The sequence below is a fragment of the Muntiacus reevesi genome, chromosome 6 (genome assembly GCF_963930625.1).
Source record: "Muntiacus reevesi chromosome 6, mMunRee1.1, whole genome shotgun sequence".
Taxonomy (NCBI): domain Eukaryota; kingdom Metazoa; phylum Chordata; class Mammalia; order Artiodactyla; family Cervidae; genus Muntiacus; species Muntiacus reevesi.
In genome coordinates, this window is record NC_089254.1 from 101,701,657 (window position 1) to 101,845,177 (window position 143,521).

Below are 143,521 nucleotides of genomic sequence, written 5' to 3' on the forward strand. Positions count from 1 at the left end.
ATCGAACAAATATCATTTCAATAAGGGGATCAGTGTTCTTGTTTAGTGGGGTTAATCTTTAGTCCTTAATGAACTTTATACTTAATTAAATCAGGAAATAGTGTTCTAACCCTGTTAATTAACCCTATCTGTGGGAATTTTTGATGATTAGACTGTGAGATCATAATTAGAACTAGACTGTGAAATCATAATTAGAACATTAGTGTTTATCCAGTGTGGGGCTTTTTCACTGGGAGGTTATGGTCACTGAAGAATTTACTGACCCTCACATAACTCATGAGATAATCATGTTTAACATGGATGTCAATTTGAACCTTTATAACAACAGATGTTTCTTCTCAGGAAAAGAATTACCTATACCCATTATCCAAAATCTTTCAGTTTTCCTTAAAAAAATCTAAGTGAGGAATAAAAAAACAAAAAACAAAAACATGCTTCAAAGCCTGGAGTCAGAGCTAATGCAATTAAATAACATTGAAGGGTATTTTCTAAAATTAGAGTGTTGTTCAGTTGCTCAGTCGTGTCTGACTCTTTGCAATGTAGTGGACTGCAACACACCAAGCTTCTCTGTCCTTCACCATCTCCCGAGTCAGTGATGCCATCCATACATCTTGTCCACTGTCGTCAGTTCTTCTGCCTTCAATCTTTCCCAGCATCAGGGTCTTTTCAACAAGTCAGCTCTTGGAATCAGGTGTCCAAAGTATTGGAGCTTCAGTTTCGGTGTCAGTCCTTCCAATGAATATTCAGGACTGATTTCATTTCGGATTGACTCCTTTGATCACCTTTCAGTCCCAGGGACTCTCAAGAGTCTCCAACACTACAGTTCGAAAGCATCAATTCTTTGGTGCTCAGCTTTCTTTATAGACCAACTCTCACATACATACATGACTACTAGAAAAACCACAGCTTTGACTACACAGAACTTTGTTAGCAAAGTAATGTCTCTGATTTTTAATACACTGTCTAGGTTGGTCATAACTTTTTTTCCAAGGAGAAAGGCTCTTTTAATTTCAGAGCTGCCTTCACCATCTGCAGTGATTTTAGAGTCCAAGAAAAAAAAAGTGTCTCACTGTTTCCATTGTTTCCCCATCTATTTGCCGTGAAGTGATGGGACCAGATACCATGATCTTAGTTTTTTTAAGGTTGAATTTTAAGTAAGCTTTCTCACTCTCTTCTTTCACTTTCATCAAGAGGCTCTTTAGTTTCTCTTTGGTTCTGCCATTAGGGTGGTGCCTTCTGCATATCTGAGGTTACTGATATTTCTCCCAGCAATCTTGATTCTGACTTGTGCTTCATGCAGCCCGGCATTTCTCATGATGTACTCTGCATGTAAGTTTAATAAGCAGGGTGACAATATACAGCCTTAATGTACCTCTTTCCCAATTTGGAACCTGTCCATTTTTCCATAATCGGTTCTACCTGTTGATTCTTGACCTGCCTATAGGTTCTCAGGAGGCAGGTCAAGTAGTCTGGTACTCACATCTCTTGAAGAATTTCCCACAGTTTATTGTAATCCACACAGTCAAAGGCTTTGGCGTAGTCAATAAAGCAGAAGTAGATGTTTTTCTGGAATTCCCTTCCTTTTTCTGTGATCCAACTGATGTTGGCAATTTGATCTCTGCTTCCTCTGCCATTTCTAAATCCAGTTTGTACATCTGGAAGTTCTCGGTTCACGTACTGTTGAAGCCCAGCTTGAAGTATTTTGAGCATTACCTTGCTAGCATGTGAAATGAGCACAATAGTATCATAGTTTGAACATGTCTACTTTGCATTTGAGAACTTGTCACACCTGGTAATGTATTTTTGGCATGATTATCATATATGATGTAATTCTCCACGCAAGAATACTAGAGTAGGTATCAGTTCCCTTCTCCAGGAGATCTTCCCGACCCAGGGATTGAACCTTCATCTCCTGCATTGCAGGCAAATTCTTTATTTACCATCTGAGCTACCAGGGAAGCCCAAAATTAGAATAAATTTTGCAAAATAGGTCACAATTCTCATAATCAGAAACCAGTACTACTAGCTAAAGTTTCTCTTTCTTGAGCTGTGCTCAGTAAGCAAATTCTGCCTCTTTAATTTCCCATTTTTCAGTATTCCAAAAGAAACATTGAACTTTTGATTTTTCAATAGATAATTACTCCAGAAATACTGTTAATAAAAATATTTTACAATTGTAATTTTCCATAAGTTACAATCCCAAGACTTTCATGACTTCCTGAAGATAGGTTCATCCTTGACTTGGATATTTATTTTATCAATTAAGTGACTAGTTGTTTTTTAAAAGCCACTAATTTGCAAGCCAGTTATTAAGATAATTTGGGAGGTATTTATATTATCAATGTATTGATTTTTATTTATTCTACTTTCAAATGGAAATTATGTTCAAATCCTAGCGAACCTTGCTATAGCCATAATGGTTAATGTCATTGTTCAGTTGCTAAGTCGTGTGTGACTCTTTGCAATCCCATGAGCTGCATTTGTCCCGGGCTTCCCTGTCCTTCACCATCTCCCAGAGTTTGCTCACACTCATGTCCATTGAGTTGATTATGCCATCCAACCATCTCATCCTCTGTCGACCCCTTCTTCGCCTACCCTCAGTCTTTCCCAGCATCAGGATCCTAAGATCAGTGATTATATGAAGTGCTCAATGCTGACATAATAAAATATTTGAAACCATATTTATTGTAATTAAAAGGGGACTATATTATGTATGTTATTTTCCTTTGTATACATCTATGTTTTGTATATGGTTACTCTGATCACCTTTAGAAGGTGTCCACAAGTTAAAAGCTATGTCACCTTGATATGTAGAAAAAAAAAAATTGTAATTTTGGGATGATGCATTTCCCTACAGATTGTTTGGTAACATAAACATTTATATTTATTATTGTCTTAGTTAAATTTTTTACTTTTTTAATGGTCAAAAGAACATAGAAAACTATGTCCTAATCTATTGTTTTCACAGTACTTTAGTTTTTCTTTTATGTATTAGTTTCCTGATTTCCACATTTCTCCAGGGTAAATGAACATAGAAACCAAGTCCTAATCTATTGTTTTCACAATATTTTGGTTTTTCTTTTATATGTTGGTTTCCTGATTTCCACATTTTTGCAGGTCACCAAGAACATTGAAAGAAAGAAAGAAAAGTCCCAATGTTTATGGATTGCCTAATATGCACCTGGAATTTCACACCATTAGGAGCCAGCTTTGGTATCCCCAAATGTGTGTTTCTTCTCACAGTGGGTCCATAGAGCAGGAACACAGGTGGACACATTCTCAGAACTTGGTAACTGTGCCCAGTTTCCCCCAAGTTTATGTCATGATCCCAGCAAGTCAGGAATCACACTATAATGCACTTATTAGTTCTTAACTAGCCTGATTGATTGATGTGAAATTTCCAAAATAGCAATTTAACTCCTTTATGTTCAGTAAAAGAATGCAGCAAAATTCAAATAAATATGACAACATCCGAGATACAAAATATTCTCTCATCCCCAGAAGAGGCAGGAGATTGCTAAGGAAAGCTGTCTTGGGGAGGGTCCTTTCCTCCACTCCTCTTAGGGACTGGACTCGGAATGGAGGTTAGAGATTCTCAGACAATCCTCCCTTAGGTGGCGTCTAATAAGTCCCTTGGGATACCTCGTCCCTTTGACTCCCCAGTCCACCCCTGCCTCCATAACCAGCTCTCTGCAGCATCTGCGCACCGTGAGTTGTTACTTGGAATCAGCTGTTTCTTCAGGATGCTTTCCTCCCACCTCTGCTCAACACAAGGGACCCAGATCACACAGGGGAGAAGCTGAACGACAGAGCTTAATGCCGGGAGCTTATTCCTTGTCACACTGGTTCAGCTTTCTTACAGTTCAGCCGAACCATCTGGAGACTTAAGAACCACAGCAGTGCTGGGATTCATGAAATCCAAATAATGCCCAGTATTCAGGGACTGTAAGTGATGTTTTCTCAGGGGGGTGCCCTGGGGCTGTCTGTGGGGATGAGAAGGGAAACAGAAAAGAAGAGTTGCTTTGTCTCCCCTCTCCAGGGGAGCTGGGCATGCGCTACATGTCACAGCCACCCCTTCCAGTGAACCCTCAAGAGCTACAGCGAGGTTGAGCCCATCAGAGAATAAACCTCCTTTTCTAAGGATCTGGTCCCATTTCCAATCTGGAGCAGAGGTGAGGGCTCTACAGCTCCCATAGAAGCTCCCCAGAGCAGGACCCCATCCAGCCTGCAGATGCTTTCCTCTTCTGAGATCTTGAGTCCAAATGGGGGCGCTAACCAATTGCCATATTTTATTTTACCATTTATTTCTCTTAGATCTGATGTGGCATGTAGTTTATTATTATTATTAGCTATTATTGTTACCACTAGAAGTCTCAGAAAGAGAAATAAATATTCTCTGTTAATGTTAAAAATACATGCTCATCATTCATATTCTATATGAGTAATTAGATGCACATTTTATAAACAAAGTATTCAAGGGTGTTTAGGATTTCATTAATTTTGTGTTATTGGTGGAGAAATATCCATGCAATAAAGATTTACTTGAAAAAGATAACACTAAAAAAGAAAGAAGTTTCTGTATTGTGGATTTAAATGGAACATTTGGAAATTTTCCAAGCCAAAGGAAACCATTATATGTATATTATGGAAAGGTGTTGCATTTCAGGATTATCAGCATATTGGTTATTGTATAAATTATGCATTTATATTATGGTAGGCATAGTCACAATATATACTAAATCCATGAGAACATATTTATTACAGTGTGTTATGAAGCCAAATGGACATTAAATCCATGTCTTATATTTATCTTTCATTAAATGTAGCATTAAAGATTATCAGGCAGCTAGAATGTACTCAGTAAGTATGAGTAACATATTTTCTGTAGGTTGGAGGATAAGTTTTTGTGATGAGGATGGAAAGTGTAAAGAAAAGGACCAAGAGGTTAAGAAGTGGAATAGCAAGGAAGGAGAAGGATGAGATGGTCAATAATTCTTTACATTTTCTTTTTATAGGATGTTTCCATTTTATGTGCACATTTTTACTGTATATCCCCACTCTTTCTCCTGAAGCACATTTTCACAGTCATGTCTTCACAGAGCCCAGAACCATCAACCTGCTTCACTATGTACTTCCACAGTACCTGGTATATAGGAAGCACTCAATAGTATGATCAATTATCATTAACCTTTAACAGATTCTCAAATTGCCTTTCACTATGTGAAACTGACAGTTCTTCTCTATGCTCAGCAGTAGTTCTTGTATCTGGGAAAAGTCACTTGTCAGTCCTTACCTCATACAACAACTTTGCAAAGTCTTGGCTTAGCCCTACGTAAGCACTAAGATGAATTAGTTTTCAGTTCTTCCTTATTACTTGCTAGTAAACACCCTTACAGTTCAGCTGAGCTATGGATAAACATGGGTGATCATCTTAGGAGTTCTTCTTCACACATGCCTACTTAGAAAAGAAACTTCCAACTCCCTATTGCTTCAAGATTTACTTTTTAAGTTAAGGTTTCATCAGGTTCTGATGTTTTATTTATATATAAAATTATTTCCTTCTTAAATATTTACCTTAGGACTGTAGAGTTGCCTGATTATTTATTAACCAGATAATAATTTGCCATTTTTTAACTCTGGAACTGTACATATATGAATTAATAGACATCACTATGCTTATAAGGTATGCTTGGAACTATGATACTTCCCCTTTAACCCCATCAGCAGTTTAAGTTGAATCTGTTTGCATCCCATTTGACTGTTTTTAACTAATATTAGATATGTAGATAGCTAATAAAAATAAGGAAAACTAAAGAAGTGTATCCAAAATTTAATTATTTAAAACAATTTATAAATTCTTTAGTTATTCTTATTAAAATTTTAAAATCCTATTTTAGTCCAAATCATTGGGGTGAAATTCTTCTGAATTTCTATACTTTCTTTGGGACAAATGAGCTGAACTTGAAATAGTGATAGTAGAATATATTTTAAAAGACACAAGACCTGAGATAAGAACATCACAATTTAGATGTTTACTCATTTGTTTATGTTTATTACTTTGTCATTCAACAAATATTTATTAACTGCCAGGGGTATAAAAATGAACAAGCGTATTCCTGTGCTTTAAAATAAATCTAATTTGAAATAAATATGGCTACTGTTCTTAAAAGAATATACATGCATTCTGACCTTTTTCATCTGTCTTTCACTTTCAATATAAAAAAATCATGATTTGTACTGTATTTCTTTTTCCATTTGTATTTTCCTATAAAGGAAAATTGGAAAAGGAAATTGCTGTTTTAGGAGGGGATGGATTCAAATATATTGTAGATCTTCCACAGTCAAATATTCTTACATGTTGTATGTGCTTTAAAAATATAGAAAGTTTGTTAAGCACAGAAATGTTTAATATTAACGTAAAGTCAAATAATCCCTGGTAATAAATAAGGACTTTTTATTGTATTAGTTAGGTTACTTTTGTGTCCAGGCAATTTGACAACTTATGAATAATGCTGAGGAGGAAAGAGACATCTCATCTGTAGTTGTTAGGAAGGGATCCATTTCTTTCCCTGAGTTTTGCTTTAGTGAGGTTACCTTGGTCCGGACTCTGGTCCTCACTTTTTAGATCCAGCTTTTGAAAGTGTTCAGGAACTACATCACACTATGTAAACCACAGTCGGATAATGCATAAGCCAGAACATCTAAATGTTTTCATTTAGAATTTGCACTGCAATTGCATAATAAGCAAACAACTTTGCTGATTGATGCATTCCTCTTCTTCGTTGGTGGCTCAGCTGGTAAAGAATCTGCCTGCAATGTGGGAGACCTGGATTCAATTCCTGGCTTCGGAAGATTCCCTGGAGAAGGGAAAGGCTACCCACTCCAGTATTCTGACCTGGAGAATTCCATGAAATGAATAGTCCATGGGGTTGCAAAGAGTTGGACACAACTGAGCGTTCTCTTAAATGTTAAGTCTTTAGTTAAATGGTGAATTGGTGAACACAAAATCAGAGCAGGAGGGACTAGTCAGGGATCTTACTGACGAGGATTACTGAGGCTGGTCATCCAAGCCATCCATCTAGACTGTGGACATAGAATTGCCTGATGCATAGAGTCCTTGTGTCAACTGGTCAGGCTTCCCTTCCCCTGAAGGTCTGTAAGACGCACAGACAGCGCGGCCTCTCTGACCTTCTGTCTGTGCTCTGTACAGAGCAGCTCCTTCCTTTCACCCACAGTCTTTCTCTAACAGGAACTCACTCAAGTGACTACATTTGCAGTCAATCTCAACTTTCTGTCCCGCCTCCCTAGTACCATTTCAAAGCACCTTAGGTGGACTTCTGGAGAGTCCCCAAACTCTTCAGTCACGTGTTTCTTGATATTATCTTGTTTTTACCTATAGGTTGTTATTCTCATCACTTCGGTATATGTTTCCAAATTTCTCTCTCAAAATTCAATTCTATCTCTTACATCCATGTTGATATCGCCACTGGTATTGAGGATAGCTAAATTAGGCGTGGCCAAAAACAGCACCTTTTTTCACATTAATCCTAAAAATAGCTAAACCTCAAGTTACTTTTTTTTGCAATGGCACTGACAAATGTTTGCACTAAAAATAATGTTGAATTTTGACATAGTTGATTGAGAAAACTATCACCCAAGATATAAGGTAAGAAAACAAAGTTTAATTTACCAAATCACAAACTCATAGACTAGATATCTTACCACTGAGATACTGATGCTGCCATTTGTCAAGAGGCAAGCTTTATCATTGTTTCTGTTAGACACTTATAAAATATGTATTAATCCTTATTGCTGATTTCAGTCACTATGCTTTTTTGTTTACATGGTAATATGTCTTGGATTTCAGATATAAAACATTTCCCACATATGGAGGATTGAATTAATAGCAAGATGGGTCTAGTTCCTGATTCTAGGCTATGATCAATCTTATTCTCTTTTAAAAATGTTTTCCAGTTTTATTGAGATATCATTAACATACAGTATTATCTAAATTTAAGGTATACACTGTAATGATTTGAGTTACAAATGCTGTAAAATGATCACCACAATAAATCTAGTAAACATCTATCATAGCATAGTTAATTGGTACTCTAGTATAAAATAACTTTTTAAAATTTTAAAACTAAAAAATAAATTTAAAAATCCATCTCACATGTTGATAACCGAAAAAAGAGAAACTGTGTTTTTTTCTTGTGGTTAGAAGTCATAGGGTTTTGACTCTCTTACACCTTTTAAATACACCGTAGAGTAATGCTAATTATATTCATTATGTTAGCTATAGTCACTAGTACTTATTTATCTTATAGCTAGAAGTTTGTCCCTATTGAGTATGTTCATCTAGTTTCCCCTCCATACCTACCCTTCAATCCTGGTAACCACAAATGTAATCCCTTGTCTATCAGTTTGGTGGTTGGTTTTTAGCTCCCACATATAAATGAGATCATACAGTATTTGTCTTTCTCTGTCTCGTTTATTTCCCTAAGCAGAATGCCCTCAAGGTCCATTCATGTCACAAATGGCAGGATTCCCTTCTTTCTATGGCTGAATATGTACAGACACACTCTCTCTACTTCTTTATCCTCTCATCTGTTGGTGAAAACTTAGGCTGTTTCCATGTCTTGACTATTGTGAGTAATGCTGATGTGAACATGGGGGTACAGATAACTTCTTGAGTTAGTGGTCTGTTTTTTTTTTTTTCCTTCAGATAAATGCCCAGGAGAAATTGCTAGATTGTATGGTAATTCCATTTTTATTTTCAGGGAAAACTTCCTATTGTTTTTCACAGTAACTGTAACAATTTTCACTTCCACCAACAGTGTAAAAGGGTTCCCTTTTCTTCACATCTTTGTCAACATTTGTCATCTCATCTTTTTGATCATAACCATTCTAACAGGCATGATGTGATATGTCACTGTAATATTGATTTCATTTGTCTGATATTGAGTGATACTGAATAACTTTTCAGGTACCTGTTGGTTATCTGTATGTATTCTTTGGGAAAAAGTCCATTCAGATTCTTTATCCACATTTAGATTGGACTATTTGCTTTTTTGCTGCTGAGTTGTGTGGAGTTATTTAATATATATTTTGAATATCAACCCCTTGCTCAATATATATGGTTTGAAAGTAGCTTTTCCCATGCCTTATGTTGTCTTTTCATTCTGTTCATCTTTTCATTTTTCGCTGTGCAGAACCTTTTAGTTTGAGGTAGTTCCATTTGCTTATTTTTTATTTTGCTTTAGATGTCATGTCAAAAATTCATTGCCAAGAGCCATGTCAAGGATCTTTTATTTTACGGTTTATTTATTTCTTTGTAGTTTCAGTTTTTATGTTTAAGACTTTAATCCACTGTGTGCTAATTGTTGTGAGTAGTGTAAAATAGGAGTCTAATTTCATTCTTTTATATATGACTTTCCAATTTGCACATTTACTGAAGAGATTGTCTTTTCTACACTAGTATTTTTGGCTCCCTTGTTAAATATTAGTTGAATATATTTGCAGGGATTTATTTCTGTGCCCTCAATCCTGTTTAATCGGTCTGTGTCTCTGTCTTTATGCCAGTAAAGTATTGTTTTAACTACTGTAACTTTGCAATATAGCTTGAGATCTAGAAGTAGAAAGCCTTAAGCTTTGTTCTTCTTTCTCAGGATTGCCTTGGCTATTCTGGGATTCTGGCGATTCCTTAAATATCTAGGATTATTTTTCTAGTTCTGTTAGAAATACCATTGGAATTTTGAAAAGGGCTACACTGAATTCATCTATGGCTTTTGGTAACATGTACTAATTCTTCCAATCAATGAACATGGGATTTAAATGCCAATTATTTCTGATTCTTTCTACTACCCGGTAGTTCTCCTACTGATTTGGACATAAGTAGCTCTGAGACAATCCATATTTCATGATTATTTTCTTGTAATCTGGTTTGATATTTCTTAATTTCAGGACAGTGTCAGTGGCTCTAGGTAAGTCTGTATTGATACATATTTCTCTTCTGTAAAATTGAATTTTAGATTGAGAATTTAATCTATTGAACATTTAACTTTAGATAGAAAGCCTGTCTTTCTTTCCTTTTTTGCTTCCTTCTTCCTTCCTTTCACCCTTCCCTAACCTTTCTTTTCATTCTTTCCTTATTTATAATTCAATGAGTTCTTAAAGATGTTTATTAATAGTTTTCCATATACCAAAAATACGTGAGGTATTAAATAAGATAGATGTCACATAGCTGCCTGGTTCTCTCTTAATAGTGAAATGGAGAAAAATCAGACGATGGTTACAGAGTTCATCCTTTTGGGATTTTCTCTTGGTCCAAGGATGCACTTATTCCTCTTTGGGCTCTTCTCCCTGCTCTATGTCCTCACCCTGCTGGGGAACGGGGTCATCCTGGGGCTCATCTCCCTGGACTCCAGACTGCACACCCCCATGTACTCCTTCCTCTCACACCTGGCCATCGTTGACATGGCCTACGCCTGCAGCACGGTGCCCCAGATGCTGCTCAACCTCCTGAGTCCAGCCAAGCCCATCTCCTTTGCTGGCTGCATCACACAGACCTTTCTCTTCTTGAGTTTCGCCCACACCGAGTGTCTTCTCCTGGTGGTGATGTCCTATGATCGGTATGTGGCCATCTGCCACCCCCTCCGATATTCTGTCCTTGTGAGCTGGAGAGTCAGCATCAGCCTGGTGGTGACTTCCTGGACATGTGGCTCCCTCCTGGCCCTGGTTCATGTGGGTCTCATCCTGAGGCTGCCCTTCTGTGGGCCTCATGAAATCAACCACTTCTTCTGTGAAATCTTGTCTGTCCTCAAACTGGCCTGTGCTGACACCAGGCTGAACCAAGCTGTTATCTTCTCGGCCTGTGTGTTTATCTTACTGGGGCCCGTCTGCCTGGTGCTGCTCTCCTACGCGCGCATCCTGGCCTCCATCCTGAGGATCCAGTCAGGCGAGGGCCGCGGAAAGGCCTTCTCCACCTGCTCCTCCCACCTCTGCATGGTCGGGCTCTTCTTTGGCAGTGCCATCATCATGTACATGGCCCCCAAGTCCCGCTACCCTGAGGAGCAGCAGAAGATCCTTTTTCTGTTTTATAGTCTTTTCAACCCCATGCTGAACCCGCTGATCTACAGCCTGAGGAATGCAGAGGTCAAGGGTGCCCTGAGGAGAACACTGTTCAAGGAGAGTCACTTCTAACTGGTGACATTTGAATCCCAAAAAGCTCTCTTATGTGTGCCTTGATGACACAAGAATAAGACTTCCCTCTTCCTTTGAAGGAAAAGTTTTAGCTATATGGCATTCATTGATTTTTCTATCAGATGTGACTTTATTGTTACTGTTCAGTCACTAAGCAGGTCCCATGAATTCCATGAACTGCACTCCAGGCTTCCCTGTCTTTCACTATCTCCCAGAGTTTGCTCAAACTCATGTCCATTGAGTCAGTGATGCTATCCCAGCATCTCATCTTCTGTCACCCACTTCTCCTGTCCTCAGTCTTTCCCAGCATCAGAGTCTTCCAATGAGTCAGCTCTTCACATCAGGTGGCCAAAATATGGAGCTTCAAATTTAGCATCAGTCCATCCAGTGAATATTCAGGGTTGATTTCCTTTGGGATTTACTGGTTTGATCTCCTTGCAGTCCAAGGGACTCTCAAGAGTTTTTTCCATTAGAACTGATTCAAATGAATTCTTTTTAATGACTGAGTAATATTCCATGGTGTATATGTACCACAGCTTCCTTATCCATTCGTCTGCTGATGGGCATCTAGGTTGCTTCCATGTCCTGGCTATAATAAACACTGCTGTGATGAACATTGGGGTGCAGGTGTCTCTTGCAGATCTGATTTCTCAGTGTGTATTTGAATCAGTTCTAATGAGATGGATGAAACTGGAGCCCGTTATACAGAGTGAAGTAAGCCAGAAAGATAAAGACCAATACAGCATACTAACACATATATATGGAATTTAGAAAGATGGTAATGATAACCCTATATGCAAAACAGAAAAAGAGACACAGATGTACAGAACAGAATTTTGGAATTTGTGGGAGAAGGCGAGGGTGGGATGTTTCAAGAGAACAGCATCGAAATATGTATATTATCTATAGTGAAACAGATCACCAGCCCAGGCTAGATACATGAGACAAGTGCTCGGGCCTGGTGCACTGGGAAGACCCAGAGGAATCGGGTGGAGAGGGAGGTGGGAGGGGGGATCGGGATGGGGAAAACATGTAAGTCCATGGCTGATTCATGTCAATGTATGACAAAAAACACTACAATACTGTGAATTAATTAGCCTCCAACTAATAAAAATAAGTGAAAAAAAAAGAGTTTTCTCTAGCAACACACTTCAAAAGCATCAGTTCTTTGGCACTCAATCTTCTTTATGGTCCAACTCTCACATCAGTACATGACTACTACAGAAACCATAGCTTGGATTATACTATGATCGTTTTCTTTGATCACTCTGAATTTAATATCTCTGAAGTTAACATTTATTTAAATTGATTTCCTGAGTCTACAAAGTTGAATACAGTCTTTCCACTTTCCTGCCCTAACTATATTAGCTCTCCAATTGTATAGGTCACAAAATTTGGAAGAAAAAAGAAAGTTATAAAGGGAAGTGATCTTCAAAGCCTGAAAGCACACTTGTCCACTCTCAAAAATTGCACTCCTCCTGTTCAAGAGTAAGTCAGAGATGTCTAGCTAGTTGTGCTCCATAATGTTGAAAAATCTCATATGAAAATTGTTGAGTCATATTAGGGAGTTAACAAGCAGGTTGATTGAAGGAACATAATTAATACAAGGTATTTCGGAGATCCAAACCAGTCAATCCAAAAGTAATTGTACTGCAATGAGATCCAACTGGTCAATCCTAAAGGAAATCAGTCCTGAATATTCATTGGAAGGACTGATGCTGAAGCTGAAACTCCAATACTTTGGCTACCTGATGCGAAGATTTGACTCCTTGGAAAAGACCTTGATGCTGGGAAAGATTGAAGGCAGGAGAAAGGGACAACAGAGGATGAGATGGTTGGATCACATCACCTACACAATGGACATGAGTTTGAGCAAGCTCTGTGAGTTAGTAATGGACAGGGAAGCCTGATGTGTGGCAGTCCATGGGGTTGCAAAGAGCCAAACACGACTGAGTGACTAAACTGAGCTGAACTGAATTTAGAGAAAGCAGGAAAGATAAAGGAAAAGCTTGCTGATGGAGTGGAAATAGTATGTTGTTTACAGCTTTGGGGGTAAACTGATTAGCTCGTGGCTACTAAAAGATTAAAACTAGGTGGATAATGGGTACAAACAAATAATTTCTGTTGTTTTTTAGATTCCCAGAAAATGCTGTGTGTTGAATGTAAGTTATGTAGATGTACAGACTGTCTCTGTATATTATTTTCTAGTGTGTTTTCAACAGTAATTTCATAGAAAATTTTACCTGATACTATAAGTGGCTAGTGTGGTATGACTGGCTCTTCTGCCTTGTGGTAATTAATTCTGTTTTACAAACCAAATGGTCAGAATTGAGTCCCATATGTTTGATATAATTTTTTCAGGGTGTAACTTTTAAATCCACTTTATAACTTGCCCTGAGGCAAGGATGGCCACTTTCCTCCCGACTCTTCCTCAATTTCACAGTAACAGTGAACAGAAGGGTTGTTCAGTAGAATAAGGGTGTGGCCTTCATTTGGGCTTTAATAACTTCTCAACCCTGCTCTTAATTACTGTGTGTGGGCAACAGCGCTTACTGACTGTGGAAAGAAAGTGGGTTTTTATAATAAGAGTTAAGGTTTGAATTAATCACTCAGTTCTGTAGACTCCATACTTATATCGATCATTTACATGGATCATCTTGTTCAGTCATCACAACATATCCCGGAAGAGGGCCCTATTGTCAGTCTGTTGTATGTATGCATGGACGAGAAAAGTAGTGCCAGACTTTTACTCAGACAGTCTGACTCCCAAGCCTTGTGTACTTAACCATAACAATGTCATAGGTCAATATCACTGTAATTCAATAAAGAAGTCTAAGATATCCCAAGGATATGTTAACTAAAGTAGTATCTCTGCACTGTCTCATGTATGCAAAGTGAGCTGCTCTTTGCTCTCAGAGGCCTGGAAGATCAGAGACTGTTTATGAGAGTTCAGTTGTCCTGGAGAGTAAAACCTATGGACAGAGTTGCAAAAGTCATTGGACTTCTAGAGGAATGCAGACCACGAAGAAGGTGAGAATTAAGTCTACTCTCACTGAGATTGGTCACTTAGTTCAGCTAAGATCAAACGTCATTATAAAGACATCAACACCCTCTGTCTTTCTCTCTCTCTCTATCTCCATCTCTGATTTTGTCTCTCTGTTTCTCTCACTGCAGGCCAGGCACTGCACTTTACAAGAATTGTTTCAATTTCATCCTCAAAATAGCCCTTTGAGGCAAGAGACAATCCCCACTTTACACATAAGGAAATGGAGGCAGAGGGATTGAGTAACTCACCCAGTTCACAGCGAATGACAGTCCAGTGCAGGATTGTAGTAAGGCAGTCTGATTCTTGACCCTATAATCATTACCATTGGGTAGTGGCCTCTCTAGAGCAGACCTATGGGTAAAATCAGGGAAATCGAGAGGCTGGATCAAAGCAAGTGACTGAGACCAGTGAGGGCATTGGGCTTTCAAAAGAAAGGACTTGCATTTGCTAAAGAAGGCAGCTTGACTCCAAAGAGATATATGAACAGTGGGTGTAGTAACAAGGAAGAACTGTGGCTCCAAGGGTAAGAGATGGAGGCAGTTCTCTGGAAATGAGCTGAGAAGTGAAAGAGAACCAAGGCAAGAGAAGACTGATGCCATAGTTTCTCACTGGCTCCTCACCAGCAGAGAACAGGGAGAATGGATGCTTGATAGTATTTTGTCTAAAATGAGCCCTTTTCCAAGACAAAGGAGTTCAGATTTCATTTTGCAGCATTCTCAGTGGTTAAAAGGGTGGTATTTATAAAATGTTGCTCAGGTAAGTATCACGTTTCACCTGTAAGATGAAGAGCTCCCCAAGGGCAGGAACTGGACCCTGCTTATCACTTTTCACCAACACTAGCACACTCCCTAGCACACAGCGAGTACTCAACAAGCGCCAGTCATGTGAATTTATGAGCCTTTATCAATTAACTACTTACACATAATTTTCAATGTTAAACTATCTTCTGATCTTTTTTTCCATTTTAAAATTGTTCTCATTTGCAGAACATAGTATGTAGAATATGATTATAGCTAAAATGTATTTAGTACTGCCTGTGTACCAAACACTATATTAAAATCTTTAGATTGTAATCATCACAACAAATTGTGAAGTAAGTACTAAGAGTATTCTCATTTATAAAAATTGAAGTTTAGAGAATTAACACACTCATTGTCACTAAAAATAAGAAAGTGAAATCAGAATTCAAATTGAGTCAATCTAATCTTGAGTAACTGGCAAAGTGGTAAAGAATCTGCCTGGCAAGGCAGGAGATGAAAGTTTAATACCTGGGTTGGGAAGACCCCCTGGAGAAGGAAATGGCAACCCACTCCAGTCTTCTTGCCTGGAGAATCCCATGGGCAGATGAGACTGGTGGCAGGGCTGGGGGTCGCAAAGAGTTGGACACAACTGGGTAAGCACACACAATCTAGATTAATTGCAAATCGTTCTTCTGAAAAGGACCTTCTGATATTTACATCTTCAATGGCTAGACCAGTCCTGTTTTATAGTAGACACTCAGTAAATGACTAAATAAAATATCATCATTTAGCAAAACTCCTATCCAAAAAAAGGTATATACCTCCATAAAGCATGTGACTTAAATATGGCAACCATTAATCTTTCAAAGTTAGACATCTTACTAACCATTAAACAATTTTAGTCCCATATTCACTCTGTTCTTGCAAAAGTTTCTTATGGGAAGAATATTAATAATTATATTCCATTTGCCAGTGATTCTGAGCTATTGCCCATATATTAAGATTGCTTAATTTAAAAAGAGCTATGTATATTCATTTCTATCATGTAGAACAGAGGTTATGTGCCTTTCAAAAAGAGCATGCCAAATAGCTAAACCAGGATGGTGCTTGTACTAGCAGAGTAGATACATAGAATGTGTTAACCCTTCTGTGTCTTGTGTGATATGGTGAAGAATTAGGGGCTATAACTACTGCAAGTGATAGGGATGGGAGGCTGGGGTGGAAACAAGTTCAGAAGCCGCTAGAAATTGGATCCCACAGTGTCCTTGGCATATCACATGGGCACTGCCAACTACTGACCTATAGGACAACTGTTCACAGCTAGGTGGTATAGACTTGTGCTTCTCTGGTGTCAATGTTGATACAAGTCATCTGTTGTTGTTCAGTGGCTCAGTCATGTCCAACTCTTTGTGACCCCATGGAGTACATCACACCCACACCAGGCTTCCTTGTCCTTCGCCATCTCCCAGAGTTTGCTCAAACTCATGTCCATTGAGTCAGTGATGCCATCCAACCATCTTATCCTCTGTCATCCGCTTCTCCTGCCTTCAGTCTTTCCCAGCATCAGCGTCTTTTCAAATGAGTCAGTTCTTCACATCAGATGGCCAAAGTATTGGAGCTTCAGCTTCAACATCAGTCCTTCCAATGAATATCCATGGTTGTTGATTTCATTTGGAATTGACTGGTTGGAACTCCTTGCAGTCCAAGGGACTCTCAAGAGTCTTCTCCAACACCACAGTTCAAAAGCATCAGTTCTTCGGTGCTCAGCCTTCTTTACGGTTGAACTCTTACATCATCTGTACATGACTACTGGAAAAACCATAACTTTGACTAGACAGACCTCTTCCAGCAAAGTAATGTCTCTGTTTTTTAATATGGTGTATAGGTTTGTCATAGCTTTTCTTCCAAGGAGAAAACCTCTTTTAATTTCATGGCTGTAGTCATCATACACCATGATTTTGGAACCCAAGAATATAAAGTCTGTCACTGTTTCCATTGTTCCCCCATGTATTTGCATGAAGTGATGGGACTGAATGCCATGGACTTAGTTATTTGAAAACTCAGTTTTAAGCCAGCTTTTTCACTCCCTTCTTTCACCTTCATCAAGAAGCTCTTTAGTTCCTCTTTGCTTTCTGCCATAAGGTTGGTGCCATCTGCATATCTGAGGTTACTCATATTTCTCCCAGCAATTTTGATTCCAGCTTGTACTTCATCCAGCCCAGCATTTTGAATGATGTACCCTACATATAAGTTAAATATACAGCCTTGATGTATATTCCTTGACAAGAATTCTGAGGATGTTGAATAAATACTGGTTCTGATTCAGCAGGTGTTAATGTGATGGGCAGAGATTGCATTTCTGACAACTTCTCTTATCTTGCTGATGGTGGTGATCTACAAAACACTTTGAATATTTATGATATATAGAAGCTTTGTTAAATCTATGGTTCTTAGGAGGAAGAGGGAGGAAAGTGAAAGAAGAGTTAGAATATGGTCTCACAGGATGTTATGGTTGTGATGCTTTATCCCAGATTACAGTGCCTTGCTTTCTTGATGAACTTTGACAAGAGCTCTGGCTCACTTTGGTTTAGTTCGTTTGTTTTATTTTTTGCTTGTTCTCTGTTGTTTGTTTTTAATTTGAGTAACCCTTTTAGGCCAGGGAACAAGGTGCATCATCGAGCATAGTCTGGTTTAGTCCTCAGAGGCCTGACTCAGAGCCAGGACATCCCAATTCTACTGGGTCACGGTGTGCCTTTTGGAAAATGACTTAATTGCTGCGGACATCGGTTTTCCACTGTAAGATGAAATGTTGGACCAGATGATCTATAAATTCCTCCCAGATCTCTAACTTTATGACTTTCTGCTAGCTTTCTAGAATGTAGGGTGTGTTTTATTTTCTTTTACATGAAAAAAAAATAAAGGCAATCATCTTGAGAATTGAATAAATTTAATTCCTGAGGCTTGCACATAATAGAAGTTCAAAAGTAACCACCAAATTAAGAATACTAATACATATCTAAGAACTATGAATGGCATAATGTGTGGAGAATTAAGACATAAGATATTCCGAATGAACTGTCCTCCCTAAGAAAAAAAGTGTTTTGATAGTCTGTTTCTAAAGGATTAACGTATCATTTATTTGCAAAGCATCCCAGATCTCTCAGTCTGTGCTATGTTGCATCACAAGTATCAATAGCTTGCATTTATTGAGTGCTTATTCCATATCAAGTACTGTTCTATGAGGACACAGCCATTAATATCAGTCTAATCTTCACAACAATTGCCAGAGAAAGGTTTTACTACTACATTCAATTTATACGTGAAAAGAATCAAGGCACAGAGAAGTTAAGCAGCACTCAGGGATCCCATGGTTAGTGAGTGGCAGAGTGGGACTCACCCAGATCTTCCAAAGGCAGGGTCTGTGTCTGTAAAGAGGCTGGGGGATGCAGCCGTGTGCTAGCGGGTACACCCCAGAGACAATTGTGCACAAGGAAGAGGCTCACACGCCTTCTACGGAGCTGTCTTACTCAAGGGGGTGCTCTGCTGGGCTGTACTTAGGCACCCGGTCGTGTCCGACTCTCTGCGACCCCACGGGCTGCGGCCCACCAGGCTCTACCCGTGGGGATTCTCCAGGCAAGAATACTGGAGTGGGTTGCCATGCCCTCCTCCAGGGGGTCTTCCCAACCCAGGCCTCCCATATTTCAGGTGGATTATTTACCATCTGAGCCATTGGGGAAGGCCTAAGGTAACACAGCTGACATTAAAATACAGAACAGACTTTTGAACTCTGGGGGAGAACGTGAGGGTGGGATGTTTTGAAAGAACAGCATGTATATTATCTATGGTGAAACGGACCACCAGCCCAGGTGGGATACATGAGTCAGGTGCTCGGGCCTGGTGCACTGGGAGGACCCTGAGGAGTCGGGTGGGGAGGGAGGTGGGAGGGGGGATCGGGATGGGGAATACAGGTAACTATATGGCTGATTCATATCAATGTATGACAAAACCCACTGAAATGTTGTAAAGTGATTGGCCTCCAACTAATAAAATAATATTAAAAAAAAAAAAAAAAAAAGAATGAAACACACCAAGCTAAAAAAAAAAAAATAAAAAAATAAAAAACAAAACCAGAAACCTATAGTCTTAGTAAATTCTGCCTCTTCCTTCTCTGTTGTTAAGGATCCCAAACAAATTCTGTCCTTTTAATTCATAATTACCTAAGAAATACATTTCGGAGCACTGTCATTTTCATTCTTTGCCATCCGTTTCTGTTGCAGTCCCGAAGATACATTCACTGGTGTCTTGGGTAGTTTTCACAATTTATTTCCTGCTCTTTTACAGATTTACTTTGAAAGGTGATGGAATCCACCCATTTTATGCTGATCTTTATCTGTATTGTGTTCAAGTGAACTCTAAAATCAAATGCTAGCAGTATATGTATTGTAGGCATCAAATTATAAATTTATAAACTTTATAAATCAAGTTATAAAATTATAAATGTCTAATGAAATCAATGCCCAATGCTAACAAATAACGTAAATGTTTTCATTTCACCTAATACTGACTGTGTTGTCTGTCTACTGAGTTCTATCGTACACTTATATCATTTTTACTCTCTTTAAACAGTAAACACTATAGTTACTACACTTTAATTTTAACAGAATATAGACAATTTTGAGCTGTAGATATTTATCTTTATGTTCCCAAAAGACTTTTAGAAGTTTTAATTTTTGTGAAAATCCCAAATCTTACATTTAATTACTGATTGTCTTACTTTTAAGTTTTCGTTTTTATGAAAATATCCATTTATAACCAATATTTCTAAGTTAAGATATATTTCTCTAAACTGTTCTTTACACACGTTTCTAGTTTGCTACTTGTTCATGAATGGTGGTTTCCTGATTTCTACATGCTGGCATATAGTGTGAACATTTGAGAGCATATCCATGTCAAATAAGATATGACCAATCTCACTGTATTATTAATAAGTTCTTTGGTATACATTTATGTGGGCTTCCCTGGTAGTTCAGTCGGTAAAGAATCCACCTGCAATGCAGGAGACCTGGGTTTGATTCCTGGGTTGCAAAGATCCCTTGGAGGAGGGCATGGCAACCCACAACTTGCCCGGAGAATCCCCATGAACAGAGGAGCCTGGTGGGCTACATACAGTCTGTGGGGTCGCAAAGAGTCTGACATGACTGAGCAACTAAGCACATATTCATTTATGTCTTGTATTTGTTCACATTTCACTCTGACCACTTTTAGAAGCTGTCCACAGGTTAAAAGTTGTATCAACTTAACATGTAAAAGAAAATACTGTATTTTGAAGTGATGTATTTCCAAAATTTTTTACTTCTAATTATTATTTAAAACTTTTTGTTTTTATATCCTAAGTTGGCTTTTTACAACTGGTGTTTATGTGACATTAAATATTGAAAGACATGTCCTGAAATATTTTCATGGAATTCAGCAGGGTTTTTTGTAGTTAACATTACTTTTCTATTTTTCAGATGTTCTGCAGTTCAGCTGGGCATGAAAGGAGAAATCAAGAAGAAAGTGGTCTTAATATTTATGGGTTGCCTGCTATGTACCAACTTTATTATATAATCAGGAGCACTTATCATGTCCCTAAATAAATACATGGTTCTTCTCATAATGGACACACACCTGTGGAGTACAGGTAAGCATGTTCTCAAAATGTGATAATCTGTGAAAGATGTACCTCAAGTTTATGCCTCACTCCCAGCATGTCAGGGGTCACACTACAAAAACTCATTCATTTGTAAATTGCACAATTGCTTGATATGAAATTCATAACCTTGAATGTCCAGTATAAGACAAAAGGACAAATAAACATGAGGATACTTTAGGCAACAGTTGTCTCCATGCTCCTGGAAGAGGTGAGGGTTTCTAGAGAAAGCCCAAGTCCTCTCCCTTCTCCTGAGGGAGTAGACTCTTCAGCACCTCTTCAGAGCCAGAGACTAGAGAGTAATTCCAGTGGTCGACCTACTTTGATGGTTTGTGTCTTAGAAAATCTTCCCCTGGGCAGTGACTAATAAGCCCTCCTGGGACACCTTGCCTCCTTCGACTCCCCAGTCCATCCCCTGCCTCCATAACCAGCTCTCTGCAGCATCTGTGCACCTTGACCTGTTACTTGGAATCAGCTGCTTTTTCAGGGTGTGTTCTGCTCATCTCTGCTAACACAAGGGACCCAGATCACAATGGGGAGAAGCTGAACTACAGAGCTTAATGCCAGGGGTTTAGTCTATGTCACATTTGTTCAGTTTCCTTACCGGTTCAGCTGAATCATCTGGAGTTTTGAGAACTGCAGCAGTGCTGGGATTCATGAAATCCAAATAATGCCAAGTATTCAGGGACTGTAAGGAGTGATGTTTTCTCAGGGGGGTGCCCTGGGGCTGTCTGTGGGGATGAGAAGGGAAACAGAAAAGAAGAGTTGCTTTGTCTCCCCTCCCCAGGGGAGCTGGGCGTGCGCTACATGTCACAGCCACCCCTTCCAGTGAACCCTCAAGAGCTACAGCGAGGTTGAGCCCATCAGAGAATAAACCTCCTTTTCTGAGGATCTGGTCCCATTTCCAATCTGGAGCAGAGGTGAGGGCTCTACAGCTCCCATAGAAGCTCCCCAGGGCAGGACCCCATCCAGCCTGCAGATGCTTTCCTCTTCTGAGATCTTGAGTCCAAATGGGGGCGCTAACCTGGTTGCCTTATTTTATTTTACCATCAGTTCCTCTTGCACGTGTTGTAACAGGTGGTCTTTTGGCTTTGTTTTTTAATTTAGTTTTTATTTTATGTTAGTGTATAGTTGATTTACAGTTTGTGTTTGTTTCAGATCTACAGCAAAGAGATTCAGTTATACATGTACCCATTCTTTCCATATATATTATTACAAAATATTGAGCAGGATTCCCTGTGCTATGCAGCAGGTCCTTGTTGGTTATCTGTTTTCTATGTAGTAATGTGTATATGTTAATCCCAAACTCCTAACTCTCACTTTTATACTGCTATTCTTTTTAAGCACACATAAGGAAATTCAGTCTTCTATAAATGTGGGCTGATAACTATTCTGCTGTGGGGATAGTTTGAGGAAAAATTAATGCTAACTTTTTAATATATTGTTCACAAATAGTGTTATTATGTATTTTAATTTGGTTAATTTCATTCTATACAGTGTATAAATAGCTGTATGAAAGCTCTAACTTTGTGGACCCAGATGCTAGATAAAAGAATAAGAAAATCCTGGGTGTTGGATTTAGGTTAAATATATGGAATAATTTTCATAAACTGAGAAAGATTTTTCTGGGATATATTAGGGTGTGATCTTTCATTTCAGGGAAACTGATATTACTTCAGTCTTTATGTTTATGTCTCATCAATAGAACTACAATATATAATCTATGAAGGCCATACACATCTCATCCATTACCCGTAACTTGGAGAACAGTGTCAGGCACACAGAAAACACTTTAAATATTAGACTTTCCCAAATCTAGAGTGTACATGAATGAAAGTGAATGTATGTGTGTGTGGGTGTATATGTGTGTGTGTGGTTGTGTGGTTGAGGAAAGTGCAGAAAAGCAAAAGAGTTGCTACTTAAAGGATAATCTCTTTAGTTTTTAATAGAATTGTCAGCTTTAAGCCCTTTTTAATCCCCAATATCTCTTAAACTAATCATGCACTTTCCAAATAAAGACATTGAAGGTCAGAAGCCAAAACCTCCTTATTGATCCTTCAACTGTATATTATCCACAAAAGTACATTATTGACTTATATTGTAAAACAATCACTGTGTAGTAGAAATATGCTCAATTTTTGTCTCAGTTAATTCATTTAACTATTTAACTTGTATTACCTCAATTTTCATAACAACCTCATGTAATAGATACTGTCACTTTTCTCCTTTCAAAAATTTTAATACTAGGGCTTGAGAGGTTAAGAACTCAGAATCATACAAGTAGTAAATGCATGTCTGATCCTTAAATTTATGCTCTTTAATTACTACTCCATCTTGCCTTTCTATCATAAATGATCAATCTAGAGGACAGAAAATCTATAAGGATATAGCTGAACACCATCCAGCAACTGGACACCTATAGACTACTTCATCCACAGCAAAGTACACATTCTTCTCAAGCTCCATGTAACATTCACCAAGATAGAGCATATTAAGGGCCAAAACATGCACCTGAACAAATCCCACAATGTCTGTTCTTAGATCAAAATGGAATTAAAATGGAAATCATTAACAGATTTAGCTGGAAAATCCCCCAAATATTTGGGAATTACACAATCACTTTCTAAATAACACATGGGTCAAAGAAGAAATATCAACAGGAATGCTAAAATATTTTGATCTAGAAAGGGATCAAAGAAGGGTTCTATTGAGTACATTAACCGTAACAGATATTTCTTTTAAGTTGGAAGTAAGCATGCAGCACTTCAGTTGAACTGAGGGTTTAAAAATAGCTTTCGTTTTTAGGAATGGTCTGTGACTCACACCCACAACATTAGAAAAGAGTTTGTCAGCCCATCAGATCTTAAATTTTACTTTTTGAAACAGAGGCCCCATCTAGTGCTGACAGGTTTGTTCATGTATAAAAAAATGATTCCAATCTTAGATATTTACTTTGAAACCACAGAGATCCTGGATAATGTATTAGTCATCAAACAATTTGCCAATTTTTAAATTGCTAACTTGTACATACATATCAGATGCATCATTTATAGCATAAAATGATGCTTGAATGTTGGTATTTGAAATTGGGATGTATTTCATTTCTTTCTTAGTCTCTTCTTTCAGTTCTTATAGTCTTTAGTAAATTAATCCATTTGAGTTCAGGTAAGAGACTTCTAATACCATGTAAATGAAAATAGGGCTTTCCTGGTAGCTCAATTGGTAAAGAGTCTGCCTGCAATGCAGGAGACCCAGGTTCAATCTTGAAGATCCCCTAGAGAAAGAAATGGCAACCCACCTCAGTATTCTTGCCTGGATAGCCGATGAACAGAGAAGACTGGCAGGCTGAAGTCCACGGTGTCATAAAGAGTCGGGCGCAACTTAGCGACTAAACCACCACTAGCATAAAAATATGAGGGAAAAAAGAAAGAAAGTAGAAGTGTTTTTCAGGTGTTCAATGCTTAAACATTTTGGAGATTCTACAGTTGTTATTACCAAACTTCAGACAGCATTCTTTTTGGCCTTGGGAAGAATGTCCTTAATTTGGTATGTTTATTCTCAATGACAGAGGATGAGATGGTTGGATGGCATCACCAACTCTATGGACATGAGTTGACAGGAGTTGGTGATGGACAGGGAAGGTTGGCATGCTACAGTCCATAGGATCGCAGAGTTGGACACAACTGAGCGACTAAACTGAACTGATGCTCAGAAAAATTTAAGCAAGTCTGAAGTACCAGACCCAGTTCAAGGATTGTCCAAGCATTCAATATTTAGGCATTCATTCACTCAAGTGTCTCATTCATTCATTTGTTCACTCAGTAAACATTTGCTAAGTGCCAGAATTACAAAAATGGATACACCTGTTCTTTGTTCACATGGGATGTGTTACAATCCAGTTGACAAATGTTCATAAAGAATTTTAACATATTCAATAGGCCCTCCTTCCTCCTGTCTCTCCCTTCAGGTTTCAAAGATATTCCTACTTTGTAAGCAGTGTTTCTTTTTTCTTTATGTAATTAACTAGGAAATTACAAAAGGAAATAAAAGAGGACTTAATAAAGAGATTAAGTATTTTATAAGAGGTAGATTCAGATGCATTTTCACAGCTAAATGTTTTAATATGTTTTATGTATTTTCCAAATAAATTTAAAAGGTTGTTCTAGAACAATGATTTTTAATGTAATCCTGAAAAAATTAAGCCTTCATCATATGTTAGAAATTCATAGTACAGTTGATTTAATTGTGTCTTGCTAATAATTTATTGATGTGTTAGTTGGTCAGTTGTATCAGACTCTCTGCGACCCCATGGACTGTAGCCCACCAGGCTCTTCTGTTCATGGAATTTTCCAGGCAAGAATACTGGAATGGGTAGCCATTCCCTTCTTCAGAGGATCTTCCTGACCCAGGGATCAAATCCAGGTCTCCTGCATTCCAGGTGGATTCTTTACTGTCTGAGCCACTAGGGAAGGACCCTAATTTATTGATAATACTTATTAAAAAATTAAAAAAACAGTCATTTGTTGTTTCTAGAGAAGGATCTAGTGAGGATGTCCTTCAGGAGTTCAATTAACTTCTCAGAAAAGCTTTCCCTGGGTTGTATTTCAATGTGATTGTCTCTGCCTATGACCTGGCCCATAAATAACCATGCTGCTGCTTCTGTTGCTGCTAAGTCGCTTCAGTCGTGTCCGACTCTGTGTGACCCCATGGACAGCAGCCCACCAGGCTCCTTTGTCCCTGGGATTCTCCAGGCAAGAACACTGGAGTGGGTTGCCACTTCCTTCTCCAATGCATGAAAGTGAAAAGTGAAAGTGAAGTCGCTCAGTCGTGTCCCACTCTTTGCGACCCCATGGACTATAGCCTACCAGGCTCCTCCGTCCATGGGATTTTTCAGGCATAAATAACCATAAATAACCCTGAATGGAATTATTTATTATAAAAAATTGGCAAGAACTTTGATTATCAGCACATCCTCTTTGTCAAAATGTCTGCATAAGAAGGCAAATGAATATCTCCTGGTTGGTTGGTGAGCATGGAAATCAGGGTGGGAGGTAGCGAGGTGTTTAACTGGAGGTCTTACCAGTGAGGGTATTGATCCCTGATCACTGAAGCCATCTGACCTGTAGACACAGACCTGCAGCAGGACAGCATGCTCATCCCATCAGGCCAGACGCTCCTGGACACTGCTGAAGATGTGCTGATAACCACTGGTCCATGGATCACCTCATGCTTTATTCCTCAGTCTTTCCATAGACAAGGACCTCACACAATTGTTACATTTGGATTCCTGAGTCACAGCTAGATCCTCTCTTCCTTCTTCCATGAAAAACAGTGAAGTGAAAGTGTTAGTCGCTCAGTCATGTCCTACTCTTTGCCACCCCATGGACTGTAGCTTACCAGCTTCCTCTGAAAATGGGATTTCTGAGGCAAGAATACTGGAGTGGGTTACCATTTCTGTTTCCAGGGGATCTTCCCGACCCAGGGACTGAACCCAGGTCTCTTGCATTGCATGCAGATTCTTTACCACACACAGCCACCAGAGAAACCCTTCCTCCATGAGACTGCATCAAAGCTTCTTGAGTGGAGCTTTTTGGATGCACTTAGAATTCTCCAGTTATATGTCTACAAAGTTCTCTTGTTTTCCTTCTCCAGTTCTTCCCATTCACGATGAGTAGACTTTACAAGTTTTATTTCTCTTTTTTCCGAGTTCCTCAGGGAATATCTCATTATTGTCTCCATTGGTATTAATGACTGGTATTAATTTATATTAATGACAACTAGACCAGGATATTATCAACAAAAGCACCTTTCTGTACATTAATCCTGGAGAAGCTGCTTCTTCCAAAATAAGCAGGCCCAAGTTCAATAGATCAGCCTCAGGTTGTGTTTGCCTATCAGTAAGGTGCTAAGTAAATGTTTGCACCAGCAAAGATGTTACATTTGTACATGGTATTTTGCAGAAGCTGTTATCCAGACTTAGGACAAACAAACATCACCAGTTCACAGAAGCATCAAACACTGAACCACCAAAGGAATGCTATATACATCTCTAAAATGACAAATTCACTAAATTACTTTTCAAAAAAAATTGGCTATCTGTAAAGCAGATATCAATTCTTGTGTTGCTGAAGTAGGACCAAGTTGATTTTTAATGAATTGTCATGTCTTGTCTTTTTGAATTTCACATATGGTACACGATGCAAATGCTGAACCATCACACAAATACTGAAGCCTACCACACACTTGTTCCAGGTATGGCCTTTCCCACTTATTTTATGACCTAGATTTTCTCTTTTAATAGACGTAGAGTGGTAGGGTTACAGGTGGCTCATGGGAAACTACATCTTCAAGTGTTTCACTGGCATCCACACACACCCACCACAGCCTTCAAAGAAACGTGTGAGTGCCTGACTTTATGTCATTTACACACTTGCACAAAAGGTCTAGATTCACAATACACAAATGCCGTGCAACACTCCCAAACCCAACCCCTACAGATTGTAGAGGTTGTTATTCAAAACAGTTGTTTGGTAAATTAGTAACTATGATGGCACCAGTACATTCACGGCCAATGGTTGGTTTGATTTCATCACTCATCGTAACATAAAGGTATTCACTAGAGTTCATGTGGAGCATATCCACTGATTCCTTCTTAGCAACTTAAACAATCACATTGTCATAAAAGTTGCTCTTTATCTTTTTGTTCCTCCTGTTATCATGTAAACTGCTCTACATCTAGAGAGCAAAGGTTGATTTGCTGAAGGCAGCACAGTGGATATTTCTGTTGAGAAACTGGAATTACATCTCCTCTCTAGGACCATTCTAATTCTCATCTTTGGTGTTCTTCCTTTACTGATTACTTCTACATTCCAGAAATTTTCTTGGTAACAGATGTGCAGCTTAGCAACTTGTTGTAATTTAGTAATGTGCCTTAGTAACTTGACACGTGGATCTCCAGAATGATTCCTATGTCACGGTTACTTTATCTCCTCTTTTGATTGGACATTCCTTCTTCCCATCATGCGTCAGTGGCTCTAGGTAGCCTATCATGGTGACACAATCCCTTTCTGTAAAACTGTATGTCAGGTTATATGATTAATTTAATGTATAACTAGTCATCACCTTAAAATCAGGTCCTTTAAAAATGCTATTTTTTGAAATAATGTCTAGAGGTTTTCAACAATTCTGTCCTAAGTGATCCCATTTTATCATTTTCATAGTGAAATGGGAGAAAATCAGACAATAGTTACAGAGTTCATTCTACTGGGACTTTGTCTTGGCCCAAGGACTCAGATGCTCCTCTTTGGGCTCTTCTCCCTGTTCTATCTCCTCACCCTGCTGGGGAACGGGGTCATCCTGGGGCTCATCTCACTGGACTCCAGACTGCACACCCCCATGTACTTCTTCCTCTCACACCTGGCCATCGTTGACATGGCCTACGCCTGCAGCACGGTACCCCAGATGCTGCTCAACCTCCTGAGTCCAGCCAAGCCCATCTCCTTTGCTGGCTGCATCACACAGACCTTTCTCTTCTTGAGTTTCGCCCACACCGAGTGTCTTCTCCTGGTGGTGATGTCCTATGATCGGTATGTGGCCATCTGCCACCCCCTCCGATATTCTGTCCTTGTGAACTGGAGAGTCAGCATCAGCCTGGTGGTGACTTCCTGGACATGTGGCTCCCTCCTGGCCCTGGTCCATGTGGGTCTCCTCCTAAGGCTGCCCTTCTGTGGGCCTCATGAAATCAACCACTTCTTCTGTGAAATCCTGTCTGTCCTCAAACTGGCCTGTGCTGACACCAGGCTCAACCAAGCTGTCATCTTTGCTGCTTCCGTGTTGGTCTTGGTCGGGCCCGTCTGCCTGGTGCTGCTCTCCTACGTGCGCATCCTGGCCTCCATCCTGAGGATCCAGTCAGGTGAGGGCCGCGGAAAGGCCTTCTCCACCTGCTCCTCCCACCTCTGCGTGGTCGGACTCTTCTTTGGCAGTGCCATCGTCACGTACATGGCCCCCAAGTCCCGCCACCCTGAGGAGCAGCAGAAGATCCTTTTTCTGTTTTACAGTTTCTTCAACCCCATGCTGAACCCACTGATCTACAGCCTGAGGAATGCAGAGGTCAAGGGTACCCTGAGAAGAACACTGTTCAAGGAGAGTCATTTCCTGTTGGAGTGACATTTGAATCACTCCCCCTGCCTCAAGAGTTTACTTGGAACTTTGGTACTGAGTATCTACCAAAGCTCATCACTCTGTGTCTCCAAGACTAAGTCATCCAAGACACCCTGTAAAGCACTGTCTTTTCCTCCCCATAAATTATTTAGGTTTTGCTGCATTCATTATATTTAATTCTATCAACCATATTTACTTTCTCATTTAACTACTTGGTGAATTAAGACGATCCAGAGGGGGGAAAAATTATTTTGTCCACTGCTAAGGAGCCCAAAAGGTTAAAATTGACACTCGACCTCTGACTTCACTGGGTGTGTGCAATAATAGCAGAACAACAGGCGTTAGTGATATAACCACATTCATAACAATTTTAAAAAATGCTGTCGCTACAGGAAGAGACCCAGAATCCATGAATAACTTTGTCCATTTTCATCCCACATGTGGATGTTTCCTCTCATTTGTAAATTCTCTTACAAATAGTGAAGTGTAGTTTGTCAGTCATGTCCAGCTCTTTGCGACCCCATGGACTGTAGCCTACCAGGCTCCTCCGTCTCAGGCGTACTGGAGTGGGTTGCCATTTCCTTCTCCAGGAGAGCTTCCCAACTCAGGGATCAAACCCAGTTCTCCCGCATTACAGGCAGACATTTTACCCTGTGAGCCACCAGGGAAGCTGTACTTAAATGCCTACTTAGACTTAGAGGAAATTGATTTTGTTGATTGAATCCTGTAATCAGCCTTACAATTTCTGTGATCAGAATGTGAGTCTCACATACCGCTGGCATCCCAGGGAACTGCCCAACAAAGCCCATTGTCCAGTCTGCTCTGGTCTTTTGATGGCCACTTGTTTCCAAACTCTCCTCATCTTCTCAAGAAAATATCTAAGATTCTCTCTGAATAGACATACACTCTTCACCAAGGAGGAGTTAGCAAGTGCTGCAGCCCAACTTTCAATTGCTGGATGTGAATGGAGAGCCCTACACAGAGGCAACTGAATGGAAAAAGCAGTGCAATAAAAATATTTAACAGTAGTATTAAGTACTCTGTGCCACCTGCTTCACATCGATAGACACTTGATAGAGGTCATCTCCTTCCATCATCATAACAAGTGCATTTTTCACTATCATCCCATTTTATAGATGCAAACAATAAAGCAATGGCAAATGTGAGATTCATATCCCAACAATATGACTCCCAAGCCTTTTCTACTAATAGGACAATGTAGTACCTCACTGTCAGAGTTATTAAAAAAAATTTAAGAATAAGGTGAATCTATCCCAACATAGGATATGTTGGGAGGCTTTGTGTTTCTTCTCAGTCTGATGTGTTCCACGGTGAATTTCGGAGAGCTAGGTATTATTTATTGAAGGCTTCTGGCCCTGGTCAGAGAGTTCTGTGGGCATGGCTGCTAAAGATGTTCAGAATTTCGTAGCAACACAAAGAGGGTGGGAATGGAGGCTGTCGAGATTAGAGGTTTGGTTTGGACCTGCATGGTGTTAAGACCCAGAACTAGGACATTTCTAGTGTCACATACACCACTCACGTGTTCATACACATGTGTGTGCATGAATGCACACATATTTACTGAGTGTTCACTATGGTGAGGCTCTATTCTGAGCATCTTATGAGTATTATCTTTTTAAATCTTCATAGTAGCCCTATGAGATAGAGACTATTCACCACTTTTTAGACGAGGAAACAGAGGGACAAAGAGATTAAGTAACTTAACTAAAGCCTCACAGCTAATAAGTACCTAGTCTAGAATCAGACCTAGGCAATCTGATTACCAAACCCATAGACATACCTATATATAAAAATCAAAAAGCTTGTGATGTTCTGGGAGAAAAAGGAAGTGGAGGAGAAGAAAAACTTTCAACATCCAGTCAAAGATAGGCCTTGAGCTTCACGAAGAAAAAGTACTTAAATTTGCTAAAGAAAGCACTTTCACTTTACACTGGTGTGAAAATGAGGGAGCAAGAAAGGATTGTGACTCCAAGGGTCCAGGGTAGAGGAAGAGCCTGTCAACTAGGAGGATAGTAAAACAGAGAACAGGGCAGAAAGAGGTAATGATGAAGCTTTCAATTGATGGTTTGCCAAACTCAAGAGCATTAGAAAGAGTGCTTGTCATTTGTCCAACATGGATGTAATTTTTAACTCCAATAATTCCTAACACAGTCTTAAAATGATTGTTGCACGTTGCCATGTGCAGAAGCATATCTCCTCTAGCAGCACAGAAGACCACTCAGCCTTGGAGGGAACAACCTGATAAGGGGTCCCAGCCGGAGCTCAGACTCAGCGGCCTCTTTATGAGTCAGTTGGCAAAGGCTCCAGGGGACCGACATCTCTCCCACTGAACCTGTTCCTGCACAACCAAATACTAAGAAAACACGTGAGACCTTCCCTTGGGCAGAGACATTCACATTTTGTTTTTTTATTTCCAACATTTTCTGATCTTTCACCTGGGATCTACAGAACATTTCTCAATTATGTATAATCTCTTCATGTGGGGAAGGACAAGTATCAGTTTCTCTCTTTATCCTTCATGTCTTAACACTCCTAACACAGAATAAGCACTCAGCAAACACTCCTTAAATAAAGGATGCTTTAACTATCAGCCACATTTCCAAATTTTCAGTGGAGCTATCTTCTGATTGCTAATCTTCAAGTCCCTCTAATTGTGAGTTATATTTACAAAGTTTAATCATAGCTGGTAATTATGAAGTGCTTACTCTATGGTAAGAACTATATAAAATACTTTCAAATAATCTTTGTATCAAATCGGTGGAGTGGGTACAATTGTTATCCTTATATAATGATGAGGAAAATGAACTTTAGGAAAGTGAATTGATTTAACCAAGGACACAATAAATAAAATAAAATAAAATAAATTCAAAGTCAGACAGTTTGGCTTTAAAGTGACTCTACACCACTCTTTTGTAGAGGATCTGCTGATATTCATAAACTTAATGGCTGGCATCAGTACTGTTCATAGTAGACCCTCAGTAAACTGAATGAACAAATCACAGTCCCTGTGTCCAAATTTCTACCCATAACTTACAGGCCTGGGAATGTGTTACCTTGTATCCGTTTAAGTCAAAGATCTTACTATCCCTTAGATTTATCCAGTTCTTGTTTTTAGTGTATTCTTATTTGATGAATATTAATAATCAAGAATATAGTATTGGTTTAGGATCACAGAGAGGAAATGAATCACATTTGGGTAGAAATTTAGCATTTACTGTAAAACACTGCTAGGACTGTTGATTCATTTCTGTCACAGGGAACAGTGGTCGTTCGCTTTGCAGAGGAGCATGTCCACCTGCTGAACCTGTGATTCTGGAAGGCCAGGGTGGGACTGGTGCTAGATGGAAAGTCATGGGAGGTGCTGTCCTTAAAAAACCCAGGCAAGAGGGTGGAGACTGTTATCAGTAATAGTTGCAATAATGATAGGAGCAGGAACTCATGTGTGGCGGCAGGCTCACTTGCAGCCTGAAATTGGCACCTGCAGCATATTTGGCGTGTGGACTGGGGATTGCCAACCACAGACCCGTAGGATTTCTGTTTACCACTTACTGTAAGTGTAGATTATCGTTGTTAATAGGGGCTGTTGAGAGGGGGCAAAAACAAATGAACGGAGAGCTGGAATGCTGTCGGCTATGTTTTCCCAATCAGCAAGGGGAGTGTCTTATACTTCTTACTTTCTTGACAAACTTTGAATAGCATTGGCTCATTTTGATCTTTAACCTGTGCTTCTCTTTGTTTCTAATTTTTGAAGTTGTGTTGGACCAATAGTAGAGCTGGATCCTTGAACACAGTGTGATTCAGTCAACAGAGTGTTGGCTTAGATTCAGGACACCCCAGTTCCCCACTGACTCACTGTGTGACCTTAGAGAACCTTTTTACTCCTCTGGCCTGTAGTTTCCTCATCTATAAAATGAGAAGTTGAGCTAGACAATCTTTGTGGGTTTTTCTTATTTCCTACTTTCTGTCTCTCTGTTAATTTCCTCATGTTTCATTGGAATCTGGATGTTGAATTTTTCCAAAGGAATATAGAATGAATTCCATGCAGAGAAAATGAAATGGATTCTTAAGATAATTGAATATCCTGGGCTCTAAACATAGTAGGAACACAATAGTAATGGCTGAATTAATAAATGAGTTGAACATTTTAGTGTTCCAGGAAATAGGAATTGTATAAGGCTGGCTGAAACATAAGGTGAAATGCCCACTCTAAGAAAAGTTAAATTTTAGTGGCCTTCTCAGATGTTGTTAAGAGTAATTTCACTGGATAGGTTCTGGGACCTGGAATAAACTTAAATAATGTCTAACTTTGTATCTCTAAAATAATAATTTAATATATAGTATTTATTGAGCATTATTAAGTTTCAGGTATTGTGGTAAGATACATGCATTATGCTTTTTTATGGCTGAGCGCCTTTGCTGTCCACCTGAAACATCACAGCATTGTTTGTTTATTTATTTTTTAACTGAAGGATAATTTCTTTACAGAATTGTGTTGCTTTCTGCCAAGCATCAACAGAAATATGTGCATCTTGTCTAACCTTCGTAACAGTTCCGAGTTTAGTACTTTTATTACGCTCATTTTTAAAAAGAAGAAATGGAGGCACAGGGATGGTAAGAGTTACAGGAAAGTATATGACACAACCTGAGTTCTAATCTAGGTCAGCCTGACACCACAACCGCACCCATAATCACTAAGCCTACTGCCTCCCGTAGCCTGGACTTCTGGAATCTTTTTCTGCCTACAGTAAAGTAAGACTCAAGAAAATCACCCTGAATATTCTGAAGTTCCATTTTAAGAAAAAAATTAAAATATAGCTAACAGAGTTTCAAAATAAATATAATGAACAAAGTAGTAATATACAAACAAATTGTTTAACTGAGCAAAAATTCCTGGATACAGTAGAGACAAATGAACCACACACAGTTTGAACAAGTGAAAACCACTAATGAACATGATGAGAGATGTACAGACTCTCTAGTGACTAGAGAAATTACTTTAAAGCATGGGATACCATTTGTTTGCCCATCAGCTGGACAAAAAGAAAAAGATTGATACTTTTTAGTGTGGCTGAGCATATGGGCAATTAGGAATTTCCCCATAGTCTGGTGGAAGTATAAATTGATTTCATGGTTATTTGGGAATATGTCTTCCAAAATTAAAATTTGCACACCTGGGATACAGCAATTCCAATTCGAGGAACATATCCTATAGAAATATTCACATATACATGTTAAAAAATATGTATGTGTAAATTTATTTTAAATTTAATATCCAAATGCCACAAATAACCTTATATCTTCAACAGTGGGGTTGTTAAATAAAACATTATATAAGCCTATATTTTGGAATCTTTTATAACTATTATAATAAACAAGTTTTAGTAATTTAGTATGGGTAAATAAAATAGTATTTGGAAGATTCTCATAAGTAAGAAAAAAAGTCATGTTGATATAGTACTTGGCCATAAAAAAACACAAAGAAGTCTGGGATATGTGGCCAGCATACGTTATTTCCCAGGAATAATAGGAAACGGTTTTGTTAATCATCTAGCAGTCTCTGCCACAAGTAATCGGAGGCTCTGAGTTCCTAGCTCTGGCCCTTGAGGACATCAGGGAAACTTGAGAAACCTGGTGGTACTAAAGGCCGGAGAAGAAAGACTTGAGCCTCCTCCAGATCCTCAGCAGCAGCACTCCCAGTGATACAGATCGATTTGTGTTTGATGTTCTGTGACACACAATCTAAATAAAGCTTCAAGGCAAAGCCCCCAGGCCCCAGGACAGCAGACATTCTGAATTGCTAATACTCCCCAGATCACTTCCTGAGGGACCCAGCTGGTGTCAGCCCTGATCATCAAGTCTTTAGATAGTAGGAAATCCCATGGACCTGAGTTCAGGTGTGCCATGATCAGTTTTGGGGTTTTTTTTGCCCCATCTTTGAAGTATTAATAAGATGCCACTCACCCTGTCTGTTCCAAAGAGGAGCTGGGAATTTCAAAATGGTAATATTACACATCAACAATTTTTAAGCTGAAAAGTACTAAACATTTTTAGACCTATAAAATAGAGATTCATCGGTTCTCTCCTCTCACTTTATTTCTTTTCTCCTTCCCTACTTTCTCTATGTACTTTTTCAGTTCATTTCAGTCGCTCAGTCATGTCTGACTCTTTGCGACCCCATGGACTGCAGCACATCAGGCCTCCCTGTCCATCACCAACTCCTGGAGCTTGCTCAAACTCATGTCCATCGAGTCAGTGATGCCCTCCAACCTTCTCATCCTCTGTCATCCCTTTCTCCTCCTGCCTTCAGTCTTTCCCAGCATCAGGGTCTTTTCCAAGGGGTCAGTTCTTTGCATCAGGTGGCCAAAGTATTGGAGCTTCAGCTTCAGCATCAGTCCTTCCAATGAATATTCAGGACTGATTTCCTCTAGGATTTACTGGTTTGATATCCTTGCAGTCCAAGGGACTCTTAAGAGTCTTGTCCAACACCACAGTTCAAAAGCATCAGTTCTTTGACACTTAGTTTTCTTTATAGTCCAACTCTCACATCCATACATGACTACTGGAAAAACCATAGCTTTGACCAGATGGACCTTTGTTGGCAAAGTAATGTCTCTGCTTTAGGCATCAGTACTTTTTACATGGCCCCTGATAAAACAGACAGGATTTAAGATGTGCTCTTTTTAACTAGAACCCTCTACAATTCAATTCTTTAGAAGATAATACTTCGGGGAAGATTGGAAGAAGATTGTCTGAACAAAAGTTACATCTGGGCAAAGGGTTAGATTTGAGATAACCCATTAGACAGATAAATAATCCTTTCTTCCAAGAAGGCAGGATATAATAGGAGATTGGACACTCATGCTTGAAGATGGTGGAGAGAATGGAAAAGTCTGCATTTCCAGTTATCCAAAATGTTTTTCCCATGTTGTTTGTATTGAGCTGGAAGAGCAGAAAGGAAGTAGTGGGTGAAGTTGGTAAAAAGTCAGGATGCTAAAATGATTGAATCTTCTAGTATGCAGTAAGTCATCCAGTACTCCATGCCTGGATCCTTCTCCATGGAATTCAGCAGAACAAATTGTTGGGGTGTGTGCAGTGGGAATCTTTCTGTGGGCTGCAGCAATGCTACTGATAGAGTAATATGGACTTCCTGAGCTATTTTTCCTTTTATGAAGCCAAGGCCTACCCAGTAGGATTTTAGAGGCACCCTAGGCTTACAGTGATATCTTCCTCTTGCCTTCAGATACCCAGGATTTCTTTACCAAGACAGTCCTCTGTTTCACAATGACAAATAAGCATGCAGATGCACATATTTATGCTAGGTTGTAAATCGTAGGTACTAGGGAACCTGTTTTGATAAGAGTTACAGTCCTAGATACCTACAGACTGACACTCCTCTTGCCAATTTCACCTATTTTAATCCTCACCTCTTCTGAAACCAGTGGCCACAGGAGATTTTTAGCTACCATCTAAGTCCAACCTAGACAGTATATTAAAAAGCAGAGATGTTACTTTGCCAACAAAGGTCTATCTAGTCAAAACTATGGTTTTTCCAGTAGTCCCTAATGGATGTTAGAGTTGGACTATAAAGAACGTTGAGTGCTGAAAAATTGATGCTTTCGAACTGTGGTGTTGGACAAGACTCTTGAGAGTCCTTTGGACTGCAAGGAGATCCAACCATTTCCTAAAGGAAATCAGTCCTGAGTAATCATTGGAAGGACTAATGCTGAAGCCGAAACTCCAATACTTTGGCCACCTGATGCGAAGAACTGACTCATTGGAAAAGAGCCTGATGCTGGGAAACAGGGTCAACAGACGATGAGATGGTCGGATGGCATCACTGACTCGATGGACATGAGTTTGAGCAAGCTCTGGGAGTTGGTAATGGACAGGGCAGCCTGGTGTGCTTCAGTCCATGGGGTCACAAAGAGTCGGACACGACTGAGAGACTGAACTGAACTGAAGTCTCTAAAGTCTCTGAAACCTGCCAGAAGACAAGAAAATGGCAAAAATAAAACCAAGCAAAACAAATATCCACTAAGTTTCACAAGTGGGGGCCGATTGCGTAAAAAGCAGTAACCACTCCCCCCGCCCCCCCCCCCATACAATGGAAGGCCATGCAGTTAGCAGGAAACAAAAAACAATGTGGAGGAACTTGCTTGGTGGTCCAGTGGCTAAGACTCTGCACTCCCAATGCAGGGGCCCCAGGTTCAATCCCTGGTCAGGGAACTGGATTCCACATGCCACAGCTAAGACCTGGCATGGCCAAGAATAAAACAATGTAGATGCTCTTCTGTATCTTATATAAAATCTCCAAGCTACAGTAAGAAAAACAAGTATGATAGGAGGTGTGGATAATCTATAGCCATATATGCTTATATGTACATAAAATAACTCTGGAGGGATACATAAGAAACCAAAGAGAGAGGCTGGAAACTGGAATGATGGTGACAAGCAGCAGCATAACTAGGCTGAAGTTTATAAAACTTCAACTTCTTTAAGAAAAAGAACATACATTTATGACTATAAAATTACTTCTGGCCTTGAAAGGGGCCCTTGGTAGGGATGCTGAATCTTAAGTTTCACCAGCATCACAATAAATCTACCTCTTAGAACAAGTAAAGGAAACAGAATGTCAAGAAAAACTTTTTGAAAGCTGTTTGCCATTTGAGCCACTTTTACCTACTGAAAAGCTAAATTAACAAAACATCTATAAATTGTAGCAATATTTCCTCAGATCAGTCTCCCGAGGCAAAAGAATTAAAAGTAAAATAAACAAATGGGACCAAATCAACTTATAAGCTTTTGCACAGCACAGGAAACCATCAACGAAATTAAAAGACAACCTACAGAATGGGAGAAAATATTTGCAAAAAATTAAACCAAGTGGTTAACACCCACAATATATAAATAGCTCCAGCAGCTCAATATCAAGAAAAAACAAACAACCCATCAAAAAGCGAGTAGAAGACCTAAACAGGCATTTCTCCAAAGAAGATATACAGATGGCCAAAGAGCACATGAAAAGATGTTTTCTTTTCATTAAATCAAAATTACAATGATGTATCACCTCACCAATCAGACTTGCTATCATCTAAAAGTCTACAAATAATAGATGCTGGAGAGGGCATGGAGAAAAGGGAACTCTCCTCCACTGTTGGTGAAAATGTAAACTGGTGTAACCACTGTGGATTATAGGAATATAGAGTTTCCTTAAAAAACTAAAAATAGAGCTACCATATAATCTAGCAATCCCACTCCTGGGCATTTAACCAGGACTTATATAAAAGGAGGGGCTTCCAGGTGGTACTAGTGGTGAAGAACCTGCCTGCCAATGACATAAAGACATGAAAGACGCAGGTTCGATCCCTGGGCTGGGAAGATCCCCTGGAGAAGGGCGTGGCAACCCACTCCAGTGTTCTTGCCTGGAGAGTCCCATGGACAGAGGAGCCTGGCGGGCTGCAGTCCACGGGGTCGCACAAAGTCAGACTTGACTGAAGCGACTAAGCACACAAAGCATATCAAAGGAAAAGCTTTATATCTTCACATTTCAAACCATGTCAATGTGTAAAACATGATTTTTTTAAAAATCATATTTTGAGAAAGTTCAGACAGATTTTTACACAAAACTCACACTAACTAACCTAAAACTCTAAAGCAGCCTGAAACTGTTTAGAGGGCAGCCTGTTGAAGTCCCAAACCTTCACAGGGAGAATCAATTCCATATTTGATGTAGACCAAACCAGAGTAAAGAGAAATTGAGAAGCAGACTGCTCACTTTCAAAAGTCTCAGTAGTTATTCAATGATGCAATGCATTCATTATTTTAATTAAAACATAGTCCGAGCCATTCAGTCGGTGTTTCTTCCTTTTATTTTCTTTGGGGATTTAGAGTTGCTTTGCTAAATTCAGAGAGGACAGGATCCCTGTTGTTCGTTGTTCGGTGGCTGAGTTATCTCTGATTCTGCGACTCCACGAACTGCAGCATTCCAGGCTTCCATGTCCTTCACCATCTCCTGAGTTTACTCAAACTTACGTCTATTGAGTTGGTGATGCCATCCGACCATCTCATCCTCTGTCACTTCCTTCTCCTCTTGCCCTCAATCTTTCCCATGAACACAATGAAAAGGATCCCTTGGGACATGTTTAAAACCCACATCTGAGGATGCAGAGCCTAAAGGAAACAATTCTGAGATAAGAGAATAGTGGACCCTAAGTATATGGAATTATTCTGAAAATGAGAAAGCTGCCACTGATCGAAAGCTGCTAATTTAACCATTAGAATATATGAGACCAAAATCTAAAATATACAAAAAACCTTCTGTTACTTGAAAATGGTGTGTTCCCAGCATGATTTAGAGCCAAGATAGCATTTCAAGATTGATATGTGCAAAGACAGCTTCTGTGACCAGAGAGGTTTGTGATCTAAAGCATTTATTTCCACCAGATGGTGCTATAGCTTCTGCCAAGCAGAAGATTCAGATTTCCTTCAGGAAGGAGGAATCCTAAGTATGCTAGGATTGGGGACCAAATTGTTTGATGAGTCTTTCAAAGAAGCACTTGGTACAAAGACATTCTGGCGGAGCTTGACGTGGGCTATGAGGGTGAAGGTTGTTTCAGATGATAATGGTTCCACCACCCCCACACATACCTGGGTCAGTGTCTCAACGCTTCGCGCTCACCTGCTGCCCACACCTTTCCAAAATGCTGCTCTAACCCCCATCAAGCCCGTATCGGGAATGGAACCTGCATATTAAGGAGTGGTGTAGAGTGTCAGCGATCATGGGAACGTATCTCCCACACCCATCCACACTTTCTATCCAGGGGCAGCTCAAGACTCAGCCTTTCCTTACCACTTTACTCATACTTTCCTTTAAGTTTCCCTGGGTTGGAATTTTTAATCTCTCTTTGGGCTTATCAGAGGCTGCTTTAGAATATTATCATTTGCATCTAAATTCTCCAAGTTCTTCTGGGACAGAGTCCATGTCATAATTGCCCTTTGCCTATCCCACAACGAGCACCTTACCTTGAATTCATGCACAGTCATGATATCACGAATGCAGACCATCCAAATAAAGTGCCCAGTTGCCTTGGTAGCCTGAGTGATCAGGCGGATGCTAACCAACTGGCCACTACCTAGGAGCTAGGGGTGTGATGTCTTAAGCCACAGCCTCTCTGGACCTCTTTGATCATCACCAAAAGGATAGGATTGAACTCTCCACCTAACTCTCAAATGTTTTACTTTTGTATCTTTAATGACTTCAGTATCTCTGTCTTAAGGGAGCCACGGGAGCAGGACTATCTGTATCATAAGGGAATTAGGACTTTTCTGCTAAAGTGAATGGCATCTCTCTCTCTCCATCTTTATTCTCATCTCCATTTTTCTGTCTCCCATTCCGTGCCTTGGCAATCAAAACTGGGACACAGCAATACACGGCTGGTCACTCCCTCTCCCTCTTGTTGCCACAACCTCTCTGCCCCCCCAGGGAGTTACAGGCAGGTAACAGGATGCTCTGGGTCTGCTCTTAGGAGTAAGACAGAAGACCTGCTGTGTGGCTGAGGGAGTCTTGGCTGCCTTCTGAAGAAGAATGGAACAATATGAATAAAGGTAGAAGAGTTACACTTACACCTAAGAACAATCCCTGGGGACTTTGAGAGCTGGAGCAAGATACTTCAAGAATTAGACAGTAAGGATTTGAGATTAAGAATGAGGCCGAAAACATGGTTATCAGTTTTTGCCATCAGAAGGAGAGGTGATACATAAAAACTCAACTCTTTCTTTCAATAATATGATGAGATTTTCATCTAAAAAAGATAAAATATCAAAAAAAGACATAATGCACATTTCCCAGATTCTCCTAAATAAGAAAAAAAATCAAATATATATCTACAAAATGATAGAAGAAATATTTGACTTTAAGCCCACATCACAGGAATTCTTGGGACCCTGAGTCCCTCATCCTGCCCCTGTAAGAGCTGTATATATAAGCATGTATTTGTGTGTGCATGTACAAAAAGAATATAATATGGCTCATAAACATATACATCCACATACACATTCACACATAAGGTAAAATTAAAGGTGGGTAAAAGAAAATAGGGCAAAAGAAAAATAAAAGTAGAAGGGATAAAGGTTCACAAAGAAAAATGACTAGACCTTCAAAATGTATTCTGATTTGGAAAAGTGAAAATCATAAGAGTTGATAGCACAATAGCATTTATGTAAACTAAAAATATGTCTATAAGGAAAGCTGAGCACCGCAGAATTGATGCTTTTGAACTGTGGTGGTGAAGAAGACTCTTGAGAGTCCCTTGGACTGCAAGGAGATCCAACCAGTCCATCCTAAAGGAAATCAGTCCTGGGTGTTCATTGGAAGGACTGATGTTGAAGTTGAAGCTCCAATACTTTGGCCACCTGATGCGAAGAGCTGACTCATTTGAAAAGACCCTGATGCTGGGAAAGATTGAAGGCAGGAGGAGAAGAGGACAACAGAGGATGAGATGGTTGGATGCCATCACCGACTCAATGGACATGAGTTTGGGTAAACTCCAGGAGTTTGTTGATGGACAGGGAGGCCTGGCATGCTGTGGTTCATGGGGTCACAAAGAGTCGGACATGACTGAGCGACTAAACTGAACTGAAAAATATGTCCAACAACACAGAGTTCTTTTTTATAACACAAACAGAGTAAAGAAGCAAAACAATGGAGGAAACTTGAAACCAAAGGAGCCAGAGGAGACAGTGTGCCGTGAAGATTGTAATCAATCCACTTTCTGCACCTACCCACCCCAAATCAAAGTTAAACGGGTAACTGATAGTAAAAAACCTTGGAAGTGCCATTATGGAGATTAGCTCCAAAGGGTGTGGATGTTTGGAATAGAGAAGAGGGAAACTTCACCAAATAAAGTGACCTTGAGGTTGAATCTTAAGGATGCGTAAGAGCTTGCTGAAAGTAGGAGAAGGGAAAGTATAAGTTGAGGGTAATGGAAAAGCAGGTTTCTAAGTACAATCAAAAGATAAGAAAGGGAAGATTAGAGATCATTTGTTATACTCTCTTTTTTAAAATATTTACCTGTGCCAGGTCTGGCTCAAGTTGTGTCACGTGAGATCTCTGATCTTGTTGGTAGGGTGTGGGATCTCTAGTCATGGCATATGGGATCTAGTTCCCTGACCAGGGATCAAACCCAGGCCCCCTGCATTAGGAGTGCAGAGTCTTAGCCACTGGACCACCAGGGAAGTTGCAATTTGTTATACTCTTGAGTGACCCTGTTGAGATGCAAATCTGGCCCTTAATCCCTGCTTTAGATCCTTCAATGGCTTCCCCTGCCCTCAGGATAAAGACTCATATCCTAACTGTGGTCCAGCCAGGCTCCCCAGGATCTCTGGTCTCCACTCACATCATAGTCTCATTATGTGCCAGTGTCCTTCCCCCCATCCTCTAGATCTGAAACACTCTAGCTTTTGTTCAGTTCCTAAAATAAGCCAGTGACCTTCCAGCCTTGGGTTTTCAAATCCTTCACCTCCTCCTGAAACCCTCTGCCCCATCCTCTTTGCCTAGTTCATTTCTATCCATCCTTCAGAGTCAGCTGAAATCTTACTCCCAAACGATTGATTTCTCCAACTTCACAGACTTATTCCCTTAAGTTAAACATATAAACTTTCTGCACCAACTAAAATTATAATACCTATTAAGTAATCACTTGTTTACTGTTTATGCGCTGTCGTAACATAATCTGATCAAATTTGCCTGTTACTCCAGGTATGTCTTGACGTCCTACTTTTGCATTCCAATTCCTGATTATGAAAAGGACACTTTTTTTTTGGTGTTAGTTCCATAAGGTGTTGTAGGTCTTCATAGAACCCTTCAGCTTCAGCTTCTTCAGCATTAGTGGTTGGGGCAGAGACTTGGATTACGGCAATGTTGAATGGTTTGCCTTGGTAGCAAACCGAGATCATTCTGTTGTTTTTGAGATTGCATCCAAGTACTGCATTTCAGACTCCTTCATTAACTACAAGAGTTACTCCATTTCTTCTAAGGGATTCTTGCCCACAGTTGTAGATATAATAGTCACCTGAATTAAATTCACCCCTTCCAGTCCATTTTAGTTCACTGACTCCTAAGATGTCGACCTTCATTCTTGCCGTCTCCTGCTTGAACACGTCCAATTTACCTTAATTCATGGAGTTTATAGTGTTGGACGTTACTTTCACCAGCAGACACATCCACAACTGAGCGTTGTTTCCACTTTGGCCCAGCCTCTTCATTCTTTATGGAGCTATTTCTCAACTCTTTTCCAGTAGCATATTGGACACCTACCAACCTCGGAGACTCATCTTCCAGTGTCATATCTTTTTGCCTTTCCATACTGTTCAGACACGACTTAGCGACTGAACAACAACAATATAAACTGACATGGTAAGGACTATGTGGACCATAATATCCCCAGCCTCTTATTCAATGCCTTGCACAAAATGGAAACACAACAAATATTATGTTGAATAATTGAGGAAATTAAATAATTGAATGAGAGTGCCTACTTGGGTTGAAAAGGGTGACTCTGCTTGTAGACTAACTATTGGAGATGGTAAAAATCTAAGAATTGAGGTCCAACCAAGGAAATATTGATCCCATACTTTCTATAAGGAATGAAAGGATATCCACAGCAGGATGCTCAGTGGATCTACTGGGAGAATGGGATGAAAATATTAGAACTTTTCATTACATTTATTTTTGTCTCATTATTTTAAATGTTCATTTTCTATATTATAAAGCACACGTATATTATTTGACTTCCCAGGTGGTTCAGATGGTAAACAGTCTGCCTACTATGAGGGTGATCTGGCTTTAATCCCTGGGTCGGGAAGATCCCCTGGAGAAGGAAATGGCAGCCCACTCCAGTATTCTTGCCTGGAAAATGCCATGGACAGAGGAGCCTGGTGGGCAAAGGGTCGCAAAGGGTTGGACACAATGGAGCGACTTCACTTTCACTTTGTATATTATTTACAAATGAATAAAACACACTGTAACCATTCTAGGGAATGATGTGGTCATTCTCAGGTATTATTTCCCAGGTATTTTATCCATGGGATTTCCCAGGCAAGAATACAGGAGTGGGTTGCCATTGCCTCCTCCAGGTGTTGTTCAGTCGCTCAGTCGTGTCCGACTCTTTGCGACCCAATGAACCACAGCACACCAGGCCTCCCTGTCCATCACCAACTCCCGGAGTTCACCCAAACCCATGTCTATTGAGTCGGTGATGTCATCCAACCATCTCATCCTCTGTCATCTCCTTCTCTTCCTGCCCTCAATTTTTCTCAGTGTCAGGGTCTTTTCAAATGGGTCAGCTCTTCGCATCAGGTGGCCAAAGTATTGGAGTTTCAGCTTCAACATCAGTCCTTCCAATGAACACCCAGGACTGATGTCCTTTAGGATGGACTAGTTGGATCTCCTTGCAGTCCAAGGGGCTCTCAAGAGTCTTCTCCACCACCACAGTTTAAAAGCATCAATTCTTCGGCGCTCAGTTTTCTTTATAGTCCAACTCTCACATCCATACATGACCACTGGAAAAACCATAGCCTTGACTAGACGGACCTTTGTTGACAAAGTAATGTCTCTGCTATCCCCCTCCTTCAGGGGATCTTCCCAACTCAGAGATCAAACCTGTATCTCCTGTGTCTCCTGCATTGCAGGTGGATTCTTTACTGCTGAGCCATTGAGGGAGCCCAAATAAGATGCAGAGGCCTATATATTAATATTATCCTGAGATATATGTGCCCAAGCTAAAAATACCTATAGGTAAAATTTCAAGAACTGTGAACCTCTACAGACCTGGGGAGAGTGTGAGGTCAAGCCATGAAGGATCTTGAAGGTCATACAGGCTATTGAATTTGGACTTTATGCTTCCAGAGATGGGGCTCCTCTAAAGGGTTTTGTTCAGTTTTATTGAGGATAATGGACCAATTAAAGTTGTATATGTTTGAGGTACACAACTTGATGTTTCAATATACATACACATTATGAAATGATCACCACAATGCAGCTTATTAACGTTCATCACCTTACATAGTTACCACTTCTTTTTTCTTTTTCTTCTCTGCTACTTCTTTACCACACTTCATGGTGAGAGGGACTTCCCTGGGGCTAATGCTTCTATTTTGGCATATTCCATTCCCGCTATTGGTATGCCTTTCCTCCTCTCCACCATGAAACAGAATACTTTTTAAAGACAAGTCAACTCAAACATCATCTTATCCATGAAGCTTTTTCCTGCTCTCCAAGCAGTACTCTCTCCTTTATGCCTGCATCACACTTTGTGGAGATCCCAACATAATACTCCTTACACTCTGTCATCCTTATTTGCTACTTGTTTCTCCTCAATTAGATTGAGAGTTCTTCTGGGGGCAGAGTTGGTTTTTGTATATTGAGTTCTTAAAAAAAAATGCATATTAAGTAAATGAAGGGGAAAAAAAGTATAGGCAATCACTATTTATACCTTGAATAGCATTACATTAAGGCTACAGCCAATGTGCAAAGTTTCAGAAAAGAAATAAAGGGAAACCAAGGGAGAGAAAGAAAAACATGTTCATCAGAATAGAACAGGATAGTTAAGAACCACGCTGGTCAAGTCAGGGTGGATTTAAAGGAGAAAGATGGAGAGACCACCGTTGCTCAAATTAAGAAAAGAACTGAGTTCAAAATCATTCTAAGGTGGGTCGGGGATCCTGTAAAAAGCAGAATCAAAAAGGCCAGAGAGGTATAGGAAGAACGGATCCTGGATGAGTGGAGGGTCATTTAAGTGGGGGGCCACAGAGCGTGGGGCCACAGAACGTGGGACCCAGAGGACATCTGGTCAGGTCAGAGACAGCCCGGGGGAGAAATCCGACGAGTTCCTGCTTCAAAAGGTCACTATAATAATCCCTTTGCTCTCAAAACCTAGAACCACACAGGACAATTCTCTGTCCTTCCCACACAGTGCTGGATCTCAAAGGCACTGACTCCAGTTAAAATGCACCACCTTCCCCAAATCCAGAACCTTTTTTTCCCCCATTGAATACATCTCTCCTTTTTAAATAACTTTACTTTTGAATTAGTTTACCTTTCCGAGATCTTTCGCTTTCTCATTGTAAATGTATTCATTCAACGTGCATAACTGTCAGGCACTGTTAGGAAAGGAAACCAGCCCATGTCAATCACCTTCTACCCTTGTACTAAGGTGATTCTATATATTAGCTTAGTGAATCACCACAACAACCTAGGGAGGCAGGTATTATTAAATATTACTTTCCCCACATAAGACAGTAGTAAAACGGAGCCTAGAAAGACAAAGTGGAAGCACAGGAAGGTTAATAATGCCAAATTTTTGCATTAAGTAAGTGGTGAGCTCTGCTGTGTGTTCTCGGTCATGTCTGAGTCTTTACGACCCACTGGACTGTAGCCCACCAGGCTCTTCTGTCCATGGAACTTTTCAGGCAAGAATACTGGCCATTTCCTTCTCCAGGGGATCTTCCTTGGCCCAGAGACTGAACCGGTGTCTCTTGTGTCTCCTGCTTTGCTGGTGGATTCTTTACCTGCTGAACCACTGGAAAGTGGTGAGGGTGGGATTCAAATCCACCCGTATCTGAATCTAAATTCCATCCTCTTTCTACTGTATCATTCTCTCTCCTCTCTGGTCCTTTGTAGAGGAAACGGCCCAAGCAAAATATCAAGATCTTGGAATAGGATGACAGGCCTTATTAAGAAGCCCACTCACCAAGAACATGGAAAAGAAAAAAAAAAAAAAGAAGAAGAATGCTATGCAAAGTGAAGGGAAGAGAAAACTGGAGTGCTGGATGATTCCCACATTGCAAACACCCTGCAGACAGGGTTGCTCCATGGGGAGAATCAACTCCCTAAGTGGTAATTTTCAGCTTTCCTATATCTTAACTACTAGTTGAAAAGTCAGGCCAAGCCTTGTATGCCTAACTCTCAATGACCTCAAGATCACTGACTCAAGGGTAGTGACTTAAGAAAAAAAACCAAAAACGCCAATAGGTCAAAGTTGGCAGATTAAGAGAAGGTCAAGTCTCTGAGGCTTGAGAAGATGAAGGGGTAAGAAGACTAAGAGAAGATGAAGGGCTAGAAGGGGAACCAAGGGAAGCCAGAGGGGAGCAGGAAGGATAATCAGGCTGGTTTAGAAGGCAGTGACAGGAACTTCCATGATGGTCCAGTGATAAGACTCTGTGCTTCCAGTGCAGGGAGCGTGAGTTTGATCTCTAGCTGGGGAAATAAGATCCTACATCCCACGTGCCACATGGCGCAGCCAAAAGATTAAAAAAGAAGAAAAGAAGAAGGCAGTCCCAGCACCTCTGACCATACTACTCACTCCTAGGAGATAGGACGAAACAGCAGAGATCAGTCACTTCTGCCCAGGATCCAACTGGCTCGGCTCAGCCATTAGAAATCAAGGGCTAGCTCACACTTTGGACTCAATTCTCTCTCCTAATTGAGAAATAGACAGTTCCAGCTTAAACTTTTTGACTAACTGCACTCCCCAATCTTATCCTCTTGCTGAGCTTATGGCAAGTGAGAGGCCTGTGCTTACCTTAACTCTAGGTCCTGGTTTTCCCCATGTCCACCCACACCTTACACAGCAGCTCAGAGTAGGTTAAAGACTTCTTTCTGGACTACTGAGGGCTTAACTTCTCAGAGTAATACAGCCAAAGCAGCACATTCTTTAAATACAGAGAGGTATCAGGACCCTACTGGAGAAGAGACCAAGTGACATTCTGTCCTAAAGCCTGTTCCAATGCTGGTCGGCCTGGTCAGCTGGGATCAGGGCAGTAGTCAGTGGGCACAGTAATCTGGAAATGGTCTAACCAACTAGCTGTTGGGCTTATAGACCATGGCAGTCCTAAGAACAAAACAGTCTGAAAGCCCATTAAGATTCTACTTATCTTCTCGAGTGATGCTAGTGGTAAAGAATCCACCTGCCAGTGCAGGAGCCATGGGAGACGCAGGTTCGATCCCTGGGTGGGGAAGATCCCCTGGAGGAGGGCATGGCAACCCACTCCAGTGTTCTTGCCTGGAGAATTCCATGGACAGAGGGGCCCGGTGGGCTACAGTCCATGGGGTCACACAGAGTCAGACACGACTGAATTAACATGCATGACTTATTTCATCGTGGAAACCCCTGGAGTAATGAGTGAGGTTAGGGATGATCTAATTGAAATGAACATACCAAAAATCTCCGTCCCCTACATGAGGGATTCTTACCAGGTGCATAGGGGACTACACCATAGAATGTTATGGGTTCCCTGAAGCCTGCAAAGTGAAAGTCATTCAGTTGAGTCTGATTCTTTGTGACCCCATGAACTATAGAGTCGATGGAATTCTCCAGGCCAGAATATTGGAGTGGGTAGTAGTTCCCTTCTCCAGGGGATCTTCCCAACCCAAGGACTGAACCTAGGTCTCCTGTATTTCAGACAGACCAGCTGAGCTAGCTACCAAGGAAGCCCTCCCTGAAGTCTGTGAAGATGCATAAAGATAGACCCACTCAACCTTGGTCTCAGAGACCAAGAAAACACAAAGTGTCCATGAAAATATCAGAGGAAAAAAATATAGGCAGGAGAAAATGCACAGGCCTGAGATATAGGCTTAGATACTTACATACCAACACACATACTTGGCCTGGGAAGAAGCCAGAAGGAGCCCACGTCCTGGGAGATGTGAACTCAGATCATACAAAGAGGAAAGACCTGGACAAGCTATTTTGGAGAGGCCTGGCATTGGGAGAGGTGGCCTCCTAGGGAGTCAAGAGCCAGGAGGAAAGGGAAAGACGGGGCACTGGGGGATTGAGGGCTGGGGGGGCGGGAGTGCAGGCAGAAAAGTGAAAAAGGAGCCTGATACACCCTTCCTCATGTAGCAAGAGTGGTAGCCATCAAGGAAGAGAAATTAACATTGAGGCCTGATGATGAAGACTCAAATACAGACGAACACAGAAAAACAAGAGACAGACGGGCCAAGAGGTGAGCATCAGCAGAAAGAAGATCACCGAAGTAGGGGGCGGGGGTGGTCTGGGGCCAGCTCAGGTAAAGACCTGGAGAAACACCGGGAGGAGAAACACCAGGCAGATCTGAGAGACCTAGCCGGCCCAGGGGAGGCCCCGCGGTCCGCTCTCCGCTCCCACGCCCTCGGGCGGCCCGCGGGCCCCGGGCTCCCGTCCCGGCCCGGCCGGCACTTCCCAGCTCTGACGCGGGCGCTGCCTGCACACCAATGAGGCCGCGGCGCGGACCGGCCCCGGCCCTCCCCCAGGAAGGTGTGTCCCTGGTTTCCTCACCTGAAACTTCCGAGGAGAACCAGATCCCTCCCTCCCGGCCGGGCGGGGCGGCCGGGGCCTGCGCTGGGGACGGCCGGCCGGCGGGGGACCCGAGGGGACGCGGGGGGCGCCCGGACAGCATGTGACACTGACCCAGGTGGGTGCCCGGTGCGCGGCTGCGGGCGGGCGGCTGTGGCGCCCCGGCGGAGGGGGAGGGAGGGGGCGGGAAGCCCCGGAATCGAGGCCTTCACCTTGGGAGCAGCCCCCGCGGGCTCCCGGGGCGCGGGCTCCAGAAAGCGGGGGGGGGGGGGGGGGGGAGCGCGCCGGGCAGGTGGCGGGGATGGGGCGCGGGGCCCGAGCACCTGGACCTGCGAGAGGGGAGAGAAGCGGGAGGAAGGGCTCCTGCCTGGAAAACTTTGCTTCCGGCCTGGTCCCCGCCTCGGAAATGGGCACCCTGCCCCTAAGATGTTGCGCGGGCCGGTAATCAGGGCTCTTTCTTCCAAGTCCAGGCCCTGGGGAAAGCCCGCTCCTGTAATAAGGTGTAGCCGAGATTCCCTTTGTGGACGGACGCCGTCCCTGGAGGTGTTTTGCTGGCTCCTTTTCCCCACTCGGGCCGGGCCTTCCTTCGCTTATCTGCATGTGGACTCGCCTATGGTGTGTGTGTCTAAGCTCTTCGCTGGGAGCCGAGGAGGTGCCTCAACCTATAAACAAGGGCTCGCGCCCTGCCCCCCTCTCCTGCTTCCCCACACCCGGGGAGGGCTCCCAGAGCTTCTTGCGGATCCCAGCACTGCCTTCAGAGCCGGGCGAGGTAGGAAGGGAGCTGTTCAGAGCTGGGGTGGGGGCGGGGGTGCTAGAACACCCTTCTGAGCCCCGATTCTGAGCATCGCTCCCAACTCCGTACCTCGATTCTCAGGTCTAAGCCCCTGCTCGCCTTCCTGAATCTGGGGTTCCCAAGCCAGATTTGCCCTCCTGTCTGCCTGGACGTGAACTCTGGCCAGGACTCTTGTCAGATTGAGGGAAAGGGTGTGTCCGACAGACAAGGGAGGGAGGGTGACTTTTCTATCGTTAGTCCCCTTCTGTTCCCCTACTGCTGCCCAGGGTCTTGCATCCTTGGCGGCTCCAGAATTCCCAGCCCCTGACTAAAGAGCTCCTGATGTGGCTTCTTGTTCAGACTTCCTGGTTTAGCTCCCCACCGCCCCTACCCCCCAACCCCGGGCCCTGGCAAAATGGGGATCATTTGTTCGCCAGTCTGTGGGCCTGAAACTGGAACCAGGTCCAGGGAGACGGTTCTTGGGGGGCTGGGGAGGGTAAGGGATGTGGGGCATCAATCAAATGAGAGTGTCCCGAAGGAGGAATGTAGGTCATTGTCCTGGTGGGGCAGAAAGAGAAGGCAGGAGGTGGGAGGAGGAATCTCTTATCAGAAGGATACAGTGGTTCTTAGTCAAGAGTCTTTATCATTTCGGGGTTCCTGGAGTGTATGGCTGCCCACAGTGTGGTCTGTCTGGGGTTGTCTGCGGCCTCATTAAGCATAGTGTTTGTGGGATAGACAAGGAATATGTCATTCGTGGTGTCTGGAGCGGTCAGTCGCAATGTGGTGTGGACAAGGACGGGATCGGGGTTACTCAAGTGGTGTAGACCCAAGCAGATGATTTACAGCATCTGGTGCAGACAGCGGTGAGTCACTCACCACGTCTGTGGAGTGAACTGGAACTGGTCACGTACAGTGTCAGCAACGTGATCGTCAGGGTCTATGTTAAGGACACAAACAGGTCACTCACACTTCTGTGTGGATGGCACCAGGGCCACTGGTGGGTTTGTGGGCTTCGTGTTAGCATTACCACTAGTGATGGTCTGTGTAAGCCCCCTGGGGCTACAAAGCAGTGAATGATGTGGTATTTTCAGACATTAGGGAATAGATGGAGGTGTTTATTACAGCTTTCACTTGGTTGGTGGGGCTTTCCTCAAATACGTAGAACACAGGTCTTAGCAGTTAGTGGTCCAGAAAGCTACTCTTATTTTGATGTAGCATCGAGAGCAGTAATGTCAAACAGTGAATAAAGGCATCCATCTATGGATCTTATTTTGGAAAGCAAAATGAGAACATACCTTTTGATTTGGTGGGTATTTTCCTAAAATAGAATATAGATGACACAGTGTAAATGCTACAAAGCAGTGGATGATGTGATATTTTTAAACATTAGGAAATAGAGGTGTTTATTACAGTTTTTCATTTCGATGATGGGGTTCTACCTTCTTCAAATAGATAGGACACAGGTCTTAGCAGTTAGTGGTCCAGAAAGCTATTCTTATTTTGATGTAGCATCGAGGGCAGTAATGTCAAACAGTGAATAAAGGCATCCATGTATGGGTCTTATTTTTGAAAGCCAAATGAGAACATATCTTTTGATTTGGTGGGTATTTTCCTAAAATAGAATATAGATGACACAGTGTAAATGCAGAAGTACTGTAATTGCGAGAGTACTTGAGTGATTTGTGGTGTAAGTCAGGATATTTGAAACTGCTGGAAAATCCAGAAAGCATGGTCTTCAAAAGTACACTTGGCACTTGGCGTTGGACTGAAGAAGCAGTCGTGTGATGAGGGGTGCAGGTGAGGAGGAGGGATGTCTTTGAAATACAAATTCACATCTGGTGAGTTGAAATAGACCAGAGCTAAGGTGTTGGGGGCTCTACAGAGGAGCCTGAGTTCCGTTGCACACTGTCATTGGGGTGACTAGGAGTTTTGTCCTGAAAGAAGTCACATGTGAACAGGGGCAGCAGATGCAACAATGACCCTGGCCTGGAGGAAGACCAGGTCACTGTGGTGCTATGCTCTTGTCTTTGCCTGGCTGGGATAAAAATGATCATTCACCCCCTGTGCAGAAAGCCATGAGGCAGTGGCTCTAAGATAATGGGAAGTGCAAAAAAAATCTCTCTCTTGATGCCTTTATGTGAATGAAACCACGTTTTACAGATTTCCTTTAGCTCTGTCACATTCTTGGTTTGTAAAGCCTGATTCCCATAGGATTATAGCACAGAACCAAGAATAGGCATATGCGGGCTGAGCCGCTGACCACCAGTAATGCCAATGGGATATTAGCAATAGTGTTAGCAATAGTGTCAGTGGGAGACCGACATGCACTACGTGACCGGAGTGGAACTGAAGATGTTCGTCCAGCACATACTGTCCGTAGATACAACCTGAATGTAGCAGAAACACGTTTATGTATTTAGAGGCTGCTTGTTTTGAGGACATGACAGTGTTTGGGTCTGCTGTTGTTTAGTCGCTAAGACTCTTACGCAGCACCATGGACTGTAGCTCAGCAGGCTCCTCTCTCCATGGGATTTCCCAGGCAAGAATACTGGAATGGGTTGTCCAGGCGATCTTCCCCACCCAGGGATCGAACCCATGTCTCCTGTACTGGCAGACTGATTCTTGACCATGGAGCCATCAGGGAAGCCTGTGTATGGATATAGGACCGGGACAATACCCATGTCAGAGAGGCGAGACTACAGATTTAATCACAGGGTCTCCTTAGGCAGGTAGGAGCCAAGTTTTAGAACATGTTTATGGTGAGCAAGTGTATTATTTAATGTGCGGTTGGAAGAAGAGGGTCACGTCACAGCAGGATCATCCGTAGTGATTATAGTATTTTGTACTTAGGCTGAGTGTCGGGGGCAAATCACGCACTGTGTCAATTAACTGGAAAAGGACATAAAAGCCCTTTTACACAGTATGCTTGTGTTAGACATGGCCCTTTAGCCCATAGAGATGGTATCTGTGTGAAGTGACCAGGAGCTTGTCACATGCCACAGCTGCAGGGTGGCTAGGGACATGTTTGGTTATGTCAGGCTGTCCCCCATAGAATCTACAAGGGTGGTTTAGTGTTTTGTGTGTGTGTGTGTGTGTGCGTGCATGTGTGTGCTTATGTGAGTGTCTGTGCACGTGCAATATCTCAGCAAGACAGCCAGCACTGGGGGTAGTGGGTTTCCTCTCTAAGCTTAGGCCAGCCAGGGAAGGGTGAGTCCAGGTGGAGCTGTGAGTTCTATATGGCCCCAGGGTCTCCTCTAGACTAGTGACCGGCCAGCTTTCTTACAGCTGGACTTCTGGTTGCTCATGGTAGACTGAAGTCAGGAGACCATGTTTTGAGTTCACCTGTACTCAGGAAGCTTGAAGGTTAGCTGACTTTCAGTTTCCTCATCTGTAGATTAGGCAAAATTTTCTGTGTGTCTCCAAAAGTCCATCGGTCTCATAAATCCTATATTTGTCTCTTACACTTTCTTTCTCCCAAAATACATACAATTCCTGACATTTCTGCTACCATCAGTGTTACCAATCCTTTTTTTTCCTTCATTTTTTATGTTGCTTTCTTTAATCTTTATTCGAACTTTTTGCAAACGGTATATATTATCCCCTTTCTGAAAATAAGGAAAAAAAAGTTCAACTACATGATTTCTACAATTATGTTAAAATTAGCAAGATACGAAAAAGGCAAAACTAAAAGTTGGATAACATTCTTGTAAGGCTGTGTTCTTCCTTCCTTTATCCGTGCAATCAATCTTTGTTGAGGGCCAGCTAAGCTGCGGGAAGAAGGAATTGAACAGTTAGCATAGCGACATCTGTGTTTTCATGAAGCTCATGGTCTGGCCCAGAAAATGGACACTACATGCATAACTCCAAGTGTCAAAGAAGTAGTCAAGTGTCCTCTGGGCAGGAAAAGAGGACTCCAGGTAGCAGAGCCATACCTGTGAAGGCCTACAGGTGACAGGAAGCAGAGCTGAAGGCTTGGGAAGCCAGTGGGATGGGGGAGGTGGTGACCGACGAGGATGCTGCTGGAGGGAAGACAGAGGCCAGGCTGTGGAGGGCATGTTACCCACGATGTATATTTGGGTTTCACCCCAATAGTTAGAGACTGCTGAAGAAATTTAACCAGAAGTGGGGCTTTTGATCACTCAGGCACTAAGGAGAAAATGCCTCAGAAAGAGGGCGGGAGAAGCTGTGTGGAGGCCAGCGGCCAGCTGCAGTGCCCTGGGTATGAGAGGGCAGCTGCATGGATCAGACTCTAGCAGTGGAGATGGAGTAAAGTGCACAGACTTGAGTGAGATTTAGGAGAAAGAATCCAGAGGAGTTAGTGCTAGATTAAATATGGGAAATGTCGGCTAGGAGCGAAACAAGAATTTTATTCTATCATGGAAAAATATTTACTGAGCGCTTTGTATGGGCCAGGTATTATGTCCTGTTATTCAGTTGCTAAGTCGTGTCTGACTCCTTGCAACCTCATCGTGGACTGCAGCTCGCCAGGCCTCCCTGCCGCTCGCTATCTCCTGGAGTTTGCTCAAGTTCATTTCCATTGAGTTGGTGATGCCATCCAACCATCTCATCCTCTGATGGCCTACTCTCCTTTTGCCTTCAATCTTTCCCAGCATCAGGGTCTTTTCCAGTGAGTCGGCTGTCTGAGGTATAGACAATTGAGCAAAACAGATGTTGTTCTTGATCTTGTGAAGCTCATTGTTTGAGATCGATGATAAACTAAAATACACACATAACTACATAATTGCATAAATGCTACAAAGGAGAAGTAAAGTGAACTCTAGTTGATAGGTGCTACAAAGAGGAGCACAGTGACCCAGTTAGAGGGTTCGGTCAGTCAGTCAGTCAGTTCAGTCACTCAGTCGTGTCTGACTCTTTGTGACCCCGTGGACTGCAGCATGCCAGGCTTCCCTGTCCATCACCAGCTCCCAGAACTTACTCAAACTCATGTTCATCGAGTCGTTGATGCCATCCAAGTATGTCATCCTCTGTCGTTCCCTTCTCCTCCCGCCTTCAGCCTTTCCAAGTATCAGGGTCCTTTCCAATGAGTCAGTTCCAATGAGTCAGTTAGAGGGTTGGGGAAAACTTAAGAGGAAAAAATGTAGTCTCACAAATAACAAGAAAGGGTATGTGTAATGTCCAATTAGTGTCCACTGAAGTGTCAAATGTCAAATGCTGGCAAGAACCACCAAAAACAAGCATCCACAGAGTCTTGTTTAGAGTTAACAAGTTGAAGGTTGTAGGGGAGGTGAGCAAAGTGGTGCTGTTAAAGCTTGGTTGGAGGCAGGTGAGATGCAAGGATATGAGGAGAGCAGGTGTGAAGAGTTCCACGTGTATGCTGTAAAGAGAAGAAAGGCACGAACATGCTTAAAGTCTGGGGGGATGGCTCTGACAAAGAAGGTGAAGGTGCTAGAGAACGAGCTAACCCACTGCATCAGGGCCTGAGAAGACAGGCTACAGAAGATGGCACTTAGGGATGAGGATACTCTGGCATAGTCAGAGGGCGAAGATGGACAGAGTGAAGTGTGGGTTGCTTTGAACTGCAAAAAAATGAAGCAATTCCTAAGAACAAAACCAATTGGTTTGTAAATTCTTTGCAAAGAAAGATGGGAAGGTCAAAAGTGACCAGGGACGAGATGAGCTCATGTTAGAGAGAAGGGGAGAGTAAGATGGTGAGGGGTCCCCAGTTTGATGGACCTCACTGAAGTGGGAACCCTTTGTATCTACTCTCGTCTAATCTCATCTGGTTCTCATCTAAGTCTGGTTATCATTCCACTTTACTACAGCCGTTCTGTAATTGAAACACAATTTTTGTTGTTGTTGTAAATTAGTCACAGGCTTTACTAGACACTCTGGAAAATAAGATGAGTGAAATTCAGACCCTCTATGAAGGAGATTATCCAGTCCTGTGGTATCTCAGACACGGGCCATAATGACCAGACCTGTTTTAATCCTGTCAGGAGTTTAGAAGGAGGATTCCCCTCCAGACACTGCTCCTCTGGGCTGTAAGATCTAGGGTGTGTCACTCACAGTGTCTGGGAGTTACAGGGGCCTGAGTCACTCTAGGTGTCCAGAGAGTGGACGGGGAGACACCGTGACGTCATACCAGCTAGAGCTTAATGGCCACTGGGGAATGCTGGGAGCTCTCTGACAGCGGTCTGGTGCCCTAACGTAATTGTTTTTCATCTGTCTCCTTCACAAGACTGCAGGCTCCATGAGGACACGTTTTTTGTTTGCCTGGTTTGCTACCGAATACCCCACCCTTCATAGAGTGACTTGGCAAATGTTTATTAAATGAACACATCAATGATAAATTTTGTAGAAGCCATTGCTTACTTTGTGAAAGGCTTTTTGTCTCAAAGTGAGTGAAATCACTTAGTCGTGTTCGACTCTTAGCGACCCCATGGACTGCAGCCTACCATGCTCGTCCATCCATGGGATTTTCCAGGCAAGAGTACTGGAGGGGGGTGCCATTGCCTTCTCCTTTGTCTCAAAGAATGAGTGCAAATGGAACCAAAGAAATGCCCCATGCTTGTTCTTTATGGTCTGTCCCTCTGGATAAATAACAAATAAAGCAGAAGAGGGGGTGGAAACTTGGTCTCTTATTCACCTTTAGGATTCAGCGCTGATGGAAGCGGAGGAGCCCCAGCATGGAGCCTCAACTCCCATCCTTGCCGGAGCAGAATTCCCAGTTATCCAGGCAGCTCCCATGAGGAGCAGCCAGACCCCTGCCTTGGAGCCTTCAGTCGAAGAGGGCGAGGACCAGTGGTGTCAGTGGGCCAAGGGCCACACACTCTTGGATACCCAGCAGAGACACGTGAGGGATGTGAATGACCGTGCAGCTGAGAGCATGAGCTCTCTCCTCAATGAAGCCTCTGCAGAGGTGGAGACCGACCAGGAAACCCTGACGGCTGAGGCCTGTGACGACACCCCCTCATGCCGGGAGGCCAGGCCCCAGAGCCTGGCAGATGGACAGGCAAGGACGCCAGCTTCCCTGGAGCTCCGGGCCTGCCCTGACCAGGGTGACAGTCCAGACACAGCCTGGGTATCCAGGGGCCTGGGCGGCAGCATGGAGGTGGACTTGAGACCAGGACTCACGTCTTTGATATTGGAAACGGGACAAGCAGAAGGGAAGGAGGAAACGTCCCCCGACGCCTGTGCCCGGACCAGACGCGGGCCTTCCTGTGACGACGAGCACCCGGCCGAGCCCTGTCGGCCCCTGGCGGACTCGGAGTGTGGACCTGCCAGGCAGCAAAGTCCAGGCCCCTGGTGTCTCCAGGGAACTGAGGGGCTGGAAGAAGGGGGACTTCAGGGAGAGGCTGCTGGCTCTGCTGGGCTTTCTGGGGCTCCAGAGCAGATGGGAGAGCAGGTTAAAGGTGCAGAGGAAGAAGGGAGACAGAAACAGCAGCAGATGCAAAATGATGTCGTGCTCGCAGGTCAAGGAGAAAGAGAGGGGCGGTGCCGTGGGGAGGAGTTGGGGAGTCTGAGTTATAGGGAGGGGGACTGGAGGACTCAGAGCCACAGGGATCTAGAACAAGGGGAGCAGAAGGGGAGGGAGTCAACAGGGCCAGAGGAGAATGAGGTGGATGCTCAGGATGGGGAGAATCAAAGCTCAGCAAGTAAGTCAGAGAAAAGAAGTGGAAAGCCGGACGATCCGGGTGTACAGCGGGAAGCCAAGGCCCCAGAAGGGCAGGAGGAGGAGGTGGGGTCATCAGAGGAGGAACCAGGGGGCGGGGAGGGGGAGGACACACCCGGGGGAGGAGGAGAAGAGAGCTGCATAGAACCAGGAGAGCGTGAGGGTCCCACTGCGCTGGCTCTGGTCGCCCCCGAGGTCTCTCCTCCCTGTGACCTGCCTCTAGAGGCCTCTTCTCCCCCAACCAGGATCCCGGGGACTCAGACAGAGCCTGGAACTGAGGTTCTGTCCCCCGTAGCTCCGAGTCCTGCGCCAGAACCCACAGGATGCTCCCACCAGCCCTTTTCTTTACCTGGTTCCTGTCCTGCCGAGGAGTCCCTGGACCCAGAAACTGCTCATCACCACCAGAAAGAGGGCTCTGAGCTGAGGCAGGAGACCGCATGCAGCGGGGGTGCTGAGGTGGTCTCTGCCTACAGTCCCTCTGCAACCCCTTCAAGGAGCCCAGAGGCAGCTGCGCCCAGTCCTCCTGAAGGGCCCCCTGGCACGACTGCCACAGCACCAGCTCATCCCCTGGCTGCCTGTCCCAGGAGGGAGCCTTCTGTCCTTGCCTGTTCTCCAGAAACCTCCAGAGCCTCTCACCCGCCCGATAGTCCATCTCCCCATGGGGCTCCTGAGACCCCCCCAGCGGCCCACTATGGCTTCCCCTTGGCGGGCCGGGCCAGCCCCCCGGGGTCCCTGGGCAGCCCCACCGGAACGGTCCAGCCCATGAGGAGCAACTCCTTCCCTGGGTCTCACGGGACAGAGGCAGCCCCACACCTGGTGGGAATATCCCTGTCCTCCTCCCACTCAGAGTTGCCACAGAGGCCCCCCAAACCTGTCATCTATGGCTCTGTGCTCCCAAGAAGAGGCAGGAGAAGCATAAGGGACTGCACCATTATTCCGGAAGCCTCGAGTTCACCACCCGCTCCGGGGCAGGACTTTGGAGAACCGGCCTCAAATCCAGCCACGGCCGGCAGCGCCCCCAGCAGTCAGCCGTGGGGCCCCGAGAAGCACTGGGCCTTTGCCCCCGGGTTTCCTGCCTGTGGCTCCTCCCCAACCCCTGTCACCCCCGTAGACCTGAGGATCCATGAACCTCCACCCCTGCCTCCCCCGGAGAGGAGGCCCATCCAGCCCTCCACGGTGGAGCGAGACGGCCATCTCCCTGCGGGGGTCCCCACGCTGAAGCGGTACAGCCATCCTCCACCACTCACCCTGGGTCCGGGGCTCCACGGCCCCCCAGCCCACGTTCCCAACCCCTTGGTGGCAAGGGAGCACCGGCCGCTGCCCTCCACGCCGGACGCGCCAGCCCACTCTCAGCACTCTGTCTCCCCCAGGCAGAGATACAACAAGCCGTTACCCCCCACCCCCCACGCCCCCCAGCCCCACCACCCTCTTGTCTCCTGTAGCATCTCAAGGATCTACAAGCCTCTCCCTCCTGTCCCTATCCTGGATCCTCCCACTGAACCGCCCCCTCTGCCCCCAAAGTCCAAGGGGAGGAGCAGGAGCTCGCAGGGAGGACGCGTGAACTCAGGGGATCAAGGCAGGCCGAGGCCTGTTGGTGAAGAGCGGACCGTGTCCACCCCGCCTTCTGCAGGCCGGGTCTCCTGGCCTCCAGCCACAGGCCGGGCAACCGACCCTTTGGCTGCCGTCGGCAGGTGTAAGAGTGACGTGCCCCCAGGCCTGGCTTTCAGTAACATGACGGCCCTTCTACACCCCTCTTCCCCGACCACCCCATGGACTCCAGAGGTCCAGCGACCCACCTTTGAACCCGGGCTCTCAGAAGAGTCCGAAGCCCCTGCCAGAGGGTCGTGGAGAAGAACAACCCCGCAGGAAGGAAGCAATGGCCTGAGGAGGTCAGAGGTAGGCCCGGCGAGGCAGCCGGAGAGACCGGGCCACGTCCTCCTGGAGAAGGCGTCGAGCTGGCCCCATCGACGGGACCCAAGAAGGCCGGCGGAGGACGGCAGTGAGGCGGCGGTGGTCCCTGGTGAGGGGTCGAATAAGCACAAGGACTGGCATCGGCAGGGCCTGCGAAGACCCTCCATCCTCCCCGAGAGCCCTGAAGGTGAGTGCGGAGCCGGGACCCCAGGGACCTCGCCTCAGGGCAGACTCTGTCCGGCTCTCCCCTCCTCATCTGTCTTCTGTCCTCCAGGCTCCTGCTGATCCCCCTGCTAGCTTCCCCCACCCACGTGCCCAGCCCCAAGCAGGGGAAAGTCCTCTAGGACGTCTCTGAGCTCATGGCAAGACTTTCTTCTCCCCTTCCATCTCTCTCACTTTACTGTGGTGTGCACTTTGATGGTGCATCTCTTTTTACCAACGTTGTTCTGCAGGCCCCCCTGCCTTGCGCCTGCCACCGCCACCCCTGAGTACTTTCCAGTTACAAACACTTGCTCGATGCCCTTCCACTAGCAGAGAAGGCATCTCCTCCTTGTCCGGTTCACGTTCTGATGCAGTGGACGGGGACGGACCTGGCACCAGTGTCCTTAAATGCTTTCGACTCGGGCTCTTCCCTTTCTCATAGACTCCCAGTTGAACCTTTAGCCTGCGCCCCCATGCCTACATCTCCCACTCTAGGTCTTAGGTTCCTTGACTTTGTCTGAACGCCCCCTCGAAATCTGTTACTTTACCCATTTTCCAGTTTCAGACACAAGAGGTCCCACCATAGAAGGATCTCCTGGCCTGTCGGATGCCATTGTTTTCCGGTGAGTCACCCTCTCTCCCAGTGGGTACAGTTTTCTCTCTTTCCTAGGATACTGAGATTTTCATTAGCTGACACAGGTGCTGGGACCATGTCTTTTCCAGGGGTGGGGAGGGGAAGGGACATACACCAGGATTCCAGGGTAGGGAGATCTTTCGTCTACATGGTTCTTGCACCTGAATCCCAATCTCCCATCCCTCTAGACCCTTTGGCCATGAACTAAACCCTGCCGTAAAAGTTCAGCGTGACATCCATAAGAGCTTCGAACTATGCCAAAGTGCGTCAGGCTACAGCTTGCCTCTTCAGAGGCTTTGGCCGTGATATTCTAGCACGTGCCCCAGTCATCAGAGGTTGTCTTATTTCTCGTCGCCTGGGGCTTCTCCATGTCTGATGGCCAGCAAGCACCATGGAGCCCTTCTTTATCCCACAGGGAGAAAAAGCCAAAGGAGGTGATGGGAAGCTTTTCAAGACGGTGCTCCAAGCTCATCAACTCCTGTAAGTACCTATGGACTGTGGACTGCGTGAGTGTTTGGCCTGAGCCAGAGAGGGTTTCGTGGCCATCAGCGGTGGGACTTGGCCGTCTGTAGGGAGAGATGCTGGGAGAGCCACGGGGCTTGGTGAGCTTGTGTTTCAGAGCCTCAACTCCCCGTCTCCTTAACTCTCTCCCTCTCCCGCACCTCTTCACCCCTGTAGCTCAGCTGCTTTATCAGGAATACAGTGATGTGTTTCTGAACAAGGAGATTCAGAGCCAGCAGCGGCTGGACAGCCTGACGGAGGCACCGGGGCCCATGTCGCCCCGGCAGCCCCGAAAGGCCCTGGTCTCCTCCGAGTCCTACCTGCGTCGCCTCTCCATGGCCTCCAGCGGCTCGCTGTGGCAGGAGATCCCCGTGGTGCGTAACAGCACCGTGCTGCTCTCCATGACCCACGAAGACCAGAAGCTTCAGGAGGTACCACCGGGGCGGGCTGGGGCGGGGGCTGCAGAAGGGCAAGCAGGGTCTCCTCTGTTCACGTCCGCGTCTCCTGCTCACCGCCATCACCGCCGCCGCCACCCCCACGAGCGGGCTGTCCCTACCACCCTCACCACCAGACGCCGGGTCATCCCCAGCTTGCTGGTTCGAATTGCTTTGTGAACATCACCACTCTCCCCCCATCTACCTGCTTCTCACTCCATTGACCATTTACTGCTCTGTATTACTGGTTTGAGCTCATATAAATTGACCGTGCCCCTGAATTCAATGGGAGGAGTATATGCTCAATCTAGTTAGTCTAGCTTCAGGCTAGACTTACATTTCCCTCTTCAAACAAAGGTTCAGCCTACACTGATGTTTTCCTCTTCAACCAAGACGCATGCAGGGGCTTTTTGCTATTCCCTTGCTGAGTGGCCCTTGTAGCTGTCCTGTGGTTCATGGGTCTCATAGTGGCTTTTGAATGACCATCAGGCTCTGCTTGGTCCTTCCTTCCAATAGCAAGACTACAGTAAAGGCTGTTGGTCTCATGTTAAGTTACTATCATTAATATGTTTTACATGGAGAGCTTATCTTAATAATCAATCTAAAATATGGGTTAAACCTTCCTTCCTGGGAAGATGATATGGCACAATGGAAAGGCATTACGGAACAATGTTTAAGCATTTAGGTTCTGGCGTAAATGACCTAGACCCACTTTAATATTTGCTAGCTATTTAACTTGGGCCAAATTATTGAGTTGGCCAAAAAGTTCATTCAGGATTTTCCATAAGATGTTATGGAAAAATCTAAATAAACTTTTTGGCTAGCCCAATACTTGATCTTTCCAAGCTTCTGTTTCCTCATTTGTAAAACTTGGTTGCAAAGAATTCCTGGGAGAACCAAAAAAAGATAAATGCTATTTACAGTATTTATAGTAGTGCTATTTACAATGGCTAAGACATGGAAGCAACCTGTATGTCCATTAATAACTGAAGAGTTAAAGAAGATGTGGTGTGTATACAAACAGACTCACAGACGTAGAAAACAAATTTATGGTTACCAAGAATGAGTATAAATTAGGAACTTGGGTTTCGTAGATGCACACTACTATATATAAAATTAGGAACTTGGGTTTCGTAGATGCACACTACTATATATAAAATTGATAAACAACAAGGACTAACTGTGTATCAGGGACTATATTCAATATTTTGTAATAACCTATAATGGAAAAGAATCTGTAAAAGAATATATATATGTGTATGAATATGTTTGTATCAGTCAGTTCAGTTCAGTCACTCAGTCGTGTCCGACTCTTTGCTACCCCATGGACTGCAGCACGCCAGGCCTCCCTGTCCATCACCAACTGCTGGAGTTTATCCAGACTCATGTCCATTGAGTCGGTGATGCCATCCAATCATCTCATCCTCTGTCACCCCCTTCTCCTTCTGCCCTAAATCTTTCCCAGCATCAGGGTCTTTTCAAATGAGTCAGCTCTTCGCATCAGGTGGTCAAAGTATTGGAGTTTCAGCTTCAACATCAGTCCTTCCAATGAACACCCAGGACTGATGTCCTTTAGGATGGACTGGTTGGATCTCCTTGCAGTCCAAGGGACTCTCAAGAGTCCTCCAACACCACAGTTCAAAAGCCTCAATTCTTCAGTGCTCAGCTTTCTTTATAGTTCAACTCTCACATCCATACATGACTACTGGAAAAACCTTGACTAGACAGACCTTTGTTGGCAAAGTAATGTCTCTGCTTTTCAATATGCTGTCTAGGTTGGTCATAACTTTCCTTCCAAGGAGTACGCGTCTTTTAATTTCATGGCTGCAATCACCATCTGCAGTGATTTTGGAGCCCAGAAAAGTAAAGTCAGCCATTGTTTCCACTGTTTCCCCATCTATTTGCCTTGAAGTGATGGGACCGGATGCCATGATCTTAGTTTTCTGAATGTTGAGCTTTAAGCCACCTTTTTCACTCTCCTCTTTCACTTTCATCAAGAAGCTTTTTAGTTCTTCTTCACTTTCTGCCATAAGGGTGGTGTCATCTGCATATCTGAGGTTATTGATATTTTTCCCAGCAACCTTGACTCCAGCTTGTGCTTCTTCCAGCCCAGCATTTCTCATGATGTACTCTGCATAGAAGTTAAATAAGCAGGGTGACAATATACAGCCTTGACATACTCCTCTTCCTATTTGGAACCAGTCTGTTGTTCCATGTCCAGTTCTAACTGTTGCTTCCTGACCTGCATACAGGTTTATCAAGAGGCAGGTCAGGTGGTCTGGTATTCCCATATCTTTCAGAATTTTCCACAGTTTATTGTGATCCACACAGTCAAAGGTTTTGGCATAGTCAATAAAGCAGAAATATGTATGTATATATGTATGTATTTTGCATGTGTATATGTGTGTGTGTAACTGAATTCTGTACTCTGCTGTACACTTGAAACATTGTAAATCAACTATACTTCAATTGAAAAATAATTTTTTAAAAGTTCCTAGTGCATAGTAATCAGTCAAAAAATGTTTATCACTTATTTTTTTATTGAAGTATAGTTGATTTACAGTATTATATTAGTGGTTCAGCATTTTTATCGGTTATTTTTTGTTTAAAGTTATTAGAAAATAATGGCTATATTTCCTTGTGTTGTGAAATATATCCTGTTGCTTATTTATTTTATACATAATAGTGTTTACCTCTTCATCTGAAACCCTTATCTTGCCCTTCTCTTCTTCCTTATCCCCACTGGTAACCCTAGGTGTTCTCATATATGCGAGTGTGTTTCTGTTTTTATTATATACATTTGCTTGTTTTATTTTTAAGTTCCACATACAGTAGTCTACAGAACATGGACTATTTGTTTTTCTCTTTCTAACTTATTTCACTCAGCATAATACTCTCTAGTTCCATCCATGTTGTTGGAAATGGCATGATTTCATTATTTTTATGGCCAAGTAGTATTCCATTGTGTGTGTGTGTGTGTGTGTGTGTGTATTTGTATGTATGTATGTATACCATGTCTTCTTTATCCATTCATCTGTTGATAGACACTTAGGTTGCTTCAGTATCTTGGCTCTTGTAAATAGAGCTGGGATGAACATTGGGGTACATTAATCTTTTTGAATTAGTGTTTTCATTTTCTTTGATATATACCCAACAGTGGAATTCCTGAATCATATGTTAGTTCTATTTTTAGTTTTTTGAGATACTACCATACTGTTTTCCATAGTGACGGCACCTAATTACAATCTCACCAATAGTGTACTAGGATTCTCTTTTCTTCAAGTCTTTGCCGATAATTGTTATTTGTAGACCTTTAGATGATGGCCATTTGACAGGTGTGAGGTGATTTCTTCTAAGTTTGATTTCCACTTCTCTGATGATTAGTAGTGTTGAGCATTTCTTCATGTGCCTGTTGGCTATCTGTATATCTTCTTTGGAGAAATGTCTATTCAGGTCATCTGTCTATTTTTTAGTCAGGTTGTTTGCTCTTTTGGTATTGAGTCTTATGAGCTATTTATGTACTTTGGGTGTTAAGCCATTATCAATCACATAATTTGCAATAGGTTGTCTTTTTGTTTGTTAGTGGTTTCCTTTGCTATGCAAAAGCTTTTAGGTTTAATTAGGCCTCGTTTGTTTATCTTTGCTTTTATTTATTTTGCCTTAGGTGATAGATCCAAAAACATATTGCTACAATTTTTGTCAAAGAGTGTTCTGCCTATGTTTTTTAGGCATTTTATGGTTTCTGGTCTTACACTTAGGTCTTTAATTCATTTTGAGCTGGTATATAATGTAATCCCTATCAAGAGACCCATGACATTTTTCACCAAACTAAAATAAATAACCCTAAAATTTATGTGGAACCATAAAAGACCCCAAACTGCAAAGGAATTTTGAGGAAAAAAGAATAAGCTAGAGGTGTCATGCTCCTTGATTTCAGACTATAGTACAAAGTTTCAATAATCAGTATTATACTGGCATTGAAACAGATACATAGATCAGTGTAGCAGAGCAGAGAGCCCAGAAATGAATGCATCCACTTGTGGTCTATTTGTTGTTGCTGTTCAGTTGCTCAGTTGTGTTGGACTCTTTGTGACCCCATGGACTGCAGCCTGCCAGGCTTCCCTGTCCTTCGCTATCCCCCGGAGTTTACTCAAACTCATGGCCATTGAGTCAGTGATGCCATCCAACCATCTCATCCTGTTTTCCCCTTCTCCTCCTGCCCTCAATCTTTCCTAGCATCAGGGTCTTTTCCAAAGAGTCGGCTCTGATGCAAAGAGTCGGCTTTTTGCATCAGGTAGTCAAAGTATTGGATCTTCAGCTTCAGCATCGGTCCTTCCAATGAATATTCAGGACTGTTTCCCTTTAGGATTGACTGGTTTGACCTTCTTGCTGTCTAAGGGACTCTCAAGAGTCTTCTCCAACACCACAGTTCAAAAGCATCAATTCCTCAGTGCTCAACCTTCTTTATGATCCCAGCATCAGGGTCGCAGCATCAGGGTCTTTTCCAAAGAGTCGGCTCGGATGCTAAGAGTCGGCTCTTTGCATCAGGTAGTCAAAGTATTGGATCTTCAGCTTCAGCATCAGTCCTTTCAATGAATATTCAGGACTGTTTCCCTTTAGGATTGACTGGTTTGACCTTCTTGCTGTCTAAGGGACTCTCAAGAGTCTTCTCTAATACCACAGTTCAAAAGCATCAATTCCTTAGTGCTTAACTTTCTTTATGGTCCAACTCTCACATCCATACATGACTGTTGGAGAAACCATACCTTTGACTAGACGGACCTTTGTCAGCAAAGTGACGTCTCTGCTTTTTAATTTGCTGTCTACCTTTGTCATAGCTTTTCTTCCATGGAACAAGCACCTTTTAATTTTATGACTGCATTCATCATCTGCAGTGATTTTGGAGCCCAAGAAAATAAAGTCTGTCACTGTTTTCCTTTATTTTATGGTCTATTAATCTATGACAAAGGAGGCAAGTCTAGGTAATGGAGTAAAGACATAAGTGGTGTCTTCATAAGTGGTGCTAGGAAAACTGGACAGTTCCATGTAAAATAATGAGGTTAGGCCATTTCCTGACACTATATACAAAATATTTACTCTTTAGTTTCAAGTCAGACCTGAGTTTGAATCCTGTATTTATCATTTATTAGCAGCGTAACCTTAAGTTATATAACTTGACTAAATCTCTTTCCTCATCTAAAAATCAAGGATGGTAATGACTACTTTTCAGAGTTGCTGTGTGGTTTAAATGAAACAACTCTCATATAACTTTGAGCATGGTGTCTGGTACATTGTTATTGTTTAGTCACTAAGTTGTATCCAACTCTTTGCAAGTCCGTGGACTGTAGCCTGCCAGGCTCCTCTGTCCATGGGATTTCCCAGGCAAGAATACTGGAGTGTTCCTTCTCCAGGGGATCTTCCCAACCCAGGGATTGAAACCCACATCTCCTGCATTGGCAGGCGGGTTCTTAACCCCTGATGCACCAAAGAAGCCCATCTGGTACATAGGTTGATACATGTTAGTACCATACTCTTCCCTCCTTTCAGAAGTGGGAAGGAGTAAAATTTTGGCTGTAAGGATGTATAAATAAACAGTGCTTTACCGAGTTAAAGAGTTATAAATTTTTAGGTTTTTTGAAGCTCACACCTGAGGGCCTGGTGCTGACCTCAACTTTTAAAGCATGTGGGTGATATTTAGAAAATCACTGGTCTGCCCATATTTATGGACCAATGAGTGGGCAGGTGATATGAACCCTATAGCTGTTTCACCAACACCAGAATTCAAGGAAGTCTGCCAGCATTCCTGGGCCAGCGCTGGTCTCACGTTTCTGAGAAGAAAAGCCTCTGTGCTTATACAGATATATTCCTTTCCTGAATTAGCACTTCTGGGAAAAGGTGCTTTCACCAACTCCATTTCTTTTGCCTATCACGTTTTTTTTTTTCTTTTTTTTTGTGAGGAGGGGGGTCACTGTATCAACCCAGACAAGAAACCTGAGGTTCAGAGAGGTTAAATGAGCCACCCAAAGTCACATAAGGAGTGAATATTTGAGCCAGGATGCATGTGAAGCCTCAGTGTCCTGGTTCAGGGTTGCGTGTGAGTGGCCTCCAGCCGTGTCGTTAGTTATCCACGTCATCTCCCAGGTGTGTGCTCTTTCTCTTTTCTGTCCGTGCATCTGTCTTGAAGCTGCATGCCTGGGTGATGAACTTGACCAGCCCAGCTAGAGAACAGGGCTGTGAGTCACTGTGCCTCCTGCTGGAACTTCCCAACAATTGGGCTATTTCCATTAAACCACAATTGCACCATCTAAACCTCAAATATCCTGCTTCCTTCCATTGCTCCTCAAACCCCAACTTACCTTCCTCTTCCAGAGATCTCTAGTTCATTTAGGAGCTCTATCACTCACCCAGTTAAAGGGTGTTAGTCTCCCAGTCGTGTCCTACTCTTGGCAACCCCATGGACTACAGCCCACCAGGCTCCTCCGTCCATGGGACTTCCCAGACAAGAATACTGGAGTGGGTAGCCCTTTCCTTCTCCAGGGGATCTTCCCGACCCAGGGCTCAAACCCAGGTCTCCTGCAGTGAAGGCAGATCTTTACCCTCTGAGCCACCAGGGAAGCCCCAGTTACCAAACTGAAAAACAGGCATTAGCTGTGACTCTTCTTGTTCTTTAAGCTTCTATTTCTAGCAGATAACCAAGTGCTTCCAAATCTCCCTCCTATATCACTATGAAATTGACTTGTATCTCTCCATCCTCATGGCTATTTAGGCCTTTATCTCTCCTCTGGAATTATTATCATGGTTTCCTCATGTGTCTTTCTTGCCCCTTTTAATATTTTCTCCATGGTGTGCTCAGATATATCTTTATATAAAACAAATTAGACCAAGTTATCCCCCTACATAAAGGCTCTTCTCATTTCCCCATTGTCATGTTTTACCTTGTTAAGACAATCCTCAGACCTCCTCACTGTTTGCCTCTCCAGCTTCCTCTCCTTTGATACCCTTGCTTTCAATGATACTCAGTGTATCTGAGTTTCCTGAAAGCCTCATTTTCTCTTCCACCTCTGAGAGTTTGCACATGTCTTTCACTCAGCCTCAAATGTTCTGTCTCCTGAGATCAGGTTGGACTCTGATATTGACTATGAGCTCTAATAGGATGTGTCAGGCATACCACTGTATCCCTAAAATATTACACAGTGGCTAACATGCGCTAGGGATTCAATAAATGTTTCTAATTAGTCTTCCTCCTCCCTAATCTCTTAGGCCAAATTTGAGCTGATTGTGTCAGAGGCTTCCTACCTGCGCAGCTTGCATATAGCTGTGGATCACTTCCAACATTCAGAGCAGCTCCGGGCCACCCTTTCCAACCAGGATCACCAATGGCTCTTCTCTCGTTTGCAGGATGTGCGTGACGTCAGCACCATGTGAGCATTCCCTTCTCCCATAGACCACTCACTCAGCCTCATGCTCTTGGCCTGTAAACCTCTCGTTGGGTTTTTCCATTTTCAGAGCCCTCTCATTGCTCCCTGCATGATTCCCAGAGGCCGTAGGGATAGGGAGAGCAAGGAGAGGAGAAGAAGTGCAGGTGGATGGGAACAGTAATGGATAAATAAGTAAGAAATGCTTCCTGGATGGAGGTTTTGGCTGTCCTGGGGGCATGCACAGCGTTGGAGATGAGGCGCATGTGTGTTCAGTCATGTCCAACTCTGCGACCCCTTGGATCATAGCCTGCCAGGCTCCTCTGTCCATGGGATTTCCCAGGCAAGAATACTGGAGTGGGTAACCATTCCCTTCTCCAAGAGATGAGGTGGGAAACAGCTGACGATCAGAAAACCAGAACAAGATGAAAAGAAGGACAAGACATGGAATATTAGAACTAGAGACTTAGATCAGGGGCAAAGTAGCGGCAGAGGGAGCCCTGGTGCGTGACAAGGACTCTACAGCGAAGAACAGTCTGTAGATGTTACTGACTAATGGAGAGAAGAATTCCAAGCTCAAGCTACAGCAGGGGTCAGCCGACTCCTCACTTGAGACCCACAAGTCTCACGAGACTTGTTTCAACTCTGTGCAGGTTCCTTTCTGACCTGGAAGAGAACTTCGAGAACAACATCTTCACCTTCCAAGTGTGTGATGTGGTCCTGAACCACGCCCCCAACTTCCGCCGGGTCTACCTACCTTATGTCACCAACCAGACCTACCAGGAACGCACCTTCCAAAGCCTGCTGTGAGACCTCATCCCCCATTTGGTCCTCACTTGGGCCCTGCAGTGACCCCCAATAGCCAGCCCAGTGTGCCGCCCCCCGCCCCCGAGAGCACATGCTCTCGTGCCTGGCCTGCGATTGCCACCCCCACCCCACTTCCAGGACACCCTCAGCCATGCTCCCTGGGGCTCCTCTGCATCGGGTCCCCACCGTTCTTTCTCAACCTATAGATGTTCCATTGAGCCCCCACACCCCGCGCCTTCACTGTGTCCCCCATACGCCCTGCACCCCTCCTCACCCGAGGTTCCCTGCCCTGTAGGAATAGCAACAGCAGTTTCCGAGAGGTCCTGGAGAAGCTGGAGAGTGCCCCCATCTGCCAGCGCCTTTCCCTCAAGTCCTTCCTGATTCTGCCTTTCCAGCGCATCACCCGTCTCAAGCTCCTGCTCCAGGTACTACAAATCCCCCCTCAGCCTGCTCCCCTGAACCCAAAGGCTGGTCCATCCTTGTACGATGCTCCCACGCCCGGTGGACAGTGAGCTGTCTCCCCACGGCCCCCACCCTCCTTTCTCAGAATGGTTGGCTGCTACAGTTTGGTTCCTGACCCTCTCCATTGACCTCTGCCTCCTCTTTGCCCATCCCTTCTTTCCACCTGGCTCCTGCCTATGCCTTGTTCTATAGAACATTCTGAAGAGAACACAGCCTGGCTCTGCAGAGGAAGCAGAGGCCACGAAAGCACACCACGCCCTGGAGGAGGTAAGCGGCCACCATCCCTGCTCGGACCCCCTGATTGTCCTTCACAGAGAAGTCTGCCCCTGCCCCAGCCCAGGACTCCAGGAGGCACAAGTCCTGGCCAGTGCAATGGCTCAGCTGCCTCACTGCACCCACCAAACCTCCAAGCATTCACGCCGCTCAGCCACAAGGACACTCCACACCAAGGGACAGTCCCAGGTTACGTCTTCCTTTGATGCAGCCAGGAATGTTCTAGCAGGTCTCCACAAAGTAGACCCTCATCCTTGCGCTGTCCTTGCTCAGTTCCAGGCCGACAGAACGAGGAGAGCTATCACAGCCAGTTTCCAGATTTCTTGCAGGGGACTCAAAGCCTAGACCTCTTAACCAGGTTCTCTTCCTCTCTCCTCTCCCTGCTGAACACATAGCTGATCCGAGACTGCAATAACAATGTCCAGAGGATGCGACGGACGGAGGAGCTGATCTACCTGAGCCAGAAGATTGAGTTTGAGTGCAAAGTAAGTTCGTCCCTCGGGTCCCCATGGGTCACCTTCCAACATAGAACAGTCTCGCTCACAGTATCCCAGCCTCTAAGCTCCTTGCTGCACACCTTCTCTTCTGCCCTATTTCTGGAATACCCACATGCCTACTACCTCTTGTTGTTTAATGTAATTAAATGTACTTATTTTTAATTGAAGGATAATTGCTTTATAACATTGTGTTAGTTTCTTCCAAACATCAGCATGAATCAGCCATAGGTAAACATATGTCCCCTCTCCCTTCGTCCTCCGTCCCCATCCCCGCTTCTAGGTTTTTATAGAGCCCTGGTTTGAGTTTCCTCAGTCACACAGCAAACTCAATCTCTGTGATAGTGTTAAGGGGAAAATGGAAGATGCAGCTGTATATGTATTGCAGTATCTTATTTTTAGCGAAAAAATAGAATAAAAATCTATATGTATTTGCTTGTGTATTCATAAAGTAACTCTGGAAAGATACCTAAGAAATAAAGGACAGTGGTTACTTGATGGGGAGAGAGTGCTTTGAGACCTGGGCAGTGAGAGAGAACTTATCAATGTACACCTTTATAAAGATACACTTTTGGTAGTTGAATTATTCAATATTTTAGTCTCTATCTAGTCACCAAGGCAATATAAAATTGAATCCAGATAGAGGGCCAAAATCTGGCATCCAAATCCAGATTTAAAATCGACATTCCACGTTCAAATTTTGATTCAGAGCAGATACTATCCTTACCTCCCCTGAGGAGAGGGAAAATCCCTCCTCTACATGTTAATCAGTGTCCAGCACCCTTAGCATCATGCAAACTCCAGGCAGACCCCACTGAGCTCTCTGTATTCTCATCCACATCTGTTTCTGACTGCCCCTCTCACGTCTCAGGTTATAATCAAAGAAAGAAGAGACGTCAGAAGCACCCTAAACCTTGAACTTCTATGAGACACATCATATACTGGTCTCAGCTCTGGGGCATCGTCCACCCGCCCCAGTCAGATTATCCCATCTCTTTCTTCAGTTCTAGTGTCTAAAGCTGAGCGTTCTCATGGAGTCACTGTCCTGGGTTGAACCTTAGGGCATCTTCCATTTGTGTGAGCTGGGGACATGGGAGCCAGCCAGCAGTAGTCAGGAGACAGCAGTAGTCAGATGCTTCAGAGAGAAGCAGAGTTTAAGTGGATGGGCTGTGAGCAAGAAGGAAGATGTGAAGGGATCATCGTTGGTGGAGGGATGTCAGAGGAAAAGGCCTGGTGAGGAGGGGCCCGCCTGGGAGAAAGCCTCACGCGTGTCCCGTGTGTGACGCCACCTTCTTTCTCTTCCCTGCTCCGTACAGATATTCCCGCTCATTTCACAGTCACGCTGGCTGGTGAAGAGTGGAGAGCTCACGGCCCTGGAGTTCAGCGTCTCCCAGGCGCTGCGGAGGAAGCTGAACACTCGCCCCGTGCACCTGCACCTCTTCAACGACTGTCTGCTGCTGTCTCGGCCCCGAGAGTCAGTGACTGGAACGGGAGGCCGGAACGCGAGGGGGACGTGGGATGAGGCAAGAGGGAAGGACTAGAGGGGACAGAGAAGGGTCCTGTCCTGTAGAGGAACCTTCTCAACGGCTTGCCCCATGGAGCCCAGGTCATGACCTGGAGAAGAGGAGAAAAGATCCAAAGCCAAAGAGGGGATCCCACTGAATTACATCCTGAGATCACCCGGCAGGACCTCGACCATGTTACAGACAGGGCAAAATGCAGCATATTAGCCTATATCACGTTTTCGAATAAGTGTGTTGTCTCTGGACTTCCCTGGTGGCTTGGATGGTAAAAAATCTTCCTGCAATGCAGGAGACCTGGGTTTGATCCCTGGGTTCGGAAGATCCCCTGGAGGAGGAAATGGCAACCCACTTCAGTATTCTTGCCTGGAAAATCCTCATGGACAGAGGAGTCTGGTGGGCTACAGTCCACAGGGTCGCAAAGAGTCAGACACAACTGAGCAACTAACACACATTCTGGGCTGGGCTCAGCCTTCTAGCCTAGTGATACTTAGCCAGTTCCAGATCCTAACTCTTTGGTCATTAGAAACTTTATACTGGTTCTGTTTCTTCAACTCGTTAAAGTGGTGAGCATCCATTGCCCTGGATATGTGGTTGGCCAAGCCATTGACAGATCCCTTCCAGGGGCACGCTGACACCCTCTTATGGTTTTTCATGAGAATTTACAGGCTGAACATGCTAAAGACAGGGATTCTGAATTGTAAAGATAAGCAGATGGATGAAGTCCGACCACCCCAGCGTCAGACTGAAAAGCCTCGTGTTTTGCAGGGGTAGCCGATTCCTGGTATTCGATCATGCTCCCTTCTCTGCCGTCCGTGGGGAAAAGTGTGAGATGAAGCTGCACGGAGCTCACAAAAACCTCTTCCGACTCTTCCTGCGGCACAACGCTCAGGGCTCCCAGGCCGAGTTCCTCCTCCGCACGGAGACCCAGTGAGATGGGGCTGCTTGGGGGATTGCGGGGAGGGAGGGAAGACAGCCGGGCAAGGAAGAGGGACCAGGGCAGAAAACAGCTACAGCACCAGTCAGTCCATTCTGGACCAGGGAGCATCCCCAGACCAGCCTACAGCCAAACTCCTAGGGCTGACAGATGACTTTGAGGAGCCTGGGGGTGGGAGGAGGTGAAAAGTCGCTGTTACCACCAAGGGTTAGCATCTGTTATGCTAAGGACAAAGTGTGTAATTGGTTTACTGACATCCATGGCTGAATGTGTATGAGCCAGAAATTCCTCAGTGCCCAAGGCTGGAGGGTGTATGCATGAATAAGTCATGAACTGGATAAGCACTGGGTGCCTTTAGCTTTCTTTGCTCCCATCTTCCCACCCAGTCCTCTGTTGAACAGAAATCCATAGTATTGAGAACTTTGATTGTTTCATCTCTTCAATAATAATAATATTAGTAAAATATATTCACACATGCATACAGTGCAGAGTATTCAAAATAATGTCTAAAAGTCTGGTATACAGTACCTGCTATAATGAACAGTTGTATCTATTACAGCTGTTACAGAAGATATAAGAAACCTCTTCTTTGAACAGTTTGACCTGACACCTAATGGTCTAAGCGTCCTCACGTAGACACTTTACGGTTTTGTCCCACTGGAAGACACTTCAGGGTAGGATCAGTAATGCCTGTCCTCACTTATAGGACAGAGGAGCTGTACAGGTGGAAAATGTCACCAACGTCAGGTCATCAGATACAGACTCACATTCTTTGTCTAGTGCTTTGGGTAGTATCTTCCTGGAACAGTGATAGTGTCAGCTCTCAGTTACTCCAGCGTGGTTGGAGGCAGAGGCTCAGATAATAGAAAAACCTTCAGATAATTACAGAATTAGGCTTGGATCATATTGGGTTGGTCAGAAAATTCATTTGGAGTTTTCTATAACATCTTACAGAAAAACTGGAACAATCTTTTTGGCCAACCCAGTATTACATAACCAAAAAAAAAAAAAAAAAGGTAGATGCAGCTACCTGACCCAGTTATGATTACAAAATAATTTCGTCTCTGAGATATTTGACTGAAGGAAGGTGGGCAGGGTGTCAAAAAGTATGCAGAGTGATAGAGGGAATCTCAACTGAGCTGAACATTTCACTCAGTAGACTTCCCCAAATGGAAAGTCTATGTGTGCACAATTGACAGTTGACTTTATGCCTCTACTTGAAAGACACGAGATGCCCTTAAGAGGGTAAGCTTGGAAAGAGAAAGGGAAAGATAAATGGTGGCAAGACATATGAACATGTAATTCATGATCCGATCAAATTTCCACCCAAGCAGAGTCCCATTGACTTTTGTCCTAGATATCACTGAACTAGACAAGTCTTTCCCAGGGTCCCCCCGCTTCCCCACCTGCCCCTGTCCTGTACCCCCAGAGCTGCTGCTGAAGCATGACCCTGCTCTGTTTTTTCAGAAGTGAAAAGCTTCGCTGGATCTCAGCCTTGGCCATGCCGAGGGAGGAGTTGGACCTTCTGGAGTGTTATGGTGGGTGAAAGTCCCAGAGGGAGTACGAAGTGGTCAGAAGTCTGCTTTGGATGCAGTTTAGGAGGGTGGGTGGTACCGAGATGCATCTGCTTAAAACTGCTCATCACCTTGGCAATGCCACCCCTCCATACACTCCTTGCCTTGGGCAGTAGTTCACTCATTTTGAATATTCATCCTTTTAAATCTATCCTGCTGCGTGTTTGCCTAAATTTTACCAACTTAAAGGCTTGGGGAAATAAGGGGAGAAAGTCCATGTGGAGTGGAGTTTGGGGGTAGCAATACAGTAGATTTGTCCTGACCACCACCCCCCTGTACAGGATGACCTGAGACCCTGCCTCTACCCCAGGCTTCCAGGCAGCCACAGGCAGTCACAGACACACATTAGGAAGTGTCTGTATTGAGTCTCATAGCTGTCCTCCAGCAAGGACTCTCTAATTTACATCCAGAGAGGAACTGAACTCAAAGGAACATTGAACTTTTAGTGACTCAAAAGAACAAATACAGGGCACTTTGGAAAAGGACGTAGGAAAACTAGGATATAGATGGAGTCCTGTTCACTGTGCAATCCATCTGCTGCACTTCACTTTCTCAGAAGAGAAAGAAAGCAAGAAAATTCTTGCTCCATCGCTGTGGTCTTGTGAATGGGAGATTCAGACAAGCTAAGTACAGGTAACAGTGCATGGTCTATTTATTCTCTAAGAGAACCAGTGCAGTGTGGTAAAGCATAAAGAACCATAATCCCATGTAAGATAGAAGACTGTGGGTCAGGCATACTCTGGGGCTTCTTAATTTTGAACTTCAAAACTTTGGAAATTTCCCCTGGGTCACAAAACCACAGAAAATCCAGAATGTCCTTGAGCCATCTTGATCAGCTCAGTAATTCATAGAAAAGGAAACCGAAACGAAAGGGCATTTAGTGCTTAGATTATACCAGGAAGCCCACTGGATAAGTCTCATTTAGTCCCACATGTACCATGGAGAGAAGGAAGAATGAGTCTCAGAGTTTACAATGGAGTTGGAGAGGCAGAACATAAACTTGGAACAATTAGGTAAAAGATAAATGGTTTGTCGTAGACAGTTTTATAGGAGTTCAGAATCCAATGAGGATGAAAGACACAGGGAAGATTTCAGTGCTTAGCAGAATCTCAATTCTTTGTAACAGTGGTCACTAAAATGTGGTCACAACCTGTTTCTCAATTCATCTTCACTAGAGAGAGAGAATCTTTGATTCTTTTCAATGATGGCATTTCTATCTCCTAATCAACCATCATGGTCCCTGGGAGAAGATGGGGGCTTTTCCAATTGTCTCTCTTGTGTGTAACTTTCAACAGTTTAAACTCTTCTCTCCTCCAAGTCCTCTCAAGCTACCACCCCTGCAAGTCCTTCATGTTCTAGTGCCTGCCTTTCCTCACCCATCTCATGCTCTTCTCTTCCAAGACTCCCCACAAGTGCAGTGCCTTCGAGCCTACAAACCCCGAGAGAATGATGAGTTGGCGCTCGAGAAGGCAGACGTGGTGATGGTGACCCAGCAGAGCAGCGATGGTAAGAGGGGAATCCACAGGGGACAGGCTGGACGGTGGGACGGTGTGGGTGGATGTCCTCATTTCCTAGGGCTGCTCTAACAAAGCGCCACAAGTTGGGTGCCTTAAATGGGTAGAAATGTATCCTCTCATGGTTCTGGAGGCAAGAAGTCCATTCTGAAGACTCTAGGAAAAGGTCTTTCCTTGGTTCTTCCAGATTTGATGGCCCCAGCTGCCTTGGCATTTGGCAGTATCACTCCAAGCTCTATCTGAATTCTCTGTGTGTATAGGTGTTCACATTTCCCTCTTTTAATAAAGATACCAATTATATTGGGCTTCCCAGGTGGCTCAGTGGTAAAGAATCCACCTGCCAATGCAGGACACCTGGGTTTGATCCCTGGGTCGGGAAGATCCCCTGGAGGAGGAAATGGCAACCCACTCCAGTATTCTTGCCTGGAGAATCCTCATGGACAGAGGAACCTGGCAGGCTACAGTCCATGAGGTCATAAACGAGTCGGACACAACTAACAACTAAACAACAACAATCAGTTATACTGAATGAATGGCACACTCCGCTCAGGTATGACCTCATCTTACCCTCACTAATAACACCTGCAACAACTCTGCTCCCAAATAAGACCGCATTCTGAGGCTTTTGAGCTTAGCACTTCAACATATATTTTGAGGGAATACAGCTCACCCATAAGAGTAGAGAAGGCTCAGAATTGGGCACCTTCAGACTGTATCAGACCTAGAGCAGCCAGGGTGAGTGCATGGGGAGGCTGAATTCCCCATGCTGGGGACTCTCCAGTTCCTTTAGCCTTCAATTCACAAGTGCGTCCAGGAAGGAGGTCCGGGGGAAATTATTGTGAGTCTTTTCCAGGTAATTCTTCTTCCCACCCACCCTGTGCCCGTAGGCTGGCTGGAGGGCGTGAGACTGTCTGATGGGGAGCGAGGCTGGTTCCCTCTACAGCAAGTGGAGTTTATCTCCAACCCAGAGGTCCGCGCGCGGAACCTAAAGGAAGCCCACCGGGTCAAGACTGCCAAGCTGCAGCTGGTGGAGCAGCAGACCTAGCTGTTTTCTGGGAGGAAACCCCCGCGCTTAAGGATGAAATGTTCCTGGACAGGGCTGGCCCGGAACGTGGTGGTGGAGGCCTTCCACGCATCAGGAACTAGACCTTCTGAAGCCCAAGAACAACACCCAGCTGCCAGGAGCTAGTCCCAGGCCTCCTCTTTTTTTGTGCTTTGTACTTGGTGCGGGGATTTTGAGGGACTTTGCACTGGACTCTGAGAACCTTTTCTCATAGAAAAAGGGATCCACGGGGCCTACGCCAAGGAACTTGACTTCTCTTACCCCGCAGCTAAACGCTTTCAGAGTGCAGATTCGGAGCTGACCAGAGTTTCCATCATGGCCGTGTGTTAAACAGAATCTGACCCCCGTCCACTGGAGGGAGACGTTTAAGGAGGATGGACGAATCCGATGGGAGAGTTAACTCGGTGACCTTTTAAGGTATCTCCCAACCCTGGAGATGACCCGTAATTACAGGGCAAGGTCAGCGCCTGGGTCTCTGGGGTCTGTTGGCGGCTATGTGAGGTGACACGCTCTCACTCTAATAAAGGTGGCACTTCTCTGAGTGTTTTCTCCCCAGACTCCTGAGCACTGAGCGAGGTCCAGAACGTGGGATCCCATGGTTCAGATGTCATGAAAGCCCACGATGCTGACTGGGCTATAGCAGTGGCCGATTCTTTCTTTGACTCTGGAGAGCTTGGGCAATTTTTTCTGCTTGTACGGCCTCAGCGTTTGTATCAGGAAATAGAATGCGTTGATGGTTGATGAAAACTCCAAACCTTTTTTTACTGAACCCACAAGTTAAGGTCTAAGCTCGTTTAGGTGGATTTGGAACTGCTACTCAGGCTAGTCATGATTTCATATTTTGACTCTAGATGCTGTAAGGGTGTCGTCACCGCTGCTTCATCCTCTGTGTGAGAAAGAGCACGGTGCAGAATCCTAGAGTCCAGGTCACGAGACCTAACCTCCAGCTACTGCCTGTCTACTTCTCGGTTTCCTTACACGTAAAATGCAGAATCAAGCCACGTAACCTCCAGACTCCCATCCAGCTCTGTGATGTATGATTCTCTGTCTCCCACCAGGTTGCCTTTCTCAGTTGGAGAACATCTCCGCTTACATTTTTTTCTCATATCGAGCCGTCGCACAGCAACGGTACCTTCATCTTTTAAGTGGGCACACTGGTCCATCCCTGGACATTCCACCCCTCTGCTTTATCTTTGGTGGTGATGGTTCACTGGCTCAGTCATGTCCGACTCTTGCGACCCCGTGGGCTGTAGCCCCCAGGCTCCTCTGTCCATGAGGTTTCCCAGGCAGGATACTGGGTCGGGTTGCCTCTTGCTTTGCCATGCTTTATCTTTAGAGGGCCTCAGGGTAGAATTGCGCTGCAGCTTTGTACAAAGGTAAGAATAATACTATAAATTTGGTCTCATACCCAATTAACTGTGATATGACATGACAGTATCACTTTTGATAAAACATTTGTTTACAGTCCATCCTAAAATGTAAGTTAGCTTACTTAATCTTTAGAAAAGTTATCACTATTAAGTTAATTAAGTTCAGAATAATACTAATGTATCCTGAACAGGCTGACAGTGCTAAAAAAGTCTAAAATAGAGATGACTGTAGAGAAGTTCGATTGAGATTTTACATCTTTTCATAAAGCTAGCTTTTAAGTATTAATATATGTTAAATGTATATATTATAAGTAAACTAACAACTGATTCTTCTTAAAAGCAATAACAGTAATTTTGATCCAGATCTTTTGTTCACACCAGTATTTGAACACTGGCCATATGACTCAAAGAAAGCCATATCCAACCTTATATTTTCTAGGCAAACTCTCCCTTACTCTCCCAGGGAGATAAAATATTAACTTCTGAATGATATACATGTTAAAAAAAATGTTTTTAGTTAAATGACTGCTTCTTTGCTTGAAGTTGCTAAGGTTTTCTGAGCACCTGTAACGACTTCTGTTAAGGCTGAAAATGTCTTGAGGTATCTAACATATATTTGTTTAATCAGGTTATTCTCACCTAATCTGGGAAATTAAGAGACAATTGGCTTCTACTTGTCTTTAGATCCTTCGTTTTAAAGACGAAAAACAAGCGACAACAACAAAAAAGCTTAGATATGAATAATGTTTCCTGAATTGAATTACTACATTTTCATACTTTGGGTTTCAAAAAATTGGGCACAGTTCTTGTTATTGTCCCTTCCTTCTTCAGATTTTCAGAATTTAACTCAATTTATTCTTTAATCCTCATTGGCATCAGTGCATTAGAAACTTAGCAATTTCTTATGAGCTACTGTGAAAACAACTATTAGCCAACACTTTCTGGACAGACTGCATTTGAGGCGTATGTGACTATGGACGGTATTTTGTTGGCATCTTTTTGAGGAAAACCGTGCACAGTGTCTTTAGGAGTCCTATTCATTGCTCCTTTGCTGAACTGTAACAAGCTTGGCGCTTAAAATCCTGTAGGTATATGCTGAGTCACTTCCTTTAAATTTCCATCTGTCAATTTTATCCACTCACATGACTTAGAAAGCTGTTTTGTAAAGGTTATTTTCACCATCAGCTTTTCATTTAGAGTTAACTGTGATGTTATGATTCTTAGCGTTCGGCACTTACACTGTCACAGTCATTTATAATGACTTTAATAAGATCAGCTTACATGTCAGTGTCTGGAAGGCTCACAGTTGGAGATGTGTTTATTTCCCCTGATTTCATTTTCTCTTAAACAACTTCTATATCCACAACACAAAGTAAAATGGATTTTGGTGCTAGGATGATTGATTTTTTTTTTTTTATGTGGCCCATTTTTTAAAGTCTTTTATTGAACTTTTCACAATATCGCTTCTGTTTTATGTTTTGGTTTTTTGGGCATGAAGCACATGGCATCTTAGCTCCCCAACTAGGGATTGAACCTGCACCTCCAGCAGTGGAAGGCAAAATCTTAACCTCTAGACCTCCAGGGAAGTCCCTGTTTTGTTTTTATTAGTCTTTGGGATAGTTGTTTAAAAGTCTTTGAAAATGTAAAGAAATTACATTCCCTGGCTCTCCATTCACACACATATTTATCCCCCTGAAATAAACCCAGTTTCCTCTTGGACCCCATGTCGATCTACCCATAATTGTCTCTATTTAGTGATGCTCTCCTTATCATAACTTCTGGTTCATGAAGTCAGGTTAGAAATGCGGTATTTTGGTGCAGCAGCCGTTTATAGACAAAACTGAACCTCACCCGCCCACCCGGAGACACGTCACTGAGCCCTGGGCGTGTCTGCACTTGGTTTTCCACACCTCTAGGTAAATATCCTCCTGCCGGTGGTGACTTGACCCTATCACTCACACAGCTCAGTTACCTTAGAGCTGCATCTGCTATAAATATGACTCAGGAGCTGCGTGATTGCAGCGGCTCAGAGCCTGCTGTTTAACGTAATCTCCTGATTCTGAAATCAGGTGTGCCAAGGGGCCAAAGGTTACAAGCAAATGAGCTGAAGGGAGACAGACTCCAGACTTAGTCATGTTTCAGGTAGACTGAAAACATTCTCTATCCCTAATGGCTTTAGACCCATTTCTCCCAACCCACCCGTTTCCAATGCCAATTAACGGAGTGGAAATTTCTCCAGCCTCTTCCTGGGAAGAGGGTGAAGCGCAGCATCCCTTCAGTTGGCAGAATTTCCAGGAAAACATCCCCAGAGCCAGACGACGGCCGGAGGAAGATACCTCGGGGCGTGTAGGTAAGTGAAAGAGGGTGTCTCGTCTCTTCTTTCCAGAAAGGCTGGGCCCCGGGAACTGGGGAAGCAAAGGGGTTGGGTTGGTGTGAGCTGTAAACTTTTTTTTCCCCTAGCTGGTGAGGGAGCTGGGAGGGAGTGACTACTGATCCCAGCTGCTTGGTGAATGAGTCACCGCCCTGAGGGCAGAGCCTGCTGCAGGGAGGGGCCTGAGTGGCCCAGGAGCTCCCCAGAAGCTCCAACGGGCAGATAGATATTTTCCTGGCGTTTTACCTGAGCAGTTACCTCTGAACAATGCCGACTGAAAGCCCGAAGGACAGCAGGAGCCGCCTTAGTTTGCACTGAAAGACCTGGAGCTTCCGAATCTGCCCATAGGCCTCAGGGTCCCAGAACGCCAGGGAGAGAGTTCAGACTCTGCTGGGGAAAGTGGCTGAGGGCCACAGACCAGGGGAGACCCTGGTTGAGTCTGTAAGGGACCACAAGTCTGGCAAGAGATTCCAGCCATCACAGAGGCAGCCTCGGGAAGAAAAGGAAAATGCCGGGAGGGCCCTGTGGAAGGGAGGCATCCTGCCAGTTGTAGAGGGTTTTCTTTCTGAGATCCACCGTGGGGGTTGAGAAAATACCCCACTGTTGCAGTGGAAACGACCCCAAAGGTCTTTGTGTCCATCCCCCTCCTGGTCACACAGGACCTTGGGGAAGGGGGACAATTGGCTTAATACCACACAGCCAGAGAGTTGTAAGCCTGCTGTTTACCTCTAGGGTTTTAGCACGTGATCTGCGGCATTTGTGTGCCTCACAAGAGGTTGAAGGTGACTTGATGTAAAGTGCAAAGGTTGAGTAATGGAAAGGCAGATAAGTTTTGAAAAAGTGAGAGGAGCTGGCGGTCAGACTCGTGGAATGGTTAATAAACAGGTTTTAGTGCCTGGATTAAGCTTGGCCAGGCAACAGACTGGAAAGAAAGATAAGGTGTGGCTTTTGCAGGCATTCATCATCCTTGCACAGCAGGGCCTTAAGAACTGGAGAGTTTCCTGAGTGCGGTGTGTGTGTGAACTGGAGAGTTTCCTGAGTGCGGTGTGTGTGTCTGTGTGTGTGTGTGTGTGTGTGTCCTCAGCTTTATGGGAGGAGAGGACAGGAGGATCCTTGATAGAAGACGGAATGTGTGCAGAGACGCTGGACTTCCTCCTTGAAATGAGTGATACTGGCATTAGGAAATAAATGGGAAAAAAAAGATGAAGGAGGAGTTTTCCAGTTGAAAATCAAAGAAAATGAATGGGTAAATTATTATTTTTTTCCAAACATTTGACAATAGTCCTTTAAATAAGTTCTGGGGACACATTTTAGTTCCTGGGTATGAAAATGTACCTGATTTCACTGGTTCAAATAATGAAGAGTTATAGGAAATAACAGGGCTTCCCTGGAGGCTTAGTGGTAAAGAACCCACCTACCAGTTCAGGAGGTGCCAGAGACGTGAGTTCAGTCTCTGTGGGAAAGATCCCCTGGAGGAGGGCATGGCAACCCACTCCAGTATCCTTGCCTGGAGAAGTCCATGGATGGAGGAGCCTGGCAGGCTACAGTCCATGGGGTCGCAGAGAGTCAGACACAACTGAGTGATTGAGCTTGAGCACCATAGGAAATAAAAGCCAAATCAAAATGAATAATGGACAAGAAGGCAAAATAACAAAGTGGGTGAACTGGAGCGCTTGGGAAGATTCCGTGCTTGTTGTTGATGGTGGCTCAGAGGGGACTTCTGAATAACAGATTGCACTCTTGGCGGCTTGCAGGGACACAGATTGGGACAAGGGTGTCTACACACTGGGCAGAACTGGATGGAAAGGATGATGTAAGCAACAGCAGGGTGAGAGATTCCACCCAGGAAGGATGGGTGGAATCTCTGTGGGTGGAAATTCCGTTCTCAGACAATACACTGCACAGGAAGGGATGTACTTGAGGCAACTTGACCAGAGCAATGAGGCCAAGAACCAGAATGTGAAGGTGACACAAAGACACAGAAGCGCGAAGGCTGAGGCAGAAGCCAGCTCCTCTGGAGTTGCCTATTTTATGAATCATTCTCCTCTTAGATGCCTGGGCACCATAACCTGAGGTCAGTTTGACCATCTCTCCCCCCTATCCAAACAGTCAAGTTCTGTTGATTTCTTCCCCGCATCACTCCCACTGATTGCTTCCCTCTTGTTCTCCTTGTTATTGTTTCTCTGTCGCTCAGTTGTGTCCGACTCTTTGCAACCCCATGGGCTGTAGCCCACCAGGCTCCTCTGTCCCTGGGATTCTCCAGGCAAGAATGCAGCAGTGGGTTGCCATGCCCTCCTCCAGGGGATCTTCCCAGCCAAGGGGTCAGACCTATGTCTCCTGCAGCTCCTGCATTGCAGGCAGGTTCTTTACCACTAAGCCACCGGGAAAGCCCCTGTTCTCCTGTGCTGTGCTGGGTTTAGTTGCTCAGTCATGTCCAACTCTTTGTGACCCCATGGACAGAGGAGCCTGGCAGGCTACAGTCCATGGGATCCTCCAGGCAAGAATACTGGAGTGGTTGCCATGCCCTCCTCCAGGGGATCTTCCCAATCCAGGGATCAAACCCAGGTCTCCCCCATTGCAGGCAGATTCTTTACCAGCTGAGCCACTAGGGAAAGCCCCTTGTTCTCCTACCACTATTTTAATCTCAATACCTCATCTCTGGACACTGGCATGCTGTCCCCACTGATCTATCTACTCCCAGTCTTTTCACCCTCAATCTTTGTGGAAGAGTGCCTTATAGTGATTTCAGGTTTGACTGTATCGTCTTTACCCCTCTGATTAGCTACCAGGTAACAAGTCTGGATCCACCCCAGCCATCCAGCCCCACCTCCCTCCTCTCACATGGTCGCTTATCTACAATTCACTCCCCTCCAGGCCTGTCCCTCTCTAGCTTTGGAATATGAAGCTTCCTCTTCCCTTTTTACAGCTCTTTCTTCTCTATGTCTCAGGACAATGTCCCTCAGTTCAGTCCAGTCGTTCAGTCGTGTCCGACTCTTTGCCACCCCATGAACCGCAGCACACCAGGCCTCCCTGTCCATCACCAACTCCTGGAGTTTACTCAAACTCATGTCCATTGAGTCAGTGATGCCATCCAGCCATCTCATCCTCGGTCGTCCCCTTCTCCTCCTGCCCTCAGTCTTTCCCAGCATCAGGGTCTTTTCCAATGAGTCGACTCTTCCCATGAGGTGGCCAAAGTATTGGAGTTTCAGCTTCAGCATCAGTCCTTCCAATGAACACCCAGGACTGATCTCCCCTAGGATGGACTGGTTGGATCTCCTTGCAGTCCAAGGGACTCTCAAGAGTCTTCTCCAACACCACAGTTCAAAAGCATCAATTTTTTGGCGCTCAGCTTTCTTCACAGTCCAACTCTCACATCCATACATGACCACTGGAAAACCATAGCCTTGACCAGACGGACCTTTGTTGGCAAAGTAATGTCTCTGCTTTTTAATATGCTACCTAGGTTGGTCATAACTTTCCTTCATAACAATGTCCCTACTTCTTTTTAAATCAGACAGTACTGAGTCGATTACTTACGTACAGACCAAGGGTCTATGGAGGGATTTGATTCTAAATCTAATCTAGATCACACCCATTGTTTTCTTACACTCATCCCCACCTTCTGCCCTCCTTTTTTAAGTTTATCTCCCCCAACTCCAGTCTTCTTGCCTGGAAAAATCCCCTGGACAAAGGAGCCTGGTGGGTTATAGCCCACGGGGGTCACAAAGAGTCAGACACAACTGAGCACACACACACAGCTATCAAAATACTCTGCTTCTTCAAGTTGGTGCCTCTTGACATAGTTGACATCCCATCCAAAATTTACTTATTTTGCAACTTTGGACAAATACACAAACCTCTCTGTGTCTCTGATTTTCGTCTGTCAAATGAATAATACGTACGTTCTGGAGTTGTTGCGAAATGAAATTCCCTATTAAAGAACTCAGTTCAGTTCAGTTCAGTCACTCAGTCTTGTCCGACTCTTTGCGACCCCGTGGACTGCAGCACGCCAGGCTTCCCTGTCCATCACCAACTCCTGGAGTTTACTCAAACTCATATCCATTGAGCATCCAACCATCTCATCCTCTGTCGTCCCCTTCTGTTCCTGCCATCAATCTTTCCCAGCATCAGGGTCTTTTCAAATGAGTCAGCTACACAATAAATGCTAAATAAATGGCTACCACCGTCATTAATATTTTGTCTGAGGACCAATTTCTGAGTTAGTGAGCTAGTTCACTTCTTCCTGTGGTTTCATAAAATATACACAAAACTGTCCATCATGATAGCATCTTTCCTATTCAGAGTTTTCAGCTTTTAGATGATATATTGGCATTCAGGAAGCAAGAATCTCTACCTGCATTTAGTGAGGTGGAAAATAAAAAACTCAAAAGACTTCTCGGTCAGGGCATTCTTAGGAAATCATTGAAATATCAGTGTCCTCCTCTGTAGATTGGGGTAAAGTGATCTGACTTGCACAATTATTTGTCCAACCTCCTCTCCAGATCCACGTGGGCTTTGCATCTTTCCTCACCAGCACCTCTTCCAGCTCTTTCCACCTTCACCCTAACCCTCCCGCACTGCAGGCAGATTCTTTACCCTTGCCCATTCCTCGCCAGTCTCAGTGCCACCTTTTCTTGTACTTTTCCTTTCACTGGCATTGCCCCGAGTCCATCCTAAGACCTCTTTCTTTCGTGCTATGTTCTGTCTGAGCCATTCTGCATGGTCCTCATGGACCATGGACCTCAACTAGCGTTTTCTATGCTGAAGAAGCTCAAAAGCAACCTCTGGTCTTTCTCACGGAGCCTAGCTCCCCATTTTCCTCCCTAGACACGTCCACCCCGACAACCACAGGAACGAAAGCCTCAACGTGCACAAACTAAACGGCCTTCCTGTCCTGGTGTTTGCTCCAACCCCATTATTTTCTTCACAATCAGTAGCATTTCTTAATTACCAAAGTCTTTGTCCTCTTCTCTTACTCCTTGAGTCCTTTCAACTCATTTCTTATCATGTCATATTACAATGCTTCTGATTCTGAAATATTTCTCAGACTTGACCCTCTTCTTTCTTTAGCTTTCTCTAGCCTCTCGTCATCTGTCACTTAGACTCACTCCATAAGTAGCCTGGTCTGGTGTCTCTGCCTCTCCTCTCTAAGCTCTCCAATCTTGGGCTCCCTTTGTCTTTCTAAAACCCAAATTTGGGCAGTGAGTGAAAAATGCCACTGCCTCTCTCATGGCCCGGATAAAACAGCGCAAGCATCCCAGCATTGAATTTGGGCCTTTCACCCTGGAGTAGGAAATGGTAAGAATTGATGCTTTTGAACTGTATGGTGTTGGAGAAGATTCTTGAGAGTTCCTTGAACTGCAAGGAGATCCAACCAGTATTCTTGCCTGGACAGAATTCCATGGACAGAGGAGTCTGGCGGGCTACAGTCCATGGGGTCGCAAGAGTTGGACATGACTGACTTTCACTTTCACAGTCTCACTCTCTCTTACCAGCCTCCTCTGCCACAGTCCCTCCATTGGCCTCTTCTACATACAAATCCAGCCCCTGCAACCTCCTCCCTCATCGTCTTCCCAGTCTCCCTTCTGCCTGAAGTGCCCTTCCTTCTCTGCTTATCCCACTTCTGCTCTCCTTTAAGAGAAACGCCCTGGACTGGGAAGCTTTCTGAGCCACAGTGGACATGGGTGCTGCACCTTCTGGACCTATATCTGACCTCATTCTCATGGCTGAGTTCCCGCACTGCATCGCCCGCCTATAGTGTAACTGGTCATTTGTGTTGTCTGACTCCCCAGCGAGACTGTGAGTTCCCTGAAACTTGGAAAGACAGTTTATTAATCTTGTGTTTGTTCACCCAGTGCTATTGCTGCCTGTAAATCCCCACTGAATGATGGAATGAACATCTGCCTTCATTTCTCAGGACTTGGTTATGAAATTCAAGTGAGAGGGTATTTTTGAAAGAACATTATACACTAAACTGCAAGTATAAGAATGCTAACTATCCCAGATTTTCTCTCTGACCTAAAACGATACCACTTCTAGGTGAATGAAGGCAATTCTTCACCTCTAAGACTTACTCTTAACTAGTCAAGACCATTTATGACTTGAAATCAACAAAGCCAAATTGTCTTTTACAGCTTATTTTCCTGTCTTCTGTTGGTGCAAGTGATGTTAAAATATGCATTTCAAAATACATTCAAATGGACTATCACAGAAATATATAAATGAATAATTAATAATGTGACTAGCAGGAACAGAAAATAGAGTAGGATTCCAAAAGATTTTAGAGCATTTTTTCAGACATGTGCAGAGCCTGTATTTAGGGTTATGATGGCAGGAGGAAGGAAAATACTAAGTGAACAGGACTGTTCAGAGCTTGAAATGCAAGAAAGCTGAGTAGAGATACAGAGGCCACCTCCCGGCTCTTGGCTCCTGGACAGTCTCAGTTGTGAAGCTATGGTGGATGTAGCCATCCCTAGGAAAGTGCTACAACTAGGGTTGCCAGATTTAGCAAATGAAAATACAGGCCCCTCTTGCAGGAAGTATACGAAAAAAAGGTGTTGTTTATCTGCAATTCAAACTGAACTGAACACTCTATATTTATCTGGCACACTAAGTTGCAACCCAGATGACCTGAGTATCTTTAATTTCTCAGTGGCTCTAGGGCATTTCAGAGAAAGAGTTATCATGGGCTTTGTTACTGCTTACAACCAGGAGACCTAGGGCCGTGGTTACAGTGGTGGTGGATCGCCATCTAGTGGAAACATTGTGAGTATGCAGGCTTGAGGCATAGAAGAGTTCTATCCTGGAGTCTGCAAGGAAGGATTCTGTTCCAGCCAGCTGCACGCTCTGAGATTGCACTGTTGGAGGGTAATCAGACCCAGAGAATAGGGGGTTGGGGGGAGGGTTGGTGATGGGGGTGGTGGTTGTTTAGTGGCTAAGTCGTATCCGACTCTTTGCAACCCCTAAGGCCCATCAGACTCGACTCTGTCCATGGGATTTCCGAGGCAAGAATAGTGGAGTATTTCATTACTCATGTATGGATGTGAGAGTTGGAACATAAAGAAAGCTGAGCACTGAAGAATTGATGCTTTTGAACTGTATGGTGTTGGAGAAGATTCTTGAGAGTTCCTTGGACTGCAAGGAGATCCAACCAGTCAATCCTAAAGGAAATCAGTCCTAAATATTCATTGGAAGGACTGATGCTGAAGCTGAAGCTCCAATACTTTGGCCACCTGATGCCAAGAACTGACTCACTGGAAAAGACCCTGATGCTGGGCAAGATTGAAGGCGGGAGGAGAAGGGGGCGCCAGAGGATGAGATGGTTGGATGGCATCACTGACGACAGTTTGAGCAAGCTCTGAGAGTTGGTGATGGACAGGGAAGCCTGGTATGCTGCAGTCCATGGGGTCGCAAAGAGTCAGACAAGACGGAGTGACTGAACTGAACTGAATACCTGAGTGGGTTGCCATTTCCTTCTCCAGGGGATTTTCCTGGCCCAGGGATAGAACTCTCCTCTCCTGCAGGGGCAGGCAGATCCTTTTCCATTAAGGCACCAGGGAAGCCCCCACGTGACTAACATGCTCGTGCCCTGCAATCTAAGGAGAAGGAGTAGCCTGACCCTAGAGCGCCAGCATACAGTGTCAGCTCACTCACTCTCACCAAATCCGAAACAAAAGCTAGACAGCTTGCTCAAGAGCCTTCCAAGTGGGATGGCTCAGAAGAGTGTGGAACCATGATGTTCTGTGTAATCACAGATAATTATAACAAAGAATGAAAGAAGTCATCTAAAAGGAAAGAGCTGAAAAGATGTAAAAGGAGGCACATCCTGGAATTTTAAGGATATTATCTCAAAGTGTTCAAAGAGTTCAGAAGAAACTTATTGCTGCAAAACATGCTAAAAATCAATACTAACATTAAGACCAACAATGATAATAATAATAAAACCAAACTTGGAACAGGGAGAAAGGAAAAAAATAAATATGCTTCTCGAGGCAGACATTATAAGGTAAACATGGAATTCAGAGAAAGCAAAAACAACTGACTCTCACTTTAGCCTGTCTTCCCCAGAAAGGATAACACTCTAGAAATGAAAAGGATTGGACAAAAAACACAAGGTTGTCTTAAAACCCAAACAGGATGCTTACAGCTGACTTAAACAATTCTATATTTCTTTCAGAGCAGAACAGGAGAGGGTGCCTAAAATTTAATAGAAGCAATCATCCTAATTTTCAAAGAGATTATTTGTAGAAACTAAAGAATTAACTTAATCCAATATTTTCATAAATTGCTAGAAGAGATTATTGGAACATTGTTTGTGAACATTTAGATTAAAAATAATCATAAAAGACAATAGGTGTTCCTTATGAATGACTCATGCCAAACTAATTTATGTTGTTAGGTTTCCAAGAATGTTAAATTATTAGGGTGCTATAAAGAGAATTTTTTTTTTTTTTAGTGAGTCATACAGCAAAGGTTTTTTTCCCAAAATCCTAGATATAGCAAAGGATAGCCCTGGATAGGAACAGAGTTAAGGAAGATTTTAAATAGTTTAGCTCTGTACTTAAAAAAAAAATGCTTATTAGTATTTTCAAAGAGTTAGGTCAAAATGTTCCATATTTATTTTTATCTTGTTTACTAATAATAAATGACTTGATTGTAAAACTCATAAAGCATTCTGAACAGAGAGAACCAAACTGCAAAAATATGGCTAATTTATGTAAGGACTCCAAACTACCTTAACAAGCTCAATAATGGACATTTAGGTTGCTTCCACATCTCTGCTGTTGTTAACAGTGCTACAATGATTATTGGGATGCATCTCTCTCTTCACATTATGGTTTTCTCCGGATATGTGCCCAGGACTGGGATTGCTGGATCATATGGTAGTTCTGGGTTTAGTTTTTCAGGAACCTCCATACTGTACTCCATAGTGGCTGTCCAATTTACATTCTTACCAAACAGTATAGGAGAGTTCCCTTTTCTCCACACCCTCTTCGCATTTACTGTGTTTGTGGATTTTTTGATGATAGACATTCTGGCTGGTGTGAGTGATATCTCATTGTAGTTTCAATTTGCATTTCTCTAACAATTAACAGTGTTGACCATCTTTTCTTATACCTGTTGGCCATCTGTATATGTTTTTTTGAAAACTGTCTACTTAGATCTTCTTCTCATTTTCTAATTGGTTTTTTTTTTTTAATATTTTTTATAAACTGTGTGAGCTGTTTGTATATTTTGGAGATTAATTCCTTGTCAGTGACTTCAGTTGCAAATATTTTCTCCCATTCTGTGGGTTTTTTTTTTTTTTTCATTTTATTTATGGTTAGTTTTTCTGTGCAAAAGTTTTTGAGTTTAATTAGGTTCCATTTGTTTGTTGTTTTTATTTTCATTACTCTAGAAGATGGACTCAAAAAATACTGCTGTGATTTAGAGTGTTCTGCCTGTTTCCCTCCAAGAGTTTTATAATGTCTGTCCTTACATTTGGGTCTTTAATCCATTTTATTTTTGTGTACGTTGTTAGAGAATGTTTTAATGTCATTCATTTTAATGTAGCTGTTCAGTTTTATAGGAGCCACTTATTGAAGAGACTGTCTTTTCTCCATTGTATATCCTCACCTCCTTTGTCATACATGAATTTATTTCTGGATGTTTTATCCTGTTCCATGGGCACCACTCTTATAAGGAGCATGTGCAAGCTTCTATTCTCTGGAAAAGAGGCATTTAAGGTGGGGAGAGTGAGACCAGGCCCCTAGAGGCCAGGGCTCTGAGTGACATATAGCCCTCAGATCTTGTGATATCAGGTTTATTCTTTGTAGCACAATGCAAAACAAACCTCAGATCAGTTAAACAATACTGACTTCCTACTAGCAGAAGAAAGAACTTCATTATAATTATAGCTTTCCAAATTCTATAGGCTCTTATGTAAAGGAGTCAGCTCCCCCTCAACCCTGCAGCCCCCACTGGAAAGTTAAGAATTAATGATGCTCCATCAGTGGTGGTGTAGAGATCATTCCTGCATCTGCCAGCTGGCTGGACTTGTCAGCCCAGGATTCTGTGCTTCTAAAATGTTTTCACTGTTTTCCCTTGGTTTGATCTTTCATTCATTCTCAATTCTCACATTTTGTTTTCAGTATACTGTTAGAGACTGCCTAAGACTTTAATTGTATATAAGCACAGATCTTAAAGCCCACTACCCTCCAGTTCTTGGCTTTGGATATCTACTGTTTGCTAAAAATACAGGGCGTTACTTATCCAAGTTGTGTTTTCATTGTTTAGTCGCTAAGTTGTGACCAATTCTTTCATGAACCCATGGACTATAGTCCACCGGGTTCCTCTGTCCATGGGATTTCCCAGGCAAGAATACTGGAGTAGGTTGCCATTTCCTTCTTCAGGGGGTCTTCCAGACCCAGGAATGGAACCTATATCTCCTGCATTGCCATGTGGGTTCTTTATCACTGAGCCACCAGGGAAGCCCTTACTTATCTTAGCGGCAGGAGCCTAAATCAGTAAAGATCTGAATGAGAAAATGTCCAGCCTCTTTGCAGGCTTTGAAAGCAGCAGTATGCTGTGGTAACTGATGGCAAGAGAGGAAAAATAGCATGGAATTGAACAGTTACTGTCTTCTACCCCTTATGTAGAAGGATTTTTTCCCTTATACTGTTTTTAGCCTGCTCATTTCATGGGTGTCATGAGACAAAATGTGAAAGCAAAAGAGAGCGGTATATTTCAAAAGACCCAGTTACATCATAATTGTTGTTGTTGTTTAGTTGCCAAGTTGTGTCTGACTCTCTTGTAACCACGAGGACTATAGTCCGCCAGGGTCCTCTGTCCATGAAATTTCTTTAAAACCCCACAGATACCCAGACATGTGTTTGTGTTGCTAAGGTGATTCCTCTCCATTTCCCAATAGTTTCCCTTTTAAGTTCTTAGGGTCCATGACCCTAGAACTAGTATGGTGGATATGTTAATACATGTTTTTGAAACAAATTGTGTTTTCCAATAGTCATATCATTGGAGGTCCAGAATAGCACCCCTGTGTACACTCAAGTGCACAGTGAAGTGGTTTGAGTCAATAGCTCTGAAATTCTAGTTATTTGGACACTACAGGGTCATCAGAAGTGTGTGTGTTAGTTGCTCAGTTATGTCCCACTCTTTGCAACGCCATAGGCTGTAGCCCACCAGGCTCCTCTGTCCATGGGATTCTCCAGGCAAGAACACTAGAGTGGGTTGCCATTCCCTTCTCCAGGGGATCTTTCTGACCCAGGGATCGAACCTGCATCTCCTGCATTGCAGGCAGATTCTTTATTGTCTGAGCCACTAGGGAAGCCTGCAGGGTCATCATTATGTGGGTACTAAATATATATACATAAATATATATATAAGAGCATCCTCTTCTTGGTCTTCCCACCCATCTACCCCACCCCTTCTCCACTCGGAAAAAAAAAAAAACACAAACAGCTTTGGGAAAACAAGTCATGGTTCACAATTCTAGAGACTTGGCCTAAATAGCCTCGAGCTTCTCTCGTCATCCTATCCCTAGTTAAGTGTTAACTCTGTCAGTCATGTCTGACTCTTTGCGACCCCATAGACTGTAGCCCGCCAGGCTCCTCTGTCCATGGGATTCTCCAGGCAAGAACACTGGAGTGGGTTGCCATGCCCTTCTCCAGGGGATCTTCCCGACCCAGGGAACGAACCCTGGTCTTCTGCCTTGCAAGCAGATTCTTTACAGGCTGATCTACCATCCCTGTAGGGCCCAAATTCCAGAAAAAGTCCCAGGCTCAGGTTTGTTCAGGCTCACTTCTGGGTTTGAGACGAGAACATGGCTTAAAGATAGGACCAAAGACAAGGCCCAAGAGGCCCCATCCCCCGCCCCGCAGGAGAGGCGGGCTCCTCGCGATCCTGCCCCGGGGGGTCAGTCCCTCCTGGGCGCCCAGGGCACACTGCCCAGCTGAGTGGGCGGCAGTGCAGGGCGCGGTGGTCTTCACCGGCGTGAGAAGGGACACACAGAACTACAGAGAGAGAAACCCGAGAGGAGACGGTTTACTGCTCACGGTGGCCACGGGCTCATCTGGGAAGCAAGGAAAGGAAACAACATAAACGGATACAACCTTCAGGCCCCCCGCTCCATCTCTTCAGGGCCACCATGCGGAGGTGAGGGGGAAGGACGGATGGGGCCGGGCCCCTTCCTTCTCAAATCAGCGTCTGGCAAAACGAGCCCCGAGTCCAGGCTCTCCTCAGTTTCGAGCCCCGTCTCCTCGGGGGCGCACCAGCCGTCTCCGGCAGGACGGCCTCTCGGTTCTTCGGCTCCACGACTAGGGGCCATGGCTACTCTCGTTTTCTTCCTCGGGGGCCGGGGGCCGCTCCCCTGCGGCGGCCGGTGGTTCCTCCCGGGCCTGGCCGAGCGGGGCGCGTCCCGCTGCAGGCGGGGTGCTCTCGGGCACCTGGGCGAGGCCCGGGGAAGGCGGCCTACTGGAAGCCTGCGCGTAGGGGGCGGCGAACAGGTCCAGGAAGCAGCCGTCGGCTCCCGGGGGGCCCCCCAGAGCGGGCGGACAGAAGGCGCCGGGGAACGGCAAGTCTGGCAGGCAGGCGTCGGCCCAGGGTACCGGACCTGTGGGGCAGAGCACAGCGCGCGGCATGAAGGGCCCTCCCTGCCGCACAGAGACCCGGGCCAGGACCCAGGGGGGTCTCCCCTCGGGCCAGGCACACTCCCCGCCTCCACGTCCCCAGGGCCTGGGGTGGGGCCACGGGCGGGAGGAGCCCCGGAACCAGAGGCTTTCTCCCCGCTTCTTCTTTTGAGTCTCCTCGGGCGGTGACTCCAGGATACCCAGAGGCCAGGTGGCCCCTCGGGGACACTCCCATCAGCTGCCATCTACTCTGCACCGAGTGTTTCACGCCCCTCATTCCTAGTCCTCACCAAGCCCTCAAAGAGACGGGAATGGTATTCCCACTTCAGAATCCAGGAAGCTCAGGAGAACTAGTGATGGCTGAGCTGGACTCCATGCTTGGCTTTGCCTCCCTCCAAAGCTCTCTCTCTCAGAGAAGGAAATAGCAACCCACTCTGGTACTCCTGCCTGGAGAATCCCATGGATGGAGGAGCCTGGTAGGCTACACTCCATGGGCTCGCAAAGAGTCGGACACGACTAAGCGACTAACACATATACAAAGCTCTCTCTTACTCTGCTCTGAAACCTCCAGGAAACAAAGAGCTTCACCAAGAGCCCTTCTTGGGGCTCTCTCCCCGTCACCCTCCTCAAACACTGGGGGGCTTCTCTTCCAGCCCCGACTCACCCATGTTCCCGGCCGGCGGCTGCAGCAGGACGGGCCCCGACGGAGGGCCTGGGCAATAGCCCTGGGATGAGCCCCCACCGGGGCCACAGGACAAGGCGAAAAGAGGGTCTTCGGGCAGCGGTGGAGTCAGTGAGCTGGGCAAGGGAAAGGGGTGCAGGTATGGAAACTGGGGCTGGGGGTGTTGGAAGAACTGGGTCTGTGGGGTCTGGGAGAAGGGGCACAGCCCTGGCTGGCTGCTGGGCTGGTACTCCTGGGGCTCCAGGTCCTCTAAGTATGAGCAGGCAGGGGGTGGAGTGATGCTGTGGGGACAGAGGAGAACTTCCTGAGGCTCCGACGGTTTCATTCGGAGCCCTTCCCCCCAACCTGCCTCTCCACGAACCCTAGGCCTGATGCCTCCTCCTCTTCCTGCTCCAGCTCTCTCACCCTCCCTCCTCTATGGCTGTGATGTCCTGATCCTTCCCCTCCCCACCCCCTCACCCTTAACTCTCACTACGTCTGCTAACTCCTTGCTTCTCTTGGGGCTTCCCTGGTGGCTCAGATGGTAAAGAATCTGCCTGCAATGCAGGAGACCCGGGTTCGATCCCTGGGTCAGGAAGATCCCCTGAAGGATGGAATGGCTACCCACTCCAGTATTCCTGTCTGGTGGGACACCCCATCTGGCAGGGAACCCCATCTCTCAGTCACCCTCTCCCCTCCCAAGCTCCATCCATCTTTTCTCCTTCTGTGCCTCCCCCAGGAAGCTCAGTATGGCCCCCCGTGAAGTGGCAGACAGGTACCTTGCTCCCCACAACCCACAAGGGCCATCCTTGTGGCTGCTGTCGCTGCCTAGGGTATCCAGCAGCGGCAGCATCAGCTGGGGGGCGTGGACAGGGCCGAGGGGAAAGGGAAGGTTGGCTCTTCGGACAGGTGGGGGGCTGAAGAGTGGTGGGGTCACAGGCCGTCTCTGGGGGCCCTCATGCTGCAGGTTTGAGCCCAGCGTCTGGTCAGATGTCAGCAGCATGGACGGCTCTGGAAACAGAAGTCCACGGGAGGTTGTGAAAGTATGAAAATGGGGAGGGGGCACAACCTTGGCAGCGCTGGAGGGGGTCAGAGTGCAAGAGGCCTGGGCCCCCCTGAAGAGGCCCCACTGAACAAAAACCTTGGAGAGCTCTGGCCGCTCCCAGGTCTTCCAAGAACGAGCCCTTTGACTTTGCCGTCTTCCCCAGACAACCCTCAGAAGGGGGTCGGCTCACCTGGAAGGGAATCCTGAGGGAGGGTCCCAGGCTCCAGGTTCGCGGACTCGGTAGGTGGCAGCTCGGCCACAGAGCTAGAGGCAGACGGATCAGAGGCTGCAGGTCAAGGGGTTCCTGGACTCTGACCGGGGCTTCCAGGTAGGGAAAGGCACCCACACATCCAAGGTCTGTCTCCCTACGAGGCACTGGCAACTCCCAACCCCACCTGGTCCAAATCCTCTAAATATCAGCTGACAACTCTGGCTCAGATGGTAAAGAAGCCACCTGAGATGTGGGAGACCCGGGTTCGATCCCTGGGTCGGGAAGAGCCCCTGAGAAGGGAATGGCCTCCGGCTCCAGTATTCTTTCCTGGGACATCCCACGGACAGAGGAGCCTGGCGGGTTACCTGGCGGGTTACAGTCCATGGGGTTGCAGAGAGGTGAATGGCTAAGCGACTCACACACACGCACCCCATCATATGCCCAGCCTTCCGACATCTTCCCCCTTCTAACCCCAGGATCCCGGCTTAGACCCCACCTCCTGCCCATGGGGAGGGGCCAGGAAGAGGAGAAAGTCTTACCTGCACTGGTTGCTGGCGGGGGCAGGGGCGGGACCGGCAGGTATATCCTTACTCTCCTTCCCATTCATTTTTCGCCACTTGGCCCGGCGGTTCTGGAACCACACCTGTAGGGGGAAAGACACCTGAAGAGCTTGAGGAGCAGGGCAGAGCCTGAGGCTCGGGCCCGCTGGCCCATGATGGCTGTGACTGAAGAGGTCCCCCCACCACTCAGACTGGTATGAAGCGTTCATCTAGGTGGGGTCTGAGTCACCTCCCTGCATCATCTAAGGCCACAGCCGGGTGGAAACAGGCAAGAACACAGCCCTGGCTGAGGCCTCGCTCCAGCCCCTGTTGGGGAGATGCTGAGTACTTGCTAAGCTCCCCCAGAGTCCTGGCACGTGGGCTCCCCTCCACCCCCAGACCAGGGGAGTCAGCACCCTTTACCATGATGCGCTGGGGAGTGACCCCCACCGTCTGGGCGATCTCCCGGCGCTTATCGCTGTCTGGATAGTGGTCGTCTTGGAAGAGCCTTTCTAGCTCCTCCAGCTGGTCTGGAAGAAGAAATCACTGGCTTTGAGGATGAACACCAGTGATGGGGAAGCAGAGGAGAAACACACGCCTTCCAGGAGGGACCACTGTCCCCAACCCAAGGGCTTCCCACAGCCTGGTGGCTAAGCTCCCCCCGTGGGCTGGGGCCTCCTCTGGCTCGGGCTTTGTGGCAGGGAGCTTGTGGTGGTTACTTTCCTGTTTCTTCCATGTTCCCATAAGAAAACGCAACCTTTCCCTCTGAGGGTCAGAAGTCATGGCCCTGCAGAGGTCAAGAGAAGTTCCAGCCAAGGTGACGCATAAGCTAACTGCTCTCCCGTCTCCTGGGGCCACGTTCTCTGTCGGGTCCACCTTCGCCCAGGGCCCCTCTGGTCTCCCTTCACCTCAGGACTCACCCGAGCGGTACAGGGTGCGGGTCTTCTTCCGGACCTGGCAGGTCACTTCCGGGGACCTCTTTCCCTGCTCCATGTTTTGGTTGTTCTGGGCCAGTGTGTTGAGGAGGTTGGCCATGTGGCAGGACCCCCGGCCTAACCCACAAGGCACGGGGTTGTACGCGGCCCGAGCTGGGTTAGTTCTGCTGGGAGATGCCTTCGAGGCCGGACCCACAGTACTAGGTTTCTGCTCGCCGGCGGCTGGAGAGTAGGGCCTCTTCCCCGGCCTCCCCTCTGTCCCCGGGAAGGGAGGCCCTTGCCCCTGAGGCTGGGGTCTAGGCGAGGCCAGGGTTCTGGCTTCGCGGAGAGCCCCTGGGCCGGGGCGCTGGCAGGCTCTCCCAGCCCCAGCCCCTTCCCCAGGGGCCTCTGACGGCCGCTTCTCCCCGGAGATGCTGCAGGAAAGGGGCACGTCCTTGCCTGGGGCGTCCTGAGTGTGGGGGCCTGACCTCTGCAGGGCTTCCTCCTCCTCCAGCCTGGCAGCGGGGGACTTGCCTGCACCCTCTGGGCCTGCGGAGAGCCAGCACCCCGACTTCAGCCCAGGAGAAAGAAGAGCCTGGCCCAGGAGGACGTGCTGCTTCCTGGTCTGCAACTGGTGTCCTGTTTGACCTTAAGCTTTCGCTTCTCTACTTAGCAAACGCGGTAACAGTTCCCGGTGTACCTTCCTAACTCGGCTACTGTGAGGATCAAATGAGGGAATCCTTCTTGCCCGGAGAATTCCATGGACAGAGAAGCCTGGCAGGCTACAGTCCAGGGGGTCACAAAGAGTCAGACACAGCTGAGCTGCTAACACATACGCACACACCTAGCTTGGAAAAGAGAAAGCACACAGATGCAACCATGAGGGTTCTGAGCTCGTGAACCTAGATGGTGGCGGAGCGATCCTAATTTGGGGGGAACTTACTCCCCAGGAGTTCCCAGGTTTCTCCCAGACACCTGGATTGTGAGTTTGAGATGGAGACTCTGCAGCTGATCAAACTGGATCCCAGTCCTGCTCTGGACAGTGTCAGGGCTCAGAGCAGGCACACGGCAGGACTGAGTGGTGTCCGGGGGCCCGGACAAGGGCATCAGGGGGGAGCCAACAGGAATGTCTACCCTCATCTCCCACAGAACTGGCTCTCTCCTCACCGGCCCTCCTCACCCCTATACACACCCTCATCTCCTCCCTGCAAAGCAGGACCTCAGCCAAGGGCCTGGGGCCCAGGTCAGCCCCCCTTTTACAGGTCTGGGTGACCTGACGGGCACTGAACGTTCCCATCACTCAGCCTCCAGCTTGTCTGTCCTTTTCTGAGCTATGACGGATTCATCAGGAGTTTACCAGGTCCTGGGCATGGTGCTAAGCACCTTTCAGAGATCAGTCTGGTCTGCATTTAATCCCTGTGAGGAAGGCATAGGCATCTCTCCCTTTAACAGATGAAGAAATGCGGATGGCAGAGTTGAGTGACTTGCCCAAACTCACAGCGCAGGGCTCTTGTTCACTAGATGGAGCCCACCCGAGGGTCACCAACCTGCCCCTCATTTCTCTACCAGCTTATTCATAACCTCCAGAACTCTCTCAGGTCAAGGAGCTGCTGTATTATTTCTTAATAAACTGGAATATTTTTAAGTGGATGCTCACTGGTGCTTTGTTTTGGCCCCCACTGCATGTGGGATCTAGTTCCTCCACTAGGGGGTCTACCCAGGCCCCCTGCATTGGAAGCCCAAGTCTTCATCAGGGAAGTTTCCAAGACCGAGTTTTTTTGTTTTTTTAAATGAAAGTTGTGTGAGATTGACTAGCTTAAGGAACGGCTTTCTAACAGTGTGTAAAGAAAGATGTAGGTCACGGGCTAAGGTGCTTTGTCAGACTGTTTCCTAGTGTGCAATGACAGGGTTTGCAGGCTTCTACTCCATGACTAAGCCGAGGCTGGATAGCGAAATGCGGAAGAAGGGACAGACTGGTTTTACAGTATTTTTGGCGCACTGGAGCCTAGCAAGCCTGGTACACAGTAGGTGGTCACTAACGCCAGCGGATCAGGGGGATAGCTTTCCTAAAGTGGCTCAGCGGTGAGGAATCCGCCTGCCAATGCAAGAGACCCGGTTCCAGCCCCGAGTCAGGAAGGCCCGCTGGAGAAGGGCATGGCACCGCTTTGCCTAGAGTGTCCTTCCCTGGAGAAGTCCATGGACAGAGGAGCCTGGTGGGCTACAGTTCATGGGGTCGCAGAGTCGGACACGGCTGAGCGACGGAAGAACAACAAATGAGGGTGATAGGCCCTGGTAAGAAAGGTGATGGGTCTTGGGACCTAGAACAGCAGAGCCTCAACCCTCTTTCCTTCTCTGCGCGTAGAGAGATCCGAACCCCAAAAAGGAAGGGTGCTCCCTGGCCCGTGACACCCCCTCGAATCCCCCTCAGCGCCCAGCCCCGACCCTCCCGAGCTCTAGAGGCCTGGCCGCTGGGCCCCCGGGCTCCCGCGCACTCACCCCGCAACTCCCGGCCGAGCTCCCCGGTAGGCTCCATGGCCTGGACTCCCGCACGGGCCGCCCGCCGCCTAAAGAAGCCTCGGCGCGGGCAGGTGTGCGTCCGCGAGGCCCGCCCGGGAGGGCGGCGCGCGGGGCAGCTGCAGGCGCGAGGCCCGGGGCCACGCAGCTGCGCGCCCCCGCCGCTCCCCGGGGTGGGGGCCGATGCACGCGGGGCGTGGGCGACGGCCCGCCTCCAGGGCCCGCGTCCGGGAGGCTGCTGCGGTCATCAGCGCCCACCATCTCCAAGGCCGGCCTTGGCACTGGGCTCCGGTGAGACGGAGTCCTTCCTTGGGAACCCGGGGAGGCGACTTAGGGAGTCACTTATTCTGTGAGCTCCAAACCACTGCTCCACTGAGGTTCCCCCAAGCCTAAGCCCCCAAGACCCCGTGCGGATTGGAAGGTTCACTAGAGCCCCGAGCTAGAAGCAGCCAGGCCACGGGGCGAAGTCTACATGCCTCGGATGGACACAGTTGCAGGAGCCCCGGAGGCCACAGGTAAGCGGGCGGAGGGCGGGGAGGCCATGCGTGCTGCCCAGAGTTTTGGTCTGTTTTCACCCGCTTGAGACCACTTTTACTCCCCGAAAATGGGTGGGGCACAGAAGAGAGATCCTGCAGGCGTGATCTTTGTGACTCTCCGTTCACGGAACGTTTCTTGCCTTCTTTATAAAAGAATTTAAGAATTTAAAATTCTCATGGCGTCGTCCTCCCATCTGCCCTTGAGTGGGAGGTGATGGCCAAATTGAAACAGGTGCTTGGCGCTGGGGGTGGGGGTGGGGGGCTGTCCAGGACCGAATCCAGGTGTTTTGCTTTTAGGATTGCAAAGACTCTGGACAGCGCGTGCTTTCAGGCTGTAATCACCTGTTGGTATATTTTTTTCTGCGCCTGAAATTCTTTTGAGGTGTTTGACCTACACATGTGAACTTTGGAAAGCTGGCAGTTCTAAAATATAAACATATGAGCGAGTTAATTTTGTGATAACATGATCATAATTCCAGGCCCTCTGGTGTTTCATTCTGACTCCGTCAAGACGAATATCCTCAGGTAAATGAGCGGTTTAGAAATTGGGGCCAGTTTCAGCTAGAAATCCGGGCCATGTGAGCAAGAAAGAGAGGGCAGCAAAGTGGCTGTTTGTGAAAAGTCACCATTTGGTGACATGGTGGTAACGAATACAGTAGTCTGCTTGATTAAAGATTTATAGGACACTGTCTGCCAGGCCCGGTGCAGAAACTTACTGGCAGAGAGGGGATTAGAACGATGACAGGAGAGAAGGAACAGTGTCCATTCAACAGAGAGGTCGGTGGTGGGTTAGAAGGATGCACAGAGGAGCCGGAAGTTCTGCTGGACTCGGATTGGGGTTGGGGCCAGGAAAGGCCTTCATGGAGGGGGTGACACAGATCTGTGAGCTGCAGGTTAAAGGGAGAGGCGTTGCTACTGTGTCACAGCCCTGCTTAAACTCTGCAATGAGCCCTGCCTGCCTGTGTGATAAAAACCAAGCTCCCTGACAGGAGAGGAGACTTCTGAGGTCTGGTCCTTTTCGCTGAAGCCTCAGCTCGCCTGCTGCCCACACCCACGTGTTCCAACTTTTTGTCTCTTTTGACCTTGTGTTTTTCAAGGAGCCGTTGCTGAAACCCCTTGGATGAGAATTTCTTTGGGAATTTGTTTAAAGTGTAGCTTCCAGGCCCCATTCCCGCACATTTTAATTGGTCGGTCCAGAGAGGCGTCTAGAAAGTGTAACAAGCCCCTCAGGTGATTCTTATTCACATCAGAGTTTGAGACACTCGGTAGATCTGCAAAAACAAAGTCCTGAAACCATCCTGGGGATAGGAGTGGGGAAAGTGGGTGGTGGGGGTCTTTGTCGGGGAAGGACCTTTTGTCCTTTACTGAGGTATCTGCTGTAGTGCAGAATTAATCTCTTAATATTAGGTTATCCTATCTCATTAAATTAAGAATAAATCATCCTTCCCTGCCATCATTTATGTTGTATATTCTCTCTGGTGACCCTCTGCCTGGGTGAAGGTCAGAAAAGCAAAGACTCAGTTACCCATAGACTGGCTGCCACCCTTGCACAGAACTTTGAAAAATATGAGGTCTAATTGTATTAAAGGGTTTGCTCTGAGGCTTAAGGAATTGAAGATGTTGGCATTTTCTCTTTTTAGAGTTTGTGATTTTATTAATAATTCTTTGGCTAAAAGTGAAAATACACACTGAAGGAAGAAGATGTTGGCATTTTCTAAACACATAAATGATTGAATTTGTTAGGCTTCAGCTATGACATTCAGGAAATTGAAGTTCTCTTTCTTTTTCTTTCTTCTTCTTTCCATTTTTCCTTCAATAATATTCTCGCCTTGCTGTTTATGGCTTTTCAAAAATGGTATGGTTTTGTTTGTTAATTTACATGAATATTTGATTTAGTTGCTGTAAGTGAATTTAGTCTAAGAAAGCTTGGGAGTGTGTCTTGATGTGTTAGGTTGAGAAGGGAGTGTCTAGGTTGAGAAGGGAGTGTCTATAATATATGCTGTGAAGAGTTCCATCTTTCACAGAGAAGCTTCAAGGGAAGAAGGCAGAGAAGGGGGACTGCTCTTTATTGGGAGGATAAAAAATTTCTATTTTGGGGTACTTGTAAATATTTATTTCTAAGTCTTGATATAAGGCATCTTCATGATCTTTAGGCAAGTTCATGTATGTAACCTCGTTTAGAGGGAAGGTTTTTCTTTTGGGGTAGGGGAGGGGGTTGTCCTTGGTTCTCAGAGCCAAACTGTAAACCACCTCCTGTCCCCTTTTAGGAAGAACCATTTATTCCAACATCTTTTCTTCTCCTTGATAGGAGAATGACAACAAAAAGGAAGAGGTCTGATGCTAGTAAAGAATATAATTAATCTTTTTTTTTTTTTTTAGTTTATGTGGAGTTCACCATACAGTTAGTTTAAACACGTGAAATAAGCATTATCTGTCCTTCCTCCCTCCTTCTCTATAATGAGGAAAATAACCAATAGAAGGCAGTTGACTGAGAAAAGTTTTCAAAGCAGAAACACGGGTAATTCATTCTTGGCCTCCATGCCTCCACGGGAGTACAGGGCAACAGGTCATTGGAAGTCCTGGGACCACAGGCAAAAATACGGTTGTGAAAGGCTGAAATCTGAACAGGCCCTGGGTCAGAAGCTCACAGTCCCCGCAAACACGGGAGGTCAGGGCCCCAGGAAACAACCAGGAGGACAGCAGGGCCCAAGGCAGAGGAGGGCAAAGGGGAGCAGGATGTCCTGAGCCTGAGGAAGGCACGTGGCTGGACGATCAGATGAGTGCCGTGGGCTCCGTGCGACAAAGCCGAGGGTGGCTGCTACGGGGGAGACCCTGGGGGCTTACTGGAGTCTCTGCGGAGCTGCTTTGCTTGGGAAACCCCAGGAAAGGCTGCTTGGAGGTTGCTGGTGGTGGGCATTGAGAACACCTGGCTTAGAGCAGAACCCGCCCCGGCAGTGAGAAAACAGGTTCTGGCATGAATGCGCCTGATCACTTCTAATCCCCGTGCCCCAGACTCTCAAGGTTTTCTGCATCTAACAAGAATAGTGAGCCTGTCTAAGCAGTGTGGTTGCTGCTGCTAGTTTTTAACTAAGCCGTGCTCATAATAAGGGGCTTCCCAGGTGGCTCAGATGGTAAAAAAAAAAAAAAAAAAAAAAGCAAAAAACAAACAAACAACAACCCACCTGCCAGTGCAGGAGATGCGGGTTCGATCCCTGGGTCGGGGGGGTTCCCCTGGAGAAGGAAATGGCAACCCACTCCAGTATTCTTGCCTGGGAATTCCATGGACAGAGGAGCCTGGTAGGCTACAGTTTATGGGGTTGCAAAGAGTCAGATGTGACTTCGTGACTGAACGACAACTCAATATATCACCATGACTTGTGTTTTTGTAATTTGCAAAGCACTTTCCCTTCCACACTAATCCCCTCCCGATGCACCTCTGTTTCATAGCAGACGGTCTCCTTTCTGCTCTTTTCCAGGATTGCAAAGCTGGGTGCTCACTAGAGCCTGGCATTGGAACTCGCCTCAAAACCTGGCCCAGGCTTCATCTGTGTCTTCCTTCTCCTGTCTCCGCCGACCCACACCCCCACTCCTATCTCCTCACAGTCTCCTCTCCTTCTGACCCTCTCAACCTCGCCCTGAATGGCCCTCGCCTTCTCATGCCTCAGGGCCACAGATCACATTGTTTATAGGCCTGAAACATGGTCCAGTCCCTTTTACTTCTGGCAAAGTCTTACTCACACTTCAAAGCCCAGCCAGCATATTCTCTTTCCTGGGAAGCCTATTTTGGCTTTCCAGCGCCAGAAGAAACTGCCGCTTCCTGCCGGCTCCCACTGTGCTGTGTTCACAACGATGTATTACATCACCTAACCCAGGCTGACCAGAGGAGAATTCTGTGAACTCTGCACCAGCTGGTGAGTTCTTACGCCTTAATAAACATCTGTTCACACCAGGCGCTTCCTACCTGCTCTACAAATGTCAGCTCCCTGAATTTCCACAACCCCAGAAGGTTCTGTCGTTAGCCCCATTTTATCAAGAAGAAACTGTGACATAGGGAGCTTATGTGCTTTGCCAAAGGTCACAGAACTTGTAAGCGGCACACCCAAGAGCTGAACCCGGTTAGTCTGGTTCCCGCCTGTACTCGTAACCACCGGCTTTCCTGTTTATTTCATTTATAATCTGTGTCAAGATCCTCCCAGGCTTGGCATGGCAGCTTGCACACGGGGATCAATAATTGTTCGTTGGCCAGAAATTGAGCACCATAGGAGTTAGAGAGTAGACGGGGGCGGGAGGTGGCTGTACTTGGGCGGGGCGGGCAGCACTGATGGAGCTGTTCTGAATCTTGACCGTGGCGGTGGTTGCATGAGTCTACACTGAGATAAAATGGCATAGAACTAAACAGAGTCGGGGGCTTCCCTTGTGGCTCAGGTGGTAAAGGATCTGCCTGCAATGCAGGAGACCCGGGTTTGATCCCTGGGTCGGGAAGATCCCCTTGGAAAAGGGAATGGCAACCCACTCCAGTGTTCTTACCTGGAGAATCCTATGGACAGAGGAGACCTACAGGCTACCATCCATGGGGTCACAAAGAGTCGGACACGACTGAGTGGCTGTCACACCCTAAAACGGAGTTGACCCTGGAACAGCATGAGTTTCAACTGCACAAGTTCATAAGTGTGCAGATTAAAAAAAAAATACTGAATAATTACATGATCCACAGTGTATTACAGATGTGGAACCTCACATAGGGAAAAGCCGCAGATACAGAGGCCGATTATAAGTGGTGCGTGGATTTTTGACCGTGCAGAGGATTTTGACTGACCTCTGTGTTGTTCAGGGGTCAAATATATATATGGGACTCTCCAGACAAGAATACTGGAATAGGTTGCTATTTCCTTCTCCAGGGAATCTTCCCAATTCAGGGATTGAACTCAGGTCTCCCACTTTGCAGGTAGATTCTTTACTCTCTGAGCCACCGGGGAAGCCAAGTCCAGGCAAGAATACTGGAGAGGGTTGCCATTTCCCTCTCCAAGGGATCTTCCCAACCCAGGAATCCAACCCAGGTCTCCTACATTTCAGGCAGATTCTTTACCGACTGAGCTACGAGGGAAGCCCCAAGTATATATACATATACATGTAAATGAGTGTGTGTAAAACTGGTAAAATCTGAGTAAGGTCTGTGGATTGTACCAATATCAGTTTCCTGGTGTGATTTTATATTGTAGTTATGTAAGATGTTACCACTGGGGCAAAGGAATATGGGATCACTCTGTATGATTTCTAACACTTCCTGTGAAACTACAATATTTCTCTGATGTCCAGGGGTAGGGTCATGGCCCCCAGGAGAAGTTGCTCTGCCAGGAGCCCTCAGGGTGCAGAAAGAGAACTCTGCCTTCTGGCCAGAGTGAGTTTGTTACTGTTCTTCTCTTGCTTTCGGGACATGGACTTGTGTCCTGGGCTTTGATGCCTTCATGGTCTCCTATGACCTGGTTACTCACCCCCCTCAGAGCCAGTGAGTCGTGTGAAAGGTGAGGTCACATCATGGTCAGCAGGTTCCTCTGTGCTTTAGGGCACCAAGCTTTAGGGTCCACTAACATTAGAGTGACAGTTCCAGCTCTTTGGAATTGAAGATGAGCTGCCCTTGTCTTTAAATGTCTCTTTTTGCTTTTTATCAATCAAGAGCAAGATCACTCGTGTAGGTTAGAAGCTACCAGCAACTTCCCTTGCCTCTGGAGGGGATGGTGAAATATTAGGCGTACGTTTAAGTGGGACAGAGAGATGAAGTGATAGAAGACTAGATTGATTATCCGAGAAATAATTAGGCCTGCAAAACCTGTCACAAAGTTTGTTGGAATGACAAGTGGGCGGTAGAACCGGACGCGCTGCTAGACCCCGTTTTAAGCTTGCAAAAAAGACTTCCGATCTTTTCTATCTTGTAACTGAGGCACTGTGTGTGTTGTTAAATTGATACAGGGGAACTTGGGCCTTGCCTGGACCACCTGATGTTCAGTTAGGCTGTGTCATGCAGAGTTCCAAAGAGAGGGAGCAAAAAGCTACAGAGATGGGGAAAGACATATTTGGAGTCAGAGATGCACCAGACAATATAGACATGAATGTGAGCAAACTCTGGGAGATAGTGGAGGACAGAGGAGCCGGGTTGCTGCAGTTCATGGGGTTGGAAAGAGTCGGACACGACTGAGCAGCTGAACAAAAACAAGAAGACGGTGTTAGATCCATCTTCTTTAGTTTGGACGTAAAATTTCTGGTCTGAACTCTCAGATCTGCTGCTCCAAGGCCCGTTGGGTTTGGGCTCACCAGCAAGGCTCACTGTTGGCTTTCAGACTTCTCAAGCTTAACCTTATTTTCAAACGGAACTTCTGTTCCTGCCCGAAAACCTGTAACACCCCCAAGTCTCACCCTTTTTGTATCAGTCACCCAGTTGGAATCATCCTTGATTCTGTGCTCTTCCTCACAGCTTAGGTATGAGCTGCTAGAACATTTCAGCCAGTTCAACCTTCAGAGCCTTTAACTTTGCACCATCTCAAAGCTTTTAGCTTCTCTCCATCATCACTGATCCAAGCCCCTCTCCTCTCGGGTCTGTTCTTTAGTGACAGCTTCCTAAACACATCTCCTGTTTCCAGTCCTATCCCACTGTAATCCATTCTCCACAGACTGGCTAGGGAGACAGTCTTAACATGGAAATTGCCATATGTGACTCTGCTGTTTATCTGCTTTAATGACTTCCCATTGTACTGGGAGCAAAATAAAAACATCTTACCAAAGCCCTGCACATCTGGCTCCCGCTTCATCTCAGGTGACTGTTCTGGTTGTTCAAACACCTTAGACATACTACATTCTTCTGTCTCAAGGTCTTTACATATCCTGTTCACATGCCTGCAAACCCTCTTGGTGGTTTTTATGGCTGATTTCTACCCAGGTCTTGGCTTAAGTGTTATTTCTGCATGCAGCGTCCTTTGGCTGCATTATCTACCTAACACCTACTTCCTAATATTTTCTCTGTTTTTATTACTATTCTTAACACAACATGTAATTATACTTTAGTTTACAGACTGTCTCCTCTACAGTATCTTGAGCTCCCTGGGTACTGAAACTACTGGTTTGTTTCACCAGTATAAATCTATGTAAACAGCAGCTCTGGCATAGTGGCTGACTTATACATGTTAGCTATTTGGCTAATGAATGTGTGTGTGTGTATGCACTCACATGCTCAGTCGTGTCCAACTCTTTTGCAGCCCCATGGACTGTAGCCCACCACGTTCCTATGTCCATGGAAATTTTCAGGCAAAAATGCTGGAATGAGTTGCTATTTTCTCCTCCAGGGGATCTTGCCGACTCAGCAATCAAACCCAAGTCAAGTCTCCTGCATTGGCAGGCGGATTCTTTACCACTCGCACCACCTGGGAAGACAGATGAATGGATGAATAAAAATACAAGTTTTCGGGGTTTTTTTTTTCAGTTGGAAGGGAGAAAAAGATTATCAGATTCATGGTACAAATTGCAGTTTCTGGTAATTCATAAACTGATATGTAAGAGGATTTGATAAGGCCATTAAGTTGGAATGCTTCCTGAAAGTGTGGGTCATTTTGAGAACTGAGGAAACCAGAACCCAGGGGTAAAATGTGGCATTTTAGTGCTTGTTGTATGGGACACGGTGAGACTTGGCAGGCCTCTGTGGTAAAGTCCATATTCATCAGAGGCCATGGCTTTTCAGAGAAAGAGCAAAAGCCAGAGTTACAGCTTGTTAGAGCTTGTTCAGTCTTCAGAAAAAGACACAAGCAGCTTTATATTTAGAATGGGTTTTTTATAGACCACGTATAGGTGGGTCTTGTTTTTTTTTCCAATATGAAACCCTCTGCCTTAATTTTTAAGATGTTTAGTTCACTTACACAATTACACATTCACAAATACTGATTATTAATATGGTTGGATTTAGATCTACCCTCTTGCTGTTGTTTTCTATTATCATATCTTTTTATGCCTTATTTTTGAGTTCAGTCTCTCAATGTCCAACTCTTTGTGACCCCATGGACTGCAGCACACCAGGCTTTCCTGTCCATCACCAAATCCTGTAGCTTTCTCAAAGTCATATCCATCGAGTCGGTGATGCCAACCAACCATCTCATCCTCTGTCATCCCCTCCTCCTCCCGCCTTCAGTCTTTCTCAGCGTCAGGGTCTTTTCCAGTGAGTCAGTACTTTGTATCAGGTGGCCAAAGTATTGGAGCTTCAGCTTCAGCTTCAGCCCTTCCTATGACTATTCAGGACTGATTTCCTTTAGGATTGGTTGGTTTGATCTCCTTGCAGTCCAAAGTACTCTCAAGAGTCTTCTCCAACACCACAGTTCAAAAGCATCAATTCTTTGGCACTCAGCTTTCTTTATGGTCCAACTCTCACATCCATACATGACCACTGGAAAAACCATAGCGTTGACTAGACAGACTTTTGTTGGCAAAGTAATGTTTCTGCTTTTTAAAATGCTGTCTAGGTTGGTCATAGCTTTTCTTCTAAGGAGCAAGCGTCTTTTAATTTCATGACTGTAGTGAGGGTCCACAGTGATTTTGGAGCCCAAGAAAATAAAGTTTGTCACTGTTTCCATTGTTTCACCATCTATTTGCCATGAAGTTATGGGACTGGATGCCATGATCTTAGTTTTTTGAATGTTGAGTTTTAAACCAACTTTTTCACTCTCCTCTTTCACTTCCATCAAGAGGCTTCTCAATTCCTCTTCGCTTTCTGCCATAAGGATGGTGCCATCTGCATATATGAGGTTATGGATATTTCTTCCAGCAATCTTGATTCCAGCTTGTGCTTCATCCAGCCTGGCATTTCGCATGATGTACTCTGCATATACGTTAAATAAACAGCATGACAGTATACAGCCTTGACATACTCCTTTCCCAATTTGGAACCAGTCTGTTGTTCCATGTCTGGTTTTAACCATTGCTTCTTGACCTGCCTACAGATTTCTCAGGAGGGAGTAAATAAGTGTCACTTTTGAGTAATTAAGTGGTTATATGATTCAGTTTTATCTCATTTGTTGGCTTATGAATAATAACATTGATTTATGACATTTATTGACTATCTTAGTGATGGCTTTAGGACTTTGTGGGTACATGTCTAACTATCACTGAAACTTACCTTCAGGTGAAATTATACCATTTCACAAAAAATATGAGAGCCTTGCAACAGTGTATTTCTGTTTTCTGTCCCTTTCTACTATTGTAAAACCTTTCTCTTCTACATGTTATAAAACACATAATACATTGTTACTGTCTTTGCTTTCAACAGTCAGTGATTTTTTAAAATGCTTTAAAAAGAAAATACCATACAGTAACACATATATACAGAATCTAGATGAATTTATTTATTTATTTATTATTTTTTTTCAGATAAATATTTTAATAAAAGTATCACACAAAGTTGTATATATATATAAACATACAACTATTTATTATTATTTTTATTTATTTATTTATTTATTTTTATTTTTCAGTGGGTTTTGTCATACATTGATATGAATCAGCCATAGAGTTACACAAATTCCCCATCCCGGTCTCCCATCCCACCTCCCTCTCCACCCGATTCCTCTGGATAGATGAATTTATTTAGAAACAGACATAGAGAACAGACTTACGGACACGGGGTGGGAGAGGAAGGGGAAGGTGAGATGTATGGAGAGAATAACATGGATAGTTACATTGCCAAATGTAAAATAGATAGCCCATGAGAATTTGCCAAATGACTCAGGGAACTCAAACAGGGGCTCTGTAACAACTTAGAGGGGTGGGATGGGGAGGGAGGTGGGAGGGCGGTTCAAGAGGGAGGGGCTTATGTATATACCTATGGCTGATTCATGTTAATATTTGGCAGAAAACAACAAAATTCTGTAAAGCAATTATCCTTCAATTAAAAAATAAATTTAAAAAAAAGAAAAAATACCATTTTATATTTACTTTGGTGTTTACCATGAGTAAACATTTATTCCTTTGGAAAGAACAGATTTCCATCTAGTATCATTTTCCATGTTAAAGAAATTCCTTTACCATTTCTGGTAAGACCATTTCAATGGTAAATTCTTACCATTTCTTAGTGGTGTAAATCTGATGATGGATTTTTCAGCATTTATATGTCTGAATAGTCCTTATTTTACCTTTATTTTTGAAAACTGGGTGTAGAGTTTTAGGCTGACAGTTGTTCTTCCTTTTGGCACTTTATGGTTTTTTTAATTTTTATTTTAAAAATTTAATTGGTGGAAAATTGCTTTACAATTTTGAGTTGGTTTCTGCCATACAACAATACAAACCAGTCACAATTATATATGCACACACACACATATATAGTTCCTTCTCCCGAGTCTCCCTCCCCTCCCTCCTTCCCACTCCTCCATGTCATCACAGAGTGCCATGTGCGCTTCCTGGGTTATTTAGCAACTTCCCCCTATTTTCCACGTGATAGGGTGTATATACCAATGCCACTTTCTCAACTCATCCCACCCTCACCTTCCCCAACTGTGTCCACAAGTCTGTTCTCAGGTTCATCAGGACCATTTTTCTCGATTCCATGTATATATGCCTGTTTTTCTCTTTATGACTTTTTTCTCTTTCTGACTTGCTTTACTCTGTATAAGAGGCTTTAGGTTCATCCAGTTCACTACAACTGACTCAGATTTGTTCCTTTTTATGGCTGAGTAATATCCCATTGTAAAATGTACCACAGCTGCTTTATCCATTCATCTGTCATTGGACAACTAGGCTGCTTCCATGTCCTGGCTATTGTAAATATTGCTGCAATGAACACTGGGGTACATGTATCTTTTACAGTTGTGGTTCTCTCAGGATATACGCCCAGTAGGGGGATTGCTGGGTATATGGTAGATTTATTCCTAGTTTTTTAAGAAATCACCATACTGTTCTCCACACAGTTGTACCAATTTCCATTTCCATCAACAGTGCAGGAGGGTTCCCTTTTCTCCACATCCTTTCCAGCATTTATTGTTTGTAGATATTTTAATGATGACCATTCTGACTGGTGTGAGCATTTCTCTAATAATGAGCGATATTGGGCATCTTCTCATGTATTTATTGGCCATCTGTATGTCTTCTTTGGAGACTTTTTGGTACTGTAAAGATATGGGTCCACTGTCTTTTGCCTTGTATTGTTCCTAAAGAGAAGCCTGCTATCATTTTTAAATTTGTTCCTCTGTTTCTATGCCTTTAGTGGATTTTAAGATTTTTCTCTTGATTACTGGCTTTGCAGATTGATTATCACACACCTTAGTGTATATTTTTTAACGTGTCTTGTGCTAAGGGTTCGTATCACTTCTTGGAGTTTGTGCATTCTTAGTTTCCAGCAAATTGGGGGGTTTTTCATCCATTAGTTCTTGAAATATTTTTTCTGTCTCTTCTTCTCTTCCCTTCTTTGGGGACACAAATTATACTTTAGCCTTTTGAAATTGTCTTATGGTTCACTGATGCTTTATATTCTGCTTTTCTCTTTTAGTAGTCCATTTCTTCTCTGTGTATCATTTTGGTGAGTTTCTATTTCTATGCCTCAAAGTTTTCTAATGTTCAGTATCTATAATTAATTCCATTCAGTTTACTTCTCATCTAAGACATTGATTTTTTTTTTTTTCCATCTCTAGAAGTTTGATTTGGGTCTCACGTCCTCCATGTTTCTACTTAACATACACACATTGTCCTTTGCATTCTTAAATGGAATGTAATTATGTAATTATCTTGTATGGAATGTAATTATGAATGTAATCACTGAATGTTCTTGTCTACTCTTATTGAATCTGTTTCTATCAATATGCTTTTGTCCTAATGATGAGTCATATTTTCTTGCTTCTTTGAATATCTGGAAATGTATTAGATGTCATACATTTTACCTAGTTGTATATATAGGAGATGTGTATGTAAACACATTTATATCTATATCTCCTATTATACAACAAGATCTGTGTGTGTATACATACACACACAAACACACACATATATATTAGTTTATTCTTGAGGTTTGCTCTGTGTTATGTTATTTGCAAACACTTTAATCTTTTCAGGACTCACTTCTAAGTTCTGTTACATAGAACCTGAGAAGCCTTCAGTCTAAGACTGACTCTCCCTACTTCAAAGGCAGTACCTTCTGAGCACTTGACTGGAAGGGTTTGTCCACTCTGGCTTACAGGACTGCAGTCTATCCCTGGCACTGTGTGACCGCCAAGATTGTTTTGCCTTTTCACTGGTTCTTTTCCCAGCCAAGGTAATTTCCCCATGCACATGAAGTGATCAGTACTCAAGTGGGGATTTGACGGGGAACCCCCTGGAGATCTCTACATCTTTTCTGTATATTCTCCTCTCAATGCAGCTCTATCCACTCCGTGTAGGGCTTCCTTTCCACAACTCCATCCTGTGAATTCCCTGAATTCTCGGTCCTGTATCCTCAACCCTGCCCTAGAATTTCCTCCTAGCAATAACTGGGGTAATTGTAGGGCTCAGTTCATTGATTTCTCATTTCTCAGGAATGACTGTTCTGCATCGGCTGTTGTTCAGTGCCTGAAAGTCATTGTCTCATAGATTTTGTATAGTTTTTACTTGTTTGTATAGTTTTACTTGCTTAAGATGGTAGGGTAAATCTGATGCTGTCTGTTACTCCATATTGGCTGGAAGTACTCACAAACTGCCTCTTAAATTTCAGTTAGTTCTCTCCTGCCTACAAAGTCAAGGTCAGATCCCTTAGTTTAGTATACCCAGTCCTTTACAAGCTGACCTCATGACGACCCCCACCCTCACCCTACCCATTTTCAGTAAATCAAAACAACTTGCCAAATCTTGTTCGCATCCAAACTTTTTCAGCCTCAGTGCATTGTTGTTGTTTGTAATCTCTAAGTCATGTCCAACTCTTTGTGACCCCATGGACTGCAACATGCCAGGCTTCCCTATCCTTCGCCATCTCCCAGAGTTTGCTCAACTCATGTCCTTTGAGTCGATGATGCCATTCAACCATTCAATCATCCTCTGCCACGCTCTTCTCTTCCTCCCTTCAATCAATGCATTGCACATGCCCATCTCTCCACCGAGGAAGACCTTCTTCCAGTGTATCCCCCATCTAGTCAAATTCTACTTGTTCTTTAAGACCCAGCTCAATTTTATTTCCTCTCTTAAACCTTTCCAGACCTCAGTGTTAGCTGCTGCTGCGTGTTCTCTCAACACTGAGGGCATACCTCTGCCATGGATGCAGGACACTTTTATAGAGATCCTTAGGCTTCTACACCTGGCTGAGGTCTCCTAGTCTTCTTGAGGGTAAGAACTTCTACGCCTTAGGCACATTTTCATCCCTCAGCCTAGCCCAGGACCCGACTTGTAGTAGATTCTCAGCAAGTGTTTGCTTAAGGAATGAACATCCTGTCTCAGTGCAGATAGTATTGGCTTGCCCATTCGTGGAACTTGGAAATTATAAATAAGAAAACCAAAATATGACTTGCATTAGAAGAGCTGCCATCGTGTCGCAGGTGTTCTAATGATGGTTATCAGTGGGGGTGCTGAGCAGGTGCGGCTTTCTTCCAGGACTTTATCCCACTGTTAAAGCAATTTATAACCAGTAGTTATTTCTCTCTTTCACAGATGGTATACTTCTGTGATTTCTGTAAGAAGTAAGCACAGGAAAAGTTATTCCTTGGGAGTTGCTTTGAGTTAATGTAACCCTTATTAAACCATCAGCTTCAACTCTGAGAGATGGTTGTCATCAGGATATAATTCTGACATGATTGAAAGCCGGGATCTTAGAGACTTAGAACTGAGATATCCCTGAATTGCCTTAGACATGTACAATTAGGATAATGTGTATTGGAAATTCAAGCTTCTTGATTGTTCTTTTTTTTCCCCACTTATCATAATACTTTTACTTTTTAATTTTATTTTTAATTGGAGGATAATTGCTTTACAATATTATGATGGTTTCTGCCATATATCAACATGAATCAGCCACAAGTTTACATATATCCCCTCCCTTTTGAACCTCCCTCCTATCTCCCACCCCATCCCACTCCTTTAGGTTGTCACAGAGCATCAGATTTGGGTTCCTTGCATCATATAGCAAATTCCCACTGGCTATTTATTTTACATATGGTAATATATATGTTTCAATGCTTGATTGTTCTCGAAAGCTGACAATTTAGAAAAGAGCAAACATTTTGGAAGCCTGACTCCATAACCAAGATGGGAAAGGGTAATCAGCTGTGTCACCAAATAAAGCAAAACCCACCTAAAATGTACAGAAAAAAATCCTCAGTTTATTTACTTGCTTGCCAGACAAGAGAAGATGGAGAACCGAAGAAACTCACTGAATGACTTGGGGATGGTGGGAGCATGGATCGAGGGACTTTATCTGCTAGAATGAAGGCTTCATAATGGTTATGCTGAGCAGTGATTGAAAACTCCTTCCTGTCTGAATGGCCCAGGATACTCCATATGTCTATATATGATTTATTAAAACAAGTCCATTCATCAGAAAAGTGTCTATAACTCGATCCTGTAAGGGTCTGACAGATTACTCAAAATTCTAAGTCCTTGAGCAGCTTGGTTTGAATGATTTGCTGAAAGTTTGCAATTGTTTAATGATATCACCTGGTTGGAAACAGTTTCGATAAACCCTAGCTTTGATTTTGATCTCTCCTAGTCATATGTAGCTGTAAGTGGAAGGTTTTCTTTTATTGGGGTGATTGTGTGATTTTTCCCATGACGAAATGTGGAGGAACACACCCAAGTTCATGTAGAGAAGGGTATGGCGTGGGCTTTGTATTGGTAGGAGAAAGTTAATTGATGTCACACACCTAGGACTCCTAACAAACTATCAAATGCTTAAGAAAAGAAGTTGGACTCTGGAGAAAGTAAAGGTTAGTTTTGCTTTGCGATTTAGCCACCTGTTAGCTTGACAAATTTACCTATGTCTCAGTTTTTTTTCATGTAAAGCAGACATAACAGTATCAATCTCATTTCAGTTGATGGGAGGATTAAGTGAGATAATGTATGTAAACCAAGTCCTACAGTGGTCTACCTGCTCCTTACATGATAAACAATGAATAGCTGATGGCTTTCCTGGCCTGCAAACCCCCATCCACATGCACCCCTATATAAGTGAACACCTCAGCTTTTCCTCCATCCCCTCTGGACTCCTGGTCTCCTTCTCAGCATTCCCCTCCCATTCTTTCCCCACCTTTCCCTGTTTATCCCCTTTTATTTCTCCCTTCTCCTTTCAGTACTCAAGATACTATTTGTAGGTCCAAAAGATATTATTGTTGTTCAGTCGCTAAGTCGTATCCAACTCTTTGCGACCCCATGAACTGCAGCATGCCAGGCTTCCCTGCCCTTCACTACTTCCCTGAATTTGCTCAGGCTCGTGTCCAATGAGTCAGTGATGCCATCCAACCATCTCATCCTCTTTTGCCTCCCCCTTCTCTTGCCCTCAGTCATTCCCAGCATCAGGGTCTTTTCCAGGAGTTGGCTCCTCACATCAAGTGGCCATAGTATTGGAGCTTCAGTTTCAGCATCAGTCCTTCCAGTGAATATTCAGGGTTGATTTCCTTTAGGACTGACTGGTTTGATCTGCTTGCTGTCCAAGGGACTCTCAAGAATCTTCTCCAGCACCACGGTTCAAAAGCATCAATTCTTTGGTGACCAGCCTTCTTTATGGTCCAACTCTCACATCCATACATGATTACTAGCCAAACTGTAACTTGACTATATGGACCTTTGTCAGCAAAGTGATGTCTCTCATTTTTAATATGCTATCTAGATTTGTCATAGCTATTCTTCCAAGGAGTAAGCGCCTTTTAATTTCATGGTTGTGGTCACTGTCTGCATTGATTTTGAAGCCTAAGAAAATAAAATCTGACACTATTTCTGCATTTTCCTCATCTATTTGCCATGAAGTGATAGGACCAGATACCATGATCTTTGCTTTTTGAATGTTGAGTTTTAAGCCATCTTTTTCACTCTCCATTTTCACCTCCATCAAGAGGCTTTTTAGTTCCTCTTCACTTTCTGTCATTAAAGTGGTATCATCTGAGGTTGTTGATATTTCTCCCAGCAACTTTGATTCCAGCTTGTGATTCATCCAGCCCAACATTTTGCATAATGTGTTCTGCATATAAGTTAAGTAAGCTGGGTGACAATATACGGCCTTGATGTTCTCCTTTCTCAATGTTGAACCAGTCCCTTGTTCCATCTCTAGTTCTAACAGTTGCTTCTTGTCCTGCATACAGACCTTTATTCATATTTTTCAATACTAAGTTAGTTACAACTTCAGTACAGAATTCCTCTTTGTTATAAGGTTATAAATGCTTAATGTTGGAAATTGAGCTTCTTTGAGGAAGGTAAATAATCAAATGCAACTATTAAGGAGTTTTATATTTGGAAACATCAGAGAATCAGCATCATCGATGCCCAGAACCAGTAAGTATGTCTCCCTTTATCCCTCATCCCAAATGCAGAGCCCTATAGCATCATCCTGATTTTCCTCAAGCAGCAGAAACCTTCTGTGACTGGCCTGGAACTATTGAGCAAGGCTGGGTAGTCTGTCATTCTCTATGATCACAAAAGAAATTGGGATTCTCGGAGACAGAAAAGTTAGTGGAATTATGACCTAACAGAGGCCCAAGTTCCTGCAGAATAAGTGGAGAACTGGGTACCTTATTATAGCAGAAGAAATGATATGACTTTGAAAATTTATGAGACTCCTGATTACTGGCCCTAAAACCTGAGGGGAATTCTCAACTTTTCCCACCATTGTCTTAAGTTCAGTTCAGTTGTTTACTTGTGTCCAACTCTTTGTGACCCCATGGACTGCAGCACACCAGGCTTCCCTGTCCATCGCCAACTCCCGGAGTTTACTCAAACTCATGTTCATTGAGTCAGTGATGCCATTCAGCCATCTCATCCTCTGTTGTCCCCTTCTCCTCCTGCCTTCAATCTTTCCCAGCATCAGGATCTTTTCCAAGGAGTCAGTTCTTCACATCAGGTGGCCAAAGTATTGGAGTTTCAGCTTCAGCATCAGTCCTTCCAGTGAATATTTAGGACTGATTTCCTTAAGGATGGACTGGTTGGCTCTCCTAGCAGTCCAAGGGACTCTCATGAGTCTTCAACACCACAGTTCAAAAGCTAGTTTGAAGCTTTCCCTTTGTTAATTGGAAGAAGTTTTCTAAAGGAGTGACACAAATGCATGGTAGGTAGTGAGTGAGTGATGCAGAATGATCACCGTGTTGCTTTGCAACTCCTTTAGGCAAGTTTGAGATTCTGATGTTGACTGTACATAAAGGGCCATCCATGAAAGATGTGTGCAGTGTGAATCTTGAAGCCGGATCTGGATTCTGTAGACTGACGCTGAGTTAAATCTCAGAGAGTTTAGGGTGGCTCAGTGGTAAAGAATCTACCTGCAATGCAGGAGCCACAGGAGACATGGGTTTGATCCCTGGGTGGGGAAGATCTCCTGGAGGAGGACATGGCAACCCACTCCATTATTCTTGCCTGGGGAATCCCCATGGTCATAGGAGCCTGGCGGGCTACAGTCCATAGAGTTGCAGACATGACTGAAGTGACCACACACACACAGAAAAGAATAGCTTTATTGCTTTGCCAGGCAGAGGGAGCTACAATGAGCTAATAATGTCCTCAGAACTGTGTGTTCTAACCTGGAGCAGGCAGAGAGAAGTTTCATAGTAAATGGTTCAAAGAGGGCATGATCAGCTCATGGCCATTCTTCTGATTGGCTGGCAGTGAAGTCAGTGGAGGTCAGCATCGTCAACCTTCTGGTTCCAAAGGGCCTGGGATCTACAAGCTGCTGGGCAGCATACTGTTAGCTTCTCCCGCCAGATAGGGGTTTCAGTATCTGCACAACAGCTCAGAGACTCTGTCGTGTGTATCCTGAGGGGGAATCATGACTCTGCTCCAAGGCTGCCCTGCTGCTCCTTCTGACTATTTCTTGCCTATCTCACACCCCGCCCTTCCCTAATTGACAGCTGATTGAACCTGCTGTAGGAACTCAGGAAAGGTAATGGAGGCTGAATTAATCCCATTTCCTATAATCAAGAAATGGGGGACACAGAAAGGCTTTGGTGCCCAGCAGCCCCACAGGGTCCTGGCTCCTCTTGATCTTGCCGACTAAAGAACATATTCACAACCTAAAAGTTGAGAGTTACGTTTTCTTTGGTAGAAATTTTTAGAACTTCAAGCCTGGGTGGCAGCATCTCAAGTAACCCTGAGAGAACCGCTCTGAGGAGGAGAAGAGCCAGGTTATATTGAAGTTTTGCAACAAAGCACATGTCACAATGATTATTGTTAATGAAAGAAAATCAGATATCTCAAATTAAGGAATGTAGTGCTTTTCTATGTATGGAAAGATGCAAGAGTCTGGGCTCACTGAAATCATTCCTTTGATATGCACCTCAGCTATTGGGGCCAATATCCTATGTTTGCACATCTGAGTTTCTTCAGGGCTCACCAGCTCAGTGGAGGATGTGGCTGCAACCGCTGATGACTGACGTCCCTTGCTGGTGTGGCAGAAAATATTCCAGTTCCGCGTTTGAAGATATCAGGCAAGAAGACAAGTTACCTGCTGCCCACAAACTATTACATGAAGGTAGAATGAGAAGACGTTAGCTGCAGTAAACACTCACATTCCGTAAGGTCGGGGATGGAAGTTCTGTCCATTTACTCTTCTTTATGGCATCCTCTCACGAGAAAGAGGAACCTTTTCTTCCACTTTCTGGCCTTTCTCTGCTGTCTGAGGGGAGTCTCACGTTTTTAAATACAAGCTCTCCCACTACATAATTAGCCCATTTCTTTCGGTTTCTTTGGGAACTTCTCCCCAGCTATTTGCATTGTTAAGTCTCTCCGCAACCCCCCATGGATTTCATCCCCTCTCCTTGAATGAATTTCATCGATATATGTATGAAGCATTCTGTGTGCAAAGCAGGATGCCTAGGTTATAGAATAACATCGATGCAGAAGACTCTTGATCCTCAGTGGTGCTCATAATCTCATGGAAATAGGTAGGAGAGAGAGATGGCCTGATAACTTTTTCAAAGTTAATTTTGGGTTACTCTGGGTCTTCACTGCTGCGCTGTGGTGAGTGGGGGCTACTCTTCATTTTGGTGCCTTCTCTTGTCGAGCATGGACTCTAGGCACCCAGGCTTCAGGGGTTGTGGTGTGTGGGCTTAGTTACTCTGAGGCATGTGCGATCTTCCCAGACCAGCGGTCAAACCCACGTCCTCTGATTGGCAAGCGAATTCTTAACTACTGGGCCACCAGGGAAGTCCCTGGTAAGAGAACGTTTTGAGATACTAATTTGCACAGGTATGTCTTGGTAATATTACAGGCTGGGTTCTAGACCATTGCAGTAAAGTGAATATCAGAATAAAGTGAGTCACATGCATTTCTGGGTTTCCCAGTACATCTAAAAGTTATGTTTATACTATACTGTAAAGTTTAAGTGTGCAATAGCATTATGTATTTTTAAAATGTATGTGCCTTAATTTAAAAGCATTTTATTGGTTAAAAATGCTAAGCATGGCTTCAGGAAGTTGTAATCTTTTTGCTGGTGGAGGGTCTTGCCTCAGTGTTGATGACTGCTGGCTGATTAGAGTGGTGGTGGTTGAAGATTGGGACGGCCGGGGCCATTCTTTAAAATACGACAGCAATGATGTTTGCCACATCAATTGACTCTTCCTTTCATGAATGATTTCTCTGTAGCGTGAAATACTGTGTGGTAGCATTTTAGCCACGGTAGAACTTGCAAAATTAGTGTTGATCCTCTCAAATGCTTTCACCAGTAAACTCTCTTAATTTCTGTGGTATTATTCATTCTCAGTCCTTTTTTTTTTGTTTTTTAAAGATTTTTTTTTTGACATGGACCATTTTTAAAGTCCTTACTGAATTTGCTACAATACGTTTTATGTTTTGGTTTTTTCTGACACGAGGCATGTGGGCTCCCTGACCAGGGATCAAACTTGCACGCCCTGCATTGGAAGGCAAAGTCTTAACCACTGGACCACCTGGGAGGTCCCCTCAATCCTTCAGCAATCCTTTGACCCTTTGCTCTCTGAGCATGCATTCTCTTGCATCTTTCTATTTCTTTCTCTTCAGTATCTGGAGGAAATTATTATGGGTTCTAATTTTGGCCTCTGGTGTTCTCCAAGTCTTATAAGCATAGGCAGAAAAGGAATTTATTGAAAAATATATGAGTAATTCAGAACTTCAGGGATGGGGAAGGCTGAGAATGTCATATATGGAAAAGTGACTCCGCAGAAGTCAAGTTCCCACCCAAGTCAGAGTCTGGGTTGGGCGTCCCCACAAGCATCTTGACACTAGGGAGGTCAGTGCTGTGAATTCCATTTCTTCACTCTCTCTTGAGTCTTTGAGACTGTCCTTTAAGACCCAACGTCCTGGGTGGCAGCACCTAATTAACGTGGTCTTGATACTTCCTAACCCTCTAGCCACTAAAGGGTAGAGGCAGGAATAGCTGGTTTCTAGGTTCTGATGGTGAGAAGTAGAGGCCTCCTCCCACCAGAATCCACACAGTAAGGGTTCTTCCAAAATAGGAAGCTGTCTGGAGGCTGAATCTATAAACAAACTTGCCTTCTGAGTGTTATTTCCTGCCTCTGTTCTATCAGGAAATTCAGGCTCATCCTAGATCTGTTCTCCGGCCCTCCTGCCTCCTTTGTCTCCTGTCTTTACAGTTCCCTTCAGAGCCTTCCTCTTGATTGTTCCGAGGTCCTCCAGACTTAGAAAGACTGAGCACGCCATCTCTTTCCCCTTCTCATCCTGTGTGTTCCTTCAAGAATCACCGGGGAAACTAGTTAAAAACGCAGATTTCCTTGATTCACCCCCTCCCCCACCATCCTGAAGTTTGCTTCTGGAGCAGCGTCCCTGCTTCAGGTTTTGTCAGGTGGTCCAGGCGGTTTTGCTACTTGTGATGGATCTTCTTTTTGAGAAGCAGGGTTCTCATCTGTTATAAACTCTGGCTAACATTTTTCCTGGCCATCTCTCTCAAATCTTTCTTTTCCTCAAAGCTGTATACCTTCCATATTGTGCATGCTGTTTTCAGGACCATGCTTCTCCATTACTGGGTTCATTATCTGTGTGTGTTACCGTCATTGGTGTAGAACCTCTCGTCGGCAGCTTGGGGGTCACCAGGCAGGTAGAGGGAGACTGCCTTCCATTTTCCACTGCCCTGGAGATTTGACTGTTCGCCCAGAAGTGGGGTTCTGTGTGCCTGCTCTGGGTGATACAATAGAGGTTACCCAGAAAGGCACAGGTATGGACCAATTGGAACAGATGCTGACTGTAAACAGTGGGGACCTGATGCAAACCTGACCTGAATCCTGATCGTCATAAGTAGTACGTAACTCTCTGATTGGGCTTCTGGTTCTGCAGCCCCACAGGCCTTCACGGAGGCCCATCTGCGCAGTCACGCCACAAGTCAGGTGAGTTGTCAGGAGATGTTCTGCAAGTTGCTTGTTAAACGTGACCTGCAGTAGAAGCCATTCCCTTTGATGAGGACTTTAGCACACGCCCTGATGAATTCCTTTAGACACCCTCCTTTCCAAACTTCATGCTGAATTCAAAACTTTCTCTTTCTCCTGCCACAATGCTATTCGCAGGAAATTATTCTGAGGATTTTTTTTTCCCTTTTCACTGCTCTGCCGCCAGTAGTACAGTCTCACCTCCCCTCTTTCCGGTCAGCAAGGAGTTAGAACAAAGAGGCTGCCTCCCTCTGCACGGACAGTTTTTTATTAAACAATTTTCTTTTGTCTTGTACTTTATATATTGATGTGGTTTTATGTCTTTCATCACCTTGACATATTTTTGGTAGATTTTAATTTAAAAGTTGAAGAGGGAGGTCTCCTTTCCTTGATGCTTTGACCTCTGGATTAGAAGATGGTCGTAGTAAATCATTGGAGGCAAAGAGGGGAGAAAGTCCCATTTATTCCGGGCGGGCTCTCCATCATAGCTTGACCTTAGACTCACAAGAATGCGAAACACCAGGAGAGAAGCCAGCACGGTGTCTGTTCCTGACCTTGAGCAAGGAGGGGACCTGTACAGGAGCAGGTCCTTGTTCCCAGGCGGGAGGAAAACCCTGCGCCTCCGGATCAGATCGGGAGCCTGGCGGTGCCCCCAGCCACTGAGCGCACAGCTGAATAAATACAGAAGCTTAGAGCATTTCCAGTTGACCTCGTCACTGTGGCATGTACAAACTGAGCTTCACACTGCGCTGTAAGAAATACCATGTTTCTTATGCTCTCCAATCATTCTCATCTTGATGATAAATGTCTCTTCAGGCTGCCGAGAAATTTGACGTGTCTTTCTGCAGGCTCCTCCCGGGTTCTGGGCCTTATATGCAGAAGGGACCCCCTGACTTTGGTCATCTGTCCCTTAGGTCATCGCTGGAGCATCTCTTGTCCTGTCCACAGCGTCTCCTCTGGGCCGAGAGCGCTCGGCGCGGGGGGAGGGAGTCGCTGGCAGGGTGGACCGGGGATCCTGTCCTCTCTCCTCTCCGAGACCTCACTGCTTTCGCCTCACATAGTCTTCCCCTTGGTCCGGCCCTTTCTGTCACAGAGGAAGGCCTTTCTGCTCATCTGCTTTTCTGACCCCCTCCACTTTCCCCTTCAAACCTGGTGGAGGGGGTGGGTTTTTTTTTTTACCATGTTTTTTGGGGGTGCACTGTATGGCTGGCACAATCTTAGTTTCCCAGCCAGGGACTGAAGCCGGGCCCTTGCAGTGAGAGCATGGAGTCCTAACCACTGGACCACCAGGGGATTTCCTCCAGCCTTGTCCTTAAACTGAGCGGTTAGCAGCCCACATGTTAGTTTTCCTTTCCTTGAGAACAGGGGAGGCAATCTCAGCCAGTGAGCGTTCCATCCTTGGGGTGTAGGAGAGGAAACAGATGAATATGAAGGCCGTGCCCCGGAAGGCCTTTACGGCTTGGTAAGGAAATGGACTGCCCGCACGAAGCACGAGGAAATGCTCAGAGTGAGGCGGAGCTCCGTCCCAGCTCTGCTTGGAAGCAGCCAGCTTCAGTGTCCGCAAAAGGAAAGTTGCCCTTGAGCACGTGGAGCCTTTCAGGGGTAACACCTGAGTGGCAGAGCCGATGGTCACCAAGGGCCGAGAGGACAGGCCGTCTTGCGCTGACAGTGGAGCATCCCCCGTGGAGAGGCCGCTGTAAATCCTCTTCTTTCAGCCTTGCTTTGTCCAGGGGACACTGTCACTCCTACCTTTGGGAGCAGCCGTCAGAAACTGTATCATTAACGCTGTCGATCTTGAACATCCTGTAGAGAAGACCAGCCCAGGAGAGCAGATCCAAGCATGTCCATGCGCCGTTTGATCTTGAAGCTACTTCCTGTGTGTGAATCCAGGGCCCGAGTGTTGACATACATTTTAGTTAGGGCTTGGCTGCCACCTGGTGGACGGCATTCTCCAACAGGCACATTTCAGTGTTGAAGAGAGCAGGAAGATGCCTGTGCCATTGGGCACTGGTACGCTTGGATGCCTGGAAAAGATATTCTGAAATGGTTTGGTTGCCCGAGGGGAATTAAGGACCGTAGTTGTTTAGTCGCTCAATTGTGTCCGGCTCTTTGCGACCCCATGGACAGGTTCCTCTGTCAGGTTCCTCTGTCCATGGGATTCTCCAGGCACGAATATTGGAGTGGGTTACCATTTCCTTCTCCAGGGGATGTTTACAACCCAGGGATCGAGCCCCACTTTCCTCCATTGGCAGGAAGATTCTTTGCCGCTGAGTCACCAGGCAGTGTGAATATAACTGTGTTTATGGCATGTATGTGGAGTCCTGTCTCTCTGCAAATAGGATTACTCATTAATCAAATAAGGCTCCAACAGCAGGGTCAGTGCCTTCTATTCCCAGCTCTGAGCTTGTGCAAGTGAATACCTAGCTCTGCAGAACCATTTTGAGGCCAGAGTTATTAGGATTCTTCCTTCCAGATGGAGCTAGAATGGAACCCTAATGATTCCAGCCCAGGTGTGAAAACTCCTGGAAACCACCCCCTCGTAGAACAGATCACAAGGAACGAATTCCAGCAGGAAGGAATCCCCATCTCCCGCTATCAGATGACTGCCCTGTAAGCAGAGAATGTGGAAAAGGTAGAATGGAAAGTCAGTCAAGGTTGATTTTTGCGGGGGTGAGCGAGGTCTTGGTTGCTGTGCCCGGGCTGTGTCTAGTTGCGGGTGGGGGCTGCTTTCCAGTTGTGGGGCGCAGGCTTCTCCCTGCAGTGGCTCCCCTGCTGCGGAGCGTGACTTCCAGGGCGCTCGGGCTTCAGTAGTTGTGATATGCCAGTTTAGCGCCCCTCGGCATGTGGGCTCTTCCTAGATGAGGGATCGAACCCATGACCCCTGCGTTGGCAGGCAGAGTCCTAACAACTGGGCCACTAAGGAAGTCGGAGTCCGTTTTAACAATGCTAGATACCCGATAGACCTTCCTTAAGTTGACTTCTTCCTTTTAAGTGTCTCAAAGGACCGCACAGGCCAAGGGAGAATGATCTATCTGCCTTTGCATTCTGGAACCATTGAGGATAGAAGAGACGTCTTTATATTGTATAATGACTTACTATAGTATATTGCATCAAATTTAGGCCCCTTCCCAGATTCCCTTGGCTCCTTTTTCTCCAGGCCTCTAGATGTTGAGTCCGTGAGAGTCCCACCACTGCTCTCCCCTCGCTAACACCACTGTCCACCTTGTTCCCCCCAGGGTGACTAGGGGTCTAGTCAAGTCACATATGGACACCTATGGTGCCCCCATCCTGGGAGAGGCCACGGCAGGCCACTGGAGTGCCTGGAATTCGGCTTCCCTGGTGGCTGCTTGGAAAGTCTGGCAGCGAATCTGGTGGAGGTGCAAGGGGCAGGGACTGAGCTGTGGGCAGAGGACATAGCTTGTGCAGAAGCCTTGAGAGAGCGAACAGAGTTCGGAGACCTGGGAGAAGGAAAGGTGGCCGGAATGTGGCAAGTAGGCAGGAAAGAAAGGCAGAGGACAGATGACAGGGGGCTTTGTGGGACGATCTGGGACCTTCACCCACGTGCAGAGGTGAGCCTGGTATTGCTGTTGTTCAACCGCCAAGTTCTGTCTGACTCTTGGTGACCGCACTAACTGTAGCCCGCCAGGCTCCTCTGTCCAGGATTCTCCAGGCAAGGATACTGGAATGGGTTGCCATTTCCTCCTCCAGGGGATCTTCCTGACCCAGGGACCGACCCTGCCTTTCTTGCATTGGCAGGTGGGTTCTTTGCCACTGAGCCACCAGGAAAAGCCAGGCCACATATTGAAGAGTTATACCAGCGGGGTTGCCTTTGAAGAAGATCGCTCTGGCTGAGGCGTAGAGAGTTGGTTGGAGGGAGATAAAACTTGGGAAAGGGGAGACCAGTGAGGAGTTTGGGGGAGCAGAGGCCAGTGCTGATGCTGGCAGGTGGTGGCAGATGACTGGCAGACAGGTGACCAGAGATGCTCTCCTGACTCTGCCTCTCGATCTGGGTGAATTATTTCAATCTTCTGATGTTCTTATCCACATGCTGGGGTTCAAGTTGCCTGCTTCCTGGTCTTATTCTGAAATGAAATAAGGTCATATGAACATCCTTGCTAAATAATAGTTGCTTCAGAAGTCCCATTTGGGTGTGAGGTATGAGGAAGGGTGACCTCCCTTGATGAGCACGGCGGTCCTGCCAGTTAATCTTGGCCACCCCCACGGCCTCACCAAGGCAAATCCTGGCTTTCCTCCCGTTGGGCAACACAGGTGACTTCCCTGAACATACAGAGGCTCATCTTTAAGTACCACCTGCACCGGGTGAAGGATGGAGGCCGAGCTACTTCTGGTAATAGAAATGTCAACCCCAAATGGCTGGCAGGCCACTTGAAACAGCCGCATAGAGACGTGCCAGCTGGCATTTGCCACTCGCTGTGTGGGGCATGGACTGAAACACGGGCTGGTGAACACAACCCTCGAGCGATGATGTGTTCCTGCAGTAAAAACCAGGTGATGGATTTGAAATGCAGGTTGAACTTAATCATTTGGGTGAGGTTATTTCATAGCTGGCTAATTTAGCAAACCAATTTTAAGGGTGCTAATTAAAAATTGCCCGAGGTTATCAATTTGCTGCCAGCGTGCCAGAAACAAAATGGACATGGAAGAGTTTCAGTCCAGCTAATTATTGAATAAGGCATAAGACTTGATTACCCTGTCAGGGGAGTTTTTTAAATGGGGATACTTTTATTTGAAACATGTCTTTTTATTTAGGGGAAGAGTTATCAAAAGCCTAGAATGATGTATAGAATCGCATATGACTTATTTTGGGCTTCCCTAGTGGCTCAGACAGTAAAGAATTTGTTTACAATGCACGAAACCCAGGTTCAGTCCCTGGGTATTCTTGCCTTATTCATCATTATGTATTTTATATTTTGAATCCACCTACCAATGCAGGAGACACAAGAAATGGGTTTACTCCCTCGATCAAGAAGATCCCCTGGAGAAGGAAATGGCAACCCACTCCAGCATTCTTGCCTGGGAAATTCCATGGACAGAGGAGCCTGGTGGGCTCTAGTCCATGGGGTCACAAAGAGTCACGTCTGAGCACCACAAGTCCCAGTCATTAGGGCAGACTTTTCTCACATACTCACTGAAAGGCCTTGGGGTTCTGCTTTCTAGTCTGGATTGTAGGGAATGGCACTGAAGCCTGAAACCCAAAGTACATAGTTATCATTTCTGTATCCGTCATCAGGGTCTGATGTTTTCGTTAGAGCATTTAACATTTAGCATTTCACACGCTATTGGCTGGTGAACTTCTTGATGCCTTTCCACTTTCTTTTGAAGGTTATACAAATAGTCATGTCCAGGAAATCAGCAGAAGAATTTTACTGTGAGCTCCAAGGGGACAAGCACCGTGATTGTCTTATTCTGTGCTTAATTTCCAGGGCGTGTCATATGGCGAATTGTCAATAAGCACTGGTTAAATGCAGGAATCCATAATGTGCCAGGTGTTGCTCTCGGGGCTTGGGATGCATCAGTGAATAAAGGAAAAATCCTTGCTCTTTTGGAGGTTACATTCTACCATGAAGAAGAAGTAATATCATAAATAAGTACCTTACATGGCATGTTAGGAAGTGATAAATTCTTTGGGAAAAAATAAAGCAAAGTAAGGGGATTGGAGGGCTTGCCTGGTGGCAGCAGTGATGAAGAATCCACCTGCTAATGCAGGAGATAGAAGAGAAGAGGGTTCGATCCCTGGGTCTGGGAGATCCCCTGGGATAGGAAATGGCAGCCCCCCCCCCCCAATATTCTTGCCTGGAAAATCCCATGGACAGAGGAGCCTGGTGGGTAACGGTGCATGGAGTTGCAAAGAGTCAGACACAATTGAACGTGCGTGTGTGTGTGTGCGCGCACACACACACACGGGATTGAACCCCTGAGATGAGGTGATGTGGAGCTGGGATAGTTGGGCATGTTTCTTTATTAAGAACATGCTCCAGGTAGGCCTTGTTGAGCAGATGAGATTTGAGAAATGATTTGAAAACACCGAGGACAGTAGCCTTGTGGATATCTGGGGAGGAGCATTCCAGAGAGAAGAGAGAGAGCAAATGCTCTGAAGAAGGAATACAAGTGAGTGTGTTTCAGGAATAGCAAGGAGGCTCGTAAAGCTTGAACAGAATGAGTATGGGGCTTAACACTTCTCTTAAGCTGCTGCGGGGTTTTGGGGAGAGAAACGCCCCTGATTAGGCATGGCGGCTGTGCTGAGAATGTTGGGACAAGGGGAAAGAAAAGTAGAAATCGGGACCGTTGTCGGGGGAATGCAGTGATTCAGACGAGAGAGGTAATAGTGACTCGGACCACGGTGATTGCAGCAGAGGAGGTGAGAAGCGGTCAGACTCTAAATGGCATTTTGAAAGTAGAGCTAGAAATTGTAAGAGAATATGGAGAAACCCAAAGCATATCGTTTTCATGTCTGTATCAGCCATCAGAGTCTGATGGTTTCATTAGAGCATTTAACATGCTTTAAAAGTGGCTGTTGCAATTCTTATTGGTGGTCTAGGCTTGAAAAATGGGAAGGATGGGGTTGCTGTCACTAAAATGAGAAGGTAGTCTGTGGAGCAGACTTTTGGAAAAACAGCGCAAGTCCAGTGGTGGATGTGTTGAGTGTGAGAAGTCTGTTAGATATCAGAGTGGAGGTGTCAGGAAGACAATTTGATAGGTGAATTTCCATGTAGATATTTTCTGAAGTCATAAGTACTAAATGAGATCATTAAAAATGAACAGACATGGTGAAAAAAATAGTAATCTCTTTGATCCTTTGTATTCCTGTGGTCCTGGTTATAACTTGTCCTTTTTCATTTCTGATTTCATCGATTTGGGCCTAGAAGGCCCTTTTTTTCTTGATGAATCTGGCTAAAGGTTATTCAGTTTTGGTTATATTTTCAATTAACTGGTTTTTAGTTTTATTGATCTTTTCTATATTTCATCCTTCATTAATTTCTGTTCTGATCTTTATTTTTTCTTCTAATTTTCGGTCTTATTTGTTCTAGAAACTATAAAATAGTTCTTTTAGGTATGAATTTAGTTTTTATTTGATATTTTTTTCTTATTTCCTAAGGTAGGCTTCTATCACCAAAAAATTTCCTTTTAGATATGCTTTTGTGGCATTACATAGATTTTGGACTGTTGTGTTTTTGATTTGTCTCTAGGAATCTTTTGATTTCCTCTTTGATTTCTTCAGTGACCCACTGATTGTTTAGTAGCATATTGTTTATTCTCCACTTGTTTGTATTTTTGCTGTTTTTTTTTTCTTATAGTTGATTTCTAGTCTAATAGCACTGTGGTCAGAAAAGATGCTTGAAGTGATTTCAGTTTTTTAGAAAGTTTTGTGAATTTTGTTTAGAAATTTGTGAATTTTGTTTAGAATTGTTTTGTGTCCTAGCTTATGATCTGTCCTCGAGAATATTTTGTGTATACTTGAAAAGAATGTGTATTTTGGTGCTTTTGGATGGAATGTTCTATGTACACCTATTAAGTCTGTCTTCTCTAATGTTTCATATAATGCCAGTGTTTCCTTATTTATTTTGTGGATGACCTGCCCCTTAATGTAGATATTAAAGTCTCTTACCAATATTGTGTTACTGTCAATTTCTCCCTTTGTATCTGTTAATATTTGTTTTATGTATTTAGGTGCTCATATACTGGGTGCATGTATACTTATAATTGTTATATCTTCTTGGATTTATCCCTTTATCATTATGAAATATTTTTCTTTGTCTCTTATTACAGTCTTTAGTTTAAAGTCTATTTTGTCTGAAATAAATATTGCTATTCCAGCTCTTTTCATGTCCATATTCATAGAATATCTTTTTCCAACTTCTTACTTTCAGTCTGTGTGTCTTCAGGTCTGAAATGAGCCTCTTGTAGGTAGCATATATGTGGATCTTATTTTTGTATCTATTCAGGCACAGTATGTTTCTTGATGGGAGCATTTAGTTTACTTAAAGAAATTATTGATAGGTATGTACTTAACATTTGGTAAGTTATTTGGGGGTTTTTTTGTGGCCCTTTTTTATTCCTTTTTTCTTCTTTTGCTCTTTTGTGATATGAGGTTGATTTTTAGTATTATGTTTGGGCTCCTTTTTCTTTTTTGTATGTGTATCTATTATAGATTTTTGGTTTATGGTTACTGTGCTACTTATTTTCATAAGAAATATAGAAAAAGACAGAAGTATAATAAAAAGTTACCTACAGTTTCATTATTCAAAGCTAACCAAGGTAAAAATTTAAATATTCCTCTTCAAGTATTGCCTAATATTTACGTAAGTATGATCAAAATGTTCATATGCATGTGTCCTTTTTGCTCTTGACATTAACCTATTATCATAAACTTCTCACAAACATATTTTTCTTTACTGGATACATAAACATTCGTCTTCTGCTACATTAACTATTGTGTTAATATTTAAAGGTAATGCTCACTAGCATTACACGTGGATTAGAAAGAGAAGCAAACTTCCCTCTCTTTCTTCCCCCATTTCTTTCATCCGAGGTGAGTGTACCACTTTCCCCCTCTTTTTCCAGTCTTTCTTGTGTCCATTCCCATGAATATTTCTTTTCTTTCTTCTCTTTCTCATCTCTCTTCCTCTTGGCCTTCTTTCTCTGTCCCTCCCACCCTCCCTTCCTCCCCATCATCTATTCATTTAATTATAATGTATAACTCTTACGGCATCATTGTACTTGTCTGCCTTGCAGTAGATATTCAAATTTGTGTTTAAGGATGGCAGTATGTCTGTTTGGAAATGTTCATCTAACTGGATTTTCTGCTTTATGGAAAGTTAACTCATTATTAAAATGAAATGGCACAGGGTTAGTCTCCTCCCTAGGACTTTGGAATTCTCATTGAACCAGGGAAACTCATTTTCACCTATAGTCTTTGATATGCATTCTTAAAGAGGTCAAAGACTTTACCAGCCATAAATATCCAACCTAAAAATCTGACTACCAGATGCAGCAGCAGTAAATTTTCAATGAGACCATAAGAATGCATTTGTTAAAAATACAAAGTTAAAATTGCTTCTGATGCTGTTAGGTAAGCAGCACACATCTAGAATGTAGCACATCCTTGCCCTCAAGCTTCATACAGATATAAAATCTTGGATTCTGGGGGAGTTATTCAGTGTAGAATCTTAGAAATTAATTTAAAGGCCAGATACTGCAAGTGTTAGTCCGACCTTGGATTGAACACCAGGGACTTGCCATGTCAAGAGGGAGTGAGTCCATTCTGTGGTTGCTGGAGGGCAGAATTGTTAGGGGATTTTTTAAAAATTAAGATTAAATGTAAAGAGAAAGTGAAAGTGAAATTGTTAGTCGCTCAGTCATGTCCAACTTTATGCAACCCTATGGACTCTAGCTCACCAGGGTCCTCTGTCCATGGGATTTCCCAGGCAAGAAGACAGGAGAGGGTAGCCATTCCCTTCTCCAGGGCATCTTCCCGACCCAGGGGTCAGGTCTCCTGCATTGCAGATAAATTCTTTATCTCCTGAGTCACCAGGGAAGCCCTAAGATGAAATGTGCCTCCCCTAAAATCTACGAAAGGTCCTGGTGTGTGGAATATGAGTAAGGGGAAACTTAAGTACCTGGGGGCTCCTGTAACTCCTCTTTGTAGTCAGTCCATTCATCCTGTCTTCTTGAATCTGATATTATTGACTTGGTTTTTGTGTTGTGGAGCTTCAGCTCCTATAAATTACGCATCTACCCAAGAGAAAGGTGAAAAAGCCTTCGAGCAACATGTGGAAAGCTAATATTTGTTCCTGAAAATTGAAATGAATAACCATAGCATCAATGTGACTAAACCATTGATAAATTTATATGGATACACAGTTACTTAGCAACATCTAATCTTGAGAATAAATTATGAAAATAACTTGCATTGCCATGTCTTGTAATTTAGGGTAAATTTTTATTTTTGTGGAAAACTTACTTATTTCTGAAAACATTTCTATCCTTCCTCCATTTGGCCTTAAAAAGAATGCATTGCCTTCTTCACGGTTTTAATATATGACTTTTTCTCATGAAACTCATTGTTAGTGCCAGTGACATACAAATATTCAAACTGACCATGCTGCTCAATTCCTTGCAATGGAATTGAATAAAAACTTGGATTAAAAGGTCAACTTTAAACTATGCATAATAAATTCACTGAGTAAAAGCTATCCCAACAACTTTCTGCACCATTTCTTCCAATCTCATTATTCATGTAGGCGTCCCTGAATGTTAAGGAGTGCAAATAAAAGAGCAGAATGTGTAGACCATTGGGGCCTAGAAAATTTTTTTCATGAATAGGGAATGAAATGCAGATTGAAAAGTATTTCTTAAATTAATGAAGTCGATACAGTTGAGAGAGAAATGATGAACACTTAATATTTCCTATAGTTCAAAAGAGTAAAACCTCTCCATTATTATAAAAAAAATCTCTTACTCTATGGCCTTCACATATTTGGTTCCATAGCCGTAGTATTGAGAGCCTTACTGTTTTTGAGATAATTATTTTTAATAACTGATTTTTATAACTGATACTAAACTTACTGGGATTACCTAGCAGGGTGTAGTGGGACAAAGCATGGGGATTTCTAGAAGGGACAGGTGAGCAGAATGTCTTAATGTTATATTACATAGAATGCTTGTTCATGCATTATACAAATATATTCTGAGTAATTGCTTGTATTAATAAAAGTAACATAAAGATAAGTTTTTTGGATAAGGTTGAGGTTTCTTGATTAAAAAAAGCTAATTCTTTTGTGTATTAATAATTTTTGTAAGTTAACAGTATAAGTCTGAAACAGACTCACAAAATAAGGAGATTTTGTGTGAGTAATGCTGTTGGAGATAACATACCATTTTAAAAAATGATTTTAGATTACCCAGGCTAATTTCATACCCATGTTACAGTTTTAACTTGTGAAACAAGTAGATGTAAATATAATCGAAGAAAACAGCAGAACTAATGCCATGGTCTGCAAGTATTTGCAAATAACGTGACTTCTTATCTGTAATCTATTTCAACTCATGACAGTCAATCATTCCTGGACTCGCCAATGCTAGAAATAGCTCCAGCTATAAGATTTACCACTCCAAACATTTTCTTTGTTCCTTCTTATTTTTCCATTTTTTTCCTGGCAGGTCAGTCCAATTAAAAGCGCTCTTCACGTTTATTTTGATGGTGATTGTTTTAATCCAGACCATTCTTCCAAACCTCTATTATAACTTACCCATGACTTTCATTTTCCTTTATCTATTCATTTTAAGCAACTTCAAATTCCTTGCCTTTTGATTTCCCTTTGTTTACTGGCTGTGTTTTGCCTTGGAAGATGTCTTGGAGCCAAGCTTTGGTGCTGTGAACATTACTTCCTTCTTCAGATACATGACTAAGCAAGTTTATAACCAGGGCTGTCCAATCTGGAATTAGGACACTTATCTTTAGGACTGAGGAACCTATTCAAGAGAAATGTTAGCATCTACTTAAATCTTGGGTAGAGTTAGGGATCAAGGAAGGAAAAGAATAATATTTTTCAGGGGCTTGGGAAGCTGCAGTATTTTCCTAGGGCCTGGGTCCAAGTAAGGAGGTTAGTTAATGTACGTGGTACTGCTCAAATGTTCTTCGCTGCAGACAAGGCCCTTTTCTGAGACTGAAGGTACCGCAGATAACGAGGAATGCAAAGTCCAAACACAAACTCTCAAGGGCTTTATATTCTAACAGAGGATTCATAATGCTAAACAACCAAGCACAAAATTAATTATGCCATTCAGATGGGACTCTGCTCAGTTCCTGAAGAGCTGTATATTCCTAATTGTCCATGTTGATTGTTCAGAAGCAAAACTGGCTATTAAATATTCACTAGTCTTTAGGGTTTAAAGATTTTTTAAAATTTTTATTTATTTAATTTTGGCTGTGCTGAGTCTTCGTTGCTGCACGGGCTACTCTCTAGCTGCAGAGTCCGGGCTTCTCATTGCAGTGGCTTCTCCTCTTGCAGAGCACAGGCTCTAGGGCTTTGGGCTTCGGGAGTTGTGGCTCCCAGGATCTAGAGCACAGGCTCAGTTGCTCTGCGGCATGTGGATCCCTGATCTTCCTGGACTAGGGATCGAACTCATTGTCTCCTGCATTGGCAGGTGGATTCCTATCCACTGAACCACCAGAGAGAGTTCTGACGAAACAGGGTCCATAGAAGAAGGGAATGGCAAACCATGTCAGTATTCTTGCCTTGAGAACCCCATGAGCAGTATGAAAAGGCAAAAAGATAGGACATTGAAAGAGGAACTCCCCAGGTCGGTAGGTGCCCAATATGCTACTGGAGATCAGTGAAGAAATAACTCCAGAAAGAATGAAGGGATGGAGCCACAGCAAAATCAACACCCAGTTGTGGATGTGATGGGTAATGGAAGTAAAGTCCGATGCTGTAAACAGCAAGATTGCATAGGAACCTGGAATGTTAGGTCCATGAATCAAGGCAAATTGGAAGTGGTCAAACAGGAGATGGCAAGAGTGAACATTGACATTTTAGGAATCAGCGAACTAAAATGGACTGGAATGGGTAAATGTAACTCAGATGACCATTATATCTACTACTGTGGGCAAGAATCCCTTAGAAGAAGTGGAGTAGCCATCATACTCAACACAAGAGTCCAAAATACAGTACTTGGATGCAATCTCAAAAACGACAGAATAATCTGTTCATTTCCAAGGCAAACCATTCAATATCATGATAATCCAAGTCTATACCCTAACCAGTAATGCTGAAGAAGCTGAAGTTGAATGGTTCTATGAAGACCTACAAGACCTGCTAGAACTAACACCCCAAAAGATGTCCTTTTCATTATAGGAGACTGGAATGCAAAAGTAGGAAGTCAAGAGATACCTGGAATAACAGTCAAATTTGGCCTTGAAGTACAAAATGAAGCAAGTCAAAGGTTAACAGAATTTTGCCAAGAGAATGCACTCGTCACAGCAAACACCCTCTTCCAACAACACAAGAGAAGACTCTACACATGGACATCACCAGATGGTCAATACCGAAATCAGATTGATTATATTCTTTTCAGCCAAAGATGGAGAAGCTCTATACAGTCAGCAAAAACAAGACCAGGAGCTGACTGTGGCTCAGATTATGAACTCCTTATTGACAAATTCAGACTTAAATTTAAGTAAGTAGGAAAAACCACTAGACCATTCAGAGTTTTCAAATCCTAAAAGATGATGCTGTGAAAGTGCTGCACTCAATATGCCAGCAAATTTGGAAATCTCAGCAGTGGCCACAGGACTGGAAAAGGTCAGTTTTCATTCCAATCCCAAATAAAGGCAATGCCAAAGAATGTTCAAATTACTGCACAGTTGCACTCATCTCACAAGCTAGCAGAGTAATGCTAAAAATTCTCCAAGCCAGGCTTCAACAGTACATGAACTGTGAACATCCAGCTGTTCAAGCTGAATTTAGAAAAGGCAGAGGAACCAGAGATCAAATTGCCAACATTTATTGGATCATCAGAAAAGCATAAGAGTTACAGAAAAACATCTACTTATGCTTTATTGACTATGCCAAAGCCTTTGACTGTGTGGATCACAACAAACTGTGGAAAATTCTTCAAGAGATGGGAATACCAGACCACCTGATCTGCCTCCTAAGAAATCTGTATGTAGGTCAAGAAACAACAGTTAGAACTGGACATGGAACAACAGACTGGTTTCAAATAGGAAAAGGAGTACATCAAGGCTATATATTGTCACCCTGCTTATTTAATTTATATGTAGAGGACATCATGAGAAATGCTGGACTGGATGAAGCCAAGCTGGAATCTAGATTGCCAGGAGAAATATCAATAACCTCAGAATGCAGATGACACCACCCTTATGGCAGAAAGTGAAGAAGAACTAAAGAGCCTCTTTATTAAAGTGAAAGAGAAGAGAGAAAAAGTTGACTCAACATTTAGAAAACTAAGATCATGAAAGAGAAGAGAGAAAAAGTTGACTCAACATTTAGAAAACTAAGATCACCCATCACTTCATGGCAAATGGATGGGGAAACAATGGAAACAGTGACAGATTTTGTTTTTGGGCTCCAAAATCACTCAAGATGGTGACTGCAGCCATGAAATTAAAAGACACTTGCTCCTTGGAAGAAAAGTTTTGACCAACCTAGACAGCATATTAAAAAGCAGAGACATTACTTTGCCAACAAAGGTCTGTCTAGTCAAAGTTATGGTTTTTCCAGTGGTCATGTATAGATGTGAGAGTTGGACTATAAAGAAAACTGAGTGCCAAAGAATTTGTGCTTTTGAACTTTTGTGTTGGAGAAGACTCTTGAGAGTCCCTTGAACCTACAAGGAAATGCAACCCATCCATCCTAATGGAAATCAGTCCTGACTATTCATTGGAAGGACTGATGCTGAAGGTGAAGCTCCAATACTTTGGCAGCCTGATGGGAAGAACTGACTCATTTGAAAAGACCCTGGTGTTGGGAAAGATTGAAGGCAGGAGAAGGGGAGGACAGAGGATGAGATGGTTGGATGGCATTACGGACTCAAAGGACATGAGTTTGAGTAAGCTCCAGGAGTTGGTGATGGACAGAGAAGTCTTGAGTGCTGCAGTCCATGGGGTCGCAAAGAGTCGGATACGACTGAGCGACTGAACTGAACTGAGCCACCAGGGAAGCCCTAAAGGTATTTTTAAAAGAAATAATTCTGTTATAAGTTGTAATCTTACTCTGATCAGTTCCTTTCACTGTGAGTTAAAACCCTTTTCAACCTTTGGACTAACAGTATTATGGGAGATGTCTTGGTTCTCAGGGACTAGCTATATGAGAAATTACGAGAAACTTCTGATTTCTTAGCTGCGGGTGATCTCAGTGCTTGTGGATATTTTTCAAGGTGTTTGCAGGGATGGTCTTACTGTTTTTGTTTGCTGTGTATGGTACAAAGACCTTGCTTTCAGTGACAGAATTAAGGACACAGGGAACAAGTCCTTGGATCTGTTTACTTCTCCATTACCTGGGAAGAAGAATGCTGTTGCCTTGACCTCTCTCCCGGGTTGTAACTGTAGCTGTTTTGTGCACGGTGGTGAGTTGGCACATTAGCTCTGAGCCCCAGGGGTGCCAGGCCAATGCTGAATAACTGATCAGGGCTGCCTGCAGCACTGTTTTCAAATGACTCAGACTGGGGCTCGTCACAGAAGAAAACTATGATTGATAAGTGCAGTCTGCTGTGGCAGGGAAGGGTAAACCCTACTGAATGAGCCAGGAAGTTTCCATTCCGTATATATTGACTCCAAGGGAATGGCTTGACCTTGCGGCTTCAATCTTCCCCAGCTATGGCGATCATTTATTATAAGTGGAATGCTTTAGACACAACTTAAATAATCTAGCTGTCCTCACCATTCCTAATGAAGTTAAATTGATTTTATTACTCCCCAATAAGATCACATTTAGCCTGTTGTCATTGGTGGGTTATTCTTCTTAGCCCACATTTGAGAATAAAAACTATTATTAGGTGGTGAAGATAAAGTGGTAAATTATATTCACATTTCCTAAATTTAGGAAAGACAGGTATGCCTAATGCAGAACTCTTACACACACACATTCTCTCGCTCTTTTAAAAAATGTCCCTGTATGCATTTTACTTTACCCTTTACTGTTATTTTTTTCAATCTAAAGAGATTTCTAGGTGTTTTTCAGTCTAGAATAAAATTATCAGAGGGCATGAGTGTGTATAGACTAGGTTACAAGACAGATTGTATTTCTTGTGGATCATGATCAAAACAATTTGAAAGTCACAATTCAGACTTTATTTACTTTATAATCACAGAGCCTTAGGGGAGAGGAGTGGTTTCTTGCTGCTTTATGGACTGGGCAGATAGCATATGTCTCAGTCACATCAAATCCATGCATGGCTTTATTTTGGTTGTTCCAAAGCTCTGGAGGCATGAGTTTGGACAGGAGTGGTTAAGCCAGGTCTGTTTAAAATGCATTCCACACATACAAGATATGAAACCTTGAGCAGTTACCTTCACGAAGGCCCAGGCGATCATGGACCAATCCCCTGGAACAAGTGAAATGGCCTTAGTGCCCCGCCCTGGAGAAAACTGCTCTGTTTCCTTAGCAAAAGTTAAGGCATGAACACATGTTATTCTGCCTGACCTGTGTCCAGGGGTGTGGTCCATCCCCAGTTCCTTGAACCGCAAAGAAAACTACATTTTACACTCCAGTATACAATGCTGCTGCTAAGTCACTTCAGTCGTGTTCGACTCCGTGAGACCCGGTAGACGGCAGCCCACCAGGCTCCCCCGTCCCTGGGATTCTCCAGGCAAGAACACTGGAGTGGGTTGCCATTGCCTTCTCCAATGCATGAAAGTGGAAAGTGAAAGTCAAGTCGCTCAGTCATGTCCGACTCTTGGCGACCCCATGGACTGCAGCCCACCAGGCTCCTCCGTCCATGGGATATTCCAGGCAAGAGGACCTAGGTGCAGACATATACTATTTGATCCCACTTGTACAGGCTACCTAGAGTAGACAAACTCACAGAGTCGGTGTACACTGGCAGATGCCAGCTGCTGAAGGTTGCTGGGTGGGGCTATTAGTGTTTCCGGGGGGCAGAGTTTCAGATTAGGAAGGTGAAAAATTCAGGAGATGTTTTATATTATGTGACCTTTACTACAATAAAAAACATTAACAATTTTTAAAACTTACATTTCATAGTCACTTGTGACTCCAGGGTTCCCACAGCCACAGCCATCTTCAGAGGTTCCCAGCCACCCGAAGAGGAGTGATCCTAGGGTTTTCACTACTCAGACCCAGGCAGCCAGAGGGCATTTTGGGGTGATCATCCCGAGTAACAAACCTCCCAATCTGACTCGTGTAGAGGAGCAGCAGTGAAGTCAAAAGGGCCAAGGAGCACAGGCCACTTTGCTGGCAGAGCCTGGCTTCTTGTTTCTCTTCTGGCTGCAAGCGGGAGGTCAGGATCTGGATTAATAAGGGGGTGGCAGGAGGGGCTGCCTGGGGAGGCTCGGAAAGTTCAGAGGGGGCCCCTGAGGTCTGTCATCAGTCTCCCTCTGTCAGCGTAAGAACAGTGAGTGAGTTCTTGTTTGAATGATGTGATGTGCTCAAGTCCAGCCTGACTCTCTGTGACCCCATGGACTGTAGCCCATCAGGCTCCTCTCTGTCCACGGGATTTCCCAGGCAGGAATACTGGAGTGGGTTATCATTTCCTCCTCCTCCAGGGGATCTTCCCGAGCCAAGGATCGAACCCGCGTCTCCTGCATTGGCAGGCGGATCCTTTGCCACTGAGCCACCAGGGAAGCAATGATGTGGTGAGGAAGCACATAGAGAGGAGATTGCACTTTGGGAGTTTTAAGGGATGAGTGAAGTGAAGCCGCTCAGTCATGTCAGACTCTTTGTGACGCCATGGACTCTAGCCTACCAGGCTCCTCACTCCATGGAAATTTTCCAAGCAAGAGGGGTCAGATGCCTAGCTCTCCTGTAGCCTGGCAGGATCCGGAGAGGAGCCCTGTCCTGTGGGGAGGCTGGGATAAATCTCAGTGCTTTTGTTCCCCCTCACTTCAGCCAACTATATTCTTCTTGCCAAGCGTCCACTTACTATCACTGGCAAGATTTTCAGGGTACATAGGGCACGAGTCTCTTGCAGGAAAATCTTGGAACAGTGGACATACGTTCATATTTCATAGGCTGTGAATACATCTTTAGTAATGAGTAGATGACAGCTGAGCCTGGAACGGCCAGTGAACCAGAAATCAGTAACCAGTGCTGGGAAGCTCAGGCCCTGTCCCACTGCTCCTCCCCGCTTTTGGTGTCGTCCTTTCGGGCAGGCACCGTCTAGCGCAGTGGTCGGCGGGTCTTGCGTTTTCACTCAGTCGTGTCCGACTCTGCGATCCCATGGACTACAGCCGGCCAGGCTCCTCGGTCCATGGATTCTTCAGGCAGAGTGCTGAGTGGGTTGCCATTTCCTCCTCCACCTTCCTGGTGGTGGCTCTCAGTTACATGAGTCAACGAAGGAGTTGGTGCTTGACTGAGCTTTCTTTTTTTTTAAGCTTTTTAAATTGAAGTAGGAAGTATGGGCTTGCCTGGTGGCTCAGTGGTACAGAATCCACCTGGAGATGCAAAAGACGTGGGTTCGATCTCTGGGTCAGGCAGATCCCCTAGAGAAGGAAATGGCAACCTACTCCGGTCCTCTTGCCTGGAGAGTCCCACGAACGGAGGAGCCTGGCGGGCTACACAGTTCATAGGGTCGTGAGAGTCGGACACGACTGAGCGTGCACGCACGGGACAGGGTATAGCTGAGTAGCGGATTCCGTGTTTCAGGCATCCTGCTTCAGTTTCATGTGTATTTCTTTTCTAGATTCTTGTCCGTTATAGGTCATTACAGGATATTGAAATACAGTTCCCTGGGCTCTAAAGTAGGTCCTTGTTATTTTATAAGTATATAGCACCGTGCATCTGTTAATCCCCAACTCCCAGTTTATCCCCCCCACCCCGACTCCCTCCCTTCTGGTAGGTTTGCTTTGTATCCCATGCCCTCGCTGCCTCTGCGGTGGGCGGGGGTCTGTACAGAGGCCGGAGCCCTGGGCTCTGCCTTTGTGCGGAGAGGAGGCAGAAGGTTGGGAACCGGCTCTCCCACCGCGGCCCCACCTGTGCGAGCGCTCACGCCCGTGCTCTGGTCCCTTCTGCTTCCCTAGAGGGCTTCCTCGCCAGTTTTCTGCACTTTCTCTACCGTGGAACTAGTTCCTTTCCTCTGCTGCTTCTTTTTTCTCTAGCATGTGCAACGATCTTTGAAAGCAGTTTAACCTGTCCCTTCTTCCCCAAGTCTGGCAAGGTAGACAGGTGCTACCTAGAATCCTCACGTTATAGATGGGGCAACCGGTCCAGAGAGATTTAAGTGTGAACACGTAGCACGGGGGCGCTAGAAAGTAACTTCCGTGGCGGCTAGAGAAAGAATTCACCACCACCCCGGGTTACCTTCGAAAATCAGGTGTGTGAAGGACTGCAGCTGTGAATCAACCTTTGAGCAGTTTTTTTTTTGGGGGGGGGGGGGAGGAGCGGTATGTAACATTGATTAAGAAAGCTTGGTCATCTTAAAATACAGGTGAGAAAATGGACTATCGTCTTGAAAAATTGACCACAGACAGGCACGTTGGTAACTAAATATTTTTATTTCACATCTGGATTCAGTTTCACATGTATTTGCATAAATAATTTAAAAATGATCTCTAATGATTAACTATGCACAACTGCATGCTAGTTCAAGGGGTCCCACTTTCATTCTCCACTCACAACACAACCCTCACTCTGTCGTAGCACCAGAGAGGAGAGAGAGGCTGGTCTCTTTCTTTACAGCAACACTGAGTTTGCATTACATAAAGCAGCTGGGTAGGTTCTACTTGTTTTAAATTGTATTAATCAGGTTAGTGATTTTTTATTTATCATTAAAAGATAATACCCCAAACTGTTAAGGTCAGAATCAAATGGTGCGGTTCTAGCATCCCAAGCTAGAAGGAGTTATTTTTTCAGTGAGAGGGAATCCACATGACTGAGAAAGCTAATGTTATTATTAGACAGAAGCAAGCATCTAAGGATCGACAGGAGGAGGCCCATGTGCCGGACACTACGGAACTTCAGAGCTTCCTCAGCTTCAAAATTACAAACTGTTTTCTGGGGGTACATGGCATGATTAATGAGTAATCAGGACTGAATTTTAGAGTGAGATGATCCACGTTAACTTTCCAACTGAATCTAATAGAGCATATTTACTTTAACAAATAATGATTCCCCCCCACCCCTGTCACAGTAAAACTGAAATTTGTCATTTATAGTGTTACCTGAATGATCAAAACATGACAGTCTTTAAAACTAGCGGGCTTCCCAGGGGACAGGTTTCGAGTCCTGCCAGCCAAGGTGGACAGTTCTTCTTGAGCATGATGTTGTTGGCAAACGAGGTATGTCAGAGGCACAGCGACGGAGGTCGGGACTGGTCAGTTTCTGATGGCCATGGTCCACAGCAGGGGACGGTCGGTCTCCACAGTCACAACACCGGATCCGTCGTAGGTGTTGGAAGTGCTCACTAGTGTTCCAAAACCAAGCATCTGATGTGCTGTGAGAACATAAGAAAACAAAGGTTTGGTGACAGCCAACATCCCTCCAGTGTAGAATGACTTTGTTGAGAATTACCAAAACGCAATTAAGCACACACTTGGAATTAACAGATGATCTATAAGTGAGACTCTAAAGCTGAAAGTTTCTGTAACTTGCTGTGACCACTCCTCCTAGAGTTGGCTACAGGTTATTTATCCGTTTGGGGTATTTGTCAGTCTCAACACTAAATTTCAGTTAAGTGTTTTCTTTTTCTTCTTTACCAATTGTAAAACCAACATCCATTTCTGTAATAGGTTACTTACTTCCTTGCCTGGGTGCAATTTTAATTTTTTTGATAATTCAGAATTAACATTTTAATATTTAATTAAGGTCTATAAAAAGGCAGTTTTAGTTAAGAGTATAAATGATATTGGACAGAAAGCTAATTACTTAAAAAAAAACACTATAGGATTTTGGTCATTTTTTCCTCATAAAAAAAGAGAAGCCAGTGTGAACAAGGCTCACTTTCTGTAAAATTACTCGGAACTCAGAGGTCAAAAAGCAGACTTTCAGGTCATTACTTAATTGTCAAAATAAAGGTTTTGTACTTAAGTTGTATTATTAAAATGTATATATTTATAAATTACATAAATCTGTACACAAGTATATATATATATTTCCTAACAAAAGTTTGCTGAAGTTAACATGTAGGAATCCATTGGTAACCTCATTTCTCTTTGCTTATAAAAGAGCAATTCACATTATCGACATGACTTTAAATCATGACTGTCCTATCACCATGCCCTGATATCATCAGAAGAAATCAGAAAGGGAAAAATAAATGTTACGCAGAGAAATAAACAAATGTCCGGAGCTAGAAAAGGCCTCTTTTCCTTTCAACATAGTGCAACTATGAAGTTACACAGCTTTGAAGTAAATAAAATAATTCAATTATAATGGTCACTGCCCGCTAGAGGGAGCCTGTTATCTTTCTGAGGAAATCTTGAAAAGGCGATTTAAAAATTCAGAAACAGTATTATAGGATAATATATCATCAGTATTACCCGTTCACACAGTTTACTTATTAAAAGTCAAACTATTTCTTTTTCATAGCTGTCAACACGTTTACTATGCAAACAGGAAGTTAGAAAGGGAAACTGCAGGAGTGCAGAGTCAGCCTCCTGTGACTGCGGCCCTGAGAGGCAAGTCAGTGCTCTTGCCTCTCCGGTAATACACTGTGGGAAATTCTGAGAGAGATGGGCATACCAGACCACCTGACCTGCCTCTTGAGAAACCTGTTTGCAGGTCAGGAAGCAACAGTTAGAACTGGACATGGACCAACAGACTGGTTCCAAATAGGAAAAGCAGTACATCAAGGCTGTATATTGTCACCCTGCTTATTTAACTTATATGCAGAGGACATCATGAGAAATGCTGGGCGGGGTGAAGCACAAGCTGGAATCAAGATTGCCGGGAGAAATATCAATAACCTCAGAATGCAGATGACACCACCCTTATGGCAGAAAGTGAAGAAGAACTAAAGAGCCTCTTGATGAAAGTGAAAGAGGAGAGTGAAAAAGTTGGTTTAAAGCTCAACATTCAGAAAACTAAGATCATGGCATCTGGTCCCATCACTTCATGGGAAATACATGGGGAGACAGTGGAAACAGTGTCAGACTTTATTTTTTTGGGCTCCAAAATCACTGCAGATGGTGACTGCACCCATGAAATTAAAAGATGCTTACTCC

General features: G+C 44.4%; 5 protein-coding genes and 2 non-coding genes across 13 annotated transcripts in view; 4 read left to right on the plus strand and 3 right to left on the minus strand.

Annotated features, from left to right (window-relative positions):
- The first annotated feature begins 10,269 nt into the window (after positions 1–10,269).
- On the plus strand, positions 10,270–11,202 carry LOC136170373 (olfactory receptor 2A1/2A42-like). The gene has a single exon (XM_065938521.1). The coding sequence runs from the start codon at positions 10,270–10,272 to the stop codon at positions 11,200–11,202; it is 933 nt and encodes a 310-aa protein (XP_065794593.1).
- A 16,699-nt stretch (positions 11,203–27,901) lies between these two features.
- LOC136170374 (olfactory receptor 2A1/2A42-like) lies at positions 27,902–28,843 on the plus strand. Its single transcript, XM_065938523.1, has one exon. It carries the CDS (start codon positions 27,902–27,904, stop codon positions 28,841–28,843), a length of 942 nt encoding a protein of 313 aa, XP_065794595.1.
- Positions 28,844–37,011: 8,168 nt separating this feature from the next.
- Positions 37,012–37,084, plus strand: TRNAG-CCC (transfer RNA glycine (anticodon CCC)). The gene has a single exon. It is a non-coding gene; the product is annotated as a tRNA-Gly (tRNA).
- A 4,934-nt stretch (positions 37,085–42,018) lies between these two features.
- Positions 42,019–42,091, minus strand: TRNAR-CCU (transfer RNA arginine (anticodon CCU)). The gene has a single exon. It is a non-coding gene; the product is annotated as a tRNA-Arg (tRNA).
- Positions 42,092–49,194: 7,103 nt separating this feature from the next.
- Positions 49,195–80,087, plus strand: ARHGEF5 (Rho guanine nucleotide exchange factor 5). Its single transcript, XM_065939754.1, has 15 exons — positions 49,195–49,306; positions 56,574–59,691; positions 60,265–60,328; positions 60,755–60,819; positions 61,018–61,271; positions 68,535–68,695; positions 69,343–69,495; positions 69,792–69,921; positions 70,151–70,225; positions 70,627–70,716; positions 72,042–72,199; positions 73,014–73,175; positions 74,650–74,720; positions 76,158–76,262; positions 77,158–80,087. The coding sequence occupies exons 2-15, from the start codon at positions 56,586–56,588 to the stop codon at positions 77,313–77,315; spliced, it is 4,752 nt and encodes a 1,583-aa protein (XP_065795826.1). The 5' UTR covers positions 49,195–49,306; positions 56,574–56,585; the 3' UTR covers positions 77,316–80,087.
- Positions 80,088–93,385: 13,298 nt separating this feature from the next.
- NOBOX (NOBOX oogenesis homeobox) lies at positions 93,386–98,364 on the minus strand. Its single transcript, XM_065938524.1, has 8 exons — positions 98,235–98,364; positions 97,074–97,616; positions 96,577–96,683; positions 96,154–96,257; positions 95,594–95,667; positions 95,138–95,369; positions 94,362–94,660; positions 93,386–93,681 (listed from the first exon to the last, which is right to left on the minus strand). The coding sequence occupies exons 1-8, from the start codon at positions 98,362–98,364 to the stop codon at positions 93,386–93,388; spliced, it is 1,785 nt and encodes a 594-aa protein (XP_065794596.1).
- A 42,471-nt stretch (positions 98,365–140,835) lies between these two features.
- TPK1 (thiamin pyrophosphokinase 1) overlaps positions 140,836–143,521 on the minus strand; it is a 345,650-nt gene continuing 342,964 nt past the window's right edge. For 5 of the 7 annotated variants that reach the window (XM_065939582.1, XM_065939576.1, XM_065939575.1 and 2 more), the window contains one exon: positions 140,836–141,792. In XM_065939582.1, coding sequence (XP_065795654.1) covers positions 141,674–141,792 — 119 coding nt within the window. In that variant the 3' untranslated portion in view covers positions 140,836–141,673. The remainder of the gene's footprint in view (positions 141,793–143,521) is intronic. The other 2 variants (XM_065939579.1, XM_065939581.1) reach the window with 1 other exon arrangement.

What these genes read in the sequence shown, in the direction of transcription:
- LOC136170373 (XM_065938521.1), top strand. Translation starts at nt 10,270, where the DNA reads ATGGAGAAAAATCAGACGATGGTTACAGAGTTCATCCTTTTGGGATTT.
- LOC136170374 (XM_065938523.1), top strand. Translation starts at nt 27,902, where the DNA reads ATGGGAGAAAATCAGACAATAGTTACAGAGTTCATTCTACTGGGACTT.
- ARHGEF5 (XM_065939754.1), top strand. Translation starts at nt 56,586, where the DNA reads ATGGAAGCGGAGGAGCCCCAGCATGGAGCCTCAACTCCCATCCTTGCC. An exon ending in CACACCACGCCCTGGAGGAG is followed by an intron (nt 70,226 to 70,626) that starts GTAAGCGGCCAC and finishes CTGAACACATAG; the next exon opens with CTGATCCGAGACTGCAATAA. An exon ending in GACCCAGCAGAGCAGCGATG is followed by an intron (nt 76,263 to 77,157) that starts GTAAGAGGGGAA and finishes CTGTGCCCGTAG; the next exon opens with GCTGGCTGGAGGGCGTGAGA.
- NOBOX (XM_065938524.1), bottom strand. Translation starts at nt 98,364, where the DNA reads ATGGGAACGTTCAGTGCCCGTCAGGTCACCCAGACCTGTAAAAGGGGG. An exon ending in TATAGGGGTGAGGAGGGCCG is followed by an intron (nt 97,617 to 98,234) that starts GTGAGGAGAGAG and finishes GGCTCTCCGCAG; the next exon opens with GCCCAGAGGGTGCAGGCAAG. An exon ending in CCCGCCAGCAACCAGTGCAG is followed by an intron (nt 95,668 to 96,153) that starts GTAAGACTTTCT and finishes GTCTGCCTCTAG; the next exon opens with CTCTGTGGCCGAGCTGCCAC.